The following is a 137,823-nucleotide window of genomic DNA, read 5'->3' on the forward strand; positions in this document are numbered from 1 at the left end:
CCGCCACCGGCGCTAGGATCTAGGTCGGCTTAAGGCCGCCGGAACCCGTAGCAAGCCAAATATGAACTCTGTGTACCTGATAAATCCCATACATGATTAAACATAAACATAAAAACTGAAAACAACTTTCACACCTCTTACCAAGCTTGACCTGCATGCACTATGTTTGTAAACATAGAACCCACTCTCATAGGGTCAGCATAGCACAAGTCAACCTTGGCTCAATACATTTCTCATTAAGAAACACAAAACAAGGATCATGCATAACAAGGGATTAACCATACACTAGGGCCAAGCACAACTCTATCCATTATATGACATTACGTATCTATACATTACTTTACATACTAGTCTTTTACTTTACATCATGTCCACTACTCTATTACATAGCCAAAACCTTTACCCTTGACGTCTTCCTAGACTCCCTCTGACCTGCAAAACTGGGGTTAAGGGAGAGGGATGAGCTAAACAGTCCAGTGAGCAGAAATAATGAAAACAGTTCATTAATAACATGCTTTCATGAAATCTGTCACAACACAAATATTTCACATCTCGGATTGGACATGACCTCAAAACTCCCTCTGTCAGCGCCCGGTCCCCCCAGGGAGCTCACACAGGACTTTCCTTACTTAACAGATCGTGGGCTATTGAGGTCGCCTTGGTCCATCCCCATCAATAATAAATAATGCAATACAGCATATTCGTGACTATTAATGCAATCAACCTATTGCATACTCATGGTGCATGAAACATGCTAAAAGCAATTTAATTTATTAATTTAAAACATTAAGTTTAGTTCCACTCACCTCTGGCAGACGCTGGACTGACTCTGCAACAGCTAACACTGATGGCCTCCTCGGTCCCTCAGGTCCGATCCTACACAGGTGGACTCGAATGAGGTGCCAAACACACTCTAAACAACGCATAAACAACTCTATAATATTCCCCAAAAACCCCCTTAGACATCCTAAAACAACCAAGTAAAACATGCAAAAGAAGGCTGGACAGGACACCTTCGGCGGCAGGTTCGGCGGCCGAAAGTCCCTTCCAAAGCCGAAACTTAAGCACTTTCGGCGGCACCTTCGGCTGCCGAAAGTCCTCTCCAGAGACGAAACTCATGCATGTTCGGCGGCACTTTCGATGGCCGAAATCCCCCTCCAGAGCCGAAAGTCCAAACTTTCGAAGGCAAGCTTAAGCAAGCTTAGGCAGCCGAAGCCACCTTCTGAGCATGTTCGGCGGCCGAAACTGGGTTCTCCAGTAAGGCAGAACCGTGTTCTGCTTCATGCCAAAACCCTCCAAACCTTACCCAATCATGCAAAGCTCAACTCCGCAACATACATATACTCCACTATATGCACAAAGGGGTCCAAAACTACCTTAAAACCCCAACAAACAACATAAAACAACACATAAACATGCTTTCATCAATAAATCACCAAAAACCCTACTTAACCTACACATGCATCTCTACCCATAAAACTCCATAAAACCTTCACAAATCATGAAAAGAAGTTCAGGATCTTCACTTACCTCTTGAAAACAAGAAGATGAACGATCTTAACGTGGAGATATGGAGCAACTCTCTCTCAAAGTCTCCAAACTTCAAAACTTGGGGTTTTAGCTTAAAAGCTTCAAAACAACATTAAAACTCATCAAAACTTTGCAAGATTTAGAGGAAAATGAAGATTACCCATGGGAGACATGGTCTCACCTCTGTTTGTGAAAGGGAAGCAAAGCTTATCCATTTCACCGACTGAGGGTCCTTTTATAGGTGGCTGACCGCCTCTCCTTCGGCGGCCAAAACTGCATGCAAAACCATGCAATGTTCGGCAGCCGAACTTCTCCTTCGGCGGGCGAAACCATGCAATGTTCGGCGGCCGAACTTACCCTTCGGCGGCCGAACCTGCAATTTGTCCCCTTGGTCTTTTCCTTTCAAAACCCAATTCCTTTGCATTCAAAACCATAAAACACTTAAAAACATTTTTAAAAACCTTTCTCTTACCCTTCAAAGAACCTCCGACATCCTCGGACTCCAAATTCTAACGGAGATTCCGCCGAAAAGTCAGAATTTCGATGCCGGCGTCTAGTCGGGTATTACACATGTTGAGTCATATAAGCCTGGAATGATTCTGAAATATATTCTTTAGCATTGTCGCTCCGTAAAATTTTCACAGAAACATTAAATTGAGTCTTGATTTCAGCACAAAAGGCAAAAAAATGATAAAACACTTCTAAACGATGCTTCATAAAATAAATCCAAGTCATTCTAGAGTAATCATCCACAAAAGTAATAAAATATCTGAATCCAGCCTTAGATCCAACCGGACATGGGCCCCAAACATCTGAATGAACTAATTCAAAAGCAGACTCAGCTCGTTTATTGACTATAGGACTTAAAGAGATTCGATGATGTTTTGTAAAATGACATGACTCACATTCCAGTAAAGATACCTCATGAAATTGAGGGCGTAACTTCTTCAAAACCGGTAAGGAAGGGTGTCCCAACCGACAATGTGCTTCAAACGGAGACACGACACTGGAGCAGGCAATAGGCTAAGGCACCCATACATCCAAAATGTAGAGACCCCCAGATACATGTCATTTACCAATAATCTGCTTCGTCACAAGATCTTGAATGAGACAATGATTAGGAAAAAAAGAAAACACAACAATTTAGATCTTTGGTAAGTTTACTCACATAGATTAAATTAAAGGCAAGATTAGGTAAACTTAGCACAGATGATAAGGTAATAGAAGGAGTAGATTTAACAGTCCCAGAACCCTCAATATTATAGGTTGACCCATCAACTATAATAACAGGAGAATGTGCTTTATGAGATCGAAAGCTAGTAAAAATATGATGAATACTTGTCATGTGATCTGTGGCACCAAAATCAATGACCCATTTATATGAAGAGAAAATAAGACACGTTTTACCTGTCTCAGCGGCTACTAAAGACGTTGGGATTGTAACGATCCGGAAACCGGACCGCTACCGACGCTAGAATTCAAATCGACTTAAGGTCACCAGAACCCGTAGCAAGCCTACTATACATCCTGTGTACCTGATAAAATCCCATACATGATCATATATTTTTATAAAACTTAACATTTCACGGACCAAGGCCTGACTTGTGCATGCATCAAAAACTGTAAATATAAAACCCATACTAGAGCCCTCATCAAATGCTCTAGTATGGTAAACATCACATGTCTCAAGCTTGGTTCAAACATAACTCATCATTAAAACTTTTACATAAAAATCATGTAAACCGGAATTACAAAACTATCATTAGAGTAAAGCACAATTCTAATCCATAAGATACTACATGTCCACTACTATCCTATTACATTAAACTGTACCAAAACTTTACCGACTCTCCCAAGCTATCTGCGCTCCTGCAAACCTAGGGTTAGGAGAAAGGGATAAGCTACAAGAGCCTAGTGAGCAGAACATAAAAATAGTTTAATAAATATATGCTCATATGGAATGCATCACAGTACAAACAATTCACAACAAGATGGACTTATCACCAGTAACCCTCTACATATCCAATGTGCCCGGCCCTCGACGGAGCTCCTCAGGACTTTCGCTTAAACATAACATAACATATCCATAAATGCCATGGGCATAGAATGGGCCTCGACCTGGACTTTCTCTTATCATATTGCCAGGGGCGTAGAATAGGCTTCGACCTGGACTTCTGTATCATATCATATCGTATCATATCGAGGGCTAGTGGGTCATCCAATATCCATCCACAACAATAGTAAATTATGCAATGCATCATATTCATGAATTCTAATGCAAACAACCTATTAAATAACATGACATTCGTGATGCATGAACATGCTTAAAAGTTTGATTGCTTTAAAACAATATATTAGTTTAGTTCTACTCACCTCTGGCTGACGCTTGACTAAAACTGTAGCAGCTGACTCACTGCTGGCCTTTACGGTCTCCCTGGTCCGATCCTACACAGGTGGACTCAAATGAGGGACCAAACATAACTATTACAAGACTCTAAACACTCCCCAAAAATCCCCTAAAACATAACAAAACATGCATAGGAAACGAGCAAAGGAAGGCTGGGTAGGGGACTTTCGACGGCAGGTTCGGCAGTCGAAGGTCCCCACAGATCCGAAAGTCAAACACTTTCGGCGGCAGGTTCGACGACCGAAGGTCTCCACAGATCCGAAAGTCAGACACTTTCGGGGGCATGGTCGGCAGCCGAAGCCTCAACACAGATCCGAAAGTCATGATTTTAGGGGCAGTTTAGGCGGCCAAAAGGCTGCCTCCCAGGCAGGTTCGACGGCCGAACCTTGCTTCGGCGGCTGAATCTGGGTTCTCCAGAATGGCAGAATCCGTTTCTGCCTCAAGCACTCAGCCACCAAAACTCTCCAATTTCTCACATCCAACTCCTCAAAACATGGATACACACTCATCAAGCATAAGGGGTATAAAAACTAGCCTAAACCCCAAAGAAACAATAATAAAAACTCATAAGAGCAAACATTCATAAAAAAACTCAACTCAAACCCTAAAACTTTAGATCTAAACATAACATGCATTTATAGCCTTTTACCCCTTCTTAAAACTCATTTAAAGCATAAAAAAAGCAAAGATCTAGGCTTACCTCTTGGAGATCTAGGAGTGACAGCAACCCCAATGTGGAGATGAGTCCAAACGGCCTCCGAACCAAACAGCCTCCGAAGATCTCCAAGGTTTCAAAAGTCAGATTTAATCTCAAATCTTCAAAAACGAGGGAAAACTCATGAATATTTTAAAGGAAAAACAACAAAATCAACTATGGAAGGGCAAGAACTCACCTTTGCCCGAAAATGGAGAGAGAAACTCTCTCATTTTCGGACTGGAGGCCTCTTATAGATGGCTAGCCAAATCACTTTCGGGGGCCGAAAAGAGAGCTCCCGCGACTGCACCATGTTCGGCGGCCGAACCTGGATTTTTCCCTCCAAAGCATTTTTCTTTCTTTAAAAAATTCTTTAACATAAAAACCAACAGTAAAAATCATAAAATTCATTTTGTAAAAACTTATTTTACCCTTCTAAGAGGTTCTGACATCCGAGATTCTGGATTCCAACGAGGATTCTGTCTGAAGGTTAGAATTCCAACGCCGGAGTCTAGCCGGGTATTACAGGGATAATTTTAAAAATATGGGTCTTACTGTCAAAAACCATTTCAACCAACACTCTATACTCTTTTACCTTCAAACGAATTAAAGGAAGATAACCCAACACCCAAATAACAAACGAACTACATATCTAACAAGCGGGTTCCAAGATAATTAAACGCCTCCACCCAACACCCAAACGGCAAACGAACCACAGATCTGACAAGCGGGTTGCAAAACAATTCCGGCGTCCTCTCTAGGTGGATGATGAAAGATAAATATTACTCCAGATGGGTAACACAAAAGAACAGGAGCTCTAAGTCTCCAAAAATTTTAAAATTTGACGAGAGAGAAAAAAAATTAAATCTCTACGAAAATGACTCTGATACCATGTAGAAGAATAATATTTTGTTGTATTTCATAATAGAGATTACAACTTATTTATACATGAGAGACGGTATCTAAACAGAAAAGAAAATCAAGTCTATAATTATACAATTCCTGAGATTAAGTAACTAACTCATCTATCAATATTTATTTCCTAGATTAACATATTTATTTTCTATATAATCTGTAACAGTTCGATTCAATTTTTTCGATTTTTTTTATCAAAACTGTATCAAATCAAAATAACTGAAAATTTTAAAATTAAAAATAGAACTAAACTAAAATAAATAAAAATTTAAATTAAAATTTTAAATTAATTTAATTTATCAATTGTTTTAGTTTGATCCGAATACTATTTACTCTACGTTTAATGGCAATGGCAAATAAGTAGTCTAACATTAGTCACTGATATTTTAAAAAAAGAAAATTAATTAATAAATTTTATATTTTTTTAATACTATTTACTTATATTGCTTAATTATTAAACTATAATTATAACTTAACAAATTTACTCTTTAATATATATTTATATTAAAAAGTTAATGAATAAATTATTATTTTAAAAAGAAAATTAAGAAAATTGCCTAATATAGATATTGATTTAAAATATACCCAAAGAAAAGCACAATACTTTTATATTTTATTGTTTTTCTCTATATTTATATTTTAATTATTTTTTGCACTTTGTATTTTAAAAACGTTTAATTTGCAGTGTTAAATTCATTTTAATTATTTATGCAATTTTATTATGAAAAATGAAAAAAAAATTAAAGACTGAAATTTATCAATTACTTAATATCGCTACTTATTCATATTTCAAGGAAATATGAGCTAACGCGGTGTTACTAAAGACTCTTTTTTGTTATACAAGATAAGTCGAATCGGTAGGAATACATATTTTAAATAAAAAATATTTGTAAACACTTATTTAATTTAAAATTTTATTTATTAATTTAATAAATTTTTAAAATAAATTTTTTTATTTTTAATAATAATTATAATATATTTATATATTTAATTTAATAATAAATACATTTAAATAAATATAATAGAGGTTTCAGATTCTTTCGTTTTATTCTCAATTTCCATTTTAAAAGTAAAAATACACAATATAATAAATTTAATAATTATGAAATTAAATATTTATCAAAATTTATATATAAATTAATTAAAAAATATCTATTGGATGCATGAATCAATTCAAACTCTCCACTTATCCACAAAAAGTATGTGAATAAATTCAATGTAAACGAAATTGAATATATTTTCTTTTACAGCTATTTGGCAGCCCATCATATTATGAGTAATACAAAATCAGTTCCTTTCATATCGGTGTTGAAATTTATATAATTAATTAAAATATATAATAAATGCATAAATTTATATAATATGATTTAATTTTGTAAATTTATATACCACGAGAAAAATAATATATTGATCAAATAAACATGGATTGATTTAGCAGAAGAAAAAAAAAAGGATAACGCTTCAGTATTTATATATTTTAATTATTTTCTGTGTTTTCTACATTTAGAATATTTGTCCTACAATGATTAATTCATTTTAATTGTTTATATAAATTTATAATTATTGCATAAGAATCATGAAAGTAATTAAAATGTATTAATCAGAATAATTTAATTTAATTTAAATTAATAATTATCCCACTAGTTAAAAATAAAAGCTGGTGAGTATATCTTCATAAAACTTACCAAGTATCTCATACTCGGCCCAATATTCAAACTCTCACAGCGAGATCTTTCTCTGTCTGTGTCCTTCCCTCCATTTTCCCTTGCTCTTCCTCTGCCTTGAATTTTTCTGTCCCATTTCTCGCCATAGAAACCCAAGCAAAACCCTGACCTGAATTCTCAATTCCTAATCCTTTCATCACCACCACAACCAAAATGTCTAAAAAGAAACCCGCCAATCTCTCTCAACTCCTCAAACAAGATATCCCACAAGAGAATTCCAATGCACCAGCCAACGCTCGCCAACAAATCTCCAAGGAAGACTCTGAAGAGAAGCTTCGTAACTTGAAATCCCTCAACTCGAAGCTTCTCAAAGAGACCCTTGAGCGCAGACAGCAAATTGAGTCTTTGGTGCAAGCCAAAGAGGGTTTAGAGACTGAGTTGTCCCGGAGTCGTGCAGAGAAGACAGATTTGAAAAATCTGTTGACTCGGACAAGTGATGACACACTGAGTTTGGAGATAGAGATGGGGTTGCTTTTTATTTTTGTTAAGAAAAGGATGAATGAGATGGGGATTGTTGTGGAGGGCTTGGTAAAGGAGAAGGTAGAGAAAGAGAATGTGGGTGCGTTCTTGAAGACTCAAGTGAATGGACTAATGGAAAATCTTGAAAGTGAGAAACAGAAATTGTTCTGGGCTAGTGAGGAGAGGGATTTGTTGAAGCTTGATCTGGAAAACTGGGAGAAGGAAGCAATTGGCTTGAAAGAGAAAATAATTGAAATGAAGGAGAAGGAAATAAAGACTGAGGAGGAGATTAGAATATTGAAGACACAGTATGCTCAGTCGATGAAGCAAAATAAGGAAAGAGAAGAAGAAATTGAGAAGGTTAAAAATTTAAGAGATGTAGCTGAGAAGCAATTGGCAGAGAAAGCAAAAGAGATTGAAAGTTTAAACTGGGAGGTGGAGAATATTGCAAGGAAGAAGATTGAGATTGAAATGGAGAACAGTAAGCAACGGTTTAAGATTTCTGGCATGGAGAAAGAAGTTTCTGAATTGAATGATATTATATCTAGTTTGCGCAAGGAGAAGGAGGATATTGTGAGGAAGAAGACTGAGATTGAAATGGAGAACAGCAGGCAACAGCTTAAGATTTCTGACATGGAGAAAGAAGTCTCTGAATTGAATGATATTATGTCTAGCTTGCGCAAGGAGAAGGAGGATATTGTGAGGAAGAAGACTGAGATTGAAAAGGAGAACAGCAGGCAACAGTTTAAGATTACTGAATTGCATGATGTTATGTCTAGTTTGCGCAAGGAGAAAGAGGATGTTCTAAGGAAGAAGACTGAGATTGAAATGGAGAACAGTAGGCAACAGCTTAAGATTACTGACTTGGAGAAAGATGTTTCTGAATTGAATGATATTATGTCTAGTTTGCACAAGGAGAAGGAGGATATTGTGAGGAAGAAGACTGAGATTGAAGTGGAGAACAGTGGGCAACAGCTTAAGATTGCTGACTTGGAGAAAGATGTTTCTGAATTGAATGAGATTATGTCTAGTTTGCTCAAGGAGAAGGAGGATATTGTAAGGGAGAAGACTGAGATTGAAATGGAGAACAGTAAGCAACAGCTTAAGATTGCTGACTTGGAGAAAGATGTTTCTGAATTGAATGAGATTATGTCTAGTTTGCTCAAGGAGAAGGAGGATATTGTAAGGGAGAAGACTGAGATTGAAATGGAGAACAGTAAGCAACAGTTTAGGATTGCTGACTTGGAGAAATATGTTTCTGAACTGAATGATATTATATCTAGTTTACGCAAGGAGAAGAGTGTTTTGAGTGAAAATTTCTTGGAGTTGGAAAAGAGTTGCCATGAAGCAAAAGAGAAAGCCAAGCTGATAGCAATGGAGTTTGATGCACTGATGCAAGAGAAGCAAAAGAATGACAGAACTATTGAGAGTTTGATGGAGGAAACAGATTCAAGTGACAAGCTGATAAAGACTTTGAAATTTGAGATGAAAGAAAAAGATGGATTGATTGAGAGCTTAATGAGGGATAAAGTAGAGACTGATGATGTGAATGTTGCTAAGGAGAGTGCAATTATGGAGTTGCATAATGAGCTTGCTGGATTAAGAGGTGCTGTGTCTGCATTGCAGGAATCCATCAAAAACGAAGAAGCCAAGAACAAGCAACTTGCATCTGAAGTTAGCTATTACAGAGATGCTTTTGAGCAAGTGAGACTTGAGAGAGACAATACCAAGATTAATTTGGATAAGGAGAAAAAGAAAAGCATTAACATGAGCTCTAAAGTTCTGGAAATGCAGAAGAGGATTCAAGAGAACATGGAAGAGAATGAGAAAATGAAAAATGAGAATGAAAGACTTTTCGACGAAAAGAAAGAAATGGAGTCTCAAGTTGGTTTGTTGAAGAAGGAAAAGAAACTGCTGGCAAAGAAGCAATATGAGGCACAACAAGAAATTGAAGATTTGAGGACAAAAATGGAATCAATTGGCAGTAACTCAGAAAGAGTGGTGACCATGTTGAAGAGCACAGCAGCATCAATAGGCCAATCAAATGGTGGAAAGGAAGAATTGTCCATTACTGAAAGGAAGCTTGGCAATGCAACTGAACCATATGTAACAGAGCTGGAAGTTATAAAAAAAGCATTTAAACACAAGGAGAGAGTGGTGGGGGAGATGAGGCAGCGAGTGAAATTTTTGGAGTCGTCTCTGGCAGATGCAAATAAGGAGAAGAGCTTCTGGGCTGCGGTGTCTACAGCAACCACAATATTGGCTGCAGTCTCTTTTGCTTCTGGTAGATTATATTGACCATCTTCGTTTGTTTGTCTGGGCAAGGTGCTTTTGCTATAGGATGAAGTTCATGACTAGTTATTTGGATTTGCTCAACATCGAATTAAAGTTCAATAGAGATTGCATCCTCAGATTAGGGTTTATTTTTTTTTTTTTTTCTTTTCTTATCGTTGTACTAAGATTCAAGTGTTGTATCCGATATTAGATTGCAATTCAAAAATTCGATTTGCTTTTCGAAAAATTTGGTCTATCAGTTTCTGTGTTCACTGTGAGAAAAAAATTGAAATAATTAAATGAAACCAATTTAAGTCGACGACAAAAGCCCAAAGTCCCCAGCATAAGAGTTCATTGATGGCGGACAAGGTCGTCTGCTTGACGTCGACGAAATCCCTCACCACTCTGGCCTTCGACTCTTGCCATGCAGTGCCCTCTCCCTCCCTCCATCCATATCTTCCATTCCTCGATTTGGAGATTTACCTATTCTGTCTTCTTCTTTGATTGGCTCAGCACCCTCAAATTGGCGACTGCGTGCAACTAATCAAAGCACCCTTGAGTTGTTTCCATGGCAAAAGTAGAAAGAGAGTAAAATCATCTAATTTTTTCCCTTTTTTTGGAGAATTATCTAATTATCTTTCATAAGAAAGAGAGTTGTTCAATTTAATTATCTTTCATTTTTTAAATTTAAATTAACTCAAAATTTCCAAAGAATTAACCTGTTGCATACTTTTTTTTAAAAAAATCATTAAATACATGAATTTATAAAAATTAATGATAAAAAAATAATTTTATTATAATTACATACTGTATTTTTTTATGTCAATTAAAATTTAATTTTTAAAGTTATTTTAATTATATCCACTTATTTGTGTTTTTCAAAATTAATAAAATTATTTAATAATTTACATCAATAAATTTTAAAATAAAATTGATAATAATTTAAAATTTTAGAGTAAAATTAAATAAAATTAAAAATATAAATTTTCTTAATAAATTATTTATTTTATTAATTTTTTTTAAAATTCACTCAAAATATTAATATAATTTGAAGAATATAAATTAGTATTATATTTAAAAGTTAAAAAAATAATTAAAAAATATTTTATTATTTTTAATATTTTCAAATTGAATTATATTAAATATTATTTTAAATTATTTTTTAATATTTTATAACTAATATATTTAATAAGATTATTTTATTAATGATAAATTTAAAAATAATGCTAAATAGTAAATATATTAGATAAATTTAAAAAAAATTAATTGATAATAATTTTAATCAAAATAAAATCAAGATAAATTATTATTATTATAAAATTATTGATAAAAATTAAAAATAAATAAATAAAAATAATAATTTTTAAATATATTTAATAATAAAAAAGAGTAATTTTGATAATTTTATAAGTTTTTCAATTATACAAATAAGAGTAAGGTGTATTTAGTTAGAAATTAAAATAATAGAGTTTAATTGGTAAAGGTCAAATTATAATAAAAATAAAATAAAATATTTTTTAATTTTAAATTTTATTGGTGATTAACATGATAATTTTATTATATTTTAATTAATATAAAATAGTGCAGTTGCAATAAAATAAAAAATATAGATTTTTTTATTAATTCAATTTATAAATATTATACTAATTAAATATAAATCAATTAAAATTTATTAAAAATTAAAAATAGGAGTGCTCTAAATTTTAGTAACTTTATTTGAAATTTTCACAAAATAATTGAAGCACAATCCCACCAATAGCTACGACTATTTCTTCTTCTCTTTACGATATATAACTAATTTATTTTTAGCCGTTAGATTTTATAAATTTAAATGTTTAATAAATTATTATTTATTTAAATAATTAATTTCAAATAAAACCATTATTGCATTCAAGATTTAATTTAATAATAAATGTATCTGAATAAATAAGTCTCATATCCTTTTCTCAATTTCTATTTTAAAAAAATAATGTTGCAATTTAAACATAAAATGTGTTATTAAAATTAAAATTTTAAGTTAAACCTGTTAAGAAATAAATAAAGAAAATTAATTTCTTAATAATTTAGTTAAACTTTTTATTTTTAATTTAGTCTGAAAATAAGAAGCTAAAATTTTAAATTGAAAATTAAAATCAATTTAAATAAAAAAAAGTTATAAATAGATTAAATTAAAATTTTTCTGTTTTGCGTGTGAAGCAATGAATTTACCATTTTGTTTGTGCGTGAGGTGAGGGCCATGACAGCTTTCTTGATTTATTATAACTAGTTCAATAAACTTTGAAATTTACTTTTATTTTTTATTTTTTCAATTGAAATGGATATTTTTAGGTAATGCCCTTTTTGCAATAAGAAAATTTAAAATTGTTGAGTGATACAAAACAAAACATACTAATTGCTGACATAATAAACGAAACAAAAATGGTAGAAATGATATTGAAAAACCCAATTTGCTTCTTCTTTTTCTCCATTAATATAAGGAATCCATCAAATCTAATCTGCTTGGGACTCAAAAGTCAATTAAACAAGACTTGATGTCTTTATCAAAAAAGCTTAGCTGTTCTTTGCCATTATGCATATATTCCTCTTTATCACTTTGATAGCAAATCCCAACAGCTTAAAATGATTATCTATGGCCCTCTCCCTTCAACACTTGCCAATTCCAACAACCGCCAGTAAATGGGTTTTGATTTTTAAAACCACCCGGTTCTTCTTTTGTATTTTCTGCCATTCTACCTGCAAGTTATTCATCTGGATCAGTCCTTCAAGAACCGCCAAAGAAATTGTTTAGAACAACCTTGAGGTGAAATCACTGGACTCATAAATCAAGTTACAGTCAAATTTCAAATGGAATATGCATTCTTCTTATGAACCCTTAGCATCTCAAATCACATACCATATGCTTGTGTCAAAAGATCATTTCTGAATAAGAAGCTATATGTGGACAAATCCACAAAGCTTCCAAGTTTCCAGCAGTCAAGAAACGAGAAAGCCCGTCTATTGTCCGATATATAACCGTTAAAAATGCTCACCCCAAAAAATTCAAGGCCTCAAAACAATAGGAGAGGATCATAATCTGTCTAATGCACCAACAATAGCCTCATCCACTTGTAAAATTTGTTAGAGGTGATATAATGTCAAACCGACAGAGAGAAGAAATTAGAAGAGCATTTAGTTCATCAATTCTAAAGTTTAAATGATATAATAGTTACAGTTGCCAGTCAGTCAAACTAGAACAAATGAGAGCACAAGCTAACAAAAATGACAAGGCAAAATTGAATAATGAGAAGTTAAATATAGCAAACACCTTTATACACACTAAAACCATATGTATGAAACATAAAAGACAAATTGACAAATACCATGGATTTTTTTCCCATCCATCTTCTAAAATTAGCTATATAACATCAGCAAAGCACTGACCCAATCAATCAGCCACCAAAATGCTACCCTGCACTCCTGTCGTCCTGTCCGTTATAACTGGAAGCCAGAATGGGTAACCTTAAATTTGCTGGGTCTGCTAAACTTAGTCAACGGCTTTCCGCTGCTTTCAACTATTCATTAAACTACACCACTCAAGTCTGGACAACTGGATGTATAACAGAATACATCCCACTCCAGCTAGATGCTGAACGTGCTTCTGCACCCGATAAAAGAAAGCCTAGTCATGATGAACAAAACCTTAGAGTAGCAGAACCCAACAACACATTATCAATAGAAGAGTAAGTAGTAATACTACACAATCATATAAACAGCAACCCACCCTTAAATACCCAATGCAGAATGTCAACCTTCTGTCGTGTATAGCTGCCAACCAGTAAAGTTACACGTATTAACAGTCGGAACTCACAAATTCACTTATCTCATCCATAACAGTATGAAAGTGATTGTTATTCGGCAACAAGTAGAAGCCAATTGTCGCTTGCTCAAGATATAGAAGTTTCACTACTTGGCCATCCTTCTTGAGCCCCTCAACATAAGCCAATTGCCAATCCTGAACAAGATCCAAACCGGCCACCACAACAAGACTCTTCGGGAATTTCACTCCTTTAAGGTTTTTACCTTTTGGACCAAATGGATTACACGCTGGATGATCCCTATCTGCCCCCTCAGGCAGGAAAGCTCGCCAATACCAGTCCCGGTCTCGGAGAGTGACAAAATATTTTCCATCTAGTCGCTTCTCAGATTCTGTTCTCTCTTCCCCAGCAAACATTGGGTTTAGTAGTATGTTCCCCAATATGTCAATACCTGATTCCACTGCCCTTATTGCAACATGATGTACAATGTTACCACCAGAGCTATCCCCAGCCAAATATATGTGAACTTTAGAATCTTTCTTACTCTCAAGCCACGTCCTTGAGTTAACCCAATTAAGAGCTGTCCATCCATCATCATAGGCACAAGGGTATCGATTTTCAGGTGCACGCCTATAGTTCACAGAGACTACCACTGCTTTGCAAATACCCACCAGTCGGCGGCATAACGTGTCATATATAGCACTGTTTGCAGAGGAGTGTGCAAAGCTTCCACCATGAAAGAAGATAATGACAGGGACAATCTCAGAGCTCACAGGCTTCTCAAGTTCAGCCAAATTTGGTTGTGATGGCTCCCCATCAGTAGGTCGATATATCCTGCAAAGGAGGCTAGTCCCACGGTCAATGACAGCATCAAAAGAGAAAACTCCATCAACTGGGTTTACATTTGCTGGAACTTTCCGGTCAAGGAACTCTGCCAAATGGCGATTGAAAGTGCCATCAGGGCGACGGAGAAGATTGTAAGCCAGCTTGAAATTGGATATGAGGACCCACGTATTCAGTGGAACCACCATCTATGCAAAATAGCAAGGATGAATTTTGTTAAAAAGAAAAAAAAAAAAAAGCAAGGATCAATTTTCATCTAATGAAATATAATCGCATGTACTAAATACTCAAACATCGTTAAACAAAGCTCTTAGCTTAGAGTTGCAGCAATTAAATGCATTAAATGCGCACCGAATATCACAGTTAAGAAAGAATCTTCAGAAATCAAAACATGAGCAAGTAGGTAATTCGATAAGGCAGTACCAAGTCAACAATAATACACCGAAACAGGCAATATAATCAGTCGTAGCAATCATATTCTCCAGGTCAAAATCCACAAAGGGGATCAAGATGAAACTAATTCAACCTTTAAATAACCGAATCAAAATTTCAAACAGAAAAACCAGACAACCAAAAAGAAGATTATGAACTAAACCCTATCACATGATCTGAAATCCAATCAAACAGCCATGGGAAATCAACAAAGCTTCAACCCCTTCACAAAACCAAATGCAGAAAAGCCAAAAACCCAAGTTACAGGAACAAACTAAAAAAGCGGTAAAGGGATTATTAGCATCCCACATTTCAGATGAATCCCACGACGCTGGCCCAAACAAAATACGTTCATCATCAAAATACGAAATAAAACCCATCAAGGAACCCATAGTTGACATCATTCTGAACTAAAACAAGATGATTTTCAACTTTTATGCATTTCCCCATTAAATTAAAACAGACCCATCAAAAGAATCCATATTTGATCACCAAACAAGCGATTGCATAAACAAAAATGAGGGACGAGAAAGAAAAAGGAGAGTACCTTGCTTTCATTGAGGTTAACTTCATTACTCCCAGCCATGAAACTATGCTTCTTCAAAAATCAAAAACAATATCTAAGAGCACGAAACAGATCCTTTCAGAAACCAATCCACTTGATAACCCGCTTCACATATTGAGAACTAAAACAAAACAGGTGATCTTCCTTGGACTCTTGATCGAATATTATAAAACCCAAAAACGAAATGGACAGCTATTAAAATTGCTAATCTCTCTCAAGTTTTTCGTTTTCTTTCTCTGTCCGAGATTTTTTGAACAAGAAAGATCGAGAAACGATAACAATAGATGGTAAATCTCACTGCAATACAAAGTATACAACTGCGTGAGAGGGAAACAAGTACCTGAGTTGAAATGGGCGAAGGATAAGGGAATAAGTACATTTTAGTAAACGAGTCGGTAAAATGCTAAATTACGCTTGGGATTTGATGTGAGACCAGAGAAACGACAAAATGATCGGCCTAAAGATAATTGTTGAGTGGGGCCCACCAATGTAAACTTATTTTATTATATAATCAGAAGCTCAAATCTTAACAATTTTTGTAATTTCAAAGGAAAATTACTGTTTAGTTGTTATATAAAGTTATTAATTAGTCTTTTTTATTTTAAAAAAAATTTTAAATGTTTTTCAGATATTAATTAATATATATTTTAAAATTTTAATATATTTTTAAAATTAAAAAATTATTAATGAATTTTTTATATTATTAAAATTAAAAAATAAATATTTAATAAATAATTTGATAGATTAATTAATATAAAAAAAAATTAATACAGAGGTAAAATTGAGTGTTTGGTTGAAACGAAATGCAGGGAAAAAACAAAGGAACAAGAGAAATTTTAAAGATTAACAGAGAGAGAGAAAGAGTAAGAAGAAGAAGATTCTAGTGCATGTGGCGGCACCGAAGAAGCCTTCGAGAGACTCCATCCTCAAAATTCATTTATTTTTATTTATCAGATATATATTTAGCTATTGATTATTTATATTAATTTATTAAATATAAAATTATAATTATAATTTATCAAGAAATTAAATTTTATAAAATCATAATACAATTTGAACTCTTCAATTTATAGCTTAGAATTTTTGAACATAAACAAATTTCATTGAAATATATATATATAAAAAATAAATTTAAAAATTTTTAAGAAAAGCAACTAATAAAAATTTAACCCATACCGAATCCAGATAGACATTAAGTATGCAATCCCATGACGTCATGATAAAAGCTTAGAGAAATTTTTGATGGCGGGAAAGATCACTTGCGTAAATCTTGGTCGTAAATAGCAAAGTGTCAGTAAACAGTGACGACTTAAGAATAGGTCGACAGGTGTCGTCGCACCCTTAAATTTTAATTTTTAATTGAAAATTGGTTGAATTTAAAATTTAGTGAATTTAAATTTAATAAATTAAAATTATATTTTTATTAAATTTAATTATAATTAATATAATATAATTATATTTAATTTAATTTATAATGTCAATTGACAAATTGATTTTAATGATAACTGTCTGTGGACATCACAATCAATGGGACAAGCTTTTTGGACAGTTCACAGTACTCAAGGCCAACAACTAGGAACAGTTTTAGGCTTGTTGTAGGTTAGGCTTGGCCCCTTTCCCATTCAAGTGAACAAAATATTACCTCCTCTCTTCTATTCCATTATCTCTCCATCACCAACTCTAGGGTACCCTGCCCTTATTGCAGTCCCTCTTTATAGTTTTGTCCCTAATGCATGGTCCAAAATTCGCCACCTCTTTTTTATTTTTCTCCATTTTTGGCACCTTCCCTACCCCTTATTGCTTACCTAAGCTCTCACACACCCACAAGCAAGAGGACATGGAAATGGATTATTGGTTTTTGTGGGCTGGATCTTATCTTGTGCTTTGTTTGGGCAAATTTTTTTAAAAAATACTACATAATCAGAAAATTTTATTAAATAATTTTTTAAAATTATATAAATTAAATAATAAAATATTTAATAATTAAAATTAATAAAAAAATTATTTTTTAAGATAGAGAAAATTATTTATAAAATTTTTTATATTATAAAGATTAAATAATAATTTTTATTTTTTATATATTAAAAGGCAGCATTGGCCCATTCAAATTCAATTATTATTTTTGTTTTTATCTAATAATGTTGTATCTAATAGGTTGACCAAAGTGGAGTTTTCATTATTCCGTGTACAATTTTTTCATGGTCCTTTTTATTCCACTCTCATATAATATTGCCCTTATTTTACCGTCTTGTAATGCATATAAATTGTATTTTAATTTTTAAAATTTTAATATAATTAATAGATAATTTTATATTTTTTAAATTTAAACATTTAAATTTTTATATAATTATTCTATTGAAATTGAATATCTTTTTAAGATATATAAATATTTTAAATACTTTAAATATTTTTATTTAACACTTAAATTCTTTTCAATATAGATATATAATTTTATATTATATAAAATTATATTTTGATATTTAAATTTTATTATAATTGATAAATTAATTATTATATTTTTAAAATTAAATCCTTAAATTTTTCAATATTTAATTAATCTAAAATCACATTTCATTTCTTTCATTTATTATAAGTAAGTGGATAATTAAATTTATTTTAAAATATTCTTTATAAAAAATTATAACCTACTTAAAAATTATTTGACACTATTTAAAAATAATTGAAATTATAAATATTTTTTAAAATTTTTAAAATTATAAAAATCGAACTATTTTAATGGATAAAAATCAAATGATAAAAAATATTAAAAATTAATTAAATAAAATATTATAGATAAAAGTTGATAGAAACTTAAGTGTTCATAATATTTAAATTATAATATATAAAGAGAGATTGATTATAATAAAAATTTAAATGTACGCTTTTAAAAATATGAGAATCGATTTACTAATTATACTAAAATTTAAAAATTTAAGTTTAATTTATTTATTTAAAAAGAATAATAAATATTTTTTAATATTTTTAATGGTAAAAATAAATTGAGAAATTTAATTTAAATGAAATTATTATAAAAAAATTTAAATATTTAATTTTAAAAATATAAGAATTCAGTTATATTAAAATTTAGATATTAAAAAGTATAATTTTTTTTTCTTATATTTTTTTATCAGAAAGATACTTATAAATGCAACAAATATTCAGCGATGGCTAATTTGACATTTTCTCATGGATTGCAAGTTTTGTAGACACAGAGCATTCGGCAGGACTAAAAAGCAAAAATGATAGGAAGGTGGCCACCACTTAGAGTCGATCTCTTCAAATCCATTAAATGATCTCTATTTTTTAAATATAAAAATATAAAGAAATTCTCCTAAGATTTGATGTGATACAAGCAGAAGCGGAAGCGCCAAACAGAATCCATGTGATTGGGGATATAGGACGACGCCGTTTCTCCCTTCACACTCTCACAAAGCAGAAGCGCGAAACAAAAGCACAAAATTTCCCGCCGTGCGCCTAATTCGGGTGCCACGTTAGCAATCCTTGCGAAGCCGAATACACCAATAAGATCATAGCCCATACGTCTTATATACCCCTGAATGCTCCTAGTCTCAAACATTCTCAAACGTAGAGCGTCTTCTACCAACTTCTTCTTCACATCGTTCACTGTCTGCCAAATCAAAGTAGGTTTGAGTTCGTGGTTTATTTTGGAGATTGGTGAAAAATGAGTTCTACTGGTGGATCAACCAAGGGAGGAAGAGGAAAGCCTAAGGCGTCAAAGTCTGTATCGCGGTCGCAGAAGGCTGGATTGCAGTTCCCCGTGGGGAGGATCGCCAGATTTCTCAAGGCAGGAAAGTATGCCGAGCGTGTTGGCGCTGGTGCACCAGTCTATCTATCCGCTGTCCTCGAGTACCTCGCTGCCGAGGTAGATATACTGGTGTTTGATTCAATTGTCTTTATGGTCCTTCTGAGTTTTGCTTCTTTTTTTTTGGTTAAATTAGGGTTTTCTTGGACGGTTTTTATTATTGGTTTTTCTCCAAATTTCAGGGTTTTGTTTGATGTATTAATATTTGAGTTTAATTGGTGCATGCTGGGAAAGTTAGGTCTTGTTTTTTATTATCTATTGATATTTTGCTAGGGTTGCGTACTAGATTTGTGTTTGTTTTACTTATGGGTGATTGATTTTAGGTACTGGAGCTTGCGGGGAATGCAGCAAGAGATAACAAGAAGAATCGCATTGTGCCGAGGCATATTCAACTTGCTGTAAGGAACGATGAGGAGCTGAGCAAGCTCTTAGGTTCTGTCACCATTGCCAATGGTGGTGTGTTACCTAACATTCACCAGACTCTTCTTCCTAAGAAGGTTGGCAAGGGGAAAGGTGACATAGGATCTGCTTCTCAGGAGTTCTAGGCTTTATTTACCATTAGTTTTTGCTGTTTTGTTGAGAATTCTACAGTTGTAAAATATTCCTTTTTGGATTTTTTCTACTTGGATTTCAATGATATCTTTTGAGTAAAGCAGATGTTAATATATTGTTGTCTTCGTTATGCAATTGTCTAATTGATTGACTAGATGGGGTTGGAGATGGGATATCACTTGACATATGAGATTGGAGAAAGAACAGAAGAGAATGCAACATCGTTATAGTTTTTTTTCTTCAAAATTCATTCTGTCATTATCAAATGGATCAATACAGAAGCCAAATTTTGATAAAAAAAAAAGAGTAGGGAGGCCAAATGATTTCCCGTGCCATGGCTTCTATCAGTTTCAATCTTCTTTTTTATCATGGCGGAATTGGGATCTTTTTTTCTAATGCAGCCTATCCATCACACTTGGATAGCTATGCTCGGTTGCTTTGGTCAAATGATTCTTAGTTCACCCAAATCATTCATGTCCCAGTATGACATCTGTGTACATCATACCTAACCTTGTCAACAGTAAACAATAAAATTCCCACGAAAGTATCTTTGTGTGAACGAGAGACATAGATCCGCCTGGCTGCGCGAAGCTACTGGGGCCCTTTGGCTTGTCTTGCACTTGCTAGACGGGGGAGACCTCTCTCGGAATTGGATTTCAATCGAGAGATCTCTGTCCATTCTTTTCAAAAGCGTGAAATCGGCTTCCTTCAGTTTCGCCGGATCTAGAATCCTTAGCGGGGAAACATATTATTAGACAGGGGTTGTCTGCCAACTTGTTATGTTGTAAACTTTCTGGTCAGCAAAACATTCTTTGGAAGCTTGGAAGCCACGTTCTCTCTTTTTCTAAAAAAGTGAAGGCTTGCTCGTCCGGATACATGAGGGGAAAAATAAACGGCGCCGTTTTCTTTTCATCTATTAAATTATGTCGTTGAACATTTGCGGTTGATATCCTGTTTGTGTGGTCGACGATTCTCGACCCAAAAAAAAACTGGTTAAGCATCCGAAAATCACATTTAAGTATCGTATCACTACGCGAATTCGGCCTTTTGGGTTTTCCTATTGAATGGGCACACTGAGATATTATACGGGCTTAGTTTCTCCTCCAAGAACAAGATTCTGCTCTTTTAGAATCGTTTCTTCATCTTCACCAGTGGGTATATCGAGACAGCAAACATTGGAGCAAGTGGACAAGGAGCTTGCCAAGGGAGATGAAAGAGCAGCACTCTCTCTTGTCAAGGATTTGCAGGGAAAGCCCGGTGGCCTTCGATGTTTCGGCGCTGCAAGGCAGGTGCCCCAAAGGCTTTACACATTGGATGAACTGAAGCTGAATGGAATAGAGACAGCTTCTCTGTTGTCCCCTGTGGATGCAACCCTCGGTTCCATTGAAAGAAACCTGCAACTTGCTGCTGCTCTTGGTGGGATTGCTGCTTGGAATGCTTTTGGGTTTAGCCCACAGCAGCTATTCTATTTTTCTCTGGGATTGTTGTTTTTATGGACATTCGACGCGGTAATTTTCTTATGCTTAACTAGGCCCGTCTCCAGGCTTATAAGGGATTCTTGTTACCATGGATTTTTGCTTATACTCAAATATTTGTCCTTAATCATGATTTATTGGTTAGCCAACTACGTTTTTTATAATTTTTTATAATTTTTTAAATATCTATTCATTGTTCTTCCTCTGCAAGTTTTTGGGTATTCTGAAATAACACTAATGAACTTGAGACTTCCAAGCATATTCTTCTAGTCTTCTTTTCTATATTGCTTATGGTGGACGCAAGGGATAGTAGATACCTCATCTCGATGATGTACACTGTTCTAATGTCTAATCTAATGGGTTCTCTAGGTCTCTTTTAATGGAGGAGTTGGGAGCTTGGTTCTTGATACAATTGGTCATACATTTAGTCAGAAGTACCACAATAGGGTTATTCAAGTAAGATCTGTCTCCCTCTTTTAGTATCACGTCCTATTATATATTTGATGACATTTCTGCTATTTCTTATTTCAATTGATGTAATATTTTCAACTCCAGGTCCATTTCTAAATTTCTAACACATATTCACATCATCAATTTCTCTATCAGCATTACCTATCTTTGAGAAGCATGAGCGTCTATCTCTTATTAATGGGGGCAATTTCTAGTGCTACTAAGTAATTTTTTTTCTTTTTCGTTTCGACTGCAGCATGAAGCTGGCCATTTCTTAATTGCCTATTTGGTAGGTATTCTTCCAAAGGGTTATACACTATCTAGTTTGGAAGCTTTACAGAAGGAAGGATCTCTCAATGTTCAAGCAGGGACTGCTTTTGTGGACCTGGAATTTCTTGAAGAAGTAGGTTGTTTTTCCAATCAGAATGTATTCCCTGATATTTTAGTTTTCAGCAATTCAATTCTGTGCTCTGTGCTGTTGTCATTCTAGCATTTTCCTTGAATACCTTTAGCTTTGGTGGAGTGGGAGGCACTGGTCATTTTTGCCTTGTAGTTTATTGGCAGCTCGTCACTTGATGTTGCCTAGTTTTCTTGCAGTTACTACTAATTCTGCAACAACTTTTGGTTGACCTTTCATCATAGCTAGTGGCTCAATTATGTTGCAGAAGTGAATTATGAAGTTGGTATTTTGATTATGTGGCTTTGCAAATAACTTTCATGATTGGTAGCGTGTATGCAATCATAAAAGGAATAACATAAAGAGAAACAAGAACAACAAATAGCATAAATAAGCCTCAGAGCTAGAGATAATGCAGTATAATCCATTGGCATACCACCTATTATTGCCAATTTTCAGTTCTTTAAGCAGTTGCTGTATGGATGCTCTGGAAAGCATGGCTATAAAGCAGTAACTTCACCAGCGTTTGTATAGAACTTACCATGTCGATACTTGCTGTATTCATATGCTATAATATAAATCTGAGTTAGCCAGCACAATACATCTCAAATTGATTTAAGAGAATTGAATTATACATTTGCCCTGCTGTTGTTTGCATGTCTTCCATTCTCTGACAGGTTTTTTTTTTCCTTTTCTATGACTTGCTGCTTTTGCTGTTGAGTTGCCTTTTGCCTTGTAGTTGTACATTTCAGATTGAATGCTTTTTTGGAGTATTGTCTGTTATAGTATATTAATCCTTAGTTCTGTGCCTACAGGTTAATGCAGGAAAAGTATCTGCTTTGGTATGCTATTCAACTTATTAAGCTAATATTATGCTTCTTGTCAGTAAACATGTCAAACAGAATGTTGCTGTAAAACTACGAAACCCTTGATTGATATATCAATATTTATGTTGGGACAATGCTTTGCCAGACATTGAACAAATTCTCGTGCATTGCGCTTGCTGGTGTAGCAACCGAGTACCTTCTATATGGGTATGCAGAGGGAGGACTTGCTGATATTAACAAGGTCTAGACAATTTGAGTATCTTTTGATGTATTTCATGCCAAATATGTAGGAACTGTGGGAGATGACATTTTTAAAGTTCTCTTTTGATTGCTGCATACAGTTGGACATGCTGCTCAAGAGCTTAGGCTTTACCCAGAAGAAAGCAGATTCTCAAGTCAGATGGTCTGTATTGAACACTATCTTGATTTTGCGTAGACACGAGGGAGCCAGAGCTAAACTTGCAGAAGCCATGACCATGGGAAGATCTATAGGATCTTGCATTGCCATCATAGAAGATACTGTAGATGATGCGGATATTTAACTGAACTGGGACATAGATTCTTCCTAAAATTTACATTCCTTAATAGATTTTCTTTTTTTCTCAAGAAAATGTCATACTTCCTGTATACTCTTGAAGTTTTATTTTCCCCTAAGTTGCCAATAAAAATTATATATATGTGTGAAGGACCATGCGTCCTAATTCTTTTTCTTTTTCTTTCTTTAAAAAATAATTAGGGATGCTAAACAAATAATACAACAAACCCAACATCCATGAGAATACAACTTCCCTTGAGACCAGAGGTGAAGGCAGAAATTTAGCTTAAAAATAAAATATATAAAATAAATATACATTAAAAAAAATTTTTTTTATAAAAAGTTAATAAAACATTATAATTAAATTTTTATTGATTAAATTATATTATTAATATTTATAAATATATATTTAATATAAATCACAAATTACTAATTTAGTGGTTCATCTCACCTTTTATTATAAAATTAATTTTTAATAATATTTATTATAAAAAACTTTAATTTTTTTCATTATAATTGTGGTAGGTAAATCTGTAAAAAAGAATAATATTATTAAAATAATATAATAATTTAATAAAACAAACCACTACAATATTATTTATTAATTTTTTTATGTAAAGAATTTCATTTTACAAATGTATAGAGAAATTGTCATTTTCAATTTTTAATTGTAATAAAGTTCTGTCAATTTTTAGAATGTAATATTAGTTATTAATAATATTTTAAAAAATTAATTTTTAACTCGGGTGTTTCATTTTTTTTTAATGATAAATAATTTTTTTAAACTCTCAATAAATTTTTAATTGTTCACTTAAACTCTAATATTAATGAAAAATACCATGAACTTTCCTGAATTCAAAGTCAATCCCCCTCCCAAATTTCCCAACTGCAATAGCCCATCTTCCAAATTCTCTCTCTAAAAATTTTCTCATTCTCTGATGGCAGAGCAATGGATTCTGATATGCCACGGACTGGCCACACTGCTAGTGGTGGTCTCCTTCCTCTGTGGTCAATGGCCTATCTTCCAGGGCACTCCCATCGAACGCCTCCACTACTTCCTCACCTTCGGCGCCTACGATTACTTCGTGTACGCCTTTCCTCTCTCGATTCCTCCTTCCCCTTTTTTCCTTTGTACAAATGCTCTGTAGATTGGTGAGTGATTCCTTTTCACTTCTTTTTGATGTTTTGGTGTTTTATTTGGAGTTCTTCGTCAGGCGTTTTATAGGAGCCGTGTTTGGGAGTAAGGGCACGCATTTCGTTTTCTCCATTGAGCATTTTTGCTGCGATCGCCCTAATCCTACCTTGCAGGTCTTTCCATTACAACTCTCTTTTTATTATCGAGTAAATTGGGAAGCTTTTGGATTAGATGGTTTATTGTGGTTTCCCTGTGTTCAAATGTGTTTTGTCGAGCGTTTTGTTGATTGTTGTTGCCAAATTATTTGTGGGTGTTCCGTTGTTTGGCGCTGTATTGCTGGTATTTGTAGCTGTTTCTATTAAGGGACTGGAAATGTTTGTTGCTTTGTCTATGATTTGGAATGAATTTGTGTTGCTTAATGCCATTTGTGCAAGTTCAAATTTTTTCTGAGTTCTTGTTTCATGCACAAAAAAGGAGAATTGATCAGTTAGCGAGTATGAAATTTTTTTAGCTTTACTTTCAACATTACTGTAGCTGAAAAATCTTATGCATTAGTTAATTGGATAAGAGTAAGAATTGAGAGAGATAGAGAGAGCTCAGGAAATATAGAAACAATGATAAGAAAGGAGGGAGAGGGGCGTGTGGAGTTATAATTAAATTTTCAAGCATATAAGCTATAAAACCAATATTTATGAATAGTGTTTTTTTTTTACTGTGGTTTTACCCTTAGTATGGTTGTCAAATAGATAAGTTATTTGTAATTTGCTCCCATAGTAGCTGTCACTGCCCCTTATTTTATGGCAGAGGATCCATCTTGCACTTGCACTTACACTTACGTAATTTGATTTCAGGTTATATATTTGGCAATTATTGGAGCAACTTATTACTTTATTATAAATTCATCCTTTAGCTACATTCCTGGATATTATTTAAGTGAAATTCACTGGTATGTATCAAATCATGGACATAAAAAATATGCTGCAAAAGAATTATATTTGTTGGAGTGCATTCTTAATTTGATTGAATATTCTTTTTTCTTGCAGGTACACAAGCTTTTTCGCAGTTGGTGTTGGTATTCTATTCTTTTTGTTGACCAGCTTTTCTGACCCGGGAACTGTGAAGGCTGATAATGTCTCAGAATATCTCTCTGCCTATCCATATGACAATATCATATATACAGAGAAAGAGTGTTCTACTTGTAAAATTCCCAAGTGAGTTCTTTAATCTTGTTTTAAGTAATATGTTTCATTTCATCCTTTAAGATGGAACTTTTCTGTCTTGATGCAGACCCGCTAGGTCCAAGCACTGCAGCATATGCAATCGCTGTGTTGCACGGTTTGACCATCATTGTGGATGGATGGTATGCATTCTATTTGTCTTTTTATTTTACAATTAGATAGTCTATTTTCACTGTTATGTTCTGAAACAAAAATCTTTCTTTTTTCCCTTTGAATTTTTTTTAATTGCAGAATAACTGTATAGGGGAGAGAAATACCCGATACTTCTTGGCTTTTCTGTTATGGTGAGTTCACATGATTTGTTAGCAGGCTGTATCAATATTTTCTCCTTCACAAGTTTTTTTGACATCAACTGTGATGAGTTGCATTATTTTGCATCTTGTTTCTTCATTGTTAATATGTTTAATTTAAATGCTTTGTTACCATTTACAGGCATTTTCTTCTTTGTATATATGGAACAATTGCCCTAGGTTTGGTTCTCGCAGGACGATTGAAAGAATTGAGGGTCATATATATTCTGACTGGTAAAATCAACTTGCATTTGAGAACTAGTTGGCTGTTTTTTATTTCTGAATTTTTTTTTATTTTTTATTTTTTTGCAGTTTACTATGGCATTGAAAATTCATTTCGTAGTTTAGCTCCACATGTTGTTCAGGTGGGTATAGTGATGCCTCGTCATTATCTGACTTTTTGGTTGCATTTTTTCATTTACACTTTGGATTAATTGTTACTTGGTGGTTACAGTGGCTGTTGGGCTCATATAACACTCAAATACTTCTTATGGTGTTTCTTGCCATAGTTTCTCTCTTATTGGCAGGATTTTTTGGATACCATGCCAACCTGTGTCTCAAGAACACCACAACAAACGAGGTCTGCTTTTTTCGACATAATTTGTCAAGCAGTTTTGTTTCTTTTTCCCTCATGTTTAGTTACTATATTCTCACTCCAGTAGTCCAAAAATGGAAAAGAAACTATGCTTTTAAAGAAGAAATCAAACACTAAGTTCATTTCTATTTTATCAAGATTGATGATTGAGATTTTGTTTTCAAGTTTTTTCTGCTTTTATTATGAAGAATTGAAATAATGAAGGGGATGGATTTCCTAAAGAGTTGTTTCTCCATGTGTATTCAAGAAAAATATTTGTTCTTTCCTGTTTTTCTGTATGGTTAGTTGGTCTCCTTTTTTTTTTTTTTTTTCAAATCTAGCTGCAAGAAAGTAAAAATGGAGTAACAAGTAAGGTTATTAAGTAATATATTTTATCTGTCAATTTGGCACAAACATTTTGGCTGTGCATTAGGGGATCACTTAAAACGAATATTTAGTTCTCAGGCTAAGCTGTTTCCTGTGTTTATGAGTTTACTAGTGTTTTATTTAAATTGTTTGTATCGTTTGCAAGCAATTAAATCCGTAATTCTGGACTGGTGGGTAGCCTTATGATTACCTTCATTTTAATCTATGTTTGTGGGTAGGTTCTACACCACTTATTTTTGTCATTCCATGAAACTAACATCGATTTTTTTTTCCTGAGAATTACAGACCTTCAAGTGGCAAGAGTACATAAACTGGCAAAGGAAGCTGAGCGAAGCAAGAGCTAGTGCTGCAGCACTTAAAGCAAGCATAAGTGGAATGAGCAGCGAAGAAAAACGTCCTGCAAGCAAGTGTAAATCCTTTTTCCAAAGATCTCCTCTTGAAGATGTTGAGGTGGTGGTTAAGAGAAACATGTATGATAAAGGATATTTTCACAATCTTTGTGAGATAATATTTCCGCTCTCAACAAGACCATCATTTTTGCAAAAAAAGTCCAAGTAGGGGTAAGATGGTTGGAGAGAATGTAGTCATTTTGGCAAAAAGTATTATTATATGCCTGGCTGAGTCTGAGGTAGCTGTAATCAGGAATTCATTGGTCTTCTACATGGTTTCAGCCTTTCTTCCCCTGATCATTGATAGAGTGTCCTGGAGCTGGAGCTGGAACCTCTTTTTTCATTGGCGTGGATGCTCATATAGGTAAGATAAGTGGTTAGTGCGTGTGTTGTGGTTAATTTGGTGGTTTCGTTATCATGTAAGAACAGATTTTCCAGATAGGAAGACAATATATATCATATTTTGTAATAACAACGTTTGAAGAGTACATAAAAATTTTCTTGTCATAAAAGGGATCATTGAATTTCCTTAGCGATAGGAGCAGGCTGAATCAGCTGTTGACTGTTTATGCTGGAATGTATGAAAGTGAGTGAAGATGCTAGTGAAAGGCAAAAGGGTGAGTTCAATATATGCTCGACCTTGTATGAGAATGAGCTTAGTAACTATTACATCTAGATTTGTGCAGAATTAATTAAAGGTCTTATTTACTTAGTTGAAGGAGGTTGAAATTCCTGGGAAGTGTTAAAATAAATTTTATTTGGTAGCCTTGTCTCACCAAAGAAAGTGAAGTACCAAAAGTACTAAAAAAAATTAATTTAAATTATCCAAAATTATCTAATTCGTTCCATATCAAATTACTATTATTTGAATAAAATCTGAACAGTTTAGTTTTATATATTTTAATTAATAATTTATATAAAAAATATTTTTTATTAATAATTTTCATTTATAAAATTTAATATTTTTAAAAAAATATTTAAATTTGAATTAAAAAAAAATATAAAAAATTTATAAATATTATTGAAAAATATATTTTTTATATTAAATTAATTATTTATATAAATGAGTTCGACAGTGGCCATTATATACATAAAATTGGAATTTGATCCGAATTTAAAATGGATATTATCTTTTAAATCCAAATCTCTTTCAAACTTGATTATAACTATTCAAATTCGTTATATCCAATGCACAATAACACAAAATCTTATAATATTATTTGATAATATAAATTCTTGTTGTATCTAAAAAATAGATTTTGATTAAAATTATTAGCAGAAATAATTAAATGATTTTGTTGATACGATTATGTTGATACATTCGAGTAATTAAAGGAATGCGAGGTTTTTACGAAAGTTTGCCTTAATCAAATGCAATATACTTAATGAAATGCAGGGTGTGGATAATTCGTATATATATATATATATATATATATATATATATATATAACGACCCGGAAACCGATACTCCTCTGTAACGGCCCGAATCGCTACCGGCGCTAGGATCCAGATCGGCTTAAGGCCGCCGGGACCCGTAGCAAGCCTAACATACATCCTGTCATCTGGTCAAATCTCATACATGATCAAAACTTTAACATAAAAACTGAAACATATGATGTATAGACCGAGCTTGACCTGTATGCAACATAACTGAAAACATAAGGAACCCCCTACTAGAGCCCTCAACAAAACTCTAGCTGGGTCAACATAACATATATCAAGCCGGAGTCGCATCCAAAGAACTAGAACCTAACCTGTGCATGCATCAGAACCACAAACATAAGACCTCTACTAAGGTCCTCATCAAACACTAGCGTGGTAAACAACACATGCCACCAGTTTAGTCCCAACATCTAAAACATTACATACATCATGTATTAAACAGGGACTAACCAAGTCTTAGGGCCAAGCACAGTTCTAACCCATAAACATAACTCTACTTTACTTTACATTACAAAACATTTCATTATCTTACAATTCATTATCTCAAATTACATTACATGTCCACACAACTCTAATCTATTACATAAACACAACCTTAACTCTTGAGACTTCCCGGTCTTCCTCATACCTGCAACACTGGGGTTAGAGGAGAGGGGTGAGCTAAAGAGCCCAATGAGTAGAAACAAAGAAAACAGTTCATTAATTACATACTTTCATGAAATGCGTCACAACACAAATAAATCATATCACGGATTGGACCCAACCACCAACATTCCTTCCAGTCTCAGTATGCCCGGCCCGGCCGGGTCTTACAACCTTCGTATGCCTGGCCCGGCCAGGTCTTACAACAACTGTATGTGTATGCCTGGCCTGACCAGGTCTTACAACATCTCTAGGGCTAGTGGGGTCGTCCTTGGTCCAATCTCCATCAACAGTAAATAATGCAATGCTTCATATTCGTGTAACTAGAGCAATCAACCTATTACATATAAACATGATGCATGAGCATGCTTTAGGCATTTGATTTCTTTAAAATAAAAGATTAAGTTAGTTCTACTCACCTCTTGGCAGACGCTGAACTGACTCTGCAACTGCTAACACTAATGGCCTCCTCGGTCCCTCGGGTCCGATCCTACACAGGTGGACTCGAATGAGGTGCCAACACATTCTAAACAACTCATAAACAACTCCCCAAAAACCCCCTAAAACAACCTCAAAACATGCATAGAAAACAACCATGAAAAGGCTGGACATGACACTTTCGGAGGCACCTTCGGCGGCCGAAAGTCCCTCTCCAGAGACGAAAGTCAGGCACTTTCGGCGGCCGAACCTTCCTTCGGCGGCCGAAAGTCTGCTTTCAAGCCAAAACTCAACTTTCGGGGGCAAGGTTAGGCGGCCAAACCATGCATCCTCAGGCAGGTTCGGCGGCCGAAACTTCCTTCGGCGGCCGAACCTGAGTTCTTCCAGAACTCAGCCTCTGCATACAAGCCTCCCAAACCTTCCAACCACCCCAAAACAAGCACCCAACCTTACTAAAGCATGCATTAACTATTCTACAACATGCAACCAAGCACATAGGGTCTCAAACTATCCTAAACCCCAACAACAATACATTACCTTATACATAAACACACATTTACCTAAAGGGTAACATAAACCGAAAACAACCAAAATCCTCACATACTCTCTCCCCATCATGCATACTCACTCCCACATGCATAGAGGAGCATAAACTTCCAACATATCATCACATAACATACAATGAGCATAAAGTCCACATAGACCCTAACATGCATATCTACCCATACTCAACCATCAAAACCTCTTGAAACTCACTTAAAACTTCATGAAACATAAGGGAAAGCATAGATCCACACTTACCTCTTGAAGATCGAGGGTTTGTGCGAGCTCTAACTCGGAGGTGTGGAGGATCCAAGCTCCAAAAGCCTCCAAGTTCCCAAAACTTAGATCTAAGCTTGAAAACTCTTCAAAACAACCATAAAACTCATGAAAACATGAAGGAGATGAAGAAAGACATGAAAACGGCCAAGGGAGGACAAAAACTCACCTGAGCTCGAGAATGGGGAGAAAACTCGTCCATTTCCGATCTGAGGGCTCTTTATAGGTGGCCTGGTCGAAGACATTCGGCAGCCTAACGTGCCCCCTAAACTCATGCATGTTCGACGGCCGAACTCGAGTTTCGGCGGCCGAACCTTGGCTCGTTCAAACAAAGCTTTCGGAGGCCAAAAGCGCTCCCAAAACTTACCCATGTTCGGCGGCCGAACTTCACTTTCGGCGGCCGAACTTGGCAAACGCCTCCTTGGTCTTTTCTTTTCAAAAACTCAATTCTTTTTCATTTAAAACCATGAAATCGAGTGAAAACATTTTAGAAACACATTTTACCCCTCTAGAAGCCTCTAGCATCTTCAGAATTACAGATTCCAACGGAGATTCCGCCGGAAAGTAGGGATTCCGATACCGGAATCTAGCCAGGTATTACAATATATATAGCTTTCTATAACATTTTCTCTACTATCTCCCTTCACTTATTCTATTTATACTTTATTCATACTTTTTTTTTTCTTCATTGTATTTTTCTTTTTTTCAATATATTTACATTCATAAGTGATCAAGTGGTGGTAACTCATATCACGGAAAGATACTTTGCACAGAGTTCCATTACTATTAATGGATAGTTCCGTGATTTCTTATGGGCACAGGCATAGCAGGTAATTCAGTCTTATGGTTCTTCATTATATGCATATGGTTTTTTTTTTCCTTCATTTTGTATGGACGAATCAAATTTGCTTTATAAAAAGAAGATATCAATGAACTTCTATGAAATGGTTTCACAGGATTCAGCTAGTTATCTTGATCGTGGAATATCATTAGGAATCCGCATTATCAAAAGATTTTTTAGGATTATTTCTAGTATGGAATGAGTCAATCATCTACTGATATCTTATTGAACAAAAATGGTAATATTGTTTCTCCCTAATGTCAGCTAACAGATACAAGAATAAGCAAGAATGATTTGGTAAACCAAATCTCCAACTACCTTAATTCAACCACACGACAACTCTTCAACTATCTGAACATCAACAAGTATCTTGCTACATAAATTTAGGCTTGGCAAAACTTGGCTCATAACATTAAAAAGGCTAATTACATGATTTCATCTATTTATTTTAGACAAAAATTTAGTTGGTATCTTAATCTTTTAACACTTGATTTTTATATAAATGTAATTATTTAAGAAGCATATACATAATGTTTCACAGCATAGACATATCAACTCCAACAAATCTTGGAAGAATAAGAAATACATTCATCTGGTGCAAAATTTTTATATTTGAAATCATACCCATCTCACAACATAATCTTAATTTGCAATTTTGTTTCTTTATCAAATAATAAAATATATACTTATTAATAAATGCCTCTACAATTCACTTGATTACAAGGAATGTAAGATTTGGAGCATGACAAACAAAATCTCTTGCGTTTTACAAATTGACCAAAATTTGTCAAAGACTACCAAACGCTAGACATAGATAGCAAGTATAAATTTTATGAAATTCATTTGAAGATTGAATTAAATAAAATACAAAATTTTAATTATTTTTAATTAAATAAAAACATCAAAAATGATTGATTACAGTATTACACATTATTATATACAAAAAATATGGTAAATTATTTTTAAAATATAATTATAATAAAAGGTGAAAAAAATAAAATATAATTCAAAAGCTTCAATAAATTTAATATAAACCATAAGCAAAATATATGAAAGTATTATAACCAGAGAATTAAACTTATAAATCAATTAATCACAAAATTCAAAAACCATTCTAAAATACTTCTTTTTCCATCTTAAAGATATTTAAGCTATAATTTGGGATGAAACCAAAATAATAATAATAATAATAATTCTGAATATTCATAGTCCTCTTGTGCCTGTAAATATTCCATTCATTAGTATATGTACAGTTATCAGTTCAACACTAATATATGTTTTTCTTTTGAAGCTTCTCAAATGTCGATCAGATCTTCAAATTCCATGGCGAACAAGTGGCTTGATATCTCTACACCGCACATATGATAAGAACTGACCAGGCAGCTCTTCCAAAAGGGCTTGAGCCGCAGACAGCTGCCCACCTGGTGGTCCACAGCACAATTAACATGTTAATGAGAATAATAAAATTGCTTCAAGGGATTTTTTTATTGCACATCTTTAAATTCATTTACAATAATTTGGAGGGACAGATCCCATTTGTACTTACTGTGCACTTCTCGCATTGGAACAAATTGTACTATATCTCGTGTAGCCACCCTACCCGTAGAACTCTCTAGTCTACATCCATGATCAGCATCTAGGATCTGCAAGAAATTGATATTTATTCTGAGTAACAGATTTCCAGTATGAGCCATTGTACAAAACTGCTAAGGAACCACTAAATATACAAGTGTAAGGATAAATAAAACAAGGCACACCTCCATCTGTTTAAAGTCTGCACCTCCTACTCCAACTATAAGAATTGATAGGGGAAGATCAGAAGCCTTCACCAAAGCATCTTTAGTTTCTTGAAGATCTGTGAGCACTCCATCCTAGAGACAAGGTGGCAGCTTATGTATCACTTGGATAAATTGGAAAAAAAAAAGAGAGAGAAAAATGGATGTCAAAGTCGTAGCTTAAGTACCGTTATAATTAGCAAGACAAAATATTTCTTGTCATTGTCGGAGAGAGACTGACCAGCAACTTGTGCAGCTGTGTTGATAACTTGGCCAAATAAAGTGGGTCCTGCCAGAGCAACATTGTGTAGACCAGTTGCATAAGCAGCCATGATGCCTTCAATACCCTCAACCTGTTAAACAATGGAAAACAATGAAACATTAAGAATTGGCAAGATGCTGGAATTAGTAGCAAATGTTCCCACGCATCGACACAATGAGATCGTAACCCAACAGCGGAAGAGGTGGGGTGAAAATTCCACAAAGTAACTATTAAAAAGATAAAGTAAATTTAGTCCTTACGGTTTAGTGAAACCTATACATTAATTCCTAAACTTTAAAAGTCATCTATTTAATCTTTGTAATTTTTTTTCAAAAATAGTACTTGCTGTGAGAAATATAGTTAAGTTTCTATTCATATAGGATTCCTTTATTTTGTTATTCATGTAGCTTGAATTTTGGATATATTTTTCACAGATGATCCAACTTGCAAAGTTCCGTGATGCTATCCGAAAGAATATGTTATGAGATTTGTGGTGGTAGCAGAGGGCCAAGGTAATGCAAATCAATTTGCAGGGAAAAAGAAAATAGTTGCATAGAAAGTTAGAAACCATCTACAAATAAACAATAATGAAATCAATATTAACCTTTGATCCTCTTACCTCAGAGCCACTTGGACTTCCATTCAAGTTAAAACAATGTGATATTGTACCATCAGACGTCCTTCCCCCAAAGCCCCAAGCAGGAAAACGCCGATCAGAATCATAAAATTGCATGACCTCCCCCACTTCCATTATTGCCTGCAAAATTATTTTGGCCAATTCATTTATGAATGACGTTTTCTTCTGAAAATACGTAAAAGGAAGTTCAAACCTCGAACAAAAAGGAAAAGTGCAAAAGTGGCAACTCAAATTGAACAATAATAGTTGCTTATCATTAATTGAACTATGATAAATTAATAGTGGTAGAAGATCAAGTCAGAAGCAATAAAAACCTTACCCGCTGATAAGGATTCAAACGGCCCGAAGGATCAATATAATGCAAGGAATCTGGATTTCGAGGATTTCCATTTGAAGCTGAAAATTCAAAACAGCAAAGCACATAAGCAGAGGTGGAACAACGTTAAGAAGTGGCAGTGCCATGACCACCCAAAAGTTTTCATAACTAAAACTTTACCTATAAATTTTAGAGTATTTTTTTTTTCAGAGAAATACTGCTTGCCCCCTTCAATTTTTCATATCTTTGTTTTGACCCCCTATACTTCTATATAAAATTTTCGCATTCATTACATCATTTAATTTTGATCTCTTAATATTTCACATCTTTAATTGGGCTCTTTTGTAAAGATTTCATTCATTTTCTTTTCAATATTCATCTTCGGCATCCTCAAAGATAAAATTCTAGTTCCGACACTGCAAATCAAATATCAAAAGGAAAGCCAGTAGGAACTGGGAAAAATAAGAATGAATAATGAGAAAAAGTCGAAGATTAATTACCTGTAAAGTCAACAGCCACCATAAAATTCAGCTCAAAGCCACTTGATATATAATCCAGAAAACTGTACTGCTCCTTCTCCACAAATTGATCCACAAACAGCTGACCTTTCAGAACCTAATCTTAAAACAAGGGATTAGCAAAGACAGTGGTATACACTATACTAGAAGTTGCACCAAGCAATTATTAGCACCTTCTCATGACCTCGATGAGATGGCAAGATGAAATTTGCACCACTTCTTTCTGTATGAAGCTTTTCCAGCTCAGCAACTGATTTCTGAAGCTTCCTGAAAACAAATTAAAATAAAATATATCAGCAATGGTCTAAACCATCGAAAATAATTAACTAGCAAAAGAGTACAATGACAGAAGGATTATTCAACAAGTAACTAGTAAAAATGTAAGTGAGAAAACAAAATAATTAACTAGTAAAAGGTTACCCAATAAGGACATGATTGCCATTGCTGTTAAAATCAAAACACTCAATAACCAGTGGATTATCCTGTATCAAAGTGAGATACAAAATTACTTTTTCCACCCTGAGTTACTGATACTACTAGAAATGTTACTAAATCTAGTCCAAAGTTCAACCAAATTACGCTTGCCTTGCTTCCAAATTGCTGCATGCTCAGATGTAGGGGTCTCCACTGAGGATTCAGATTATTGTTCACGACCTCACTCTTACATATTGGAATAGAGCCTCCACTCTCAACTATTCTAGAAATTCTTAAGAAAGGATCCTGTAAGAAAGATTATACACATTAAGAAACTGAGACACTAGAAAAACATCAGCTTTGAACTCTGAAAATGACAGCCTTTGAGACACATACACTTAGAGAAAATACATCTTTGTTGTCCAGGTTGGCACAACGAAATGTTAACTCAATGGCCGTTCTGGATGCAACAATTTCCTCAGCATGGATAGTAAGCATCCCTAAATTTTCCAAAACTTCATGCCCATCTTTGTTATGGAGATTCAGGGTCAATGTTTGATTCTGCTTGGTTGCTATCTGCCATGAAGAGAAAAAATTATATATACATGCATCAACATCAGTAAATGCCTGTTAGATCCCATAAATTCATAACACCAGAATATAGGTTGACCACAGGCTTTCCTTGAAAAAACATTAAAGCATGAAATAGTTCAAAAATTAGATGTCCCTCATGCCCCAGCGGAATATTAATGAACAACAAAGACAAATGTATAACAAGATCTTTACACCAAATTGTTTGTCCACTATAAATACTTTTAATAAATGTAACAAGCAATATACATAGTATTATAAGCAAACTAACCTCAGACAGAACGCAACTGGCTTCTCCCAAAAATTCTTGATCCTTCAACTTCAAAGACTACAAGGCAAAACAAAATAGAGTTTACGATGTAGAAAACTTAACCTTCGGCTAACGCATCACAATGTTTTGAAATTGAAAGAGATTGTACAAACTTTTTGTATTAATCCAAATAACCAAAGGTCATCAAAAAATTTTCATCACTTTTAAGTTCTTTGGTTGCTTTCCATTTCTTTTTAGATTTTCCTCAAGTCTCTTGTAAACCTTTTTCCATGAGCTCTGATCACTATCTGTCTTCACATCTTTTTTATTAAAAAAATGAAAATGGTTTCCATGCGTGTCATGTACCTCTAGGGAATTGATAAATGTTAGACACAAGATGTACCTTCACTGGTAAATTGTTATATTTGGTGTCAACATCATAGATGTGAAAGCTGCATAAAAGGAAAACAAAAGTTTAACAAGAAAAAGCAAATTTAAACTAATTCAAGAAAACTGGTTTTAAAGAGGATATGAGAATCTCACATTAGTGGCTGCACTATCTCAAACTGATAAGCAATTCTAATCTTTTCAATCCAAGAAGGATTTAAATTGTTTAAAATGACTTCAGTTCGACCAATTTCCTCAAGTTTTCCATCCTTTTTCTTTATGTATACAACTGCCATCGGGTCACTCTGAAATAAAAACCCATTTTAAAGCAAACCACACAAAAACAAGTGCAAGACTGAGCAAAAGTTGAACAAAAACTATTCTTTATTTTTTACATAAAAAAACTGCAAATGGAACCTTCCATCATCCCTTTTTATTTTTGCTCTAATTAATCATAAGATGACACCCAAACAAAAAAACTTTAATATTAAAGAATAACGAGGGAAATAAAAACAATAAGACAACATAACCACGTAGCAGCATACCCAAAGATTAAACCCCAACAACGGACCATATATAAAGGAATACAAGGCAACAGTTTAGAGAAATAACCTTTGACGTGATGTCACGATCAAGCAACTTGGAAGCTGATAATGCCAACTGCAATGCACATTTGGAAAATGTGAATATACAATAGTATAAAGCAAAAAGCTCGAGAAAAAGATAAGTTTATAAATGCAAATGTGAATAGCCATGTTAATCTAAGTTTATAAAGGTCTGAAACAGTAGGATAATGGGATTCTATCAAGTACTAATAATACTACAACTAACACTTTAATAAGAAACCTCAGATTGACATCAAGCAGAAGAAGAAAAGGATATCTTTGTTTCTAACTTCCAACAAAGTCCTCAGCATTACTCCATGAAAGTTGTGAAAGGTTTTCTAGACTTCAATATTTGTGCTTCACCATTACATAAAATGATAGGTAATATCAAATAAGTTGCAGCATAGATATTGTTGACTTCTGCTGACAAACCAATTCCACTCAGAATAATTTTCATGCGTTAATCAATTTAATCCAGAAATTTTATATCTAGAGAACTTCATAATTGGAAGTATAGGTTTCATCAGTTTATTTTTTCTTAAACAAATATCTTTGGGATGGGAGTCTATTAAAAAAACTACAATCTATATGATTTATTCCAGTTGACTATGTTCCAAACGTAATTATTTGCTTCCTTCATGACTTCCTTACTCATCTCAGGGCAGTGGAAAAACAGAACCACCGAAACTCATAACACTTACCCTCCTATTGGAATTATGGAAGGGAGCTTAAAAAGCAGATTTTTGAAAAAATATTGAGATATTGAAAAATACCTGTTTGAAAAAAAAATATTTTACAGTTGTGACAAATAAAATATATGAAATTTAACTCAATTAACTTTTAGTACTCTCAATCGGGACTCCCAGAACAATATCAACCCTCAATACACATGCAAGTACATGCAGGAACTAGCAAGCAATATAATTTCGGCTGTAAAGTGAAAAAAATAAAAATAAAAAAAAGGCCCATTTTCAAAACCCTAAACGCAAAATTATCATAATAAATTATAAACTCCCCTCACTAGGTGACAGACAGAAAGCACACCATGATAAATTAGAGAGGACGAATAAAACAAAATTGAAGTGATAAAGAATGATAATTACAGTACTAAGGGAATATTTTAGAGTTCTCCGAAGGAAAAATGGCGAAGCATATGTACTATTCAGATACATACACACATAACTACATGCATGGATTATGGATATGTATATATAGATGTCTGTATATAGACCTCAATTTGAGTATAAAGGGCATGGAGACCATGGGAGCGGTAGAAGAAATCGACAGCGTCATTGTGAAGAAAATTGTTGGGTGTCTCTGTGGGCCTCTGTAGGGCCCCTCCAATGGCTTGTTTCCCCCCTTTCACATCACCTGATACACATCCCCCCATATTTCTTTTTCTCTCGCTAAATTAGAATCAATTTGAAAGAGAATCCCCAAAAAAGCTCTTACAAAGTGCTGTGCTGACGTAATTTTCACGCTCTGCTGCTGTATTAGTCGACAAAAATTCAAATAAAATCCCTCCCTCTGTTTTCAATGTGTTCGCTTGCATGGACGTATATATAGACGCCTCCCAGCTTGTTTGTTTCTTGAGAAACGGATGTAGAATTTTGTAGGAAATTTTCTAGCACTGAGGGGGGATGTTTTGGGTCTTTTCTTAAATTTTGAAAAATTGTCATTGGTCGAATGGTTCTGCTATTGGTTGGTCGTCACGCTCTTATTGGCTCAATTACGACTTTTCTATGATCTTCGAGTTGCGTGTCAGTTTTAGGAGTTGAAATCCCCAAAAATGGAAAGGTTTGGATTAAAAAATACAACATTGTGGTCATGATTTTTTTTATTTTTCTTTTTGGTCGAAGTTGTCATGAAAATTAACTAATAATAATTAAATAAAACGAAATTACAGTGTAGTCTAGTCTTTAAATTTAACAAAATCTCCTACTTTTCTTTTAATAATAAATAATTTAATTTTACCTAACACGAATCTTATTCCTTAATTATAAATTTTGAATTCAAATTTACATTTTTATATGAACAAATCTGTTCAACACGAATTTGAATATATAGAATTAATAAATGTCTGACAGTGAATAGTTTATACTAAAAATTAAATAATTTTATTTTTTAATTTATTAATATAGTAATTATTTAATTAAATTTATTATAAATAAAAATTAAAAAAAATACTAAATGATTATAAATATTTTTTTTTTGTTCGTAATAGACATGTGAGTTTAAACATATCAAATCTCGATTGCGGTGAAAAAATTTTCAAATATATTTTGCTAATCCATTTAGTAAATAACAACATTAAATTTAATTTATATTAAATTGTCATAAAAATTCGAAGAATATTAACTTTTTAATCTGTAACTGTAAATTTTAATAAAAAAATATTTTATTAAATAGAATGAAATTTTATGAATTAAATTATTTTTTTTTCTAATGAAATAAAGATCAAATTATGAATTTTATCTAAATTTTACTATAAATTAGAGGGTCATTATATAAAAGTTTAACATATATTTACATTTGAAAAATACTTTTAATATTTTTTAAAAAGTTTGTTTTTAATTCATTTGATTAATAAGTTGATACTTTTTTCAAAATGAATGCGTTTAATATTTTTCTATTTTATTTAAAATAATATATATATAAGTTGATTGGTCTAAGCTAATTACGCGGCGAGAAGACTTCTACTGTTTAGAGCCGTAAGTTTTTTTCTTTCCCTGACGGTGTTCTCCTTAAAATCAAACGGTTTAAATTGAAAAAATTAAATTGAGTTAAATTAATTTAAAATTTTAATTTAATTTTTCATTTATTTTGATTTTTAATTTTAAAATTTTTTAATTATTTTAATTTAATTCTATTTTAATAAAAAATATTAAAAAATTAAATAAATTCGATTAATAATAATATTATATTATTTTAATAATATAGAAATTAAATTTTAAAATATTAAAAATAAAATATAAAAAATAAAAAATTTATTAAAATTTTAAACCCAACAAAATCAAATTGAATCGAATCGAATTGATTTGATTTAATTTGATTTTTAATAAAATTCTATTTGATTTAATTTTTATAAATACTAAAATTTCAAATTTAATTTATTCAATTTGATTCAGTTTTAAATTAAATCGATCGAATACGCACCCTTATTCTTAATTTTTTTTTAAAAAATTTATTTTATTTTTAATTTTATATTTTATTATTTTAATTTTTAAATCATAAATAATTTAATTTTAAACAGGAGAATGAGCGAAGATTATGTTTCAAATTTAAAAAAATAACTTATTCTATCATTTAAAATTAAAAAAATAATAATAATAAAATTGATAAAATATAATAATTATCTAATACAAGTAATATTTATATTCAAAAATAAAATCATGTGACAAATATTTGATTCCATAAAAAAAATATGATTTGAACCCTTCAAATTTTATCTCTTCATCAAAACTCGCGTTTTTAATTATAAAATGAAACTCTATTAAAATTTACGATTGGTGGATTCAGTTAAATAGGTTTTTATCACACTTATAATTATAAAAAATTTTCTCCATTAATAAAAAATAGTTAAATTTTTAAAAAATGGGATAACTAATAATATAAAAGTAAAAAGCAGAGAAATACAAAATTAATATATATTTTTCTAATATAACTATTATTAAATTTAAAATATTATATTTTATATATTTTTCTCTTTAATTTACTAAATTAAATATTAAAATAATTATCATAAACGCTAATTATTTTATATATATTTTTACGATGTATATATATTATAAATAATATTCATTGTTTATAAGAATCTCATCATACTTTGCTTAATATGCAGTGTTAAAGTGCACCGGACACATCCTAATATGATTTAACAATACCTCTTTTTTAAAATAAATTATTTTTTTATATAATAATGCATAATTATACTTTTAAAAATGATTTTTTTTTAAAATATGAATTATATTTTACATCTATATGACTTGATGTATTCAAACGTTATTCTTTTTAGATAAATTTGGAATCGTTATTAAAGCTAAAAATTCAGAAGAATTTAATTTAATTAATATTTTTTCTTTATGGAATTTTATGCAGCTTGGCTAAGAGTATTCCAAGTCGTTTTGCACTTGCAATGAAGTTTCTACGCACACTTAGAAGTTTGAACTTCTCGCAAGTCCTGATGCTGACTTTTAATTAGGAATTTATAGCAGATGTTGCTAGCTGTCACTTTTCCAAGTGACTTTTTAGTAGGTTTTGATTAAAATATCCATATAAAAAAAAACTAACAGGAGATTTATAACTTCGCCTATTCTTAATGAGTTATCATTATTGAATCAGTATGTGTATTTTCATATAAAGTATTTATCTTCGTTAATAAAATAATTTTTTTATTATTTTTTTATTAAAAATAAATAAAAAATAAAGATAAAATTTTTAAAATTTAATTTTACTATTAAATAAAATTTTTTATTTAATTCTTGAATATTGCTATTATTAATAAGTCAGTTAAATCTAATAAAATATTTTTTTTCTCATATTTATTAAAATTTTATTATCGTTTATTTTCATCAATAAAATAGTTCATATATTTTTTCATATATATTAAAATGGCTTTATCATTTTTTTCGTTAATGAAATAATCTCTCTTTCTTGTTTTTTTCTTTCTAAAAAAAGAAAAAAGTGATGATGAAAAAGAAGAATAAGAAGAAAAAGAATTACCTACTACTTCTAAAAAATAAAATCGAAGTAAAATCAAAGAAAAAAAGGAGAAAGAACCAATGAAGAAGAAAAAGGATGAGGAAGAGGAGGGATGTAATTTAGTCTTTTTCTATATTTTTAACGGTAGAAATAGACAAAGAATTATTTTATTAATAAAAATAAAAGATAAATACATTTTAATAAATTTCTAAAAATATATTGAAAATATAGGAACTGACTTGTTAATAATGATAATATTTAGAGACTAAATTATAAATCTCTCAAAAATAAATAAATTTACTTTAATGTTTATTTAATTTACTTTAGATATTATTTTAATTTAGATTAAATTATAAATTTTAAAATAAAAATTAAATAAAACCAGTTTTTTAAACTTTCCCCAATAAAAAAATACCCATCTATTGCATTGCATCTGCCACGGCCACTGGTTTCTTTACTAATTTATTTTTTTTCTTGCACAGATTCATCTGATTTAAAATTAAATAATAAAATATAGTTTGGCGTGTTTGAATAATTCTATTTTAAATTATTGAAGTGAGTTGTTATGAATATCAGAAGCAATGATAATGAAAAAAGAATTATTGGAATCTTTTTTCATTTCACACACAATAAATAAATATAAAAGTCATTTTCAAATTTATGTATTTATAAAGTTGAATGGATAAGAAGATGGAAGTTAGCTTCGTAGATTGGATGACGCAAGCAAACGCGCAGTCCTAGCACGTAACGGTGCTTGCGTTTTGATTTTGATTTTGATTTTAATTTCAAATTTGTTTTTTTTTTTTCTTTTAACGGTAATTCCTCCGCGTGAGAGGGTAACTATTCCCCTTTTAAATTAGGGAATCAAACCCTAAGAATCAATTTCCACATAATTTACCTTCCATTTTTAACATATTATGATAATTTTTTATTAACATATATGATTTTTTAAATTGTATAGTTAATTTTTTTTATTGTAAAAGATAAATTGCAATTTACTCTTTAAATTTTAAGACTCACTTATTGAGTCATTGTCATTTAAATAAATTATAAATTAGTCATTACAATTAGAATCACAACTAAATTTCTATTAATTCTAAAAAAAAATTAGTAAATTGATTTATTATATTATCAATTTGATACAATTAAGTCTCTAAAATTTAGTGAAATTTACAATTTATTTTAATATATTACATATTAATGCATTAATATTTTTTTTTCCAGATAAGTACCTACAATTTTATAAATTGATTTATAAATATTACACTTATTTACTATTAAATCTTTATGTTATTAAAAACTGATTCCCAAAATTTATTATTATTTATTAAAACCCCATATTTTTTGACAAATTAAAACCTAAATATTATAATTATTTACAAATAAATTCCTAAGTATTATAATTACTTAAAACTACATGGATTAATGAAATTAAATTATAATTTGTGCAATTGAAAATAGTAGAATGATAATATTATCGACAATAATTTTTTAATTTATGTTATTTAAAAATGAGATTGTATTTTTATATTAAAATATTATTTAAAATAAATGAAATTTTAGGTTGGTTTTCAGTAAATACAAAATAAATTTAAAATTTTCATTCGTAAACCACGCACCTTATCCGATTTCATAGTAAAAGAAGATTCATTATTCTATATTAAATACTCCTATCCAATATTGATTTGGATTTAGATGGGTGAACCAAGTGGTCCATACAATAAAATCTGATTTTTATTTTTTATTATTTCGGCTTGATTTGAAATCCTAAGAATCATTGACATGATGACATCCCTAAAATTAAAAAGCAAGGAGAACAGCACATGTAACAAGTTTTTCACTAAACGAAACGAGCCTAAAGTAGACTGACCGTTTCATTGTTTTAAAGGAAAAGTATAAAATCCGTCGATGCGCAAAGCTTCTTCGTAGAAAATGAAACGACAGCAATTCAATTCAAACCCCTTAGACGGATCTTCAAGTAGCTTTTGTTCTTTTAGTTTGTCTCAACTCAAGCTGATTTACCATCTTACTGAAAACGCGTGAAACCCGATGATGAGGTTTGCTCGACACGCCAAACTTCAAGACTTCGGGCTGAAGTCCACCACAGTGTTAATTTAAAAACAGACGGGCCGAAACTCTACCTAATTGCGTTCAGTTCGTGCGCAAGGGTTCACAAAACATCTGGGCTCAGCACATACTTGCCTTTAACCCAGTCCTTGGTTCTAATCCAGCCCACCTTACTTTTGAGTTGTTGGAAAAATGAGAAGCATCGTTCAATGGAGACAAGACTATTGCTGAAACACAGCCATAGCTTTTCTGAATGAAGAATGCAAAAATTACCGCGCAAAATCAAATCTAAGTTCAGCCAAATTGCATACCTTCAAAACATATTCCAGTACTCGGAGGAATTATATCCCTCGTCAAAACAAAATTCGAGCGGATATGAAATTGGCCAGTTATAGGTTAGCAGCACGTATAATCCCATTTCCACCTTTTTTTTTTTTTTTTTTTTTTTAATGGAAAAGCGATACTGCAGGCATTTCCTTCAAGCATTAGAAAACCCTGCCACTTCCCAGAAGTGATTTAATTGACTGACAATTGTTGATCATAATACAAAAGCAAGAACTAAAGAGCATAGCTCGTAGATAATGCTAGCACTGGAAAATAAATTCAGTCCATAATTGAACTTTTTGTCATATGCGTCCCCATGGGCATCAAAACAAAATGGTAGCGTACGCAGATCTACAGAACTTCAGCGATATGACATGGATGAACCAGCAAATGCATATCGAGATGAAACAGGTCGAGACAAAGTTTCTGGTTTGGCTGCTTGGTGTGCCTGGTCATAATCTGATAGTGGCTCAACAGCATACTTCAAGTACAAATTATCCATTTCATCAGTAGCTCTCCTTCGCAAGGGATCAGCATCAGCTAAGTAAGTCTCCCTCCTACCATCAACATGATAGGCACCTGACAAAGCTTCCTCCCTCCTTGGAGGCGGAAGATATGGATCTAAAGACAGAGCACCATATCGGTAAGAATAATATGGATCCTTTGAATAGGAGTCCAATGCAGGAACAGTAGAACTAGATGCTCCTGCAGGTGGCAATTCACTTCTACCACCAAGATTGTAGGTATGAAACTCTCTCTGACTCAAATTCCCAGGATCAGCAAGAAACGATTCTCTATGCAAAGGAATATTTTCATTGTTGTACAAAGCAGCTGGCTGTCTCAGTAGGTGCTCTCCTTCCAGATCCCTACTGTACGGGACTAGAGAAGCAGCAGCATTGTGTGGAGGGGACAAGTTTCTTCTCTCTCTTTGAAGACCATAAGTGCGATACTCCTTTTCACTCATGTACAAGTCACGAGGAGCTTCCTCTCGATATGTTGACACCATTTCCCTATGCTCAATATGCTGATCTCTTTCAGGATAACTCCTACCATTACCATCGACTCTGGCAAATGTTTCCCTGTCTGAATGGGGCCGCAACTCTCTTATGCCCACATAGACTTCCCTATTCTGAATAGTGGCCATTGAAGGGGAATGGACAGGTAGTGCAGCTGATGGCACTGACTGGAACACGGCAGGTCGGAAAAGTTCACTGAGCTTCCTAACCTGAAACGGAAAATTGGGGGAAAGGGGGAGGGGAATGAATACCAAGTCACAAAAAGTAAACAACCACCAAACTACCAAATTAAACCAGTAATTCTCACTTGTCGAACAGTAAGTTCTATTTTGAACTTGTTCTTTTCATCATAATTGTCCTGTATGGCCTTCTTGAAGACACTCTCAGGGATTGGAAAACAATCCTTATGGATACTGAATCGGACCTGAACCTCAAAAATATCAGTATGCAATCTTACAAAGATGTTGGAGAAAATAACAATTATTATCCAGAAAATAACAAGTATTTTAATTTTTAACCATGGTTAGGGTACTCCGTATATTATACAATATAGTATTAACGACTAATCAGTTTGGTTCAGTTTTGCTAATTTTTTTTTTTTTACTAAAATCAAATTGGACTAAAATAACTAAAATTTTAAAAAGCAAAAAATGAACTGAACTGAACCAAAAAGAATATAAAACTGAATTGAATTTCTAAATTACTTCGATTTAGTCGGTTATTTCAGTTTGAACCAAATATTGCTCGCCCTTAGAGTGAATCACTACCAAAGTCACATACCATCCACCAGATAGATTAGCACGGCATATTTAGAAATTCTTTGGTAATCAAAGTTTGATTGTTCTTTCCCAAATACCTATTGCCAAGAAAATAACAATTACTATCCAGAAAAGTTAGGCTAGGCATGATAGAACATAACCTGAATTGGAAAGGACCCACCAAAAGCCTTTGGCTCCAATCTCGTCCCACCAGCAGATGATGCTTTGTAGATTCCATACATAAGTTTGAGATCGAAATCATACAGGAAAAGCTTAAGTCCAGGTTTCACACCCAGCACAAGATCTTTTTTACTTGCTGGTACACCCATGACCCGATACCGGAAACAATCTGGTTTGGTCTTTGCATTGCACATAAAGATCAAACCACCAAGCTTCTCTGTCTTTTTTTCATCTCCTTGATTCTTTTCCTTCACATCAAGCTTTTCTTTATTCTTTGCACTCCTGGAGCTCTTATCAGCACCACCATGCTTTTCTTCACTCCTTTGGCTATGTTGCCCACTACTTGAACCAGCAATCTTTTCTCGGCTCTTTTGAGTCTCTGTCCCCCTTCCAGTGTTTTCTCCATTGGCACCATCCTGTTGTAAACTCCCTACTTCTGAGTACTGGTTCTGATCATTCATGTTTCTATTTTTGTTGCTTTCCTTGTTCTCCTGCACAACACTCTTATTCTTCCTCCTCCTGTTTCTTCGTCGATTACCTTTATTGGCCTTAAAAGAGCTGCTAGCCAAATACTTCTTTTTCACATTAGATTTTGCCTTTAGTGACTTGGGGGTTTCTTTTCTAGATGATTCTCCTTGAATTGGCATTTGTCCACGATTCTCCGCTTCCACATTGCTTTTTTCAGATGATAGTAACTTAGACGATGCTTCTGCAACATTTTCAGCATCTTTATTGCTTTTCTCTGGTTCCATACCGTTGGAAAGTTAAGACTCTCCTGCAAGCAAATATAATAAACAACTTGATTATTCACAAATTTTATTAACAATAATGCTTTTCCTCTTTCCATGATAGGTGCCACCATTATCAGAATCCTAGATATCATTCCAAATGCCCAATGATTCGTTCATTTATAATAACTGCCTTTCAAATGATTTCACACCTTTAAGTGACACTAGGAAATGATGAAGCTAAAAAATGAAGCTATCCCTCAAGGTAACTGCTAATGTTTGATCATATGATTTAACATCTGACAATCCTATATACTTCAAGTTTCATTGAACAATGAACTCCTTAAAGTTTATTGCAAGACATTATCATGGATAGGAAAAAGTGTTAGCAGTCAGCCAAACTAGACTAGATGTACTTCGCTTGCCAAAGCCTAGTCATCAGTGAGAAAATTTCTCTACCCAAACGGGGAAAAATGAAGGGAAAGAAAATAACATAGCCATGATTGAATAAAAGCACGTCATCTCACTATGGAGGAAAAAAGCCCTCATAAAAAATAAGTAAGGATGTAAAAAAAGGTGGTGTTAAGAAAGGTCTAGGGCGTCCATCCTCCATACAATTCAAGCTTTTGGGTTTTATGTGCATTTGAATTCTTGCTCGCCCAATATTGCTAAAGGTGTGCTCAGGGTCAAACCGTCAAGGTCCACAAGGCCCCAACCCTAATTTAACATTTCATCTTCCAAGAAGGAATGCATATTCCAGTTGAAACACCGAAGGAGTTTAAAAAAAAAACGTCCAAATTGTACAAACGGGCTTTTCTATTGAAAAAAACTAATTCACATAAAAATATATTTTGGTCAAAAAAATAATTCAAATAAAGAACGAATATTACGTTAATTTCCCAATATATTACAATCTCCTGGTACCCAAGAAAAGAATCAATTCTAGCAACAAATATAATAAACATATCAAGTAGCACATTAAACAACCGGAATGCAGAAGGGTGAAAATTGGAAAACAAATCTGTTCTCTTAATCTAATGTATCTATCCAAAAGCCCAAGCTCAACCTAAGCAGCACAAGCCCAGAAAAACAAAGACAACGTTCTCCAATTCGATTCGACTGTGCGAACTTATACCTAAATCAAGCATTTTAAACAAACAAACTCAAAGGCAAACCAATTAATCAATTACAAGAAAACAGAAGTTTAGGTAAAGTACCTCGATACGTTTTCCTTTTCAAAGACTTTTTTTCTCGGAAAACAACCAGAAAGAGGGGGAATCTATACGCGATAGCAGATCCAAAATCTAAACCTGCAAAAGATTTAGATTATAAAAATATTAGGAGAGAGAGGGATTAGTATGGAGAAGAAACAGGGAGACACAGAGGTTGAGATAGGGTTTGCGAAAGGGAGAAGCTGAGAGAGCAGAAGAGATGAAAATGAAAATTTAACGACACTCACAAAAAAGCAATTTCTTTTGAAAAAGAGAAATAGCGATACAAAACGATGCGCATTACGGTTGGACTCGGATCCTCGCTCCGGCCCGATAACAAAAAGGTCAAAACGTAAGGGGCATTCCGAGAATCGAACTCGGGACCTCTCGCACCCAAAGCGAGAATCATACCACTAGACCAAATGCCCAGGTGATGTTTTCTTATAAAGTTTTCAAAACAATACAAAGGAAAAAAATTAATTAAAAAGCGGGTTTTGAATTTGAGTCGGAGAGATTTTTAGGTTTGCTTGTTAGAATTTTTTTTAAGGCTTTTTTATTAATAATTAAAAAAAATAAATAATTTTTAAAATATAAATTAAAATTATTATCAAAAATAAAATAAATATGAGTTTAACTTGCGTTTACTTTATTCCTCTGCCTGCCCCTTTGAAATTTTAATAATTATGAGTTTATTTTTAATATGCTGTTATATTTAGCTTTCTTATTTAAAAAAAAAATTAAAAAGTTGAATTTCATGAATTTAAATTTAAATTTAAATTTAATAAATATATATTTTACTCCTACCAAAAATGAAGAATGCATTAATAAATATTTTAACCTTTTTAAATGTAGATATTTAATCTCTCTAAATATAAATATTGCATTCGTTTCTATCTAAAAGATCTCCCTAGTGTGAAGGCATCCGTTTCAAATTTGCTCTTGTCAGTAGCATGAAAGGAAGCACTGGTGAAGGTAAAAAAAGGAATCTATATGACCAAGGCTAGTAGAAGAGGCCATCCCCTGTTCCTCCACAGGAAGACTCTGGAAGCTTAGAATGAAAAAAAAGAAAAAGGATAAAAGTTTTTTCTCTCTATACAAAGAATATAGAGAGAGACTGTTCCTTTTTACCTCCAGACTTTATTTGATTAGAATAATTTAATTACAAAATTTTAAATTTTTAAAAATATTAGAATTTTGTTTATCTAATTAATATTTTTTAAAATTTTCTTGAAAAGTCAAAAGTATTTGTTGTTTTGATATATTAGAGTAAGTTATCAAATTATTTTCTTTTTAGTTTTAGTCTAAAAAATAAATTGAAGTGAATTTATATAATTATTAAGGTATTATTTAATTGAAATAACTTAATTAAGAAACTTCAAACTCCTAGGAAGTATTAAAATTGTATTTGTTTGATTGTCAATTGTTTTTTTGATTTTATGAGAAATCAAATGGTTTTTTTTCTTAAATTACTTCTTAAATATTTTTTCATGAAATAATCTTTTTAAACTAAATAAAACCTCAAACCAAATAAAATCTAAAGAAAACGAGACTTATCAAAAATCAAATAAAATCTAAAGAAGACGATACTTATCAAACCATAACCTTAGTACTAATACTGTTAAAATAGATTTAAATTCATAAATAGATCGAGATTACTCATATTTTTTAGAATATAAATAAGAAATTTGAGACTCATATTTTAAATAATTTTTTTTATTAGATCTATTTTGATATTGAGCCGCAAATTAAATTAGATTGGTTAGCAGACTATCCATTTAAAAATACAAATAATATTATTTTATTTATAATTTTATTTTTTATAAATAAAAATCAAAATATAAATGACAATTTTTAAATAAAATATGATATTTTTATTTTATATAATTTTCAGTAAATTTATTTTATTATTTAGATAATTTTCATATAAGTTATGACGATTTTTAAATAAAATATGATATTCTTATTTTATATAATTTTTAGTAAATTTATTTTATTATTTAGACAATTTTCATATAAGTTATGTTTAGATTTTAGAAAAAAAGTAGTGTTTTATGTGAATTTAATTTAATTTTTTTTATTTTAATTTTTTTTTTTTTAAAATAGGCTCATCCACGGACCGCCGCAGATCGAGTGGAACTTAAATATTAAAGGCTCAATTCTCAATAGATGTTTGTTGCTCGGTCCATCTTGAAATCAAACCTACGCAGATCGAGCCGAACCGCCGTCCCGTTTGGACAGCACTACTTAGCACTTTATTCTCTTAAAGCATGCCCCCTCGGCGTAAAAAGAAGGCACATCACTATTTTAAGTTTCAATAAATACTTCCACTGAAAAAAAGAAAAAGATAAAAAAGCTCTTCAAAATTTGTTAATCCATTAAAAATCAATATTGTTAACTAATAAGTTTATTGAATCAGTATCCCTAAAAACTGACCAAATTAAATTCAAAAATAAAATAAAAATAATGTTCTTAATATTTGTTTATTGATTTTGAAAGTCACATAAAGGTTGACAAATTTGTTTTTATGATAGGCATCCGTCCCAGGAAATTCAAGTATAATGTTGGGTCAATTTCTTACTAAAATGCACAAAAAAGGGGAAAAAAAAAATTCCAAATTCACATAAAAAAGATATGGCAAAATTTTTTAATATGGATAATTTTGATCCCATTTCATGCATTGCATGGCTGCGTATATCCATCTCATGCAGCTAATGCTTTGTAAAAATCCAACCAAGGCCTTTAATACAGGCAACTCCCACCAACGAGAAAATCATGTCATCAACAATAGCTTCAACTACTTAAAAATTCTGGTTAGTCCATGCAACAGAAAATTTCCCAATATAATTCATTCTTAAAGCTTTGAACATACTTCGTAGATATGGACCACTTCTCAAATCAGCTTCATTTTCATCCAGAAGAAAAATGGGTAGAAGTATGTTCCCACCCCCACCAAAAATAATAATAACAATAATATTTTAGTGCCGCACATGCTTCAAGGACTGTTCTTGATCTCATTTGTCGCAATACAATCGTCAAGCCTTTATACGTACCACAAATGAACCTGTTTACATGTTAAATTGCAGCATTGCATGTGAACTGCGATCAACTAAATGGACAACTTTGAATAGATTTAGAACCAAGGATTTTTAAAACATAAATGAAAGTGAAGCTAGCAAAATTATTGTGAAATGTAGACCAAGTATTTTGTCAATCAGAAATATCTCAGCAGATTCAATTTACTAAATATGGGAAGAAAAAAAAAATGTTTCATTAGGAAAGCACAAAGAATTCGCATGAGATACGGAAATCACTGGAACTCAACTTATCAACTAGGCCCATGGACCAGGAGACACAGAAACTCCAGATTATGCATAGTGAATGAGATATTAGCATGTGAATACTGGATTAAACACACCATTACAAAACTACAGTAGGTTAAAAGAAAAGTGGGACTTGAAAGTTGCCAAAATAAAAGGCTAATTTAATTTTATTTGACTATATCAAAATGAAAAATGCAGGATGCAAAAGGAACATATTTTAGGAGAGAGAATCCATGAAGGGGATGAGAAAAAAAAATCAAAATATAAGCTGCTAAACACAGACGGTACGGACTGATTAATTTCCCACTTGCCACACTTTTGGAATGGGAAAACTGATAAACCGTAATGAATGAACACTTACTGAGGAATTTGACCAAGCTTCTGACTACTCAAAGTTAATGGATCTAAATAGCAAGAAGGAAAGAAACTGAAAAGAAATAAACCGAAGGATAGATGATTATGTGAAACAGAGACCTTTTAGGAAAAGTTCAGCTATAAAAGGAAGAGCATATTTTGGCAAGCAAACCACCAAGAAACAAGAAAACCAAAGACCAATTTTAAACAGTACTCTCACAAATGAATCAAAGACATCTAGCCTGTTAACAAGAAACTGAACGGGCATACTGATCTCACACATAAAATGCCAAAAGATAAGAATTCCTATATGACAACATACTTTAATAGCTACAAAAAAAAATCTAATTGGATGTTCATATACACAATATTATGCAACGTGCAAGCTAGACAAAGGAAAAGCAACAGGAGTTAAAATCCAGTTACTCACATGCTGGAAGATCAGATATGTCAGCAGAAACTGCACAAGGAATTCCCAAGTTTGAAAGAGCACCCCTAATGATACCGCAAGGGAAATAGAGATGCATGCTCATTTGGGTAGCCTTGTTTTCAGCCATTGCAGAAGGATCTTGCGATAAATCTACATTATCATCAACTGACATTCGTGCAAGCCAAGGAAACTTATTATCTTGCAACACAAATGTGCCCTACAAGACAACCCATAATCCAGCTTCTCATCCAATGCAAGCACATTTTAAAGATTTATCCAGAAACCAAATCCTAAACTTACTCTATGATTTGTCTTCAAGTTGTCAATCTGCTTCTTAAAGACCTCATACCAGAAATCTTTGCATACAAACTTTATTGCCTCCAGGTGTTCACTAAACCGTGGACGCTCCTTGGTATACCTAACAAAATGAAGCTCTTTTAATCCGTCCCAGATGTTACTCCCATTGAAAAATATTAAAATCTGGGGATAATCAACTCTGCATTTGTAAGCCATTTAGCCATCATAATGCCAATACAAGCCTATTCCCTGTCTCTATTTCTTCTTTTTTTTGCATGTTCTCTCTATTAACTATTTAGATAAAATGAATGCATAAATAAATAGATATTAGAGTTCATTTAAAATCTTAATTTCTTATCCTTCCTTGCACTTTCTCAGAAACCAAACAGCTTTCTATGCTATTAACATAACAACATAATTCTGATTTGAAGATCCAATCTAAAGAGCAAAAGATACAAAATCAACAGAAAACGGCAAAATACAATTGTATATAATAAGTGCATAAAAATGAAGGAAATCAAGAAAATTCATTAAGAAAATATAGTTAATTGAAGCTGAGAGGCAGGTAGGGGTATTACCGTTCTGCGAGCTGGTGGCCGACCTGATAGCCAATAGCCTCGATCCGACGACCAGCGAGCTCAGGTTTATTGGTGTCGAAGCGATTACAGTACGATGACACCATCTCCGCGAGTAGGCTATCAATGCAACTCCCCGACACTTCTCTTTTCATCTCCATTTCTCTGTGCGAAAACTGATTTGGTTAACTTGATTCAGCTCTCACAATAATAATAATAATAATAATAATAATAAATGCATATTTTGACACGTATCAGTATATGGGTATAGTCTAACATGTAATTAATTGTGTAATTTAATATAATTTTAATTAATTTATTATTTATCTAATTTTTTTTCTTAAACTCAGAATGGAATTTAAATTGAGAATTGAAAATTGAAAATTGCAATATTAAGTCTTTCATATTTATTTAAATATACTTATTATTAAATTAAATTAGTGAATACTATTTATCTATTTATTTGTTGCATATAAAAATTTTTCTAATAATAAAAGTAGTGAAATAAAGATTGTGGCATTTTTCCTTAGGGATGAGAATAATTCAGATTAAATTGAAACAGAGAATTTATTATTTAATTTTTATGTATTATTATAATTAATAAATTAATTTTTATATTTTAAAATTTATAAAAATATTTTTACTTTTTATTTATCAATAAAATAATTTTTTTATTTTTTTCATTAAAAATAAATAATTCCTTCTTCTTTTTTAATATTTTAATTTTTTTCTCCATAATATAATTTTTAAATTTTAATTTTTATAAAAAAAAGCCAAATAAAAAGAAGAATCCAAAAAGATAATTTGATTTTTTAATATAAAAAGTAAACAAAATTAAATAAAATGATTATTTCATTAATAAAAAAATAAAAATATTTTAATATGTTTTTAAAAATATAGAAATTGATTTATTAATAATATTAATATTTAAGAATTAAATAATAAATTTTTTATTAAATTATTAATTGAATTAATTTAATTTAAAAAATCAGTTTAGCTATTTAATAATTTAGTTGGATTTAATTTTTAATTTTCAGAAATTCAGTTTATTTGGTTCACTTTGTTTGAGAAAAAATATATTAACTTGAATTAAATTAAATAATTTCTTTTTTATTATAAAATAAATTTTAATATGAAGCTTAATCAAATCAAATAGAATTCAATTTGGTTTAAATGAATTTGATTTAATTTTCTTAAAACTAAATTGAACCACACCGATTAATACTCGCCTCGTTTTTGCATATATGGAGGGTGATTAGGTAATTTTGTCCTCCTAACTCAATCCCTTTCATTTTTCCCATCGTTATTGGATTCTTGGTGGTGAGATTTTTTCTCATGGCTACTCATCTTTCCTCTTCTTCACTTTTAGAATTTTTCTATTTCGTTTTGTTTGGTTTTACATTGGTAATGGCCAAATATACAAAAAGGACATATCATAACTAGGGATGGCAATGGATTGGGTATTTTTGAGTATCCAATCCGACCGAACCCTAACAGAACGGATTTAGATAGTTATAATTGGGTTTGGGATGGGTTCATATTTTAAAAATAATACCCGTTGCGGGTTCGGATCGGATTCGAATTTTATGTACAGAATATCCACTAGCCGAATCCGTTTATATAAATAATTAATTTAATATCAATAATATTTATAAAATTTTTTATATAATTATATTTAAAAATTTAAATTTAAATATTCTTTAGAAATATTAAATTTTTTAAATGAAAATTATTAATAAAAAATATCTTTTATATAAATTATTAATTAAAATATATAAGATTAAAATATATAAAATTAAACAGGTTCGAATTTTATTCGGATAGTAATAATCAAATTTAGAACGGATTTTGATAGTTTAAATTAATTTTTAATTGAGTTTAAAATGGATTCCGATATTATTAATATAAATCGAATTCGGATAATTTAATTTTCACGGTACCCTATCCATTAACATCCCTAATCATACTAATCATACCTGCGGATGAAATTTATCGTTAGCTTTTTAAACTTGAGGAACTAATTTTTCATTTTAATACCCCAAGCGTTTAAACTTATAAATTAATTAGGCTAAATAGATTACAACATTATCTTTATTTAGTTTAAGATTTTCACCACGTAATTATTTAATATATTTTTAGTAATTTAGTAATAAATATGTTTATAAACTATAGATTAAAAAAAAAAAAAAAGAAGCACGTCTATGTTTCCATCTGAATGGCTGCAACAGCAAGCTTCGCAAATTTTCCTCCATTTGGGAAAAATTTTAAGCCAAGTTAAGATGAGAAAGAGAACAAATTGTCCACAGAAATTTGAACCAAACGAAGCGCAAGCTTAACTAATAGTGTTGTTCAGTTTACGAGATCAAACAAGGCACACAACATTTTCCATCACAAAAACAAACGGGGCAAACCAGCCAGAAGTTTAATTACGATTTTGTTCTTTGCTTGCAACGTTCGCCTAAAATTTCCAGCTAATACATTATTCAGCTGCCTTCGCCTTATCATGAATCCCTGGGGAATCATTCTATCCTTGCAAACCAATAACACCTGCATAAAGACATTGCACAAACAGAAATCTGGTTACACATATAGATGATGAAGACGAAGATGGCTCAATTTATGAGAAATTGTAATCCCATTCTTCCAATGATAATGATTTTCCAGATTCAGAACAGTGATTATCATGGTAAATGAAACTATTTAATGGCTAGGGAAGTTTAATACTTACCACATGCTACCCTGCCACCAGCATTTCCAGTGGTTTTGCTAAGTTCATGTCCCCCTGCATACAAAATTGAAATGAGTCGATGATATTTATTGCTTTAATAAATGACTAAAGAAATGTGGTGGAGAGGAAGAGGGCGGTCTAGCAAAATAGTCACTGTCATTCGGTAATCAACCTAAAATCTACTTCAGCATTCTGCTTGTCCGCCAACAATACTATAATGATAGAGAAATGTTGAATCAATCAGTGGAAAGCCAAACCACTAACGATTACCCTGCCCTAGCACAAATGATATTGAAACCAGCAAACAACTTTCAGCATTAACCAATCCAACTAAGAAGCCAAATCATGTAAATGATAAAATAAACAGCTATGCACCGCAACTAGAATTAATAAAACAGCACCAGGTAGAATGGGAAACTAGCATGACCGTCAAATTAGAGCTAGAAGAACAGGTTGTTGGTACATCAACAATAGCCAAATTTGTTAAATAGCCTCCCCATAGGATTATGCTATGCTTGTATATGTTGTCACAAAACAAACAATGACTTCTACACAATTAAAGGCCCATTTTATCCCTAAGTGAAATGGACTTGCTATAGAAATTTATGATAATTTAATCCGGGCGCTTATGTCTCTAATTTTCTCAAATTAATCTTCAAAAGTTATTGCTAACGGACAGGCTCTATATTTTCTAGAAAAAATTACTAATTTAATCCCTATGGTACGAAAAAACTTATTAGTTAGTCCCTCAATTTTGAAAAATACATTAAAATGTCCCTAACATTTTAAAAGGTCTACTACTTGGTCTCTCTGTTAATTTTGCCGTTAAATATTTTACTATTTAGTCTCTATGGTTTTGAAAAACTTATTAGTTGATCTCTCAAGTTTTAAAAAGTTTACTAATTGGTCCTTGTGTATTAGGAGCATTTTAGATTTTTTTGTAATACTTAACGGTTAAAACTAATGGAGAAACTAACTAGAAGACTTTTTAAAACGTCAAGGACTAAGCAGTAGTGAGTTTTAATACATTTTTCAAAACCGAGAGACCAACTAGTGAGTTTCTCTATACTATAGGGACTAAGCAGTAATTTTCCCTATTTTCTAATACTCAACCATGCTGATGTCTTCTACTTAAAAGTAGTAAGCGATGCCTCCTCTGATTGGCAAATAGCCTTTCTAGCCCAGAGTTGGCAATTTCAGAGAGAATTTGTAGAACATAAAATGTAACACTTAATTACCAAGATGAATGGAAACTCATGACACTTGTAACTGATAACATAAAGCAGCAATTTTATAAGCTTGAAAAGAAGGTTCCAAAGCTGAGAATTCAAAGTTTACCCTTTCCAAGATCATCAGGATCTGCGTGAACAACGACTGCCCTTCCTACAATGGAATGCGGACCAGAAAGAGGAATATCCTTGTCAACGATTGTGAAACTAGCAGTGCCTGGAGCACACAAGAAACAGAAGTGTTAATGATCCAGAATGTATCAAATGCCACTAGGAAAAAATAATAACATGAAAGAAGCCAATAAAGGAGAAGTTAAAGGGAATCAAAAGAAGAAATCCTTGTTAACAAGAGAAACATAGGTATTTTAGAATAAAGAATTATATTAATAGAAAACAACAGTACATACCATCATCACCAGCAGTGACATTTCCCAGATCACCAGCATGACGAATGTCGTCCTCAGGGGCACCATGCTCTTTGCCACCAGGGTTGAAATGTGGCCCTGCCAATAGATCATCAGAAGATTGAGTATGAAGAATTAAATTTCAGCAGATTTTTTTTTCCTTACAAGTCAAATAGTTAAGCAAGAAGCATTTAGAAAAGAAAATTTTCCAGCTAGTTCACAATACCAGTTGACATGCAACCATTTGTTGTGTCTCCAAGGGCATGAACATGGAATCCATGAAGCCCTGGCTTAAGGCCAGAAACACTTCCAGTGACGGTGGTTGGACCTGATGAAAAGTGAATTTAAGATTGTTATCCATACAGGAAATTAGCACTTCAAAATTCCAAGGCCAACTGATAGGAATGCTGAAATACCATCTCCTTCTTGGGTGAAGAAGATTGTCCCAGCAACACCCTCACTACTGTTAAGAACAGCAACGGCCTTCACCATTGTTCTATGTGATCTACAAAAGATAAAAATAAAAAAGTTGCAAATAGACAATTACCTTGATAAAAATAACTGAATAGCATGTCTAAGAGCACATCAACTGAAAAGCATACTAAGGAGGCTATGCAAAGGGAAGCAGGAAGGCACAAAAGTACATACTTGCACACACAGAAACACAGAAAGTCCCATACAACAGCTACATGCGATAATGGTGAAGTTGATCTAGAGTCTACTCATCATAACTTCAAGCAGGAAAATAGTAATTACCCCCACTCCCAAAAGAAAAAGGGAAAAAAACTGCAAGTACCAGAAAAAATGGAAACCAAAAACCAGAAAAAATGTAAGCCACAAGTGCATAAATGTCTAAGACCCTAAAGAAAATGACACAGCATGGAGGGAACTATCTAATGTGTCCCTAGAAACAACGTACAAGGTTTTGATAGCTCCGATGTAGATGAAATTGCCATAGAGAAGCATGCTACCCAACAACTTCATAGGAAGAGAAAAAAAAAAGATCGATAATTCACATCGGAATATTGATTAATAATCCAATTCCATTAGATTGGACTCTAGAATCCAGCAACAGCCTCTTACAAATTTGAAAAGCACATCAACCTAAAATCACAACACACCAGCCAAAAGAGAATCTCTCTAAAATGACAATCATCCTGTGATGATATCTTTTCAACTATTTCTTCATAATTTCTCTATTCTGTTAAATTCCACCTCAAAAGTCCCATATGCACCAGATCAAAAGAAATGTGGAGAAACTGAAGTGATCAACACATAGATTACCATGAACAAAAACTTGACGGATCTGTAAACAAACCGTACAATCCACAAGGAAACACAACAAAAACATCAAATCCAGGCACAGATTTAACACTCAAGCAAAGAAATACACCGATGAAAGAACACAAACAGACATCATAGAAATTCAACGCATAAATGACAAAAAAAATAGGCAAAGAACCAAACAATTCGACCAAAAGAAACAGTAATTACAAGAAAATAGAGCATAAAATGCTAATTAAAATCAAGGTTTACAGCAATCTAGATCAAAACAGAAGGTGAGAATCCAAGGGTTGTACCTCAGAGCACCCCTTAGTCAGAGAAAGTAGAGAGAGAGTGTGTGTGTGTGACTGTTTTGTCAAGCTAAGAGTAGCGCTGCCGCTGTCTGACAGATAATATAGAAAATTGGGACCCACAAAATAGGATTTTTTTTCTTTATATGATTAATTAATTAATTAAAGAGGAAAAATAGGAATAGGAAAGGAAAAATAAGGGAGAATCTCCAGAAAATTCTATTCGTTTAGGAATAAAGCTGCATTTTCATCTCTATTCTTTTCAAAGTTCAATTAAATTCAAATTAAAAAATTTTAATGAAATAAATTCACGAGTCTTATCTAAAATTAATTGAGTGTTATTTCTGCAGAACTTAGTTCAGTGAAGACGGGCGCCAAAATAATTTGAAAATTAATTAATGAAAAAGTATTTTATTAATTTTATTACATATTATTGATTTTTTTAAAGTCAAAAGAAAAGTACTTTCAATAATGCTTCGTTTGTTTTTTTTTTAAAAAAAATTTAGAAAAATATTTTCTAAATTTTTAGTGTTTAGACAGAAAATTAATTTTTAATATAAATTATTTTTAAAAAATAAACCGACCCTAAATCTCCAAATTAACCTGTAAATGAAAAAAATTAATAATAATAAAAAGAACTCAAATAAATATTTTGATAATGATAATATGAAATTTAAAAAAATATAGTTCACAAAGCGTTCTGTAAGCTTAATCCAAGGGTATAGTGGTTCTCCCTTTATCCTTTTCCATTATCTGTTAGTGACGTGTAACGATATTACCGTCATTGGACCACTTGTCTCTACCATTCTGATACGGTCGTACGAGAATATCAGATATTCTGCTTTATGCGTAACGGCCATTTAATTCTTCTCTGGCATGCATGCGGATGGTCCCACCAGATAGATGGGCTGGCCACCTTCCTTCTTCCGGACTGAATTGATTGGGCCGGAAAAAGCAGGGCCGACCTGATTGAGAAATCTAAACAGGGTACGGTTTTAAAACTGAGCGGGCTGGATCTGACTCACGCCAGAGACTTAAAAACTTTCAGATCATGGACTGTCATCGTGAGTCTGACCTTAGACCGAGACAGTAAAATCCAGCGGTTATCAGATAATATAAAAAAATATCATTTTGTCTTTGAATTTTATTATTATAAATATTTTTTCATAAGTTTATTAATTTTTTTAAAAAATATTTTTATTGATATGTTTAAATTCTAATCAATAATTAAATTGATAAAAATAATGTTAAGAGGTAAATGTATCGAATTAAAAGAGTTCTCATCCATTGTTTGTTTAAAATGCAAAGATTAAATATTAATTCTAGATAATATAAGGGTAAAATGGTAATTTATCTAATAAATTGAATTAATTTAAAAATATAATCTCTTTTTTACGATTTAATTTTAGTCGGTATAAAATTGATAAAATTAAATGTGAATAATAATATATTATTTTTGATAATATAAAAAAATTAAATATAATTAATATTAAAATATTTTAATTAAATTTTAAAATACTATAAATAAAAATATAAAAAATAAAAAATTTATTAAAAAACTTAATCAATCAAGTTCAATAAAATCATACTAATTGGATTTAAATCAATCTTTAACTGATTTAATCAATTTAGATTTAATTTTCATGAAATGACCAAACGTATAATTAAAATAATAATGTATTCATCCAAGGTGATTAATATAATATTTCATGGATTAATTTATTATTTTTGAACATGAAACGGCTGCTTCTTCTTCAATTCAACATAGATCGGCTGTCAACTTAGACAGCAGTTCCCACCAACTCGGTCACGTGCTTTCTATTCCAGACCTTTTATTCACCAAGAACAGTTACCGTTGTGCTTGGATGTATCAGTCAGATAACCTTGCTATCTAGCTGTTAATCCAAGTGCTTATCTCTTAATAGATAAAATTAGTATATAAATAAGAAAAAAATACTTATTTAGTTTCATAAAAAAAAATTCACAATACTTTGATTTATATATTTTTGTAAATTCAAAACATCAATTAATAAATTTTTTTATATTATAAAAATTAAAAAATAAAACACTTAATATTTAAAAATTTTATTGATTATGATTTTATTGTGAAAAACTCTAAAAATATATTTTAACGTAGTATTTTTAGTTTTTTAAAAAATAATGGTACACCAATAATTATTAAAATTTTAACTCTCACTATTTATTTTTTAATAATTGTATTTTTATAAACTGTTTGCAAGTGTTTTATATTCTTCAGTATTCACATTTAGACATTTATGAACTGAATTTGATTCTGAATGATTATAAATTTTTGTTAGACTCTAAAACCGATATTTCTATTAAATGGTTCGTCATCATTCCACGGCTCATACTTTTTTTTTTTTGAAATAGGGGTTGGGGAAATCGAACCTTAGACCTTTCAAGACTACAGGATGCACTTTCCACTAGGCTAAGCCTTGGAGTGCTCCACGGCTCATACTTTAACTAGATAATTTATTAAATATAATCATATCTCTTTACTTAAAAAAATTAATAAATAATTTATTAGTAAATTTTATAATATTACATTTAAAAAATTAATTAATGAATTTTTATATATCCAACTAAATAGTAAATTATCCTCTGAATAATGAAAGAGTGTAGGAAGCTTAACATCCAATTATCTCAATTAAAAAATATTAGTCATTCACCTTAGCCATCTCATACAATAATAAGGTTACATGTAACATCACAAAAACAAAATCATTCTCAATTTACTACGATCACCATCCTCCTGTCTATTAAGCAAATTACGACATTTCTCTTTAAATATTTTGCAAATATATATTTTTTTAAAAACAATCATAATTTTGATCATCAAAATTTGGACTCAGCAATTGATCTAGAATTGGAGTCGACATCTAGCCCTCTGCGAGACTCGTGCCATAGCTGGTGCTCAATGCCTAACCTTTTCAGCTCCAGTAGCCCCCTCTCAACTGTTATTGGAGTGAACCATCATAACCAAACAAAATCAAAGTCAAATTCAGAATCTGTTACACTTCACCTTCCAAACATTCAAATGCAAAATTCAAGCTTACCGTCAACTGCATCTATTGATGTGAAAGATCGATTGTTCTGGTTGATCCAGAATTCCAAGCGTTCTTCTGCTATGTCTGGTTCCAGTCCATGGCTTTTTGCTCTTCTCCAGAAATATGAAAGCCATGCCTATTTGAATAATTACATCTCATAATTGCTCATGAAGGGAATGGTTATATACATGGCATCATGTTTACGATGAAAATTTTTGGGAAAACGTCATCTTACTTGCTTAAACAGCACATCTTCAGTCTCCTCTTGGCTCAATTCTGAAAGCAATTTAACTTCTTATAAATCATTTATCCAACACCAAGCTAACAAAAAAATTAAACCCAACAGTAGTGGATTCTAATAAACAGAGTTCACACAAGCAAGTATAAGAACAAAATATGGGCATGGGAAGTCAGTATCCTAATTTACGAGGGTCATTGTACTAAAAGCAAAATTGGAATAATGAACTAACCAAACGCTTCAAATTGTCCTTCGGCAGGTAGCTTGACGTCGTCTTCAGCCATAGGCATCAGAAACCAAAATAACATAAAAAGTTGAGCGTTCAGTGTAAGCCACTTATCAATTATGCATTAAGAACTATTTAAAGAGACTATATCAGAAATAGAAACAAATGCTACATTGGAATGAACAAAAGTATACAAAAACACTAAAAAGATGATCAAATAATTAATCTGAGCATCTAATTGACCTAACAAGTATATACAGCTGACAATTAAGTAATACTAATTAAGAAATCATGAAGAGAGTTCAATTGATCAAATAATTAATCTGAGCATCTAATTGACCTAACAAGTATATACATCAGACAATTAAGAAATACTAATTAAGGAATCATAAAGAGAGTTCAATTCACACCCGTTTTCAGCAAATTTGGCCGTCGTTTCTGAGCCATAGCAAGTGCTACAGCATCTTCTACCTTCAAACAAAAAATAAAAAGTATGAAAAGATGTAATAAAAACTGCAAGATAAAACTTACAACCATAATACATTACACTTGTGGACATGCAAGTTATTTCCTTGAATAACTTAAAATGGTAGAAAAAGGAAATTGATGATATGAAACAACCGAGGACAAAGAAGTTAAAGTGAAAATCATAGAAATATTTCAACATGGTTTTGTATATTGCTAATCAACCAGATGCAAGGGGAGCAAACATGCCAAGGAAGGTTAAACCACACAATACTAACAAGTGCAAAAAATCTCAAAGATATCATCAGCTGAAGAAATGGTAAAAACAGTTGGAAGACTGTTAATGTTTCAAAACTGATATAGCTGAAGAAAGGACATTAAAAGGGCACAGAAGAAACCTTCAATGCAGACAGTTCCCGCAAACCTTTGTCAACTAGAAGCATGCTTTCAATGGTTCCAACTCCAGAAAGTTCATGCATGTCCCGTAAAACCTTTTCTCTTTCACTTGCATTACTATTTGCTGCTCAAATAGAGTAAAAACTGAGGCATTTCATACCCTTTTTAAACAGTAAAAGAAGAGATGCAAAAATAATATAATGAACTCAAAACACAATGTGCAAGAGGACATCTCAAGCTAATTGAATCAGAAGCAATCACGGGGGAAGGAAATGATAAAATATCCAAACAAACACTCACTTGATAAGTTCTCCTCTTTAGCTCGCTGTCCAGCAGCTAATACTACTTCAAAAGGAAGAGGTGCAAAGGATGACCAGTATTCATATTTTGCTCCAGCGAGATCTCCATGGATACCTGGAAAAAAATGTAGTAATGTGCTTGAAAAAGTGGGATATTTGTTTGTAATATGTTTCTCCACTGACACATGAGTTGGAAAAAATAGCAACCTAATGGTCTCTTATTAGTGTACTGAATTGAAATTCTGTATGGAAATTAGTAGGATATAAGAACAATGGATCTTCCCAATACACATGGATCTGAACTCCTTTGTCCAGAAGCATAAAAATAGATTACATCAGTTATTTAGACAGAAGGTCAACTGTAATTTGCAGAACTCATACAGCTAGGGAACCTTCAATAGAGCAGCAAAAAGAACCTCTTGAACCATATAATTTAATTTCTCAGATGATACCCATATGCTTATTTTTGTGCATTGTTAACCTCTACTAGAAAACACTTCAGCACCAAATGGAACAGGCCCGTATTTTTCAAAATGGAGCTAAGTGTGTTAACAAGAAGAGACATAACCAAAAAGCAATTCACATTCAGACAAATAAAGCATGAGGTAAATTTATGCTGAAAGATCGACATTTAAAAATAACTTTACCATGTAGAAAAGACAAGCTCCAATACCGTGCAAGCCAACACCTCTTTAGAACAACTTCTTCCTAAGGTGAAAACTGCAAATCATGTCATTTATGACATAAAAGAGTACCAAAAAGAAAAGGGAAGGCTAATAAAATAATGTCCTTTAAAAAACATAGGATTGAAAATAAACCATTTCCTCCTCTGTCAAAATCATTCTGTGTGTCAAAGTCCTGAGTGATTTAACTTCAGAAACAGCTTCGTTGAGCTGCACCAGAGCAGATGTTGCCTCATCCTTAGCAGTCTAAATCACAATTCAACAAATGCAAATATTGTAAATTAACAGAGGACTCCTGTCGTAACCCATAAAAAGTGATAAAAGAACTAAAAGGATAAAAAAGATATAATTTCTCCAAACCTCAGCTTCTGTCCTAAGAGCAGCAATTTCTTCAGGTTTACTACTTTGTTCTGCAACTCTCAGAGCAGCCTGGATGAAAAATTATGCTCGTATTCCATATTTCAGTATAACTATATACAACTGTAGAAAATCCCTTCCTAAGATCCCAAAAATATATGCAGGGAAACATGCATAAATTAAATACACATTAGGGATAAAGGTAAAAGTCTCCATACAACATACATGTTGCAACTTGCTACTTTTTTTTTAAATATATGCAGACACACATACATACATACAGCAAAAGATATAGGAAAACTCTTAATGATACTAACCTCCCTTTGCTGAAGAGCTGCCTCCTTTCTGAAGATTGAAACATGAAGATAAATTAGCAAATATAACTATGATGGCATAGTAAAATGCATCTACTACTAACACTTGCCTACTTAAAAGGCGAGCTTCTAATGTTACACCTTCTCCAAGAGTAGCAACCTAAAGGAAAACATGTCACCAGACAATAAATACTTTAGGGCAAGATAGTGCAAGTCCAAACGTGCAGGGCAAGTTGGCAGAATGTTCAAATATGCTCTTAAATGTCAGGGTTGGGATGTAAAGGAAAGGATGATTACAGGACCCCCTATGTCTTGTTGAATGCAACAACTTTTTGATTCAGATAGATCAGAAGTGAAAACGCAAATATATTTTTATTTATCATTGAACTTTACCACAATCTAGGATGCTAATACATAAATTGAGACAATCATTTATAATGCAGCCCACGTCACTCACAGCTATATGATGTCTAAACTCATTTTATTAGTTCCTTTTTTTCAACTTTTCAAAAAGTACCTGCTTCTCAAGCTGCCTAGCCCTTGCATCTGCCTCCTCATACCTCTCCTCTGCAAGTCGAAGCTGAATGGACACATATCATGATGGAGAACCAAAAGAAGTATATGATAACAGTATAAATATTAAAATATCCACTATAATCTTCTACCCAACTCCATAGTCATCTTACTTTGTTTAGTAAATGTGATGATTAAGCAATACCACAGACAGAAAATTTTATTATATATTATCAACTGAATATGATTATTGCAACACCTTCCACAACTGAATTCAGTGCTCCATGAGCAAACTGGATTAATTTAAACAAATAGCATACTGTTGTTAGATTGGAAAATTCATGAACTTTTGAACAATTGCAAAATTACACGAATATAGAAGAGATGAAATGTTTGCCCACCTTTTCAATTAAACTGTCATTTTCTTCCTGCAGCATGTCAACCTGCAGTAAAGTTCATAAAGTAAACATGAAATCACAAAAAGGAGATAACTCTCATAAATATTTTGTACGTAATGAAATACTAGCCAAAAAAGGAACAGAGTTGTATGTATTTGTAGAAAGAAGCCAAAGCTGATAATATCAACCCCAACAACAACCAGATATCCAAAAGTGAAAATCTATATCCAAGGACCTTTGAAGTTAGGGGTGTAAACGAACCAAACTGTTTGTGAACTATTCGAAACTCGGTTCGATAAAAACTCGATCGGGCTCGAGCTCACTTTTTAGGCTCGTTTAATAAACGAGCCGAGCTTGAACTTAGCGGTATTCGGCTCGTTTAGACTCGCGAGCTGACTCGTGAACAGGCTCCTGAACAAACTCGTTAACAGACTCGCGAACAAGCTTGTTTGCTAACACTAATCCCACATCAAAGGTTGAAGGGATATAGAGAATTGTGACTTCTCTATAAAAAGACAACTCTTCTACATTTTTTTCATTAGTTTTGGATTCGAGAGATTTCAATTAAATAAAAAAATTTAATTTAGAAGTCTCTTAATAACCTTATAATTTAAATTTGTTTATAATTTAAATAAATTTGAATTATATTGAGTTTGTTTATAATATAATCGAGCTCAAATTTGAGCCTAAATGAGCTCAAATTTGAGCTTTTTGAATAGAGTTTGAGTTGGCTCGTTAATGTGATAAATAAGTTTATTAAGAATCGAGCTCGAACCGAGCTCGAGTTTAATATTTATTTTATGAATCGAGTTCGAACTTATAAATGAAGCTCGAGTCGAGTTCGAACTTTTAAATTACATCCCTATTTGAAGCATGCATATTCTCAGTTAGCGAAGTGGTACCTCATCTTGTAAAGCAGAAGCTGAATGATGGCTGCCAGTATCTCTTAGATTTGTAGTCCCAAAATCCACTGAATACCTGCAACAGAAAGTTGAATGTCCAAATTACATTAATTGCAAGGAATTCATCTGTTAACTGCTATTCCTTCTTCTCAATTGCCCCCAGGATTGTTACATGAAAATTGATACCAGCTGCACTAAGACTAAATGTACAGTACATGGGAAAAGATGCATCATAAGACTAAAAACACCAACCACTATGCACCCGTATATGCTTATAGATAACAAATATAGGTCTTAAAACTTCAATTAATTGAACATTAAACATTCAACTCTTCATATATGGCTATTGCATATATTAACAATAATAAGAAATAAAGCCACGTGAAGATGCTCAATGCCAGCAAACATCATCTGATTCATTGTCAGTTAGATACACTCTCTTTACAGTGTAATAGGACAAGGACGGATTTACTAACAAGTAAAACAATTAAAATTTAAATTAAAACATCATTTGTCCTTTTTCGGGCTCATGAATAACAAAATTACCCCACAAAAGGAGGATAAAGAAGAAGAAAATGATATTAAGTGATTTGTGGCTTGTAGATTCTCAAGTTACCTTTTATCTCTTCGATTATCTACTGAATTCTCTGGTGAAATTACTGGAGAAACTGGCCTTAGAGATATTGGGACACTAGAGGGAATTGGAGCTGTCTTAACATTTGTACGGGCAGCTGAAGTTGAACGAGCAGACGGAGGTTGTTCGGTGGAGTTGAGGGATGATCGAGCAGACATTGATGAGCGAACAGATGAAGGCTGTTCTACAAAATTCATGGATGACCGCCCAACCATTAAAGAACGAGCGGACAAAGGCTCTTCCATGGGGCTTGTGGCATGAGATGGCGGGGATACTGAACGAAATGGAATTGGTGATGATTGTTCCACAGAGATGAAAGACGGTAATGGTCGGCTGCCTGGTGATGAATGTGCTGACAGAGACTGTTCTTGTTTGTTACGAACTAGCTGATGGAGAGAATACGGGAAATAAAACATATGGATCAATAAAGAGTACCCATAAAATTAAACCAGTCATTAAATGAACTTTTCCTCAAGTTTCATCATAATTAACCAATTTACGACAGGCAGAGACTAATTAATTTCCTGTGACCATTAAATTATAACTCATAGACCAAATACACTAACTTTCAACTCAATAAATTTTCATATCACATCATAACTTGTTTACTTAGACCAACTTTATCTACAACAGTATCTTGAAAAAACACAAATGCAGCAAAAAATACAAGCTCCGGTAGTTATAGGTTAATCACCATAGGAGAACGGGGTCTGATCGACTTTCCACCAGCGCGTCCAACAGTCACCGGACCAGTCATTAACTCATAATCATCATCCGTATCATTGTACTCGTCAACTAGTTGCGGTTGCGTTTGTAGTTGTTGTTTCTTCCTCACTACAGGACTCTGAACTTTAGGATTGGGCTGCACATTAAAATGCTGAGTATATATCAGAACATATGGATTGGTAAATCGTAATACACAAATTTCACGTCAATATCGAAGTATCTATAAATTTAATGCCAAGTTCAAGAAATTATTTGGACGATCACAATAGAATCAAAGAACATTAAAATCCAGGACAAAAGAAGAACCACGTTACCTTAGGAGACTGTGGGCGCGGCATTCTTCTTCCACCAGCAAGGCCAATGGTGCCAATGCTAGTGGGAGTATTTTTATAATCAACGGAAAGATCTTCTTCTTCACTGTCCTCATCATCCGCTGGTTGATGTGACATCACCTGTGCAAGCCTCTGTGCCGCAGCTTTTGTCTGTGCTTTCCTCACGCCAGGTGCGCCAGCTGATCCCGTCCGGACATGGCGAGGATGTATTGGGGACGCCAACGGCGATGACGAAGCAAGCGGTGATTCTGCACTGCTCCTCTGCCATGAATGCATTGAACTCACCCTATGATGATCCATACCTAAAAGCAAAAATATATGTGTACATATCAGATTACATTGAACTACAGAATTCAAAATTTAAATTAGAAGAAGAAGAATTGATTAACCTGGTATTGATCAGAGAAAAAGCTGACTTGATTGATTAAATCGAACAAGAAAACCACAAATTGGTGCATAAACTGGCCATAGCTGAAGAAGGAAAGTAAATTAAGGAATGATCATTGACTTCTTTCGTAGAAAATTCGCATTAATACAAGATAATATCAATTGAAAACAGCCAATTAGAATCAGTCAATTCTAAAATTCAAGTCAAGCAATGCACAAAATCAAATTAAATTTAATGATTCTTTTGGAAACAAATGAGATGTTCTTCTTTTCTTCCTGCAAATTTCTGGGCTTGGATGAAAATGAAATGGATCAATTTTAGCAGTGGAACGATGTGATCCGATTGTCAAGGCAAAAAGGAGGGAAGGAACGAACCAGAACTTGGAGGCTTTAACGGTCAGTTTTGGAAAAGAACTTCTTCACTAATACCTGACACTGCATTCCCTTTTAATTACAGATTTGCCCCCCGCAAAAATGCTTTCCAATCCTCATTGTCAGCATTTGCCTTTTAGATATCGCTGATAGAATTAATTAAAAAATATTTTTAAATATATTAATTATATAATACTAAAATATTTAATTTAATATAAAATACGTAACTCGTATTTTTTTCAACTGCATTCAAAATAATAATTTTTGTGGTGAAGTATTTTTATGAATATAGTTGTGAATCTATTTTAGTCATAATTTTTCTTTCTTTTTTATATTAATTATTGAGAAAAATAATTATTATTTTATTTATTATATTGATTTTATACCGAAAATATTCTTATATGTTTTTAATATTTTTGAGATAAAACTTATGAAATAATTATTCTTAATTATTGATATAAAAAAATAAAGCAACAATAGTGCGGACTGCAATAAAAGCTCAGTGTTGTTATGCTAATAAAAATGGTTCGACGGTATTTTAACCAATAGATCCACAAACATAAATTAGGAATTAATCTCTATTATCTTGACTATCTTGACTTGATTTTGATTTTTTTAATTTTTTTTTTAATCAAGAAAGACTTTATTTATCTTGTAGAATAATAATCTAAGAGACAATCAGAAATTTTAATCCAAATCTTGAATCTATCATGATGAATAGACTCTCTAGCTAATAAATGGACGGCTCTATTTTCTAAACGGCGTACCCAACGAACATGAATGTTACCATGAAACCGCATAGCATCCTTGTAATCAGAAACAACTAATCCAAATTCCGAAAAGTCATCCAGAGAAGAGCGAATAGTCAAGACTAAGGATTGGTTATCCGTAAAAATATAACCGGTCTGAAGAAAACAATCTCTAGCATAAGATAAATATTGACGCAAGACCAAAATTTTAACAATAACAGGTTGCCCACCCCCCTCGTAGAAACCCGAAATTGCAATGGAAAAGAAGCATTCTAAGTCCTCAAATACTGCTGCAAAACCGAACAAATCAGCACTAGCAAATACTGCACAATCAATGAATGCAATCCAATCAATTTCAAGAGTGGTAGCCTCAACCAAAGAGAGCACACGAGGAACAGATGGGTGGGATAACGTCCTTGGCCGAGCCACAAGTGAAGCCACATAATCAGTAAAATAGGAACTAGCAGCATGATGAACCTCACTAGGTGACAAAACTTTATTGACCCACAATCTTTCATTCCTGGCATGCCATAACTTCCATGCATGTATAGCCATACGTGCATCAACAGCAGTAGAAAAACCAGCAAGTCTCCATAACTCAACAGCCATTGGACAATGCAAAGAAACATGTGAAATAGATTCATTATGATCACAAAAAAGACATGCAGTAGGTACATATATCCCACGCCTCAAAAGAATATTCCGAGTAGGAAGCACTCCACGATAAGCACGCCAAAGAAAATCACGAACTTTGGGAGGAACATCAAAAGACCAAAGACGGTTCCACCCATCATTATAACCTAGTACATCAGTCCTATCCGACAATTCTAAGGCACAAAAATAGACAGATTTAACTAATTTTTTTTAAAATATTAAATTAAATTTTCTCCAAGTCATATTGAAGAGCCAAATCTTCTTCGCCCTTCAAATAAATTCTTTTACAATAAATCATATGAAAAGAAAAAAACAAAAATCATAATGTTTATTATTTTTATTTTTTAAAAACAAAATTTGAAGTTAAAAGTTTTTTTTTTTTTTTTAACATTTTTTAAAATATTAGCTCGCATTATTCCCGTTCATTTAAGGATCAAATGCTCCTATATGCAATACAAACTATTTTATTAACTTGTAGCAAGGTCTGCATTGTCATGACCCAATGTCTTTTCTCCATCTTCGACAACAAGGCCTGCAGCAGTTATGTAGGCCCTTGTTTTCAATGTATTTCTTGGTAAGAATTTTTTTTTTACTCATAAAATTTTCATTTTCTTTCTGTAAGAATTCATTTGGGCGAAATGAATCGTGGTTATTTCGTGCCACATGAAGGAAGAATGTTTTCTTTTTTTTTTTGCTTTTCCCTTAATTAACCCGATTATAGAGCTTCTTTTGTATTGATGCCCAAGGGTTTGTGTTTCTGATTGCTTTTATTCTCAGGGGCTTCAGCAATCAGCAATCAGCAATGGTGAGTAAGGCGTATGTCAAATAAAAATAAGTTCTGAGCAACACTAGCATGAAAGGCTTCGTCTGTATAAAGACTACACCATCATAATTTCACAAACGAGCAATTTAAGGACTTTATAATTGAGCAATTTACCAGTTATTCTAGGTGAAACCAACTGAAACATAGTTCACAACAAGATTGCCTACAACTCCTAAAGCAGGCTAAAATAAAGGCACGTAAATAGATTTCTAATTGTGATAAGCATTTTCTTCTAAGCATCCTTCTTCTCAACAAGGATCTCAATAAGATCAGCAGCATCCTGAACTGTTGTTATGCTCTGGGCACTCTCCTCTTCCACGTTAATACCAAATTCCTCTTCAAGTCCCATCACAATCTCAACCTGCAAAGGTGCCTCATTCCTACTAGTTAGTAACAACTAAACATACCAGTGGACAATAACATAAGCTAAAAACTGCTGACCAAACACAAACATGATAAAGCTTTAGCTTAGGTTCTTCCAAGTGAAATTTCATTTAACAGAAAGACAAATCATGGAAACTACATATAAGAATGCATGAGAGGCCATCCCCAATTCATAACTATCTACTTTAGGTCATCAGTCACTTCCTGCCTTCTTCTATTCCATGATTTCCAATAAATGTGTATGCATAAAGACCAGGAAATATTTAACCAATGAGAATGGAACAAAAGAAATTACTGATCTGTGATTTGTTTCCGCTGACATTTTGAGAAATTCATGGGAAACAAATCAAACAATAATTACATATACAAGACCGAACCATAGTTATAAATGATGCATCAATCAAGCATAACCACTCAACTAAGTTATAGATCATCAAATATATAGAAAAGCAAAATCATCTAGGTAAAATCGAAATTAGTGTACAGAGACTTCAATAGTAAATGCCGCATACCGTGTCAAGAGAATCTGCTCCTAGGGCTGCAAATTTTGACTCGCCAGTAACAGCAGTTTCAGGTGATAATGCCAGCTGTTTCTTCACTATTTCACATACCTTTTCTAAAGTTTGAGGCTTAGCCTGCTCAATATCATTTAGTACATAAATCATTTTCTCATTGAAGACAACAAATTTAACTAGCACATTGCAAAACATTGTATATTGAACCTTATAACTACCCATATAAAATGGCCCATTGCTTTTTGAGAAGCATTTGCCTGACATATCCTTAATATACTTCAATGAAATTGCATCCACCTACAATGTTTCTTTCTGGCAACCACATGCATTACATCATAATTTATTGCATCATGCAAGCAAATAAAAACAAGGGCTAATGCATGTTTTAATCAGGCATCTGTAATGAGAAAGTCATCGCCTCTCTAATTTACCTGAAGCCATACACACTGGAGAAGGGGAACAATCAAGGCAAAAGTGAAGTCTGTATGTCCTTCATTTCTAGGTTTTCAACATTACATAGTCTGATCTTCCTTTTTCTTTTTTTTGGCAAGAACATAAAATCCTATCAATTCCTCAAAACCACAGCAAGAGAGCAAGCCTACTCAAAAATCTAAAATGAGTAATTGAAAGAAGAAACATACAGCACAAGAAACACGCAGGCGAGCTGGAACTGGCTGCACTCTAAAGAACAGGAAACTTCTCTGGTTTGGAAGTGAAAATGACTTCAGACTAGAGATTCTGGTTGCAGTCTGTTTAACATATTCAAACACAAGAACTTCAGTAAGATACCAATGGCAATAACACAAAGAAGAACAAAACGATAAACTCTATCCAATCCCAATCAAACAACCCCTCCCCCCACCCAAGCCCCACCAAGAAAAAGGAAATAAAAGCATTTCTAATGTATTTCTGCCAATACGAAGATCATGGCATGCATACAACTAGATTACTATCAGCTGAAGGCATCTAAGTCTCATGCAAAGAAAAATTGATGAGGAATTGCCCCTTTCCTAGATCCAATCGATCTCCAGCAGAGCTTCAATTGATGGTTACCATGTACAAATCACAATAATAAGCGCAGAACAAAAACTAGAAATAAACAAAGAAAATGGAGCTCGAATAGAAGCATTAACAGATCTATCGCAGAATCACACGCAAACAAGATAAAAGAAGTTATAAATTCAGAGAAGCAATGAAGATCAGAAATGCAAATTACAACGCCAGGACAAGCCCGCATGGAGAGTGAAGAACCAGCGGCAGCTGCCATGGGAGGAAAGATGAGGCAGAGCGTAGAGAAAGAGAGTGCGTTTTTGCTGAAAAGAGACGGCAAAAACGAGGTAAGTGAAATGCAGGGGATGTTGCAGTGTTTATAGTTGGCCTGTTTGTGACTTTGGTAAGGGCTTTTTGTTTTTTTTTTTTTTTTCAATGAACTAAAAAGGGAAATAAATTAAAAATTGAAGGTATCTTAATGAAAAATTTTATTAGTTATTTTTTTAATTTTAAAAATCATTAATCAGTCTTTTAATTTTAAAATATATATTAAAATATTATAAAATTTTAATAAATTTATTAATTATTTATTATGTTAAATTATTAAATATTTTATTATTTAATTTATATATTATAAAAAAATTATTTTTTAATTTTTTAATTTTACAGAAACATATATTGATTAATCTCTTTATATTAAAAATATTTTAAATTTTTTCATAAATTTTATTGTCTATAATTAATTAAGAGACTAATTAGCGTATTTTTTAAATTTTAATAAATTTTTTAAAATTAAAGATTAAATTAATAAATTTTGTTTAATTTTTTAAATTTAAATAAACGAAATAAATATTATAATTATTTAAATAAAAATTTTGAACAAATATTATTATTATTATTATTATTATTATTATTATTATTATTATTATTATTATTATTATTATTATTATATGTGAAATGGAATATAAATTAAAATCAAATTATATAAAATAATTAAATCAAACTAAAGGGATAAAGTAGAGTATTTTTTAGAAAATTAAATTAGTGACGTTAAATTGTTAAAGATAAAAGTGTTTCAGGTACACATAATTTGTAATTTTTTTAGCCTAATTTTTTGGTGGATTCGAATAATTATGAATTAAAATATAATAAATTTTATATAATTTTTTTAATAAAATTTATTTTTTTTACCTTTAAATCCATAATAAATTAGATTCAGTGAAGTATTTTTTTCGAGTAAGTAATAATTATTTATAATAAGAATTGTCCTTTGACCATCTGGTGATATGATTAATGCAACGTGTGCAAATATGTCTAGATCAGATTTACATACATTTATAATATATATAAAATTTTATATTAACTCTATTATTATTTTATGTTATAAATTTATACAAATCAGTAATGGACAAGTTTTTTTTCTAAAGTATTGGTGGTTGATGGAAAATTACAAGGAAGTTTTGGACAGGATCCAAGTGAAAACTCAAATAGTTATGTGTCTATGGGCTAAGAACCTTAGATTAATTAAGCTCATTAAGCCTTGTATGGGTTAGGAGCCCAAATTCAAACCGAGCTCATGATAGTTTCATGTTTAGTGGTTGATTTGCATCAAATTTGAATCTAAACTACCTTTATATATCATAATAAATAATTATCTATTAATTTTAATTATTAAAATTAATTAGTAATTAAAATTAATTTACTAATTAATGATATACTAATTATAAAATACAATGAAAAATTATTTATGTCTCAACTGTAAATTTATTAATATGATAAAAATACAACAGACGAATATAAATTAAAAGATGATGATCTCAGATCTAGAAAAGAAAAAATTTGGCCTTACAAGGAGTCTCTGTCTTAAAAATAAAACTTATTTTGTGAGGAGGGTGTCTTCCTTTTTTATCCCGCCTTTCCCTTGGCGTGTCACGACCTTTCTGTCACAGGACCACACTTGCCGTTATATGAGTCCGTACGTACGGATATTGCGGCGATCCTCCCTGTGTCAGGCAGCCATTTAATTCCCTTCGGTGCGTGAGTGGACAGGGTTGCGAAGTGACCAGACCTATTGTCCTTTCTTCTCATGACAGGGTTGGAGAGAAGTAGACTGATCTAGGTGGAGATCCGGTCTCAGAGCCCACTAGGCTGGACCGGTCTGATTGGGGGGTCTGGATGGACCCTAGTCTTAAGGCTGAGCGGACTGGTCCTGATTCATTCAAAAGATCGGAGGGCTTCCAAGTGATAGGCTGTCGTTATGGGGCTGGCCCCAGACCGAGATGGAGAAATCCAGCGATCATCAAAAAATATCAAAATACTCTAAAATTTTTAAATATTAGCACTCGAAAAAATTTAATTTTTTACTATGTTAAAATTAGAATCTTAATTAAGCTATTTATAAGAAAAAAAAAATTGTAAATGAAATGTGCATATCAACATTATGTCAAAATTTGTTATTCGATCCCCAAAACCATACTTTCAGAAATTACAGAGGTTATGGCTTTTCAATTGAAGACATCAAATTCATTGCTAGTCAAATTGGATTCCACGTATTTGATGTTCATATTAATTTATATTTTTTTTAATATCTTATTAATTATTAATTATTTTTCATAAATGGGGAATGTTTTCCCGTTTAAGAAATATTTATTTATTAATTTAACAATTCATATGTATGCTTTTTAAAAATATTATAAAATTAATGATTATAATTAAAATTTTTATTTTTTTTCTTGATGTTTTAAATTTATTATAATTATAATTAATTTTTAAAATAATTTTAATAAATTTTAAATTGATAATATTATTTATTTACTTTTTATTTCTGCCACTTAGATGGAGCCAATTTATTAAAAAAAAATCACATTTACCGAAGTTTAGTCTAATCCCGTGGTAGTGTCGGCGGTGGCGATGGCTTTCAAATAGCGAGTTTTATTAATTAGGCGACCCATGTGTACACAAACAGTTGGAACTCAACTACCTACCGTATGAAAGCCTCAAATCATCTCCGCAATTAATTCTTCACTGTCAAGTAGGTTTCTAAATCCGGTTACTTCACATATTGTACTTTTGGCAAATTGCAACCTGCAATTTTCGGCATGGAATTGCCTTGCACGTTTGCTCATCTATCACTCTAAAGTTTGCCTAACCGCCACCTGCAGTGGCGGTGCTAGTGGTGGTCCAAGAATATGAGTGGCAGAGACACAGTAGCAGGAGGTGAAGAGGAAGAAGCTTCAAAAGAAGGTTTGTTAGATGAAGTGGTGGTTGCTACGGTAGTTTGAGGCTTTTTAATTAATTTTTCATCTTTTTTAAATATTATATCTATTATTACTGTGATTAAATTATTTTATATATTAAAAACTATTATTCAATTTGATATTATAGTTCAATTATTCATATTCATTATTATTTTTGATGTAAAATTTTTAAAATGTATTTCTTATAAAAATTTTAAATACCTTTCATTTAAAATTAAATTTTAAAGTAAATTAATTTTAAAGAAAAGGAAAGAAAAAGCTTGGTTTTGCATGTTGAGAGGGCTGGCCCAGTTCTTTATTTCTTGACGTCAACTAATGAATTGGTTTTGTTTCTTTTTCACGCTATTAATTTCAAATAGTTATATATCATTTTTCCGCTTTAACACCCACATTTGGACTTTATTAACCGACCTTATTTATTTATTTGTTTATTTTCTTTAAAAAAATTAAAAAAAAGAAAATTAAAGATCATCTTACTGAAAGAAAGCGACAAACATTTGGCTTACAGGTAAATTTGGTTTACATTTTGGTTTAATTTAAATCAGTAATGAATTTAATTTTTATTGATTTATTAAATTAATAATAAATTTTATAATTTATTATTAAATTATGTTGTTAATTTATTACTAATTAATAATGAATTACTAAATCTACTATTATTTTATGAGCATTCACAGGTTCATCAAACTACAATTGAACATTCTAATTTAATTTTTAAATTCAAATTCTTTATTTTCTTTATCTATCAAAGTTGACTTATATTATAGAATAAAATTTAAACTCTCCATTTAAAATAGAAAATTTTATAAAATTTTAATTTCATTGAATTTATTTATTATAAAACTTTTATTTAAAATAAAGGAATTCAAAAATTTCATATCAAGATGAAAATATAAATGAATTTATAAGAATTTATTTGAATATTTTTTTAAAATGCCAATGACGAGTAAATATAATAAATTTGAAGTGTAATGAATAGTGTGACCTAAAGTTTTTTTTAAAGAGAAATAATTTTTAAAAATAAGTCAAATAAAATTTTCAAGTAATTATATTAATAAAATATTTTAAATTAATTAGTATTAATAAATCAATTAAAATTGAATTATTGAAAAATAAACGGTAGAAATTGTGAATATTAAAGTTTGATAGTTGGTATGGTCGACAGAGACTAGGCAATCACACCTTTCATGCGCGCAAGTACTTCATTTCATCCAAAAAAAAAAAAAAAAGAAGATGTCAATGGTGGCATGATATGAGATTTTGTGGATTTGATAAGAAACAAAAACATTTTACTAATTTTGTAAATTTGAAGATAAGAGAAAATTAGAGTAAAATTAAAGTTTTGCATTATACTATCTGATACGGCTGAAAATAGAGCTGTATTGTAATTGGTTCAACTGCAAGAAACGTAATATGAAATAGTTAATACCTGCGTCAACCACTTCAATACTCAAATCAGCAAGCTAAAGAAAAATGCGAGAGTATTGTAATATTTAAAATTCAATAGTAGTTATTTAAAAATTGGGGACAAAGCAATACTCAAATCAGTAAGGTAAAGAGAAAGACGAGAGTGTTGTAATATTTAAAATTCAATAGTAATTATTTAAAAATTGTGTATCTTTATCCCCGTGATTGTTACTTTTTATACTGTAAAACGATGAAGTTAATTATAGTATTTCCTGATAATCTGGCAATGATGTGATCGGTTATTTGATAAGAAATTTTTTTTAACTAATCGGTCGGTGACCCCGCGATTACGGTCGTGATGGGGATATGCTGACTTGCCTGTTAACGATAACTTTATGCTAAAACTCGACTTTTTCAGAGTAGGGCGAGTATTGATAAAAAATCGAGTGTAACGGTGTCCAAGTCTTTTTTTTCCTTGATGGAATTTGGGTTTCAAACTTTGCGATAAACCTATGCCCTTGTTGCATTTTTGAAAGTCGTCTGTCTCAAAATTTCTTTGCCGAAAAACTATTGTGGGCCTCCATCGAACGTCGTAAGCAAAAGTTAAACCATTTTTTTCATCACTAGAGTCCAATCCAAATCTTCCATAAAATTCAAAACTAATTGTTTTACATCATTCTCTTTCACTTGTAAAGAACTCGACCTCGAGTTGTCATTAGCAGGGTAAAACTAAAATGGATCCGCCATGTTAAATATTTTGAAAATTTTCATATAATCTAGGAGGTCAATAACATCAGCATTATCATTAATCTTCTGAATAATTCGAAATGGACCAATTTTCTTTGGGTCAAGCTTTTTTTGTCCTCCACTACGTTTCTTGTGTAAATACACCATAACTTGATCACAGACATTAAAGGACTTGAAACGCCTATGTATAATCAGCTGCAATTTTATACTTGTTATTGACTTCTGTCAGGCATTGTTGTACCTGTTTGAAAACATCCACATGCTGATTTGCCAAGTTGTTTATTGTAATACTGTTATGAAAATCTGTAGGAAGGAAAATAAGATCAACTATATCCGCTGAAATTTTTCTGTACACAACTGCAAATGGTGACATATTTATAGAGTTATGGACAAAACTGTTGTAAGAAAATTTTACTTGGGCAAGATCAAGATCCCAAACAGTTTTCTTATCACTGCAGATGCAATGCAGAAAATTGCCAAAAGTGTGGTTTACCACTTTAGTTTGGCCATCAATTTGAGAATAAGCGACATTGCTGTATTGAAGTTAAGTCCTAAAACGCTTCCATAAAGTCACCCAAAATTGAGTCTGCTAATGGGTTTTTGATGATTTTGCTGATATATGGGCGAAGGTCTACGCTCATGAGCTTGCTGATGGATTTTTTATACATGATCGATTTCTTTTTAAGGAGAATGGGTTATGCATTTCTCTCATCTCTTCCACAATATTCTGATGATTGCCAGAATTACTATCCACTGTGATTACTTTTATATTACTAATTTTTTTGGATCAGAATTTATGTAATTAAAATTCCAATTAGACTGAGGTCGAGGCTGCAAGTCAACACATTCTTCCGCTCTATTCACCGTCTCAATGGCTTTTGCCAAAGTGAAAGAATTTCGTGATTTAGTCCCCTCTGATAATGAGCAATCTGTTAAGTTTCGCTCTCATAGTTATCACACCTCGCTTGCAACCTCAAAAACTTCTCTATATATTCATCCACTTTTCGACTCCCTTGAATACAGTTATAATACTGGTTATACAAAATTTGGGCATGATCACTAGGCAAAAACTGCAGTTCAATTAGCTATTTCATCAACAACCAGTCTTGTATAGGTTCGAGTCTCCTGTGATAGCTTTCGTTTTGAACAGAATGCCACCATGTTGCTGCACCACCCTTTAATTTGTAAGCCATAATCGGAACTTTTCGATTCTCTTCCATATTCATAACTTCAAAAAATCGATCAACCTCCGCTAACCAATCATGAACAGATTCTACATCCAACTAACCAGAAAAATTTTGAAGGTCTACCTTTATTTTGTAATTTTCATGATAATCCTCTCGACCTCTGTAATAATTATGTTCTCCATCATGTTGGTTGAGACGTCTCTCGTAATCCTGTTGAGAATTTGCGATCACATGATATAGAATTGGCTGTGGCGGGTTAGTTGTTACCCATTGTAGAGTTAATTGTCCGATCATCTCCTTCAATTCTGCTAAGGATGCCTCAATTATAGCGACTTGTGTCTCTTGATTTTCGACCATAGATGAATTTCACTATGATACCAACTGAAACAAGACGATTATACTCCATCAGAAATTTTAATTAATATTGTTTAATTATGACGAAATTTAGAAATACTAAAAACTAAAATTTCTTATAGAATTCTCTAAAATTCAAGTGTCACAAGAATGAATGTCAATTGTCAGTGTATTATTCTCATATTGTCGTAAATTTAGAAAATGAAATGGTGATTTTTGTACATATATATTAAGATATATCTTTTTAATTAAAATTAAAAATTATAAAAATAAAGTAATAAATTTTCTAAATATTTAAAAATTAAAAAATATTTATCTAGTCTCGTCCCATTATGAATTAAGATATTTTTAAAGTATAAATTAATAAATCTTTATAAAAAATTGAGATTTACGTTAATGTATTTTATAAATTTTTAAAAATTTTAAGTTAAACTAATTAATGATAATAGTATATTATTTTAAATAATATAGAGTGGATTATAATTAAAATTAAAATATTTTAATTAAATTTTAAAATATTAAAAGTAAAATGTAAAAATTAAAAAATTTATTAAAAATTTAATTAATTAAATTAAATTAAATCGATTGAATAAGATGAGTTAATTTTTAATATTTGACTTTTATGTTTAGACGTATTTTAAATTTTTAAAGTTAAATAATTATATTTTATAAAATCTATAGGTTAAATAATTATATTTATAAAATTTAAGCATTAAAAATCAACCATAAAAAAGATTAAGCGGTAATTAATTTAGTTAATTATGTATTTTGTATTTTATGAAAGGTTATTAAACGAGTGAATGCGTTATACCCAGTAACGCAGTCGCAGGACACATGCGACACGAGGCGCCCACAACCGGAGGACGAGAGTATGACCTTTTTTCCATCAAAAGGAATCGCCAGATTGGGTAACGGCCGGTACAACCGCTATCTGAGCTTCAAACTTCAGACTCGCCAACCTCCCACTGCTCACACAAAAAGGCAAAAGCTCTCTCTCTCTCTCTCTCTCCTTTCAAACCAAAACGTGGCTTTCACTTCCCTTCTCCGAATCTCTGCAGCAAATTCTAGTCTGGCGTTTCGGCTCACCAAACAATATCACTCTCTCTCTAATTTATGGGCTTGTTTAGACCTCATGCGTTGAATACTTCGATTCCAATCACAACCGAAACGATAACGAAACATCACTTATAAAGACCGCCTCATTCACGCACTCAATACTCCTTCCTTACGCTTCACCTTCTTCTATTTTTTTTCTCTCTCTCGTTTCTGGACGATTCGCCAATAGCGACGCGTAGATCCTAAACGTTGTCGTTTTGCTGGTGCTTTTCCTCCTTTATTTTTTTAATTTTTTTTAAAAGAAAAAACGAGTAGGTTTGCATTTGAGTCAGTGCTGACTCTGTTTGAACTAGACCGGGGGGAGAGAGTGAGAGACGACACGGGATGTCGTCGTATCGTTGTTTTCTACTGCTTTGGTTGTTTTCTTTTTGAAATTCTCGACGATCTGAACTGAAATTTTTTGCTTACACCTTGTTGTGATCAAATTATACTAGTAGTTGGAGACTTAGCAAGGTGCTGTTTCTTTGACTGATTTTGACTTTCGTGTTTGGCTTTAGATTGTTTATGGTTGAAAAATTACATTTCCTGTTCGTAGTTCTTTTAGCAGTTCCTGTTGCTAAGCTGAAGTGATTCATTCATTCTATTCATTTTCAAGCGCCGCGAATCTTTTGCCTATTTGTAGCGCTTGTGATTTTTCCTGGTCCGATCTGAGATTTTCCTTTTCCTTTTCCTTTTCTAAAGGAGTCAATGTTGAATTTCAATTGATCGCATTCCTTTTCTTATTTAATTATTTTTAAAAAAATTTTGAATCGAGTGTTATAAAGGATGGGTGTTATCTTTCCGGTTCATATAATTTGTAATTAGAACTGGGTTGATCATCAAGCAGCTTTTTAGCTTAGTATCTCGAGTCGGAGCGGAATGAATTAAGTGAGAGTGATCATACGCTGGTTATGACTAGCTCATATGATATTCATCCAAACTTCGATCAAGTTCAAATGATTTGGGAAGTTTATTTTAGAAAACAAAAATTATATTTGCTTGTTTGCGGCCATGCGCATGCGTGTGGATATGACTACGGTGTAAGGCACCTTTTGGGATGGGAGCTCGACATGTGGGTCTTATTTATATCTTTTTTGATTATATGCAGAGAAATCTAGCTTTGGATGCTGAGAAGATTGGTTTTCAATTCTGTTAAAAAGAGGAACCATGAGTACGCAACTTTTAGAAATCCAGCCCAGGGAACTACAATTTATATGTATGGCCCCATATTAATGATTTTTTTATTATTGATTTTTGATGTCTTTATTTACTCGTATCTGTAATTATGATTGCTGCTAAAGGATAATTATTGCTTTGCTTGATCGGTGAGAATTGGGCAGGGAAAAGAGAGTAAGCAGATTTATGAAATTTGATATTTTTAACTTTTCTTGTTGTGTTTGCATTTTGGAAAACAAAAAGCCAAGAAAAAAAGGTGGGTTGGCCTTAGGATACAAATCTCAGTTCTTCTAACTTTTGAAAGTTTGAACGCACAAAGGTTACTTTCTTTTATTTTTACAGCGCTGAAGACTATGAAAAGTATGTTTCTTTTTCCCCTAATGTTTTTTCTAGATTAATCTTAGAGACAATCTGGGAATAATTTAAGTTACCGTGGGTATATAAATGAAATAGTTGTTCTTTTTTTTTAATATATAAATGAGTTCAAAAGTTATGATGTATATGTCTTTTTTTCCCTCTGTAGTTGAATTAAAGAAGCAGAGCTCATGTGCAGTAAGGCTTACCAATATCACCCATCACAATGTTGCTTTCAAGGTCTGTAATTTCAATTTTTGGACCTAGAAATTTTGATATGTGTAATTGTTGATACAGATAAATGATTAAAATGAGAAATTGGCAGGTTAAGACCACTTCCCCTAAGAAATATTGTGTGCGACCAAATGTTGGTATTATCTTGCCAAAATCAACTTGTGAATTTACTGGTAAGCATTTTGCATCTCCATCCAAGTAATCGTGACTGGTTGTGGTCATCCATTTTGCATACACATTTGCGTGCACCTGATTCTATATAACCATTGCATATTCAATGTTGTGTATTTTGAAGTTTGGAGCTCCAAGTGTTGTTTACTTGCAATTGTTTTCAGGAGTTGGTGGTTATTATCTTGGAATGTGATTGCATGCTTTGCTGTTAGAATTTTCTATTGTTTATCTTTGTTTTATTGCAGTTACTTTCCAGAATCCACAAAAAGACTCTGGGTTCATTCTGGTAAATCATATCTTGAGCAGACACTGTTGAGACAGCCTCTCAAGCGTGGACTAGATTTTTATCATATGTAATTTAACTTAGAAAATATAGGGTTAAGGGCATTGATTTATGTTACTTGAATTACCAGAAGATGCTCTTTTTTTCTTCTTTTAAAATCTTTTTCTCCTTGTACCCCATTTTGCAGTTCATTTACAATTTACCCCATTCGGTGCTGCAGTTTTAACTGCATGTTATTTCCCTCTGTTACTGTATTGTTGTTCTGAGCTTCTTGGGCTTGATATTTATGTAGTTACAATGCAAGCTCCAAAGGCAAGTATTGCTGAAAAGGCGTGCAAAGACAAGTTTTTAATCCAAAGCACAGTTGTCGCAACAGGAACAACTGAGAAGGACATAACACCTAATATGGTAATCATTTATGGTTTTACTTTTGAATTTGACCTTCTATTTTGACTCTATTTATTATCATTACCCTTTTCTCTCTTCCCTTTTTTGTTTGGCAGTTCAACAAAGATGATGGCAAGTATATTGAAGAGATCAAGCTGAAAGTGGCCCTCATCAGTCCACCTGAGTCTCCAGTATTATCACCAATTAATGGGATGCTCAAGCAGGAACCTCTTCTTGGAGCTTCAGTGCTGAGAGATCCAGTATTCAGTAAAGTTGAGAATACCACTCCACCACACATGGTTAGAGATTTCTTCTAGCTTGACAATGCTGGAATTACCAAACTAGCATGAATAGGAATTTTTAATGCATGATTTCAACTTTTTTTGTTGCAACAGTATCCTTCCAATTTTGTCCAAGTTGCTTCAAAATACTCTGTATTTGCTATTCTTTCATTTGTTTCAGGTTGCCGAGAAGGTAGAATCCCAAATGTTTTATAGTCAGGAGTTCAAAAAAGAAAAGGATGTGGAGTTGAAGCCAAATAAAGATATTGCTGATCAGGAGTCAAACACAGCAAATGATGCAGAACTGATGCCAAGTAACAATGTGGTTAATGTTGAGGAGGTAAATCTGGCAAATGATGAAGGGTTGAAGCCAGAAAATGATGCCATCAATGATAATCTGGCAAAGGATGAACAGTTGTCTAAACCAAAGAGTGCAGAATTTATAACATTAGCATCTGTGGAGGAGGTGAAGTTTGTCAATGACATTGAGGAGATGAAGTTAAAACTGAATGTACTTGAATCAAAGCTTAATGAGGTTAGCCTTTCTCTACTCTCTCTCCCTCCCCCCCCTCCTCCCCCCCAAAAATGTGTCTATGCCATGTGTACCTTAACTGAGATAATAAACTTATCTCATCTATTTAAATTGTAATTTTCTTTCTATTTGATAACTACATCTTTCAGATTTTGATGTTTACGTTTCTGAGCTTTGTGAGATTTGACTTGCTTACATGGTAAAATAAATTATTTAATTTGAAAAAGTCTCTTTTGGCATGTTGTCTTAGCTAATGTAGAACAGATATAGTTAATGGGGAACTGGGGGTGAGAAACAAATTAAGGGTAGAGAAGCGAATTCATGAATCTTATCAATTATCAATAATATCATAAACTCTCTTTAAAACAATAAATTACCTAGTCCTATTAATACTAAGATTTGGAATCCTTAAATAAGAAATCCCTAATCAAATACTAATTAGGATCCCATATCAACATAAAATTTAGTATAACAAGATACTAAACCTTTGTAGAACTTTATAAATATTTCTAAATAATAGAATAATTTATAAACGATAGGAAATTTTCTTAATTCTATATTGAATATAATTCTTAAATTAAGGCTCCATTTGTTTTATAGAAAATATTTTTTGCATTTTCTGACATTTTTAGGTACTTAAAATAATTGGTTAACATAAAATATTTTCCTAATAAAAAAAAAAAATTAAGTCATTTTTAAAGAAAATAACTTCCTCGAAAATGACTTCCTCTTGTTAAAAGATGAAGTCATTTCTTCAACTTTGAGAATATTATTGACGCTATTATGTATAAATTTATTAATATCCTTTATTTTTTAAATTATAATCAAATAGTGGAAAATAAGTTATTTTCTTGTAAACTATTTTCGTGGAAAATATTTTCCATTCCATGTACAAATTATTTTGCGCAAACAAATGGAGCCTAAGTTTTCTTCCAATACTACATTGTTCTCCTCTAGTATTGCAGAAGAATCCAACTACATTTGAAAATTTTTCAATTTGGTAGGAACATAGAATTTGAGAGATACGCAATTTCTGTTGGCTTATTCTTAGATCGATTTTCTTCGAATTCCATTGAAGTCAACATGGCTTGATCTTCTTTCTACCCTAGGATAGATTCCTCAAGATTGTAGTGCTTGTTCTCGTCAGCTTCAGGTTTTTTTCTCTAGACTAGGTTCTGCCAGAGTTTCCAACCCAATCTTATGATCTTGGATGTCAACATGCATAGGCTCAACTATCAAAGATTTAGATTCAAGTTCAGGCATATATTTGATTTTCAACTTCAACTTCTTCTATTTGCTTCATTGACTTGTTGTTCTTCATTTTCATCTTCAAGTTGTTCTCATAGAAACTCTTGATAACTCATCAAATCTCGGTTTCAGTTGAAGACTCACTAACCACTCAATCCTTACAGTCTTAAAAAGTGTTTTTACTGAAAACAAACATCAAAATTCAACAAAGGAGGGTGTTACGTATCATAAGGGAGGGAAGAAGAGTAATAAGTGAGAATTGGAGGGAAATAACAGAGCGGTTAGTTGTTGTAACAGAATCAGGAAGTTGTTGGGAAGTTGTTACTGTGAGTAGTATAAGAGAGGAAAGAAGTCGGTAAACGGTATACAAGAATGACCAATAAAACCTCTCTTACTCTCTCATCTCTACTTTCTCCCTTCTCCCCTTTCTCTATTTCTCGCCTCATCCCTTTCTAATTTCTCTTCTCATCCCTCTATTCTGTTCTGTCGTATAGCCATTGTGACTGAGGGGTCCTGTCAACACTTTGCTGATAGGATCTTGAGTTCTGATCAACTTTGATGGCTCTTGTTGTGAGGAAGAGAGTTGCTGATTAATCAGCGGTGTTGGTGTGGTGTTATGAGGAAGGGAGGTGGTGGGTATTTGTTAAATTCTCACTTTGGGTTGGAATAGACGTAATGTGCTTTTTATAAAGCCCTTGCGACTCTTGTTCTCTTGAGCTAGCTTTTGCTTTGTTTGGGGCTGGGGTGGGGGGTGGAGTTAGGTTTCACTCATTTTCTGAGATGGTATTAGAGCCTCATCCAATATTGAGCCTTTCATAAGCATTTCATGTTTTAGGTGTTTTATCCTAAATGTAAAGGGGTTTGTTAGATTCTCACATTGGTTTGCGATAGGATAATATTCCCCTTATAAAGCCTTGGGTGATCCTTCTCCCTTGTTTTAGCTTTTAGAGGGCAAGTAGTATTGGATGAGAGTAAACTTAGATTTATCTATTTTGTGAAGCCTTATGTTGGATCAAGAAAAACCTAAGCCCCATTAATACACAGATTTGGAATTCTAGAACAAGAAAAACCTAATCAAATACTATTTAGGAATCTCAAATCAACTTAAATTCCTAAATAACAAAATATTAAACCTATTGAGCTCTTTAAAAGCTCCTAAACAATAGGATTCAAAACTAAATAATTCTGAATAAATAATTTCTAGTTTGATTTTCTTCTAGTATTGCATCAACATGTTTAAATGATACAAGCATGGTGCATATGTTTATTGTGCATTTGTGGATGCAAATAGGTCATTTCCAACAAAATAAAGTATTTTTTTTGTGGGTTCCGGATGCAGGCTGCATCTACTATTTCAAAATTGTCAGAGGAGAGGAGATTAAGCATTCAGGATAGAAAAATTTTGCAGGACGAACTAGTAAGTCCTCTTGCAAGAAAGAAGTTTGAATTAGTTGGTTCCAACATGTTAACATTGGAGCTTTTCTTTGGCAGGCCATGTTGAGGAACAGGACCAGCACAAGAAGAGCACAAGTGGGATTTCCTCTTCTTTTTGTTGTTATGGTTGCTCTGATCAGTATTTTGCTTGGATACCTTTCACACCCATGAATATGAAGCCATTAGAGAGTATATCAAAGTTTGTTAGTCCTTAGAACTCAAAACTGACTAATTGAATTCTCCAAGGAATAGGGATGGACCGTATGTATACATGATACTATGAATGAACATATTGAATGTAGAGTGTCTGATTCTGGCAAAAAGATGAGAAATATTATCTGTAGTAGTAGATAAGTGGGTAGCTGTAATAAAATATTTTATTTGTTCAATGACCAATACCTCACTGTTGTTCGATACATTACTCCTGTATTGAAATCTTCCCTAATAAAAAGTTGAGTTGAGAATGAACTGTGTCCTTTTTTTTTAATGTATGACGAGGCATTAGCTTGAGCAGGTGAATTTATCTGAATTTTTATAATTGAAGGTGGTCTATCAATTTAATGGAATTTCATTTATCATAGACATCATGCTGCAGAAAATATTTTTATTTTCTGTAAATGTTTTCTAACAAAACCAATTTATTTTATATTATTTAATTTTATTTTAAAATTAAAATATATTAACAAATTTGTACATAAAAATCATTTTCTTATTTTTCTGTTAATTAACTTTTCTGACGGAAGGCAGTTTTGAGAATTGAGTTCCACTGTAACAGTCATAACAATGATCTAATCCTATCAAATTTAATTGAAATTATAAATGAACTCCAAAAACTTTTAAGCTAAAAGTATTTGGGCTAAAATGTCTCCATTTCTCCATCTTAACCTTTCTTTGCCATTGTTGCATTATTAAGAGATCATTTACTTGATAGCCATCAAAAAATTATTAGATACAAAGATTTTTTTTTATATGTAATTTTTAATAATAAAATTATATCAAACAAGCAATATGGTGCGTCCCCACCTCTTCCTTTTCTATTGGATGGCCCCAACATCTTTCGGACCACATGAGAGCATATCATGCTCACAATATCATACAAGCACGAAAATCCTTGTAGACCCAATTTATATGGATTCAAGGGACAAATAGTTATGATTTCTTTTTAAAAGTGAGGTTCAGAATTGAATCTATACAAAAATTGCATGAACATAAAAATTCAGAACGATGCTGAACCCACAAAATGGTATCACATCTAATTTAATTTCTTGTGAGCTCTTTAGGAACAATAACTTTTTAGTGATAAAAAACAGAGATTTAATAATATTTCTAGATAACAAATGCACAAACATGCACTTAGATGTTGATAAGTATAGAGATTCGAGGTGCTTTGGATATACAACACGTAAAGAGTATTATGGGAGGAGAATTGAATCAAGGTCGAGGTTAGTCAAAGTGGATTGATCGAGGTGGTCGGAGTAAAGGCTCTAGTGGTTTTGTAATAACTAAGGATGATCAATTCTTTTGAAAATTCTAGATTGACAGGGTTATTTTTTATTCTCGATGACGAGGAGAAATAGAAAACACGATCCTCGTACTATTATTATATCCTTTTTGTCTTCTTGTCTCGCAGCCGCCACCTTTTACAAGTTGGCCATACTTTTAGCAATATACGTGTTATCCCATATGGGGTAATCATAGCAAACAATCAGCTATTTATTGTTTTGTGTGGCTAAGCCGGCATGACAAAGGCATAGTAGATTTTTCTTGGGGATTTTGAAGAAATAATCAAGCAAAGCTCCTATCGGGTTTATGGTCTCCGGTTCGGATCGGCTCTTGACACGGTAGTTCTAGGTTACCCCAATGCGACTACTTAACCTTGTAAAACCAGGTGGCAGCATATAATTTAATGGTGGGTATGTAATACATTCCCCTGATAAATAAGTAACATATTAATCAAAATTATAGACCTCAAATTTAAATAACATCCTATTGATTAGGTTAATACACTCAAATGCAATAGCGATTCTATAATAAATGTGTTCCAAGTTTCCTTGCCTTAACTCATATGCAGCTACTTGTATTAGTAGATAATGCAGCATTGGACTCAATACCATGTTTCGATGTGCACTCCTACCACGTAGATATAAGATAAATGAATAAATAAATAAATAAATAAAATTAACTATTACACAACAGAATCGGTTAAGTCAACCGTCATGTCTTACAGGAAAAGGAAATTACAAACATCAAATAGAATTATACAGGGGAGATACTCGATAATAATTCTACTGTATAATACATGGCAAAACTATATTGCTAGAACCTTCACAAAATTTCAGCAGAAGTTTCAAGGATTTCATCCTTGATAGTCTTCAAAAAGAGATTAACTTTACATACTGTTACATCTTTGCATTTCCCTTTTCATTGCCATTGATTGTGGGTACTTCGCTCCGTTGGTGATCCAGGAACGAAGGGAACAAAACCCCTTCCACCGAATACAGGACGCATAAATGCATCATCAAACTTACGCCAGTAGTGATGAACGGTATGAGTTGGGGTAGTCAGAAGTGCCCTTATGCTGCTCGGACGGGGAATCTCACTGCTTCCAAGATCGTCTAATGAGTCCTGATTGTCTCCAAGAAGTGGTAGGGTAAATGATTTTGGAGTATTTGCATCTGATGATGCTGCTGAGCTTATATGTTGTTTTGGATGTGGCAGCAAAAACCTTATAAGGGGTTTAGTCATCAAACCAAATACCTGAGCAGGAGAAAAAAGATTAAATGAACATCAACTGGCAAGCAACTGCATGTCTGCTGCCAAACAGTGTAATATTATCTTGGTTTAAAAAGGACATCAACGAAAAGGGCAGTCAACAACGTGGCAGCCAATTGGAAATTTACGATAATTAAACACCCAAGAAGACCATAATTCATAAAACTAAAAGCTGGAATGCATATACACAACCTAGGAAGAGATATCTTACCATTGTACTGAAAAGAACAACTGTTATGGTGCTGGTGATCATTATTGCATTCCCCCGTAAATGGGTATGGCCCAAGCTTGTAAACTGCATTTATGTAACATGAGATTATGAAATGATATAACTCATTTATCACGATAAACAAGGATAGAAAGACAACTTCTTTCCTGGATAACCTCTATTTCACATGTGAATGAATAAAAAGCCCAACTTAATGAGCAGCCTATAATCTACCTTATTATATGCAAGAGCCATTGACACTGCACCCCTCATCAGACCAGCCCACCAGATAACAACCTGAAGAGAATTAATGTTAATGAGCTTCAATGGATCAATGAGTTCAGAACAAAAGTTAAAACATATATACACATATAAGATTCTAGGGAAAAAAGAAAGCTAACACGATTAAAGAAAAATAATCATATACCTGCTGCTTGAAGCCAATCTTCTCAGTAGGTGATTTCTTTGATAAGTTGGACAAAAAGGACAAGGGGAAAACAAAAGCTGCCCTTCCAACCATGAGAAGAGCTAGTAAAATTGAACTAACTGCAACTGATGTTCCAGGACTGCAACAAGTCAAATCAAACATCATGCACAAAATTCATTAGATGGTGTTCCAACAGAGTATTACATTATCCACTGTGAATTTCTGGTAAAGTATAATCCCAAATGGACTTCTCAAAATAATAACATACCTATCACTGACAAATCTCCATTTCTCGATGTCCAATGCATCCATACCAACATAAAGGAAGATAAAAATCTCAGCAACAAACGACATGGTTGCAAATGCATGCCTGTAAGGTTTGGATAAGAAAAAGAACAGTTCCTGATTAGGAAAAACATAATGAATAATTGCCAACTGCACAAGACATATTTTCATATAAGACATACTTGGTAGTGACTCTAGAACTCTCGGTCACATTGTGCCATGTGTAATGTGACATCACAATCCCACAGAAAAATACAGTAAGAATACCACTCAAATAGAACAGCTGCATGACAAATTGAAGTTACAAGATCAAAAGTTACATAACCATCAAACAGAAATAAATCATTTTTCAGAAAGGGTCTTTTTGAAAGACATGTCTTACTTCAGCCAGCATATATGAAAGGTATGCCATGAGCATCATAAGAGCAAACTCACGATCCGTTGAGTGCCTGAATCATATTAAACACTGAGTTACTGTGTCTATATCTACATGGAAAGTAGGGATTAACAGTATCTACTCAAAATAAAATCACTGACTATTCAAGCAAAATGAGATATATATACACACACACACACACACACAGGACTTCACAAATAAATACACCTTTCAAATTTGAGGATTCATCTGGCTTTTAAAAATAAATTTGACTATAGCACAAAAAAGCCAGAATACAAATATCGAAAATGTAAAGCACTTCATACCTGCCAAAGTATAGCTTTTTGATAATGTAAGCACTAAGTAAACCAGTCTGCAAGAAAAAATAATCACATGCATTACTTGCCTTACATGCTTGCATAAACCAATGTGTAATCGAGGATGTGGCAATGTGCATATGCATATGAGGGAGAGAGAGAGAGACTTACTATAACTCCCAGCATGGTGCTTGTGATAAACAAATATAAAAAGCTGCAAATAAACTGCCATGCAATTCTGGGGTTGATATTAGTCAGGTCAAAGCTCTGGAGTGCATTGAAAAGTACCACTGATGTGGCATCATTTACAACACCCTCCCCAAATACTAGACTATAGAGTAAAGGTGTCTCATCCTGATTAAGAACCTGCATCAGCATATGGAATAGATTTAATGCATTGTATCTCATTTGTTCCCAGTTCAAAACATTACTATTAATTTACACTGTATGTATCTCATTTGTTCCAAGTTCAAAACAAATTTATACCATACCTGCAATGTGCAAACAGAATCTGTTGCAGCAAAAATGGCACCAATTGCTGAAAATAGTATCATAACAAAATAAGCTTCCAGAAAAACCAAAATTTGTTAAAATAAAAAAGGACAAAGACAATGAAACTGGGGAAGCATAAATTGAATACCTAGGTAATCCCCTATATCCAGGGGACCGATATCTATCTTCTCAAAGGCTTTTATAGCACCTGCCAGAACAGTTGTAATGATCAGTAATACATATTTCTCTTGCCACCATAAAGCCAAGTCAAGCACATTGATTATTGATGTCAACAAAGACTGAACATCAACAAATTTACTTCCAAGGAATTCTATTTATTCTGTTTTCCTTCATAGGAAAACATAACGCATTGTAAGCAAGAAAGTGACCAAATGTCTGATTTTTGTTGAGATCCTAAGCCAAATACTCCAAGCCACAAATTTAACAAACAAGCCAAACATATATAGAATGACAGCTGAAATGATTAAACCTTTTCACTTCTTATGCTCAAAAGAACTTATGCAATTCAAAGCTTGCTGAATACCATGTTTAGTACAATACTTCTGCAGTTTGATTTCAATTTGATAAACGGCAAGGAAGATTCAAATATTGCAAAGGAATGATTGAGGATAAGATAGCACTTGAAGATAGAAAAAAGGAATGACAAAGAAAAAATGGTTTGGCACAGCAGGAAAACAACAGAGAGAAGCAGCTCCGTCTCTTATGCAGGCCCATTTCGCAGTGAATGGTACAATTTGACAAACTTGGAGAAGTCGAGTTCATGTTGATGTTTAAACATGTCCGTTCGATGAAAATACAGAAGCATAGCACATGTGAAGTTCTCAATTACCTATAGATATGATAGAACAAGATATAAGTGTGCCAATTGCACCGAATAGCATGATAGTGATGAAGTTACGAAAGAACTGCTTCTTTTTCACCTGAAACCTGGCACAGGAAACAGGGTTCAAAAATCAATGATTTAATCAGACTTTAAGAAGTAGGGCATTAAAAATTTAAATAAATCACTAATGTCACCCTTGTACCACAATGAAGTAAAGGGCAAAATGTCAATGCTGGACAAAAGACCAGTGAAACATTGCTCATTATAACGAAAATATTATATGAAAATCACATCTGACAGATTGGAGAATGGTCAAGGATGAGAATTAGATTTCAAGCTATGCAAAGTGCGAGAAATAAGTAGTGTCAACGAGGACTAAAAAGAACAAGAAACATACCCAGCGTTAAATATAATAGGTGGTAGGAGATATATAAAGAAAAGATCCTCGCTGAAGACTAAAAGATGCGAGCTTCTTCCGCCACTAACAAGCAGAATAACAACCCCAGTGCATAAGCCCTGCCAACAATCCATACAACATCAAACATTTCAATATGATGTGCAAGTCACATTATAAATCAGGGAAACAAATACACATACAGGCATAGGTGAAGTCAAATTTACCAACGAGATTTTATTCATTATTAAAATCTCCAAGCAATCAAAAAGCTTTAAAAATGGGAATAAAAAGGAAAAGAGATCTGAAAGAGAGAATCTCACAATCAAAAGGGCTGTAATGGATTCGTTCATCCATCGATTCTCCTCTAGAAGATGACCAATCACAATACAAGCGCAAAGAAGCGCCACAAATAAGTTCATAGAAACAACGGAGGCATGATCAGATGTGTTTAGCTTTTGCATTTTTGACAGAACCGAGACTATATGGGTATCCATTGTATCCGCCTCTTCTCCTTAAATGAAGTTTTTTAAGTCACCAAATATTGATAATTAGGGTGTAATGAGAAATGCGAAAGCTTAGATTTCCATCCAAAACCCAGAATCAAATCTGCTTAGGTCTATGAACTGTCCAAAACCTGTGGGATCTCTGCATTAGCACAAACCAACACGAAAATCAACTTCCAACGAACAGATAAATCATCAATCCTTAAACTAATTCGATAAAAAAATGTTTATTTTTTTCCAATTTTGGATGTCCCACATAAAAGAACAATAATGCACATAAGCTAGCTGGAAATCCATAAACAGCAACTGCCTTTAGGAAGCTTATTCTGTTTTGCTCAATTTCTGATCAACCGAAAGTAAACAATTACCTTCACATTTCCAGGCGCACCAAACAAGCAATGCAAGAAAAGAAAAGTGAAAAAATGAATTAAAATCAAAATATAATCCAAAGCTCAATCCGGAGCTCGATTTGCGCAAAGACAATACAGAGATTTCTAACACAGAGAGCAGAGAAACAAATCTCTGCTTCAAGTTTCTCTTGGACGCGAAAAGATCTCTAGAGCTCCGGCGACAAGATAAGAGAAATGAAATAGACAGATTTTGGAAGAGAAATTTGAAACGATTTTGAATAAGAGAGAGAGTTCTGGAAAGAAAAAGAAAATGAGAAGACGGGAGAGAAAAAGGAGCGAGCGAGAGCCGTGTTGTACGGGTTAACAGATATGCATGATGGAGGAGAGACAAATGAGAAGTTAACGGCAATTCAGGTTAGTCTGATCGCGACCGTTCATTGATTGCGTGGTGTCGTCGGAGGAGAGTATTTAAACTGTTTTAGTGTGAGATTGGATGCGTCATAATATTTTTCCTGATGGAGGAAAATGTGATAACCAATGATAAAGGAGAGATTATTAACTGTAAGTGGTGCACATATTTACGAAAATCATTTTATCTTAAATAATTTATTTATTTTTAGAATTCAGAAAAGTAGAGGAATTTTTTTAATAATATAAAATAAACCGGTTGTTAGATGGTGATTGGATGATAAATTATAAAATGCTTAAAAACCTTCAAAAATTAAAATACATCATAATTTAATATTTTTTATTTTAAAAAAAAGAAAAAAAAAAAAAGAAAGAAAGAAACTTTTGCAAGTTCATGGAATTCCCCTGAACGAAAAATACTTTTAGAAGTGAGATATAAAGGATTCTCACGGATCCACCACTAAAGTAAAAATAGACAATGGATTCTTTTTGGAATAAATTATTTATATAAAAAATTTATTTTTATTTAATTTAATTTAATTTTTGTCCATTATGCACAGTTTTTAGTTTTAAAATAAGTTTTTTAAATAGAAAAATTAATTCGTATGTTAAATACAAAAATTCATAAATTGAAAATTAATTAAATTTTTATAACTTTCTTATTTGTAATCTTGTAATTTGATTTCAACTCGTGATAATATTTAAAAATCAGCCAACTCATCACAGATTTAGGATCACAGGTTTAGGTATCTAATCTCACAATCAAAATCTTCACTACTTAGGGAGAAAGAAAAAAATATGGCAACTTTCTGTGGCGTCCATGTCATTCCACGTTGTAATCTTACTTCTAAACCTCATATATTTAGGTATAAATTTTTAAAAAATTTATTAATTTATCATTATTTCATAATTATTCAATTAAAATATTTTAAATTTTATAAAATTTTATTATTTAATTATTTTATTAAAAAAATAATTAATCACATAAAATATTTATATTGGTTAATCATTAGTAATTTTTTAAAAAAATTCATGAATTAGATAGAAATTGTCCAACATTGTGAATTTAATATTTTTTAAAATTATTTATTTAATGAAAGTACTGACGAAACAAATAAAATATGTGGGACCCATTGGAAGACGTGGGTGGATGAAACGCGGCAGTTGTGAGAGTTATCTGTTAAGCAGTACCATGTTAAGAGAGAGATGTGATAGAAGAGGTTGGCTATGAATCATGATAACTGATAAGTAGTAATGAATCACTGGAGAATCTTTAATTTTTGATATTTTCTGACTAATAACGCCAATGCCAATGCCTGCATGCCTTCTGTTTTTTTGTTTCTTAGCTTCCACTTGGACTTTCTCTCAAACAATTATTAAATTTGGCTCCACATTATTCTCATATCACAATATTGTTTGATAAATTAAAAATCTTTAAAGACTGCTTTTTAAAAATTCAAAGGAAAATATCTGATATTTATCTTATTTTATATTTTAATTTTAAAAAATAAATTTTAAATAAATTAACCATCATTTATATTTAAATATAATTTTAATTAAATTTAAAAAATTAAAATATAAAAATTTAGATATAATATCAAATGTGATATATTATTATTATTATTATTATTATTAAATATAAACTATATAAAAATAATATTAATTCATATTTAAGTATAATTAATTAATATATTTAATTTTAAAAATAATAGTCATTTAACTATTAAATATACAACTCATAATTTCAATCTTAAAAAAAAAATTTTACAATAATAACTCAAAAAATTTATAATAAATGTATTATTTTTAATTATTTTAGATATATTCTTATTTTTTTTTGAATCAAAAATATATTCTTATTTGAATTAAATAAAATATTTACTATAAAGTATGTATATTTATTATTATTGAAAATATAAATGGTATATTTAATAATTAAAATTATTTATTTTTAATTTTAATTTTAAAAATTAATCAAAGTTATATTCTAAATATAAATATTAAATCAGTTTATTTAAAATTTAAATATTTATATTAAAATAAAAAAATATGCAAACATTATATTTTTTCCACTAATCCGCATTTTAAAAATATAAAATTATTAAAATTCAATTTTTTAATTAGTTTTTTTTTTATAAAAAAAATATTTAATTGTTATAGCATGTTGTCTGCACCTACTTTGTGGCAACCACGAATGTTTCTCGAAAATTTAATTCAGATTTGATATCTACGTTTTCGTTTATTTGCCATAAAATAATTTATATTTAAAAGGTATTTTATCATAAAAATTACTATAAAATATTTTATTTCTCATTATTTAATTTTAATATAAAAATAAAATATATTAATAAATTTAAATATAAAAAATTTAATAAAACTTTTAAGATAAAGAAAATAATATGAAAATCAAACTTTGAAGAGTGACGGTAAAATGGATATAATTTTTTTTTTAAATAGAATTAAAAATTAAGGATAAAATACAAACTTTATACGAAAATGAGACTTTTTTTAATTTATAATTTATATATTATATAATAATTATATAAATCTAAAACATAAATAGTTAATTTAATAATTATTAGTTTTAGCCTTATATCAAATCAAGTTCATAATAATAATAATATCAACATTGGAATTTTCTGACGTTGGATAGCATATATTTAATGGAATGGATATTTTTAAAAATTAAATTATTTAAATTTAAATTTAATTTATATTAATATTTTATAAATTTATTTTAAATTTAATTAAAAACTAATTTAAATTATCTGAAACTTCTCTCAAATTAAATTATTATTATCGAAATAGTATTTAAATCGATTTAGTTTTATATATTTTAATTAATAATTTATATAAAAAATATTTAATTTTTAAATAAAAATATATTTTTTTAAAATAGTAAATAAAAATATATAAAAAATTAAATATATTATTATAAAATATATTTTTTATATTAAATTAATTATTTATATAAACAGATTCGAATAATAAATATCTATAAATAAAATTTGAATTCGAATCTATTGTAACAAATATTACTTTTCAAATCTGAATCAATTTCAAATCTTATTATAATTAATTAAATTTATTTTATTAGAATTTATTTAGATAGAATATTTAAAAATATTGAATATGTTGCCATCCCTAAATACACCTAGTAAATCTGAGTTGAATGATAAACCGGATCAAAATCGAATTAGCTAATTGATTTTAATTCTTCAATTAAATTGAAATCGTAAATTAGAGATCTGATTATAGTTCTTTTCCGATTAGATTAGAAATCAAAAAATTCAAACTAACGTTGCAATTCAATTTGGATTCGATTTTAAAATTTTAAAATAAATCAATTTATAAATCATTTTAATTACTACATATGTAAGGTAATTATTAAATAATTAAATTTAAAGTTTATTTGTCTGTATAAAATAATATTTTTATTTAAATATAATATTTTATTTTTTATATTATATATAATATTATTTTATTTTTTATACTTTATTTATTTTTTAATTTTAAATATTTCTACATTAAAACTGAATTGATTATTTAAAAAAATTTTAGAAGCACACAAAGAAGTGGATAAAAATGAAATAAATAAATTGAAGTGGGGAATCCAAAACATGTGTCCATGTGAATAACGTTCTGCCATTTTTTGTCTGTTGTAGTTGTTTGCGGAATAATATGAATACATCCTAGTCCCTATGACAGCCGGTGTGCGCGTGTCGGTCTTGAGTTGAAATTCCTTTAAAAACATGCTTTATAGACTGATTTTTTTAAAATTTTACATTAATTATGGATAAATATATGAATTTATATATAAAAAAATATTTTATGAGTTTTTTTTTTTTATTTTCAAGATTTTTAACAACATGACAAACTCTCACGTCAAGTCATTTGTAATTATTTTTTTATATATAATTAGATTGACCAAATTTCAAACTTAAGACTTCTCATAATCCTGAAGATATATATCAATGAGTTAAAAACTTATAGGTTAGAAGTCGTTTTCTTTAACGAATGCTTACTTTGTTTCTACTTAATAACTTGCATTTCTTTCTAATTTTCATCTCTTTCCATTTTCATGACATGAGATCTTTATTTATTTCGTTTTTACTTTAGAACTATGTGCTTGTGTAGTTGCCAAGGAGACTATGAGATTCTTAATGCTTTCAAATTTTCAAGTAAACGTTATTAGATAGTAAAATTTAACAATGATATCAATAAGGAAATGAGCTGTTAAGCTTTCCTTTTTGCCACCATTGCTCACGAAGGCTTGGTGTGGTAGCTTTGCCTAAAGGTGAACACATGATTCTTTAGCAGTGGAATAAAAGTTACGCAAAATTACATATATATGTTGATCTTGCTAATGCAATCACAATTCACAACGATATGCAAATAAAATTCGGCAAACATGCTGATCAGAACCGAGGAGGTCCCGGAGGAGGAGGCCCGGGTGGGCCACCTGGACCACCAAACAATGGTCCGCAACAGCTCTCTAGGATGCAGCAGCAGCACAAGAAATAAAAACTGCCAAGGAAAAAAAAAATCAGAAAGCAGACACGATCAGCAAATGAAACATTATCACAGGAAAACATAGCTGTTTGATTCTTTTAACAATAACCATGCTTAATTATTGGAGTATAAAATGGAAGAAAGTCAGAAAAGCAGCTAACCAAGAAGATACAATCCTGCATATGCCATTACAGAGAAAATCACAGCAGCCACAGAACCCTGGTCCTCCGGGTGGCGGTCCCCAACCTGGCGGCATCTCCCTCTTTCTAATTACTTTTCACTAGAAAAACTATGAATGTAGAGAGCCAAGAATGCATATGATAAAGGAGTAGCGAGGAAAGAAGGAAACAGAAAGCTTAATGATAAAGGATTCTTGAAAGGATGAAAACCGTGGACTAGCAAGTAGAAAAACCTAACAAGTTTGTTGGGGTTTAGAATAAGCATGCATGATACTCTATCCACTCTTCTCTCAAACCTAACATTCAACTCAAAACCCAACGAGAACCATCATCCTTGGTCCCTGGCATGGGGGCACAGTATTGATTGGTGTGGGCATTGGAAATCAACGTTAGCTGAATTGTACGTGGCAAAATTAAAAGATGATAACGAGGCCTCGTTTGTTTTTGGATTTGTATAGAGGAATCTAGGTCCTGCCCACATACTGCAAGGTTGTAAAAAGCGTTATCCGTGGATTTGCTTGGTTTTTGACTTTTGAAATATGGGGATTGTACACTGTAATAGACTTAATTTCTGGGAGATTACTAACGACTGAACTTTCCTTCCGCCAGCAGGAACTTTCCTTCCAGAATAGTTTAAAATCTGTTATATTTACGTCTGTTGTTATAATATAAAAGAATAATGTAATTATATTGTCACTGTAAGCTGTGAAAATTATAATTTTTTAAATATAAAATAAATTATTTATTAAAATATATTATTATATGTAATAAAAAATTAAATTTCCTTTATAATAATTTTAAAAAACTGTGGTAAAACAATATAGCAATAACCGCTATTAAAATGTTGTTCTCTTAACCCAAAATGTTGTAGTGGTTTGAAGGAAAGAATAAAAATCATATCCCAAATCACCATTCACTAGGTTTTATTTTCCGGGCCAATTAATCTTACCATCCGCTCTCCTTATTTATACCCACCATTCAAAGTCAAAGCTAGTATATTGTTAAAGAAATATTTATTTTTTAAGGTTAGGATATTTTCGAGCGTATTAAATTAAAAAAAAAAATAAAAAATACCATATAATTTTACCAAATTTCCATTAACTTATTTCAGGACATATAGTTTAATTTTGTGTTAGCTTAAATTTATCATTTCCAAATAATAATAATTTCTAGACTTAAAACTATTATAAAATTTATATTATAAAATATTATTATGATATAAAATTAAACCATAAATTTTGAAATAAATTTTATATTTAAAATAAAAAATTAATAAAATTATAAAATATTTTTTTTGTATTTTTTCCTTAAATCTTTTTAAAGAAAAACGTTAAAACCTATATATCCATGTTAATTTGATGGATTGAAGGTAGATAATTCAAGCAAAACACTATCAATACATTCTAACTCTAACCCTCTATTTAGATTCCAAAAATTTCAATTTAATTATTTTTTTTTTTTGGATATTTGCCGCTGAATAGGACTAATGCCTGATAGGAGGAGGCTTATAGATGGCTGAATTATATATATAAATATATAACTGAAATACAAACAATCAAATTTTATAAAAAAATTCATTTGTAGTTGAACTCAAAAAATAAATAATAGTGCGCTCGATCAAGAGATTTATTTAAATTACTGAATTGATTAGAGATATTGATGATTTTTTATATTTTAGGGGCCAATCATCTAAACACTCGTATGTCAACGTATGAAATTAGAGATTTTGAATATCTAAACTAAAACATGCCACTCTCCTTAAGGTGAAAAAACATATATAAGTCAATTGAAGCACATATAGATTATACTAAACCAAACCTGAGAAAGAAAGGAGGTATCCGCATAAGGAGCATTGCCTCTCCCCTTCAAAAACAAGCAGAACCCAAAGGTTAAACTCTATCATTAAAGCCCTTTGTACCCTGCATGCAAAAAACCAACACACCAAAATGATGGAGAAAAACAACTAAAACAAGCAACTTTAAGAGTACCTTCAACTTTTCTTTGAAACTATTTAAGCATACCATTCTAGTTATATTGTAAGGTGAATTATAATTTATCCCCACATTTTTTTCACTTTACTCTTTTAATTCTATTTCATCCGATTTATTTTTTTAACTTTTAAATAAAAAATATTGATACGTGATATATATATATATTTCCACATCAAGAATTAAAATATATTTTTAAACGGGTGATATGCACTCTTATTTATATTATAGGAATTAAGTTATTGAGAATTTGAAAAATTGAAGTAACAAATAGAATGAAGATTAAATCATGAGGATAATGATGTTTTTGAAAAGTTAAGGGGCAAAGCCTATATTAAAACATGGTGCTGGGCATTTGGATGTTGTAATTTCTTATGTTTGCTTGTTACTTTTTAAGGACACGTTTGATCTGTATCAGATTCTATGTTTTTATTCTCTCTTAAAAAAAAAAAAAGAGAAGAAATCTGTCTTGAGACTTTTTGGATCGTTTGCACACTTCCTTTTCCTCTTTTGGGCGAAAACCAAAAAATTCCGACCTGCCGGATTCGAACCAGCGACCTAAGGATCACAGCTACCACTACAGTCCTCCGCTCTACCAACTGAGCTAAGGTCGGTTTGATAGCTAATACCCAATTCGGTTTTAATTCTAATCTAGAAATTGGATGGGAGGATGATAAGAGCCGTTGATGATTAATCACAGAGATAGGATTAGGAATGTAATTAAAACTTAATGGCATTTCTTGCTGCTTACATGCCCCTGGCTTCTAAAGTCATTCGTGACCAGAATTTCTCTTGTAATTCAATTGTTTAATGTCTATTTGTATTTCACTTTTTGTCAGCATAATTTTCAACTAAATACAATCTTTCGATAGAAAAAAACAAAAAAGGCAATATACCATAGAATGTTAGATATCCTACAAACTTCTATTGCACTGGGAAGTGAGGAATCATTTTTAACATCCCTGCAACAACAACTAAAATATTAAAAGTGAATATAATTAATGGGGCTTAACACATGCTTAGAAGTGTTCTGAACCGAGAAGTCTCAAGTTTGAACAGGAAAAACTAAAAAGAAGGGAATGGGTCTCCTGAAAAAATTATTGATTTCTTTCCACTCATTTAGACAGTTCTTACTTTTCACACAAGAAGCTTTAAGAAAAATTTTTTTTTTTCAAAATATACACATTAATGAAATTTTCTCATCATCTCAATTTTCTATCATGAAAATGGGAAACAAAAAGTATAGAAAATTTGATTTCAACCCAAGTAAAATTTCAACCAAAACAATTATATATCTTCCATGTGTGAAGAAGCCAACCACTTGCATTAAGTAGCAGCGTGGCTTCTGCTGTATAGGCAATCCCCTGTTTCACAAATCTGATTTCCCGATATGTATGTATGTCCTCAAAGTTCAGGCTATGCTTTTCTTTTCCTTAAACCGAATTTCGCCAGTTTTGTCTTTTTGGTTCCCCGTTGATGTTTTTGATGATTCTCGCGCATTACCTACGCCATTCTTCTTTCGCCTTAGAGCACCAAGCCCAGCTGGATCAACCAGTGGACCTGACCAAGTTTGCACTGCGTCTTTTGAATAGGTGAATGTAGAGCTATAAGGTATGTCAGCAGGGACAAATGCAGGATCAATATGCTGAGATGATCCTAAAGGATAGCCGAGGGCCCCATCCTGGTGAGGTGGGGGAAACTTTTCACTTTTGCTCTTTGCATTTGCATGGGTAATCAGCCGTCTTCTCTGTTTTACAAACATAACAACATTGTAAACAATCAAAAAAACGTAAGCAAAATTGGAATTGAGTCACCAAACCAATGAAATCTCTCATAGTTGACACGTAAATTACAACAATGCAGATCCACAACTACTACACATTAACTGAACAAAGGAAACAAATGCCGTCTCAGCATATATAATGAAATAGCAAATACATAACTTGAGCTCATTGTAGGGAAAACATTAACCTTCTCTTCCAGAACAAACAGAAATTAGAATTCCTAACTGTCACCAGTCAAAGGATTTTCTTGTCAAATTTAGAGGCAAAATGAAGAGGCCAAGGGTGCACATAAAATTTTACCACTAGTATCTAGTTGATGCTAACTTTATATATTTGGTTATTTCTTGCTTAAGAAACTAAAATCACAGGAAATGATCACAAAATTTTAAGGAGACGACCCACATATAGAGAGGGCTATAAGCTGGTTTCTGGGTCTGAACTGGCAGTTCCAGTCCGTGGAGGGGATAGCCCTGAATCAGACTGCAGGGGTTAGTTCGAATGGACTAATGGTTCCAGTTTGGGGGGGGGGGGGGGGGGACAGAATCAGCCGTTCCCATGACAATTCTGATCCACATTAAGGCCGTGAACTATTGACCAGTTCCAGTACTGGATTTGATCAGGCTGGTTCCAGGCCCAACCCAGAACAAGGTCATGTATTACTCATGCAAAATCAAAACAATAGTCAACAGACATACATCAATATTATATTGAAGTTCTGCATTGGCTTCTGGAGCAGGCATAGCCCTAGCAACCAGTTCACGTGTCCGAGCTTTCTTCGTGTTATCACCTTGTGGTTTAGCAGCAGCTCTTAATCTACATATGAATAAAATTTAAATTAACTACAGTAATTAACAAGAGATATGGATATGCTATGTATATGTCATGCATCTAAAGGAAGGTGAATTGCAGATCATTTCTATAGAAAAGTTTACAATATAAAGTGAATCACATTTTAATCAGAAAAAAGAACATAAATGATGGTGAATATGCTACTACGATTACAATCATGCCAAATCCTGTCCTAGAGAATGTCTATGAATGTTCCAGAATAGTATGATGTCTAAGCTCAGAACACTCTAAAGAAATACTTTCCCTTTTTGCTTGGATAATAAAAAGTACACTACATTTATCATTCTATTAATACTTGGCGAATAACATAACTTCTGTTAACAGATGTCAGTCATAAGTAGGTGTGCAGCCCTATTTCAACTCATGCACACAACACATATGGAGGTTTTACTGAAATGTTGCACAAGAAAAGAAAATAAATCAAGTGAAGGTCTAAAGAGGCACCTTCGAGCTTCATCATCTCGCCGTTTAGCATCCATCTCCTTGCTTGGGGGGTACTTTGGGAGACTAGAAGGTTCACAGGCATAAGGCTCTGTTGTGAAGAACTGCATAGTACAAGGTCAAAAGAAAAATAATAGAGGTTGATACTTGGCTCCAAATATTTTAAGAGTGCAATTTCTTTCTTTCTCTTTTATTGTTATTTTTTTTTTGGCTTGTAGCCTTTTATGAGTTTGTGTGGTTCTCCATAAATGAAAGTTGTTCTGAGAATTCAATATGTAGTTAGAAGACCACTTCAAAATTGAATTAGATTCAGTGACAAAAAGACATGTCAGATTTCATCAGAACTAAGGAGCAATACAAACACCCATCACCCCTCACCGGCCCCTCACAGAAGACTTTTAGGATGATAAGACTTGACAGAAGAAAAGAACACTGGCAACATTACAGAGCACTAAACCAGTTGGAAGAAAAGAGCCCTAAAGAAATTGAAAAGAGAAACTTACTTCACTTCTAAGGGCAGCTGTGGCTGTCTGACGTTCAGCTGGATCAATTGCAAGAAGGGTTTCTATGAGAGGAAATGATGATGGTGGAAAATCTTTAAAGGTTTCTCTTACACATCTTTTGTAAGGTTCTCGGGGTCTAAATAAAGTCGCATTAGGCAATTTTGATTTCTTCCAATAATCATCTGAAGGTGAACCACATAGCTTGTATATCTTATGCAGTTGTTCTACCTAACTCATTGACAAAATAATTGCCATTAGAATTGAGAATACCATATGCATGCAAGTTATCTGTCAATACAAAAGTTATAAGGATGAAGTTCAACAAAAATGTGTGTGCACATGCATATATGTATATCTCAGACAACTTGCAGAGGTTAGTTCCCTCATGGACTTTATACTCCATCATTACAGCATTGCTAACAGAAGTTTTCTGATTGTAAAAAAAAAGGTCTATCGGAATTCTGTACCTAACCAATTCCCAACAATTTTTTTGCCCAGCCAGAAATCAAGGGTTTTGTGAAATTCATCAAGTAATCTAAAGCTTTTTGCAACACCCTATTTCTGGCCCTTTGGCCAATATCATTGTATAAATATATTTGACCTTCAAATTATAGGAATTAAATTGACTACGGAAGATATAAGCACATGCTATACAAAAGGCTAATGAAATTGAATTACAGAAATCCATGCGCTCTTGCAAATTAGAATTTACCTCAGTACGACCTGGCATTATGGGCTTCCCGGCTAATAACTCAGCTAGTATACAACCTGCACTCCAGAGATCGACTCCCACACCATAATCAGTAGCCCCAAGCAGAAGCTCAAGAGGTCTGTACCACAGTGTAACGACCCTACTAGTCATTGGGTGCTTGTGATTGGGATCAAAGAAAGATGCCAATCCAAAATCAGCAATTCGTAGAACCCCTTCATTGTCAATAAGAAGATTTGATCCTTTGATGTCACGATGAAGCACACCACGGTTGTGGCAGTGCTCAAGTCCAGACAATAGTTGACGCATGTAACATTTAACCTGAAATGTGGACTCATGGTAAGATAATACATATATGAAAACTACTTCCGTTATGACACTAAGGAAGCATAGGCATCCACTTGAATATTAAATTTCGAAACTGATATGGACTAACCTGTGGCTCTGAGAACTTTACTCCTGGGCTAGCAGCAAGTCCAGCTAGATCATGCTCCATGTACTCAAATACCAGGTACAAACTACATGACATCCTGGATGTAACTAAACCCTCCAACTTTACAACATTCAGATGATCCAATCTCCGCAAAATGAGGATCTCTCTAGCCATGAACTTCACACTTTCAGGTTCCAAATTATCAAATCGAACCTTCTTTAGGGCAACAATTTTACCCGTTAATAGATCTCTAGCTTTGTACACATTGCTATACGTTCCAGATCCAATCTGCCAGTATGGATGAAAGACACAATAGTGAATAAGAATGCTAATTCCAGAAACAACAATAAATTTGAGAAGGAGTTGTCTCAACAATAGGAATAATTAAATTAGCTAGATGCTTTTGATCATCACATTTTCCTTTCATTTGAAGTAGACTCCAAAATCATTATGACTTGGATTTCAAAAATGGAGAGTTACATCATTCATGACAGGTTCCAGTTAGAGTACACTATACTAACCACAGATTCAATATTAGTTTCAGAACCACCAAATCAACATCAAGAAAAATAAAATTGCACTCGATCTAAATGTGAAACTCACCTTATCTATCTTCTCAAATGTGTCTGCCCGCCGCGGAATCCATCCATTGAGTGCCTCCCCACATACTGCTGATAGCCATGGTGGCCATCCAGCTGCAACCTGCTCACCCCGCAAATGCTTGGGTGGATTACTCAACCTAGGGTTTGGCCTAGACCTTCTCTCCCCCCTAGATTTTTTATCCCCCTCCAATTTCTCCTCCTTATGAGTCTCCTCATTTTGAATCTCAACAACACTACTATTGTCGGTCTTTGTCACAGAAATATCATCTAATTTTCTTCTGGATTCAACACTCAGGTTATTGACCCCTTTAGACTCTGAAACTATGCCAGAGGCTACTTCTTTACCAAGAATACACCCCATTTCTCAAATCTAAGCCTCATTTCTCAACATGGTCTATGTGGGTATATTCACAATCCGGATATACTCACTGCAAATCAAGAAATTAATCGCCAAGCACAAAACAAACCCCCCAAAACAAACAAGTTTATGCGCAACATTATTTCAGTCTGATCTAAAGCACGCAATTCACTATTAGAACAATCTCAAATGATCAAATTGGCATCCTTACATAAGAAAGCATCAAAACCTTGTTTTCCAGATTCAGACCTGTCAAGAATCATAAGAAATAAAAAATCAGAAAAGTCAAAATGATAAAAAAAAAAGAACAATAATTATAATAATAACAAAGTTACAGCTCAACTAATCATCACTGACGCCTGTAAGTAATGAATAAGAGCAAATCATAAACCCAAAGGTTTAAGATTTAGAGGCTTTTAAGATTCATTAACTATAAGCAAAAGATTTTCTTAGAAAAAAATGATCTGGCAAGAGAAAGAGTAACAAGATCAAAGAAAGGTTGCGAGAAGAGAATTGAAGTGAAAATAAGAAAATAAAGAGTGATGTTGAGAGAGACAGGGAGATGGAAAGAGAGAGAAGTAAGGGTTTGTACTTATGTTCTCTTGAATTGGAAGTATTAGTTTTTGGAGCTTGGCTTGCTTTTCTCGTTTCGTTGGTTCTTTCCTTATACGCGAGAGCTAGAAAGAGAGAGAGAGAGAGAGAGAGAGAGAGAGCGAGAATTAAGGAGACAGTAGTAGATCAATACGCCTTTGGCTGTTTCTTCCGAGTCAAACCCCCAAGCTGCCTTGTCTCCTCTCCCCCTCTCTCTCTCTCTCTCATCATGCATTTTCATTCCTTCTTCGGAAAATTATAAGAACAAATTTATTAATTAATTTTTAAAAATATATTTAAAAAATAATTTATTTGTCTCATAAATTTTTAAAATTCAATAGTTTAATATTCATATTTTGAATTTTATTATTTTAAAAATATATTATTTTCAAATATAAATACAAATATTTTTAAGTTGACCGATAAAAAATACATTGTTGATTTAAAAAAAAAGATATATATGTGTTATTTTAATATAATTTACTGATGAAAACATAATTTATTTTTTCAAAACTATTATTTAACTTGATAATTGAAAGATGATCTTGGCTAAATATTGTTTTATTTTTTAAATATTTTATTCTCATTTTCAATTTCAGTATTCTAATTCTAAATATCATAATTATTTTAAAAACATTAAAAAAATAATGTCAAATATTAAAAATCAGTTAAGATTTGTGATAATATGCAATTTTTAATTATTATTTTAAAATATCAATTAATAATTAACAGATTCTATCTATTCATAACATACAGAGCTTAACCAAATTCAATAAATTTAATCACTCAATTATATATACCTAAAGATTATTCTTTTTAAGGCCCATACTCTGTCTTATAACAGAAATCACTAATCAATTATGAGGACAGCTTGCCTCTCTCTCAGGAAGTACATTCTTACACACCTCCATAGGCAATCGGAAAATACAATGGAAATAAAGCTAACAAACAAAAAATGATTAAAAAAATTTTATACAGCAAAGTATGGAGTTGCTGCGTAATTTCTTCTGCAAAAATCGCTGGATAGCCTGTAACAGTGGAACCTCTACTTTCCTTGGTCATTTTTTCTCTTCTTTTTCTCTTTTCTCTTGATTGGCATGTCAGGTTCTTCATCTTGTTCAGCATGCTTTCGCTTCTTTTTCTTTTTTTCTCCTGCATCAACATTTTCACTCTCATTTTGCACATCGTTGCTTTCAGTTTCAGCTTGATGCTTCTTTTTCTTCTTTTCTTTCTTTGCTTTTCCTTCACCTTCCTGCTCAGCAGTGCTAGTTCCATCATTTTGCACAGCTGTTTCCCCTTCATCTGCTTTTTTCTTTTTCTTCTTCTCTTTCTTTTGCTCACCAGTAACAGGAGCTTCTTCTGCCACTCCTCCAGTATGAGATGGTTCTGTCTCACTCTTCCTCTTCTTTGGGACGATTTCTTCCCCATTCCCAGAAGTGGAGTCTGGTGTTCGCCCAAGAAGAGCATCCGCAGAAGGATTATAAGCCTGCAACAGAGGAAAAGGGAAGTTGATAATTAGCTGAAAAGAAAAAATAGATGTAAGAGAAAACTAGAAACTATACATCAGACCGAAGATGGACCTTGGCAGGAGTGATCAATCCTCCAGCTCCCTTCTTTCTATCCTTGTCATAGGCTTCTATTTTAGGTTTGCCTTTAGCAGATCCAGCAGAACGAGTCAATTCTCGCCCTTCAAGATTCCTTAACCGTGCTTCAAGCTAAAAATACTCACATCTAAGTTGTTATTCCACTGAAATGAATAAATAATGCAAGCTTTTCTTAGGCAAAAAAATTTTCAAGTACCTTGGCACGGTTTTCCAGTCCAAGAGAGTTATCTTGGCCATCTCCAAGAGCATCATATCGAATTGCCAGTGCTGCTTTTGCAGCTAACGATCTGGAAATTTTCCCCTTCAACTTGGGAGCTGCCTGACCAACCAAGGATGCATGGAAAATTAACCCGTATTTGGGAGTTGAATGCTTTGTCTTTAAAGCTCTGAAAAGAGCCTTTTCTGCCCCAAGAATTTGAACTGTACTCCCAGGCTGCTTTGCGAGATTCAATAAGCTACCCCCATGAGCAATGAGACGAGCTCCAACAAGTTCCCCAACAAGGGCAGTCAAATTTGGTGCAATGGTGTTCATCCTGCTTTTTAAATAATCATACAGCTGAGTTCTATATTCAGCTAGAGATAAAACCTGATCACAGAGTTCTCTAATATTCATCAAATCGACTTCACTGACTTCAGTTCCCATGGATATTAAAGATGCATCCTTCAGCTCTGTCTCAACTTCTTCTGGTAGTATCTGTGATATTTAAGAGAAAGAAAAATTCGGAAACATTTTTTATGAGCATGATTTAAATCCTCTTAATGTGAAACTGATGTCTGTGCATATTGTTAATAACAACTCTGAAAGACAACAGTTAGGCAAAATACTGTTCAGGTGGAATCCTGGGCAGCACATGGCATAAGCCTACAGATAATATAACCTCCAAAAAGGAGGACTGTGCTTATAGGCAGTATCCATGATTTCATAAGACCATAAGCCATGCATGCAGACAAAAACCATGTGATTAAAATAAAGAAAGATTAGAACATCACCTCAGAGAAATCAAACTTTGCAGCATTGTCACGACTGCCCATCAGTTTCACCACTTTGGCATATAGGATGTTGTCTTGTACAATCTTAGCAAGTTCAGGAAAATGCCAACCATACCATTCTCTAACTCTCATTGCATATGTGTTAAGCTCCTTATCAAGATCATCAAGCAAACCAATAGCTTGAATGACCATTGTATCAACCTAAAAAAAGGAAAAAAAAAAATAGCAAGAGCTAAGATGACACAACAGCCCAAAGAAAGCCGCACATTGTTTGTGAGACTTGGTGATGTAAGACTACTAAATATCTTATCCAGCGAAAATTTGTTAGGCTAATTGAATTAAGAATCTTTGTCAGAAAAATCAATCTTTTTCCCTTGCGATAAAACACCCCTTGAGAAAAAATAGCTGAACCCATGTGAGGTCAGAACAAGATTGGATCTTTAGGTTTATCAATGGATATATAAAAACCCGACTTCAAGCAAATCACCAAGGACTTCCCAAGTGACAAACAAGTAATTGTAATTGATACATTCAACAGCCAACACCAGAGAATGAAATACAATTAAGACCATCAAAGCACTACCATGTGCTCTCAACAGAAAAAGGCACAGAGAGGAAGCTTCAACTATAAAATTACTAAGGATAAGCTTTATTATGAATACCTTATCGGGACTGAACTTCAGTTTGTACCTAGACAGACTATGAGATAAACCCAAGCTCATTGGTGCCAAATCTTGAGTGCCTAGACCGGCTATGAGTTCAGTCAACTGACTCCTAACACCCCTCATCAATTCCATGACAGCGCTGCTGTGAACACATTCTATTTTCTGCAAGACAATAAAGGCTCCAACTAAGACAAGCTCAAAGCCAGTTATAATTGAATATGTCTGCCGTAAAAACTACTAGAGAAATAAACATACCAGTTTTTCCTTGATAGCATTTCCAAGCTTTGAGTCAGCCACAGCTAAAGTTTCACCCTCACAGTGAGCCTGCAAAAACTTGCGGAGACCTTTGCTAGCTGTGCCTTCAATTATCTTTGTTGCAGCTTCTAGAGCCTCTGATGTATTCTCAAACTTGGAAAAAGCTTTCAACTTGACAACCTGATGTTTACACAAAGGTAAAAAAAAAAAAGTAAAATTTTGGAACTAATATGACATTATAACAGAAAAAGTAAATTCGACTATCCTAGAGAGATGATTCCATCACATATTTCAGACAATTGTCAATGACAACCAAAACAGTAAATTCGTCACGGCCTATGACTGCACAGGATGTATGCAAATTAAGTTGTCAACCAAAAAACTACACACTGGTTCATCATTCAAATCTTCAGTGCCATGCGTGTGCACGCGAGCACACACAACCACACATGGAGAAGGCGAACCTTTCTTGCTGAGTCTGCAGTGGAGAACTCTTTCCATACGTCCTGCAACAACAACACAAATGGAGTACTTAATGTAAATTAGAACTTGAATTATCTAGTATTCAGAATTTGATAATCGAGAGAACATAATGGAGCATTTACAGGTGGGCATTTAAGAAACAGAAAAAAAAATGAACATTCCAAAAGCAAAAGTAACAGAAAATATGAACCCGTATTAGTTTCTTCTGCTTTCCGGAAACCCAAACGGTGTAAAATAAAAGGTTCAGCAAAGATTACCTGAACTTTAGCTAGCTTCCCTTCATCCAAAACTTTGAAGAGGGCAAAGCCCGCTGGCGTCTCAAACAACACAAGCATACCTCAGCGGCTCAAAACTGACCTGCAATATCAAAGTTTCCCAATTTTAACAACCATGCATGGTTTAGACCAAAACCATCTCGCATTCCGCCATTAACAAGCTCCCACAGAAAAACTCTTTTATCAGCTATTCTTGTGAGACCACTGAAGCAGAGATCACGCATGAAAGATAACAAATGATAAAGATATACAAATTCATGCCTTTTCTCCTAAGGTTAGTGGAAAGCAGTCACGCGATTGCTCACCCTTTCACGCTGCGCGAGTGACACAGAGAGAAGGAACGAGAATTAGGAGGAGATCTCCTAGGTTTTTTTTTTTTTTTTTTTTTTTTCCCTCACTCCTAGGGTTTAAGAAAGGGACTTCAGAGTTCAAAGTCCCGGTGCGCTTCAAAGGGAAAACTGTGATACTCGCCGTTTTAATTGATTTAGCACTTGCTGTTACATAGCGGACACCTGTCTCCAATGGGGATATCTTAGGGATTACAGTTATGAAAGTGGACATTTTTGGTATTAGGATTTTAGCCTTTGGCTTCTAAGTCGTAAGAAAGAACGGCGTGTGAGCTTTCTACTATAGGATTGGCTACACGTTAGATTTTGGTAACTAGGGTTTTGGGGGGTTTTTCTGCATCTTGGGGATGCTGTGATGTGGGGACAACTCAGGAGGATTAAGTAGTTCCACGCCTACATTATTCGAATTAAGTAAGCGAACACTCAAATTAAAATGTCGAGCTCCAAACTGGCTGCCAAGGTATCTTCAGGTACTGTATCCTTCTTCTCTCTGATAGGTGGTACTCCCTTTTGTCCAGGCGTCGGCAATTTCCTTGCTGGTGGAGCCGAACAGACTGGTACAACTGATCTTATTCTAACTGCTAGTGCCATGAAATGTGGACGCACTCCTCCAAGGTCCATTCCTTCAGGCTGGGTTCTGGCTGAACACAGAGTAACTCCGTTGTCATCTATATCTATATATTTATATTTGTTACTGATGGATTCTAAAATAAGTTAAAATAAGTTAGCAAGAGATTGGGGAGTGATATATTTAAGTTTATGTAATTATTTTTAAATTTATATATGTCTGATTAATGGTAAATATAATATGTTTTGTTTTTATTTTAAAATTATATTTTATATTTAATAATATTATTAATTAATATGTTTATAATAAATAAAATTTATTATTTTTATTATTATAATTTATATATAATTTTTTAATTTTTTATTATTATCGATAATATATGATTTTTTAATTTATTATTATTATTAATATGTGATTTTTAAATTTTTTTATAATTTTTTAATATAATATATGAATTACAATCAAATAAAAATTTTAACATATATATTTTATTTTTAATTTTAGTAATAAATAAAGTATAAAAAAAATTATAACTAACATAATTAATTGATACTAAATGTGTTTCTCTTTTATATATAATAATAAATATATAAAAAATTGTTAAGTGTACAATTAATTTTATATAATTATGTCATATGAAATAAATTTATAACTTTTTATATATTTATAATTTTTATTTATATAAAATTATAATTAATATATATATTAAATACAATTTATTATTTTTATCATTACTATTAATATATAATTTTGTTATTTTTTAATTTTTGATATAATAAGTACAATTTATTATATTAATTATTATTACCCTTTTAATTTCCTACTATCTTTTAATATAATATATTATTGATATTGTAATAAAAGTTTTATTATATTTTATTATTAAAAAATTATTCTATTTTTTATTTTAATAATAAATATAATATTCAAAATATATTTATAAAAATTAAGTAATTACTGTATAAAAAAATGTTTAAATAATAAAAATAAATCACTTTAAAGAAAAAAAAATATATATAAATATAAATTCATAACAAAATATTATGTAAAATTTTTTTATAATTTAATTAACAAAATATTATGTAAAATTTTTTTACTATTTTACAATAGTATTAATTTAATAATTTTTTAAAATCATATCTAATATAATTTAATTAATAAATATTATATATTTTTATTTCTCTAATATAAATAATTATATAAAATAAATATATATAATCGATTAAAATTATTATAAAAATATTAATTATAATAAAGCATAAAGAATTAAAGAATTAATAGAATTAATTGCAAAATTAAAATTTTATTCAATTTAAATAACTTATAAAAATTAAATAGATATAAATAATTAAAATATAATAAAAAGTAAAAGAGTAGTTGTAATACTCTAAATCAACCCTTACAAATTTTAAAGAATTAAGTTATTAAATCTGAATTACATTAATGATTATAATGATTTTAATTTCTTTCACTTTTTATACAAAAATGTAACATTTGTATGGCCATTCAATATAAAAATCACGAGCAAAATTTTTTTCTAATTCTTATCGGTCAACTCGATCATAGAAATCAACTCCATTCTCTTAAATAAATAGAAATTGAATGAAAATTATTTAAATATTAGGATTCTACTCCTCCACTGCTGTCAAAGTTATTCACCACTATTGAAACTTAATAGAATTTATTTTTCTAAAAATATAATTATTTAAATAAATTCTGTTATTAAATATTAATAATATATGATAATAAGTAATAAAATTTTTAATTTTTTTAATATAATCAGATTTATTGATTCATGAATTTGTACTTATTAATATTTAAAATTTTTAAATTTTTTATTAAATCATTCATATTAGTTGAATTTCTAATTTTTTCTATAATTATTTTTTATTTTATAATAATATATTACATATAACATATTTTCAATACTAGTTGAAACTGAACAAACAGGTCCCACATGTACGGTGCTGCAGATGAAGGTCTAGGCTCCATAGTTTTTATTGTTACAGGAGGTGCTACAGATGGATGTGATCTATAATTTGTCGAACTTGGTCTTCGAGGATATTGTGAAGTAGAATGGGAGGAGTTGAAACCATGGGGGGGTTTTGCACTCTGAAGCCTCTATGTGTGTATCCTGTATCCACGTTCACGTTGGAAGCCAGATGAAATCGCTCAGTTTGGCTCTCTACTAGTTGAACATTTTCAACTTTGCTTCCTAGTGCACCATTTTTATGTTTGTCATCCTCAATATTTGGTTCCTTAAATCACGCATCAGTCTTCAAGTTGCTTAGAACATGGGGATCTGGAACCAGTGATGGAGAGCACTTGGATAATTCTTCTGCCTTCTCCTCATGTATCTCCTGAATGGTAACTGTGGACTTTCCCCTGATTGGATCAGAGCCACATTATCTGAGTAGGACAATAATGGTCCTGAGGTGGCAATTGTAACTCTTGGCCCTACAGGTCTGACGCTCTTCCACATGAACAAATAGGCGAGAGTCAGGGGGCAGTATGGACTGAACACATGGAAGAATTTGAGAACCAGGAAGAGGTGCCGGTAGAACTCGAAGCATCAATAGACGGTTTTGCAACTGCAGCAGTTGTTCTTGTTGCCACATCTGGTATATGGCCATTTCAGGGGAACCAAAGCTCCCGGTAAACCTCCTGCAGTATACAAAATAAACTTTGTAAGCCAGGATATACCCAGTTTTGGCACTGGATAGGATATAAACCTGGTGTGGAGGGGTCAAGTCTTTGTTTACAGGGACATTTATCCTGTCTCCACTGGAAATCGCTTTGCTTCAAGTTCTTCAATTCTGATGGTTGCATAGAGCAAGAAAACGAGCAATTACAACTTGCTCTTGCTTTCCACTGCCTTTTTTGTTCTCCACAGAAGAAGATGAACTGGAATACGAACCATGTTCAACCACTAGAAAACATATGTTATAATATTCAGATAACTTCATCGCTCAAAGGCCCATTTGATATCAACATCCAACCTTGAAGAGAAAAACTAGTTTCTAATTTTGACCATTTTTATGCAATGTTTGGCAGAAAAAGAACTTGATGGGGAAGAAAATACATCAATATTTCCAAGAAGCTATCTTTGTAATGACCCAAAAAATAGCCCAATCAAAAGTCTGCATGCTAGAAATATTGCTAAACATCTACTTTATGACATCTCTCCTCACAATCCCACCCACCCAATAAATGGGCCATACTTGTTGCTGCACAATGCTACAGGTTGCTTCCCCACTTTCTGCCAACTGTAACTGTCATATTGCTAATTTGCAGCTCCGGAGAAAAGCATTGGAAGTATAGCCTTGGCTCGAGTAGTTATCTATATCAGCTGTAAGGAAAACAGATCTTCACTGAGCTGGGTGACTTTAATGATGTGTTAATCAGTGTAAGACAGACGAAGCAGTATTGACCTCACTTGAACCACATTAGAGAGTTCTGAACATAAATTAAGACAAAAGGATGAGATCCATACATCTTTTTACAGCAAACCAGGTGGCCATTGCTGCATTCTTCTGCACTTGTTTCTTGGTCCTTGCTAGCTCCCCAGTAAAGTTCATTCCTGCAAGTTCAACTGTGCATGAGAAAATATGAACATGGTCAGGTCCTGAACGAACAGTGGTATACACTGGAAGCTTTAAGCCGGCTCTGTGAGCAGTCTCTTGAAGCAAATTCTTGTAGACTCCTGTTTCATCCTGAGCAGAAGATCAGCACTAAAAAAATTATTATACTGAATGGAACTTTCTGATGCATAATGTAAACTGAAGTGAAATTATTAAAAAGAAAAAAAATCAGAGAATGGTGTATCGTGAAAGTGCAAATATTAAGTGTGGTATTGAGTCAAATGCAACAAAACAGACCAAAAAAAGAATCAATATTTTGTCTTGCATTTTATTATTTATTTAATTTTTCTTGCTGTTGCACTGAACTTAAAATTTTGGAATGTTATAATATATTGAACAGAGAAAGTAGTTGCCTCAAAACCCAACTTTTTTTGCAATGTTGACAAACCTTTTCATGATTGAATGCAGCATCTAATTTACTATCATATATTTGTGGAATTTGCAAAATTTAGAATATTTCACAAAGATAATTGCAACCCACATAGAACTACAGAAGTATCCAAGAAAAATTCTAATATTTGAACTATTAAAAAGAACCACCTTTTCTAAAATTGAAATTAAAAAATGGATACATTTTGACCAAATGCTCACCAGAACTTTAGCACCTAATGCTCTGGAAGGGCCTCTGCTGGCAAGTGTGGTAAGTGCTTCCTCAGCAGCTGAATGCTCTGCCTGCCTCAGAGTAGAGCAAAATGCAGGGTTTCAAAAGTCTCTCCATTGAAATTGACCGTAGCTCTGAAGGGGCATGATCCGGTCCTTCCCTTGTACATGAATAAGACAGCAAATTGAAGCAACTTCCTTGAGCCAACTCTTGCAGTTGGTTCTTATACATGCCTATAAGTATCAAATTCAACAAAAGGTAAGCAAACAAAAAACAACTGAAAACTCGCTCATTAACTTAATTCTAACCCAAAAAGAGCGAAACTAAACGAAACCCAGGTAGAACATCAAAAACCCACCTAAATTAAACCATTTAAAAGACCCAATACACAACGATTTACATATAAATGCAGAACTATGCAGTATGCTGTATGCAAGTCTATTGCATCCTCTCAAGTCACAGTGAAACAAAAGAAAACCCAAAAAAGAACATGAAGTTCGAATCAATCCTGCAACAAACCAATGCGAAATGGTCTCATTGAAAACCCCATAAGAAAATGACCCTCAACTATGCTGTTTCTAAGGCCTTTCGCTAGATTTTCTGGAGAAAGAGGAGGAAAAGTAGTGGGAAAGCGAGATAAGAATGCTGCGAGAACTAGATTTCAAATTTATAAGCCATTTTATAGAGAGATTAGTGAAAGACAATCATACAATCGCCAAAATTTACGACGAGAGAATCAGGTGTTTACTGCAAGTTTAATAAAATTTCTGCAGCTGTACGAGATAGTAGTAACTTTTGAGAAAATGTCGTTTTAAGTTTCAGATCCTGCAAATATTAAAATATTTTATATTATTATTATATATAATAATATAAAATTATTTTATAAAACAATATTTTTTTTATAAATTTATTCTCTTTATTAAGAGGAGTAAAATATTCTTTTATATTTAAATTTAAAATTATTAATCGATGAAAAATATATCATAATATTTTATTTTATTTTATTTTTGTGATTTAAAATAATATAAGAAAAAATTATAAATTAAATATATAATATATTATTATAAAAAAATAATTGTAAAGAAGAATAAAAAATTTAATTAATATGTATGATTTTCGATTTTAAAATTAAAAATTTAAAAATTTAAAATATTAATAAATACAAAATCATATATTAACAAATTTAATTGTATTAAAAAAATTAATATTTATTATCATATATTATTAATATTTAATAATAAATTATATTTAAAAATTATATTTTTAAGAAAATAAAATTTATTAAAATTTAATAGTAGTGAATAAGGGTGATATGATAGTGCATTGAATAAAAGAATTTAATAATTTGATTGTTCAAAGTTTGTAACATTTAGATTATAATATTATAAATACTATTTTATTTTTTATTATACTATAATTATTTATGTTTATTGATTTTTTATAAATTATTTAAATTGAATAAAATTTTATTATGATAATATTTTATAAATTAGTTTTATTAATTCTTTAATTTTTTTATATTTTATCACCATTAATATTTTTTATATACATTTATTCTATATAATCATTCATATATTACATAATAAAAATATATAACATTTATTAATTAGATTATATTAAATATAATTTCAAAAAATTACCAAATTAATAAACTAAGCTATTGTGAGGTAGTAAAATTTTTTTATATAATATTTTATTATGAATTTATATATATATATATATATATTTATTATGATATATTTTTATTATCTAAACATCTTTTTATATAATATTTATTTAATTTTTATAAATATATATTTAAGATTATATTTATTATTAAAATAAAAAATATAATAACTTTTTAATAATAAAATTTTTATTACAATATCAATAATATATTATAATATATTATTAAAAAGCAGTAGGAAATCAAAAGATTAATAACAATTAATATAATAAATTATACTTAAATAGAAAATCAAAAAATCCATCAATATAATAAATTGTATTTATTATATCAAAAAGTAAAAAAATAAAGTCATACATTAATAATATTACTATAAAAATAATAAATTGCATTTAATATATATATATATATTAATTATTATTTTATGTAAAAAAATTAAAAATATATAAAAAATTATAAATTTATGTGATATGACATAATTATATAGTGCTAATTGTATATTTAACAATCTCCCATATATTTATTATTATCCACATAAGAGATGTAATATATGTAGTATTAATTAATTAATAATATTAATTATAATTTTTTTAGTTTATTTATTAGTAAAAATAAAAATAAAATATATATTAAAAAATTTATTTTATTGTAATTAATATATTATATTAAAAAGTTATAGAAAATTTAAAAATTATAAATTAATAGTAATGATAAAAAAATTAAAAATTATATATAAATATACTAATAAAGATTATAAATTTTATTTATTATAAATATATTAATTATTAATAATATTATTAAATATGAAAATATAATTTAAAATAAAAATAAAAGTAAATTATGCTGCTTGGCATAACTATATAAAATTAAATATGTCAACCCTCTCCATATATATATTTTTTATAATAATTATTTAATATTATATTTATTATTAAAATAAAAAATATAATAAAATTTTTATTATTATATTAATAATATATTATATTAAAAAGTAGTAGTAAATTAAAAGATTATTAACAATCAATATAATAAATTACATTTATTTTGATCAGAAATAAAAAAGTCATATATTAATAATATCATAAAAATAATAAATTGTAGTTAACTATATTAATTATTACTTTATATAAAAATAAAATTAAAAATATATAACAAATTATAAATTTATGTCATTTAGTAATCTCTCACATATTTATTTATTATTCATATAAAAAATAAAAGCATCAATTAATTGATAATATTGGTTATAATTTTTTTCAGTTTATTTTATTATTAAAAGTAAAAATTAAATATATACGATAAAAACAATTTTTATGTTATTGTATTTAATATATTATATTAAAAAAATTATTAAAAATTAAAAGGTCACATACTAATAATAATTATAAAAAATTAAAAAGTTATCTATAAAATGCAACCATAAAAATAATAAATTACATTTATTATAAACATATTAATTAGTAATATTATTAAATATAAAAATATATCACTTGACATAAATATAAAATTTAAGGGACATAATTAATTATATGAATTGTAGACCAATTTTGCAAGCAAAGTGACCATACACCAAACATATCTTTTAGATCCAATGTATAATATATAAATAATCTATAAAAGTAATAATATATATCATAGAAATTGACAATTTTAGTTTAAGCTTGAATTTTTGTGCCTAACCACCTACCTTGGTTGTTCATGTACAACGTTTAATTTCTGAGATTTCAAAGTTAAATCCTACTATATTTCGTGGGTTTTAAATACTAAAAAAGTATGGTAAAAAAAGAGTTTTATCAATATCCCATTAGATTTTTTTTTTTTTTTTTTTTTAATTGGGTTGGTCCTAAAAATGAGTGCTTTATCAATGCACTTTTACGTGGCAAATCAAAGTTGAGGTATTGTACTATTATGCATCCCAAGTTTTGGACTTTTTGTGTAATTTACCCATTATGAATTATACACCCTTCTTTCCCTCCATTTTGATTTTGACAACTAGAACACAGCACATGAACATAATTTAAGCTGAAAAACTGGGAAGCTTCTGCATATGTGATGGATCAGCAGACAAACCGGTGAAAATAGGTGCCTTCGGAGAAAGCAATGTTAAAGTATTTTAGGTTGAAATATGGAAAATTAAGCATAAGAGTAGCATACATGGGTACTAGAGAAAGATGCATAAATGGGTACTAGAGAAAAGCAATCAGAGAGAGAACTGTTAAGTCCGAAGTCTCCATTAACTTAATGAAATTGCTTACAAGGAAGCTTATCTAAGCAGCAACATCAGAAAGCTTATTGATAGGTTGGATGCCAAGTATTTCTACTAAAGAGTAGCATACAGCAGAAAAGGAATAATTCTGAAAATCATGCGAGGTTCTCTGTAGATATTGATTTCACACTGCTGTCCCACGATACTTCCTTGCAGCCTCCCTACTATCAATGGTGGTTGAATAATTATCATCTGCTGTGTAAGGCCTTGATGCAAAATTGAACTTCCCATATCTCCTTGCAGCTTCCCTGCTGTCAATGGTTTCAGTGAAGCCCGGATCATTATAGCTGGAGTGAGGAGCAGTATAGACAGAAGGCTTAACGGCTTCTTTCAGAATCCCAATGGCTGCATTGATATCACTTGTGGGCTTGGAGAGGCTGGATTCAGGCGGCGGCGACGACCATGTTGCTCGACTTGGCCTGAGCCACCCACCGTGGGTGATCATGGGAGGCTCTGGTGTAGCTCCCTTTCTGTCAAAAGTTTCTGGGTAGGCTGGTTCTGTATACCTGAAACGAGGATCTGTAGTGGGAGAAGGTTTTGTACCCCATGTTGAATGGTTAGGCCTAGACCATCCGCCCCCGGTCATGGAGGCTGGTTCCACTGGCATTGGGCTGTCACTTCGGTATGCATTGCCATTGGACTTCTGCCAATTTGCTGCATTCACAGGGCCAAACCTTGGCCTGCTGCCCTCAGTTTGCAGTTTGGTGATGAAATCATTGACCTTTGGTGGGCGATCGTGAACTGGACTTGAAGATCTGTTCCATGTTTCTTCAACAACACCACAGCCATCCAATGGACTGCAGAAGTTATGCTTGTGCTCTGAAGCAAAAGGTGAAATAACATGTTCTTGAACAATTGTTTCAGTCTTTGTAACAAAGAAATCTGAGTTCTGAGCTGGACCAAAGGACACAATTGGCCTTTTCCTTCCTTCGGCATCAATGATGACTGGCCGGCAGACATGATCGGAAGCATAGCTTGTTTTGCTCCAATCATCAGCTCGTGGTGAATTATAGACAGAAGAGCTTCTGTACGGATAAGTATACCCAGCCATCACTTGGCCTTCCTCCTCTAAAGCACTCTACTTCTCTAGCACTTCGTTTCTAGCTTATGATATATTTTAACACTTGTTCATATATATATATATATATGAAAATTCTTCCTCCTACCATCAGATGTAGTGATGGAAGATTCAATTCCATTGTGCGTAATCGGATCATATGCTGCTTTTTTGCTCTGCACTTTGAGATTCTCTTTAAGTTCTATGAAGAATCATATTCTCCATGTTGATGGGTTAACTCAAATTCAACGCTTCCCTTGAGTTGGCAAACTCATTTTGGTAGCTTAAGTGTGCAGATTGCAGAATATATGGTGGTCACCATTGGGCATAAAGGAGCAGAAGAAAGAAAGGGAAAGAGAATCAACTTTAGCCTACTTTCTATTGAGCAGGGCAAGAATCAGAAAAAAAGAGTGTTTCAATGATGCAGGGACTCATTAAGTTTAGGTGCAACTCTTCTAAGTGATAATGTAGAAAAATCTGCACCAAAACTGAACCAAAGATGCCAAAACAGCACTAAGACAAACCAGCAAACTCACTCTAAAGCTCATTGAAATTGGCCCTGAAGATCTCTGACCTGGAAATGGAGGGGTTCTCTGAATTAGTATTATTCTTACAATCTAAGAAGACAGTTTCTATCATGTCTGGCACTAGGTGTTGAAAATGTTACCTCAGATTTTTCAAACAACTAAGAAGTGGCCTACTCCTCATACAACTAAGGCTCCATTCACTAATAGCTCTAAAGCTAGTATTTAGCGTTTTGATTATATCTAGAATGATTGGATGATGTTTTATGAAACTATTACTCTCTCCGACATCCAGTTAAAAGCTACTAAAACAACTAGTATTACCGAATAAAGCTCGAATCTTATAGTCTTTTCACCTCTACCGCTAAATTAAAGTTTTCAGAATCATGTTCTGCTTGTTACAAAATGACCTCCATTACTTGCAAGAACAATGAACTCCCCCAGCTCTATTCTCCACTCAACAGAAAAATCATTCTTTTTTCTCCAAGTTGGCAGAAATTCTAAGTGAATTGTCTACAGAAAAATAGGAGAATCACTTTAAATCGCTTTGAAAAATGTAGTGATATCCTCCTTCGTGCCAGGCAACATCAATTATGTAAAACAAAAAGATGAAGAAAACAAAAAACAAAGGGCATCTTCAGGGCTATGCAGTATCTCTTTCTCAAGGGAATGTTACGTGTGATGTGATTGTGAAGCATAACAAGGAAAGAGATGTTTTTTTTGTTTCAGGAAGCATTCTCCGCATGGAAGCTTACATTGAGAAGCTATCAATTAATTATTCTGCACAAGCTGTGGGAGAATGTCTTATGTACCAACTACCCAGTGTCTCCCTTATAATGCATATAAATAGAAGTTTGAACCTTGTTTCTCTTTACGGCTATACCCATTTCTCCATTCTTGAAACCAACCTAAAACACAAAAGAAAACAGTATTTAGGTTAGAAGATTTCTTGCTAGCCTTTTGACAGGCTAATTGAATTCACCTAGGAAAACGAGAATAGAAACAAGCTGAATCTTTTAGTTGCTTACAGTGACACATGTCAAGGAGTGCTTCAGACAATCAATAGAAACAGGTTCAAGACTATTCTTCTGTAAATCACAAGCATGAGCTATTATGTTTCCCATTTCTATATGAGCCGTTCTAGGTTACCCTTTTTCTTTTTATGCCTGCACTAGATGCTTGTGATTCATCAAGGAAAAGCCAAGTTTACTTGAAACTCTCAAGCATTCTGTAGTCTTCTTAAATACATGGCTGATTCCAGAAGCAAATACAATTAGTTGAAATTGGAATGAAAGAATTGGTTGCTCCTTATCGAGACAAGGGTTGAGCAAAATTCCTTTCTCATTTTTCTGCACTATCAAAGTCACAGTAAGGCTACAAATGAGACCGGGTAAGGCAACAAAGCTTTCATTACACGAAGTTTTTGGTATTTGCTTTCAGCATTTATATTCAGGGAGGGTCAAAGTATACGCTTAACAAGTTAAAAAGAATAAAAAAAATGGAAAATCCAATCTTTGTACCACAGTTACTAAGTCCAATCTTCTCAGTAACGACGCTTTAAAACATACCATCGGCTACAACTAGATGGAGCTGGAGATGATAGTATTTGTTGCCGCTGTTAAATGCCGTGATTTATCGTTGAAATTGCCGCAGACGAGCGTTGTCCAAGACTGGAACACACAATGCCAAGTTGTTTGGGGCCATAACAATCATTCATGCTACTTCTAAAACCTTCGCAGCAAACTCGCAACAAACAATAGGACTGCATACTAAATTGCTCAGCCCTGCCGGCCTACTAAATAACCCAAATAGACAACCACATGTGTTCACGTACAAATTGAATTCCAATAAATAATAATAATAATAAATTATTTCCATGAAAAATTAACTATGGTGCTTTCAAACATCCATTTGGCTGAGCAGCCTATAATCTCTTTAAACAGTTTCATCGAATAAAAAAAAAAGTTTACATGGGAGCAGCACGGGCCCAAAAAAAAATGTAGGCAAATAAATATAATTAGCAGATCAAAATGATGGAAATTGTATTATTTCCACTAGAAGGAAAAATAACATATTAAAATAAATAAAAGAAAATTTAAGTAACAGTTTCTATGGCTATGTTTTTGTACCAACAATACAAATCTACAAAGCTTTCGACATCATAACTCTAGTCTGGCACCGCTAAGCAAGCTCCTTAACTATCAACAGGAACAAACCCTTCTATTGCCACATGCAGACTTCCCCTATGACTTTGCTATGTCCAAAAATTGCTTGCATGATGGCTACACTAAGTTCAAAAATTTATATACCATCTGTCCAACAAAGGAAAACGCTAACCAAGATCTTCTCAGCTACTTTGGAGAATCCCCAGAAATCAATTGGTTTTCCAAATTTAAGAGGGTCATTATGTGAGATCGATCATGCTGAGCCCCCCTGGAACAACCATTGTATTCTCCATATTTTACACATGCACAAGACTTTCATCATCAAGAGCCAACAACCACTTTGTGACCTAACAGTCAGAAAATTGAGCAACCATTTGTTCTGCAAACAGCCAAATAAGCACAACTTAGCATGTTCAACGTTAAGGAATATGATACTTGTCTAGAGAAATGGGGAAATCAAAATAATTTCGACTACTGCTTGAAAAAATGAGGAGAAGCTTTCACTAATAAAACAGAATGCACAAAATATATTTGAACTGATGGAGAAAAGAGATGAATGAAGATTCATAGGGTTCAGTGAGTAATATCATGAAAAGGTAACGTCAAGTTAGTTCTCACCTCCTCCTAAAAGCTGTATGGAGTCACCTTCCCTGAACCACTCTGTAGTTAAGGACCAGATCTTCAGGTTTCTTCCATATGTAAGCTCTTACTGTGGCCAAGCTCATGTCTGGGGACAGGACCTAGAAAATGTAGAATAATTAGGCAGGAGGACTAGGCATCTCTACTTCTCTAGGAATAGCCTTGGTTTTGGGGTTCAACTTACATGAGTTGACTAAGACAACTGAAGTACAAGTATGGCAAAAAAATGGAAAATGAAATGGGGAAAAAAAATATCAGTCTTTCATCTGCCAGAGTGGCACACTTGAGAAAGTGAAAAACAAAAAATAATCAAGAGAATCCATTTGAGAGAAGAAAGTATGCTAGACAGTTCTGAAGTGTTAACATACTTGACCATACTACATATAAACTTGGGGGGTTATTATATTGTTTCTGTTGCACAGGAGAAAGTCTTTGCAATTGTTGACCTTGCTTTCATTTGACATTATTAATTGCTGAAAACCTTGTTAAGGCCACTGTAAGTTGCCTGGGTTGAAATCCAACTCAATTTGTCATACAAGTACACTGTTTCTCCTAGACTATCTGCATGTGTTTTGCAAATCTACACCGTTATTGTATAATTTGATGGCTAATTATTCTTGCACACTGAAGGGCTCCTTGTATCTATAACACTTTTCGAGAGCATCCCAAATAGAAAAACAAATATCCAATTACCTGATTGTTGCACAAAATCTCTATGGAAGGCCTCAGCTTTTGCCAAGGCTTCAGTCCGGGTCGATAGGATCCATCTCCAACAGTGGAATGCTGTAACTGTCCTCCACCAAGTCCAGGAGCAAAAGTTACATCAGGATTATCCAGCGGTTTATCAAGGACCATCTTTTCTATGACATAATTGACAACCTACATAAACATATCAGTGGACCATGGTGGGTCATAGTGTATTCTTCTATCAATCATGCAAAAGGACAATCACACAGCACAAATGACTTTCAAAAGTGTGGCCAAAGCATAAGGTGCACAAGATCACGGTCACATAATTTGTACTAGTCAACTGAAATATGATACCATTAGAGTTTACTATTTGAGTTCCAAATAATATGTTCCAGAAATAAATGTGCTATGTTTGCAATTCATTTCACGTCCTTCTCTATATTCATGAATTCTCCTTATGATGAGTTCTAAACTTCTTATATCTAACAAGATCATTGGACAACGTTGCTTACTGTCATTAGTTTGTTCTTTGTTGCCTCTTGCCTTTTGCATTACACCATCCTTGAGAACATTCCATTCTTTTGAAGAAATGACAGAAAGAATGAAAAGAAAAGAAGAAAAGAAAAGGAGGGAAAAAAACAGAAGAAGCAAGGGGTGGAGCAAGAAGTATATTTAAAGCTCTCTAGAATATAGAAAGAAGTTATTTTTTCAAAGAAAGTTGACACATATCTAATGCATTCACATGGATATAACCACATGCAACTACACAATTTACCTCCTTGGTTTCTAGTCGGCAGTATAACTTCAGATCATAAAACATTTGAAGATGCAAACATTAGGGAGGGGGATGCAAACAGTAGGCATGTACGAGCTCCATCAAGTTATTAACTGAGGAAATACTTTACATACAATTAGTTGCATGAATGCAAGCCATACATGCATCATAAACATCTACATTTGAAACATCATAGTCCACACTGACCGGCATTGTCTAAGCTTGTATTTTTCCTAAGGTCCTTATAAGGAGGACATTACCCCCATCTCAAAACGACGTGGGATTCAACAAGCTCTATTGAGCTCTATGGACCACAAAAGTCCCTGTTTAACTAATTTGATAGTAGATCATTTTTACCACTTCCATCTACATTGCTTTTGGTCTATCTCCACTGCTAATGTCCTATTTCTCGAACCCGCTCATTTCCACATGCACATATTATTTTGAGAGAAAAAATTTATACCTCAGATAAATGCATCTTATGAGATAGATTTATTAGGAGATTAATGATTAACAATTTATGATCTTCATCAATGTCACTGAAAATGCCATATTAAAAATTTGGGTAGAAAATCTCATAGGCCAAATTGTATTCATAAGTCCCATAAAATATATGTGAAGAACACATAAATTGTAACTGATCTCTTTATAATCAAATGCTTCTGGCAAACATTCACAATATATTCTTTCCTCGAGTTACCAAATTAAACTTACTTTATGTATTCTCAGTATGCGGGGTGCACTTAGCTTGCCTTGTGTGAGGATCTGGACCGCTGAACCTTCACAAGGATGCAGATAAAAGCTGCACCTGGAGAAATTCAATTATTTAAAGTATAAGCACAAGAACATGTGCATTGTTCAATGCAAATGCAAGTCCAAACATAGAAAGTTCAAAGTAAAGCCGGATAAGTTCAAAGAATAAGAATCATAATGGCCTTTAATAGATTGATAATTTCACATGAGCATGCTTCTTTAAGTCTGTCTCACAAGTCAATAGTAATTCAGTGAAACACACACATATATGAGACGAGTACAACAAAGTCAAGAGGGTACTTGGTATTTTCTCTTGGAGGGAGGCGATTATTCAATACACAATCTAAACACCACCAAGGGAAGTCCTTTTCATCCTCAGTTCCATCTAAATCAGTAACCTTCTTTCTCCATGGGCCTCCTTGAGAGCCTTCAGTGATAATTGAAGGAGGGGAATTTATTGAAAATTCGAACGGAGGATAAACCATGGAGTCATTTTCCGCTCCACCATCTACCTCAATTCTGGAACGAGCAAGGCTTCTGGGAGTAATATCTTTTCCAGATAAAACATCCCCATTAGCTGAAGATTGGGATCCATGTCTTTGCCTTCTTTTAGCCAACCAATGAGCCAATAGACCTTTAAGGGTTTCACGAGCTAGATTAACCTGCAGATCATGGGTCAAAGCAGTACTTGAATCAGTTAATAATATACTAATACACTTAACGGTAAGCAATCTGGTTTCATAATTAAGTACAACACTTAGAAGCTCAATTACCAAAGTAGAAGGTCCTTTTCCATATAGTACAGGCACTAACTTGAGATTTAGTTAATAATCTACCTTATCATCTTCAGGTTTTCCAGCTATGTTAAGGTCTGCAGAATACATCTCTGCAGAAAAGCACTGGGGTGTGTCCAAATGAATGGAGAGGCTCCCAAGCCTTGTATCCACAGTAAACCACCCAGGGATGCTTACCTAGATCAGCAAGAGCATCAAATTAAAATTCACAAAAGCTCCCATATGAAAAGCAGTGTGGGAAAAAAAATCATCATGCGTACCATTTCAAACAATTGCTCCTTTTTCTCTTCAAATGACACCTGTCAAAAAGATAGAATTAGAAGTACGAATTATTCTGCAATACACCAACCTTGAAAGCTGCCACATAAAAGTGTACGCTTCACATCATGAATGAACCACATCGTCAGGGGTACACCAGTAAAAAATAGAATCATATATTCACATAAAAAAGCACAAAAGGAAAGATATGCAACCTTTCCATAGTCCTCAACTACAACACCCCTTGTGATCTCCCATAGCTTCACAGAACCAGTAGTATCCTACAAGCAGGTGTAATTATAAGTTTCCTAGAACTCTGGTTGCACATAATACATTGATGTTAAAACATGCTTACCTTTGTCAGAACGTGCCTTCTATTATTTAAAATTTCATGCTGCACTATTGCTGAAGTTCCAGGAATGCTTAAGGTTGGTTCTTTGTAGACAGGAACCTACAAAAGTCAAATTATTTACCAAATAAGGAAGAAAGTTTGTCCACCATTAGAGAGAGAGAGAGAGAATCTATTTAAAAATCTTTCAGATACTCCAAATCAAAGCATCATCAACAGAAATGAGAAGTGACAAAAAGTTGGCACATGAATATGCAGATATCATGAAATGATGTATTAACGTAATTGATAGAGGCATTCTTGCCACCACATGCCTTGGTGGAAGTGAGAAAAGACATTTTGATAAAATATACAGCATCAAACATCAAGAAACATAAAGAATTATCCAAAGATTTACTTGCCCCAAAAATTAATAATTTATGAAGGATACAATAAGAATTACTTACTGGGGTGGATCCTTCTAAAGAAACCCTTGCCCTCGAAAATGATAGGTTTCCAGCTAAAAATGAACCACCTCTTTGAAAGACCTTTTGAGGATTGCGTCCTTCAGCAGGCCATCTATGAACCGAAGAATCTGTTGTTGCAACCCATATGCTATCATCATGAAGTGCCAACTGCAAAATAGGATGTTCCTTCGTGCAAAGCAAAAGACTCTCTCTTGTTGCCAAGTCTGTCAAGTACAACTGAAGGTATAAACAGAATTGGGCATCAAAATTTTTGAGCAACAAAGCAAAATAGTAAAAGAAAATACAAGAAAAAAGTAGAAAGATTTAAATGGCCCAATTTGCAAGAAAAAAGTACTTACAGAAAGATCCCTCCCACCACTATAAACATGTCCAAATGTTGGGGTGCTGGCAAGCGCCCAGACAGAATCTGTATGCACAGCATATGAATGCACACAACGCTGCTGACCAAGGTCCCATAGTCTATAAGGAAATTCATAAATAATTAAAAGCAAGTTCTTATAAATTTTAATGGCCAAAGTGGGGCACATATAATAACATCCAGGGAAAATGGATGGGAGGGAGAGGTCCTAAAACATCTACCTGATCATAGAATCAGAGGATCCAGATAAGCAAAACCTGCAACAATGAAATTTCAAAATTCAGTTGCTAACTTAAATAGAACTACAAAGAACATAATAAGCCATGCAATTAAGTTAGCAGTTACTAACTTAAATAGAACTACAAAGAACATAATAAGCCATGCAGTTAAGTTAGCTAACTGATAAGCAATTGGTTAAGAAAAGATCCAGCTGCAACCTCACAAGAATAATTTGAATATAATTTCAGTTGAGAGCATTCCTAATAGCAGGCAGAAGGAAAAGAAAAGGATGTATGCACAAACTATATTCTGAGTAGCATCTTCCTTCCTATTGTCGCCAGGTTTGCCTGTTTGAGATGAGGACTTCATTTTATGAAATGCTAAGACTTTGTTCTACTTGGGTGTCAAGGTCTCTGTACATTGTGTTGACCAGGGACCATCATTAGTTGGAATAATTGGTTATTGTTTCATGAAAAATTCTTCACTAGGTTAGGGCTTTCTGTTTGACGAGATCAGACAGATGTTTAGCAACAAAGGAAGCTAATTTGTTGGTCGTCTGCTTTTCTTTCTTTCCTTGTCCAATAGATTCCCTCCCTTTCTCATTTTCTTTCTACAATTTCATTAACCAGATCCACCTTGTCCCTACTTTTGCCTGCTTCCTCACATCCCTTCTGCCCTTGTCTTCTAATTGTTACAAGTAGTGAAAGTTTGAAATTTTGGTCCAGTTGGCTTGTGCAGATCCTTTAAGCCAACTAATTAACTAAAGCAGGAAACCAATATCAAACTTCACCTTATAATTCAGCTAAAAGAAATATATTTTTCATTTTTTGGTGGTCAGTATCAAATAGAGCATCCAACCTTGGAATCTAAAGAATTTTCTGCATTTAGGTTTCATTCAACCACATCACTTTGACAACTGCAAGCTTAAGAAAACAAAAACAACACATGTTTTTGAATGTTCTACTGTTGTTATTAATTCTATATTAATTTGTTTACCAATAAGCATCATCTCTATAAAAATAGATAAATAAACCTTGTTCTCCATTATCCAGAAAATGAGCAACCAGAAACACTAGATTGCATTACATTCACCAAAAATCCATCCACCATATAACTCATATCTCATGCGTATTGGCTTTATCTTGCTTCAGCGACAATGACAGTGAAGCCCACTCCATTCCTTGCCCTTCCTTCACCAGCGACCCACCCCTCACCGGCTCACCAACAACATTTCCATTATATTTACAAGTACATTGGTTAAACACACATTCTTTTACATGTCAAGTACAGGTCTTATTGACACTTAAAGTGCTTCTCATACAGTTTATAGGCTTTTTCACAATGATAAAAGTGTTGTTGTAAATTGTGTTATTGATATCATAGTGAGTTGTCTACTATCTAGATGGAAAAGCTTCTCAATCAGCCGAACCAACACTACCCCCAACCCCAGATTTCAATTCGATTACACTGCCTTAGCATACAGAAGAACCTCACTACGCCACCACCCCCAAAAATTTGTTTAACCATATAAAAAAAGCCCAAAGAACTAAAATAAAAATGATGCAGACCCATTCAACAAACCTGCCAGTAGAATCCAAAAGCAAAGCCCTAATATTATCAGTGTGCCCTCTTAGCTTCATAGTCTTTGAACCGGTTCTTGAATCCCAAACACGCACAACCTATACGAGTAGGACATTATATAAATTGCTCTTACTCATAATAAGCCAGAATCCTTTTAACCATTATGATCAAAACCACAAAATCTGTCCAAGAGAATCTCCATAAATGATTTATTATAGTCCCAAGACAAAACACATTAATCACTGTACTATCAGAATATACCTTCTCAGTTCCTCCAGAGACAAGAATAGTTCCGCTATCATTCATTGCCAATGCATAAACTGACTCCTTATGGCCTTTGGCAGCAATGGGGACATACCCATGAGACTGAGTTGTATGAGCAGATATGTTGTTGCTTGAGCTAATGGTGCGTAAACTTGTCATTGGCAATTGATTGCCAGAACCATTGACACCATTTGAACAATCCTCTTCCATTGTGTCATTTGACTTTGAGACTGGAGCAAGTGCAGCTTCAAGATCCCATATGAAAACCTCCCCACCAAGGCCACCAGAGGCAACAATATTGCTCTAAAATGCATGACACTAGAAGAGGATCAGAAAAATGACTTTTGACAATATATAGGATCACACTAATCATGCCTACCCACATGATTCTACAAATTAAGCATGAAACTTAGATGGCAGGATGCACTGGACAGAACCTTTCATTCATGCAATTAATAAAATACATAAGAATATCACAAGAAAATTACATTTTTTTCTGCTGCAGCAAGACAAGTAACATAGTCAGAGTGTTGTCGGAGAGTCCTGGTACAAACTCCATCAGACAAGCAATTCCAGGTCTGATAAATCACAACAGAAGATAAAAAAAACCACACCAAACAACAAAGGAACAACCATAACTAACAGGTAAAGCCACCAAAAATATGAAAGTTGATGGACCTTGAGAGTGGTGTCTGAAGAGCAAGAGACAAGTGTACTACCACCAACAAGGACAGCATCATTTACCTACATAACAAAAATTATCCATTATATTGTATCCCAAGCACTAATATATATGTAAATTATGCATGTAACAAAAAGAATACAATTCAATACTAATCTTCCAAAAAGATAAGGAGCTTTACAGTATCATATTAGATATTTGTCTCAATAAAAAGAGAAGGCTTTCACATGAAACTCTTTTTCTCTATTTCGTTTTTTGGGGACAGCGAGGGGAGGGGGTTAGATTGGGGTGTGGAAGTGGGATGTTCATTTGATAGTAAACCACAATATTCATATTAATTGCAAAACATCAACACCTATTGCTCCCTTCAAAGTCCTACACATTAGTGAGAAACAAAAAAGAGCTGAACAGACATCAACAGCAATGATTAACCAGCAACAGACCCTCGTTAGTTGTCAAATATAATAATGAAAAAAGATGCCACAAGGGAAATGAAGGTACCCAATCAACATGTGATTCAAATGTAGCAGAGTGTGAGGCAGAATCCTCAGTCAATGCCCATCTCTTCAGTGTGCCATCACGACTCCCAGTGAAGAGGTGATCACTCCCATCAGATACAGGTGACTTTAACACAGCCAAGCAATTTATGCCAGCACAATGCTGCTAAGAAACAACCAAAAACATTCAATGTTAGGAATATCACACCACTGATGGTCAAAAAATGCTACTCAATCTTAAACAAATAAAAAAATAAAGAAGCACAATGTTAAAGAGATGAGGCTGCATAATTACACTCAAGTAACATTGGTCGCAAAATAATAGATGGAGCTCATCCTTTGCATGTTGTAATAATTATTGACTTAGACTCCCTCAAACTTCCAACACAAGCAGCCGAAACTTAAAAAGTTTTCTACCGAACCCAAAACATACTTCACAGTTTACCATCTAACTATAGCTTAAAGTGACTCAATAAAGCCAAGCAAATGCAATGCACTCTAGTTGTTTATTTCTGACCCGTAAAATCATATATAAGTCAGGAAATTGACAACATTGCCTCCTGATGTGGAGTGGCTTAGCACATTCCCTTGTAGAAGGGAGATCATAGGCTCCAGCTCTGAATTGACTCCAAACGATAGAGCAAGCAAAGATGAGGGGACCTATATTACTATTATTAACTATTCACAACAAATATACCATAATCAATTTAAATATTCCACATGTACAAGCTTCTTCATCTAAATTGCTGAAAGGCATGTATACTTCATAAACATACAAGTGAAGTAATATACAGAGAATAGATTATATCATATGGTTTAGCAGTATTACCATATCATAACTAGCAAGAGAAGCATTGAACTACAAAAATAAAATTTTTACATAAGAAGTTCACAAACTGAAGAGGGTACAAAGTTCACAAACTGAAGAGAGTACAAAAACATGAACACTACATATCTCAATCACGCAACTTAAGTACTTCTGTACCACATCAAATAGAAAAATGCTGACTAACCAAATAACTACAAGGCTAGTTCACCTTAGTATCATCAGCATCACCCAGCTCACTTGCATATCTCAATCATGCAACTTAAGTACTTCTGTACCACATCAAATAGAAAAATGCTGACTACCAAATAACTACAAGGCTAGTTCACCTTTGTATCATCAGCATCACTCAGCACATAAGTAAGCCTCTTCTCTTTCCGTGCACGAACAGAATTGGAATTGTTCCCTGCACTACCCACACGGTGCATTGCAATAATCCCTAATATAATATAAAAAAGCAATCAGTTAATAGTAAAACTGGAGTTACAGCCAGTTAGAATCCAATGGCATAAAAGTTGTTAATAATATGCACCAACTAAAACCATTTATATACTACTTTCCCAATAAGTGATCAACAATTCACAGCTTCCAATTAGAGGAACTGAGGAACCCAACCAGTACTTCTACATTTCTTAACAAAATGCAACAGAATCAAACCAAAGGATTATAAGTGCTAAACTGAGCTATATTTTCTTTTGCTATCACAACTTGATTTTGTAACAAGCGATCAAGTCCAAAAACTGGCCCGCATGACAAAAATTCAAAATTGTAAAGAGCAGATAAAAAGAAAATAACTAACCATCATCACCAACACTGCAAGTTACCCCACTTCATCTATGCATACACGTTCACGACTTCCAAACACTAAATATCAACTCTAAACATATAATTAATGGCATAACCAACACACCAGATTACTGGCCTCGCCAAAGGAGAAAAAAAACGGGGTTATGTTATAATAAAAGTAACGACCCATTAATGACTACTTCAGATGCGAAAATAAAAAAGTAATGATCAGTTATTAGAGAATTCTGCACAACGTAGCAAAATCCTTCATAATCTCCAACTGGTCTCTATTGATTAAAATTGTCTTATCCAATGAACAATTCGTTGAGAAACAAATTAGAGGTGAAAAATTAAGATTGATAACGATAAAATCGGGGAAACGAAAAGCGATCCAAACCCTAAAAATAACTTAAGTAAAAAAAAAAAAAATCAACTGATTGCACAAACTCAGTCAAAAGAAAGAAGGGAGGAAATGCAAATATATATATATAGGAGATCGATTGAAGCTTAAATGATCGCATAGAGAAAAAAGAATAGAAATGAATAAGGGGGAGAATTGTGCAGCAACTTACAGGGAAGTGATGGAATTGGAAGGAGAGAGTGAGGAATCTGAGAGTGTTTGACTGAAGAGATTGAGAGTTGAAAAAACCCTAGAGATTGTGATTGTATATTTGCTTCGTTCTGTTTGATTATTCTTACAGTTTCACATAGCAGAGAGAAGAGAGGAAATGAAGAGGACGAGTGGGAGAAGAACTCAAGAAAGGAGAGATTTGGGAACAAAAATCATACACAGACCCTCTCTCTCTCTAAAACTGAACCGGAAAGTGAAGGTCAAAGCCCAAAGCTAAGCCTAAACTGTGAACTCCGCATCTGTCATATTTTTTCAACCAGCGACGACGTCGTGCATGTAAATGCCTAAAAAATTATAATAAAAAATGCCATCTAATTTTGTATATAAACACATTATTATTTAATATTGATTTTTTTATCAAATTAATTATTGTATTTTTTTTATTTTTATCATTATAAAAATCAGCTTGTATAAGGCAGATTCATATTTATATCATTTTGTACTGTAATGCAAACGTATTTTCTTGTTTGGGTGCAATTATGCTAACTTGTAAAAATTAATATAAGAAATTCAATTTTTATTTATAACTAAATCTCAAATCGGAACGGGTCAGAATCGCACGACCTTAATTTTATTGATATGAGTTGAACTTATCTATATTTATTGAACAAACTCATAATTTAATCATATATATCATATATTATATATTATATTACCAAAATGAGATAAAGATTTTCTAATAAAATCAGTAAGGAATTATCAATACAACCTTGCGATTCTTCACCCCCTATCTAATTCTAAGCTATTCTATAAAGCATGTAAATTAACAAGAAAATCAGAGAAATGTTGCATTCAAAGATGTTTTCTCATTTATTATACAGGTTTTAGCTGATTACATGAGTAAGTCTAGGGACAAAAAGAAGAAAGTACTATATTGTTTGGTGAAGGGAGAGCAGGCTCTATCATTGTGTATAAGCCACTTTGAACTTTAGCTAAACCAATCCTCCTCCGGAAAGTCAAATCCTGGATTAGACATTGATCTTGATGAAAAATGAGAGAATAGGTTGAATCCATGATGTCAATTAGCTCACTAAGATCATATTGAACTTGAATTCAGGCATATAGAGTACATCAACGAGAACAAAAGAAAGTGAGAGATGCACAATATCCGCAATACAAGTGGTAATTTGGCTACAATCTGAAAGTTTGACAAAACAGATTTAATTTTCTTATACTTGGTGAAGGATGACCGTTGATAACAAATATGGTCTGTGGCTCATGTGTCAAGAATCCATAATCTATCACTAGATGAGCAATTCATAGCAAAATGATTACCTTGATCTGGATGAGATTCAGAGAGAGAAGTAGCCTGCACAGGACCAATGCTAACTTGGTTTGCAGTTTGCATATCTTTGTTAGATTGCTGAAGTAATATCATCAATTCTTGGTATTGTTCAAAGGTGAGAGCATTAGTTGTAGAATCTTTCATAGGTGTTTCATTCTCAGTAGGCATGGCATTAAAGTCATTGCAATATTGTTGACATTGCTGTTTCTAAATTTGAATCCAGTGGGAAAGCCATGCTTTCTGCAGCATGTGTCTTCGGTGTGTCTTGGCTTTTCACAGTAAGTACAAAACTTGTTTTTGTTGTTGTTTTGGCCTCCAGCACCAAATCTTCTATCATCAAGATTTCTGCCATAGGTGGATCTTTAATATCTAACTGGATTAATTTTGCTTACAAAAATTTTAGATTCATAAATTATTCC

At 32.5% G+C, this 137,823-nt stretch overlaps 17 protein-coding genes, 1 long non-coding RNA gene, 2 other non-coding genes and 1 pseudogene across 40 annotated transcripts; 5 read left to right on the top strand and 16 right to left on the bottom strand.

Moving 5' to 3' along the window:
* Positions 1–7,423: 7,423 nt before the first annotated feature.
* LOC110620137 (flagellar attachment zone protein 1) lies at positions 7,424–10,027 on the top strand. Its single transcript, XM_043959409.1, has 2 exons — positions 7,424–8,037; positions 8,104–10,027. Exons 1-2 carry the CDS (start codon positions 7,424–7,426, stop codon positions 10,025–10,027), a joined length of 2,538 nt encoding a protein of 845 aa, XP_043815344.1.
* Positions 10,028–13,275: 3,248 nt separating this feature from the next.
* Positions 13,276–15,979, bottom strand: LOC110620052 (gibberellin receptor GID1C). Of its 3 annotated transcripts, none has more exons than XR_002488740.2 (3): positions 15,620–15,949; positions 13,764–14,828; positions 13,276–13,640 (listed from the first exon to the last, which is right to left on the bottom strand). XR_002488740.2 is itself a non-coding variant. In XM_021763620.2 (2 exons), exons 1-2 carry the CDS (start codon positions 15,656–15,658, stop codon positions 13,833–13,835), a joined length of 1,035 nt encoding a protein of 344 aa, XP_021619312.1. In that variant the 5' UTR covers positions 15,659–15,979; the 3' UTR covers positions 13,276–13,832. The 3 variants fall into 3 exon arrangements, 1 of the variants encoding a protein (XP_021619312.1); XR_002488739.2 differs by having other exon boundaries at positions 13,276–13,661; XM_021763620.2 differs by having other exon boundaries at positions 13,276–14,828; positions 15,620–15,979.
* Positions 15,980–19,193: 3,214 nt separating this feature from the next.
* Positions 19,194–20,142, top strand: LOC110620054 (histone H2AX). Its single transcript, XM_021763624.1, has 2 exons — positions 19,194–19,520; positions 19,784–20,142. Exons 1-2 carry the CDS (start codon positions 19,320–19,322, stop codon positions 20,003–20,005), a joined length of 423 nt encoding a protein of 140 aa, XP_021619316.1. The 5' UTR covers positions 19,194–19,319; the 3' UTR covers positions 20,006–20,142.
* A 151-nt stretch (positions 20,143–20,293) lies between these two features.
* LOC110620053 lies at positions 20,294–23,871 on the top strand. Of its 3 annotated transcripts, none has more exons than XM_021763621.2 (6): positions 20,294–21,520; positions 21,857–21,943; positions 22,194–22,364; positions 23,150–23,176; positions 23,307–23,402; positions 23,503–23,871. In XM_021763621.2, the coding sequence occupies exons 1-6, from the start codon at positions 21,077–21,079 to the stop codon at positions 23,701–23,703; spliced, it is 1,026 nt and encodes a 341-aa protein (XP_021619313.1). In that variant the 5' UTR covers positions 20,294–21,076; the 3' UTR covers positions 23,704–23,871. The 3 variants fall into 3 exon arrangements, with proteins under 3 accessions (XP_021619313.1, XP_021619314.1, XP_043814868.1); XM_021763622.2 differs by having other exon boundaries at positions 22,194–22,340; XM_043958933.1 differs by lacking the exon at positions 21,857–21,943.
* Positions 23,872–24,531: 660 nt separating this feature from the next.
* On the top strand, positions 24,532–28,222 carry LOC110620149 (probable protein S-acyltransferase 17). 2 transcript variants are annotated; one of them, XM_021763753.2, is made up of 11 exons: positions 24,533–24,783; positions 24,911–25,004; positions 25,683–25,777; positions 25,875–26,042; positions 26,119–26,191; positions 26,301–26,353; positions 26,502–26,593; positions 26,672–26,724; positions 26,814–26,939; positions 27,606–27,880; positions 27,992–28,222. In XM_021763753.2, the coding sequence occupies exons 1-10, from the start codon at positions 24,635–24,637 to the stop codon at positions 27,876–27,878; spliced, it is 1,176 nt and encodes a 391-aa protein (XP_021619445.1). In that variant the 5' UTR covers positions 24,533–24,634; the 3' UTR covers positions 27,879–27,880; positions 27,992–28,222. The 2 variants fall into 2 exon arrangements, with proteins under 2 accessions (XP_043814702.1, XP_021619445.1); XM_043958767.1 differs by having other exon boundaries at positions 24,532–24,783; positions 24,900–25,004; positions 27,606–28,222.
* A 4,958-nt stretch (positions 28,223–33,180) lies between these two features.
* LOC110620741 (protein BONZAI 3) lies at positions 33,181–39,277 on the bottom strand. 2 transcript variants are annotated; one of them, XM_043959147.1, is made up of 16 exons: positions 38,879–39,277; positions 37,655–37,702; positions 37,199–37,347; positions 37,059–37,107; positions 36,677–36,733; positions 36,211–36,390; positions 35,986–36,120; positions 35,821–35,882; positions 35,574–35,667; positions 35,383–35,497; positions 34,886–34,962; positions 34,549–34,731; positions 33,856–34,020; positions 33,650–33,763; positions 33,439–33,535; positions 33,181–33,313 (listed from the first exon to the last, which is right to left on the bottom strand). In XM_043959147.1, the coding sequence occupies exons 1-16, from the start codon at positions 39,035–39,037 to the stop codon at positions 33,207–33,209; spliced, it is 1,791 nt and encodes a 596-aa protein (XP_043815082.1). In that variant the 5' UTR covers positions 39,038–39,277; the 3' UTR covers positions 33,181–33,206. The 2 variants fall into 2 exon arrangements, with proteins under 2 accessions (XP_043815082.1, XP_021620273.1); XM_021764581.2 differs by having other exon boundaries at positions 34,549–34,686; positions 38,879–39,274.
* Positions 39,278–44,864: 5,587 nt separating this feature from the next.
* LOC110620740 lies at positions 44,865–48,884 on the bottom strand. Its single transcript, XM_021764580.2, has 4 exons — positions 48,639–48,884; positions 46,675–47,468; positions 46,063–46,179; positions 44,865–45,964 (listed from the first exon to the last, which is right to left on the bottom strand). Exons 2-4 carry the CDS (start codon positions 47,443–47,445, stop codon positions 45,101–45,103), a joined length of 1,752 nt encoding a protein of 583 aa, XP_021620272.1. The 5' UTR covers positions 47,446–47,468; positions 48,639–48,884; the 3' UTR covers positions 44,865–45,100.
* Positions 48,885–48,988: 104 nt separating this feature from the next.
* TRNAP-UGG lies at positions 48,989–49,060 on the bottom strand. The gene has a single exon. It is a non-coding gene; the product is annotated as a tRNA-Pro (tRNA).
* A 2,168-nt stretch (positions 49,061–51,228) lies between these two features.
* On the bottom strand, positions 51,229–53,799 carry LOC110620599 (trafficking protein particle complex subunit 6b). Its single transcript, XM_021764400.2, has 4 exons — positions 53,612–53,799; positions 53,037–53,154; positions 52,737–52,953; positions 51,229–51,693 (listed from the first exon to the last, which is right to left on the bottom strand). The coding sequence occupies exons 1-4, from the start codon at positions 53,767–53,769 to the stop codon at positions 51,665–51,667; spliced, it is 522 nt and encodes a 173-aa protein (XP_021620092.1). The 5' UTR covers positions 53,770–53,799; the 3' UTR covers positions 51,229–51,664.
* A 2,042-nt stretch (positions 53,800–55,841) lies between these two features.
* On the bottom strand, positions 55,842–59,689 carry LOC110621687 (superoxide dismutase [Cu-Zn]). The gene is made up of 7 exons (XM_021765966.2): positions 59,550–59,689; positions 58,386–58,474; positions 58,196–58,297; positions 57,973–58,068; positions 57,675–57,782; positions 56,337–56,390; positions 55,842–56,155 (listed from the first exon to the last, which is right to left on the bottom strand). Exons 2-7 carry the CDS (start codon positions 58,459–58,461, stop codon positions 56,133–56,135), a joined length of 459 nt encoding a protein of 152 aa, XP_021621658.1. The 5' UTR covers positions 58,462–58,474; positions 59,550–59,689; the 3' UTR covers positions 55,842–56,132.
* Positions 59,690–62,193: 2,504 nt separating this feature from the next.
* On the bottom strand, positions 62,194–69,870 carry LOC110620449 (coiled-coil domain-containing protein SCD2). Of its 2 annotated transcripts, XM_021764189.2 has the most exons (19): positions 69,484–69,869; positions 69,077–69,396; positions 68,731–68,898; positions 68,019–68,422; positions 67,403–67,478; positions 66,504–66,545; positions 66,107–66,169; positions 65,700–65,749; positions 65,593–65,620; positions 65,279–65,347; positions 65,054–65,164; positions 64,883–64,943; positions 64,237–64,350; positions 63,939–64,060; positions 63,486–63,546; positions 63,082–63,123; positions 62,847–62,887; positions 62,621–62,747; positions 62,195–62,518 (listed from the first exon to the last, which is right to left on the bottom strand). In XM_021764189.2, the coding sequence occupies exons 2-19, from the start codon at positions 69,392–69,394 to the stop codon at positions 62,400–62,402; spliced, it is 2,016 nt and encodes a 671-aa protein (XP_021619881.1). In that variant the 5' UTR covers positions 69,395–69,396; positions 69,484–69,869; the 3' UTR covers positions 62,195–62,399. The 2 variants fall into 2 exon arrangements, with proteins under 2 accessions (XP_043814770.1, XP_021619881.1); XM_043958835.1 differs by lacking the exon at positions 63,082–63,123 and having other exon boundaries at positions 62,194–62,518; positions 69,484–69,870.
* Positions 69,871–70,500: 630 nt separating this feature from the next.
* Positions 70,501–72,224, bottom strand: LOC110621576. The gene is made up of 2 exons (XM_021765846.1): positions 72,194–72,224; positions 70,501–71,429 (listed from the first exon to the last, which is right to left on the bottom strand). The coding sequence occupies exons 1-2, from the start codon at positions 72,222–72,224 to the stop codon at positions 70,501–70,503; spliced, it is 960 nt and encodes a 319-aa protein (XP_021621538.1).
* LOC110620102 (acyl carrier protein 1, chloroplastic) lies at positions 72,106–74,351 on the bottom strand. Its single transcript, XM_021763684.2, has 4 exons — positions 74,195–74,351; positions 73,620–73,727; positions 72,976–73,098; positions 72,106–72,440 (listed from the first exon to the last, which is right to left on the bottom strand). The coding sequence occupies exons 1-4, from the start codon at positions 74,243–74,245 to the stop codon at positions 72,312–72,314; spliced, it is 411 nt and encodes a 136-aa protein (XP_021619376.1). The 5' UTR covers positions 74,246–74,351; the 3' UTR covers positions 72,106–72,311.
* A 7,390-nt stretch (positions 74,352–81,741) lies between these two features.
* LOC110621062 (vesicle-associated protein 1-2) lies at positions 81,742–88,583 on the top strand. Of its 4 annotated transcripts, none has more exons than XM_021765102.1 (9): positions 81,742–81,901; positions 83,124–83,231; positions 83,715–83,785; positions 83,871–83,952; positions 84,526–84,641; positions 84,737–84,919; positions 85,083–85,436; positions 88,021–88,098; positions 88,173–88,583. In XM_021765102.1, the coding sequence occupies exons 2-9, from the start codon at positions 83,183–83,185 to the stop codon at positions 88,284–88,286; spliced, it is 1,047 nt and encodes a 348-aa protein (XP_021620794.1). In that variant the 5' UTR covers positions 81,742–81,901; positions 83,124–83,182; the 3' UTR covers positions 88,287–88,583. The 4 variants fall into 4 exon arrangements, with proteins under 4 accessions (XP_021620794.1, XP_021620793.1, XP_021620792.1 ...); XM_021765101.2 differs by lacking the exon at positions 81,742–81,901 and adding an exon at positions 81,937–82,239; XM_021765100.2 differs by lacking the exon at positions 81,742–81,901 and adding an exon at positions 82,257–82,489.
* Positions 88,584–90,276: 1,693 nt separating this feature from the next.
* LOC110621072 (sodium/hydrogen exchanger 2) lies at positions 90,277–95,465 on the bottom strand. Of its 2 annotated transcripts, none has more exons than XM_021765123.2 (15): positions 95,105–95,465; positions 94,554–94,878; positions 94,234–94,352; positions 93,843–93,940; positions 93,141–93,200; positions 92,992–93,038; positions 92,625–92,866; positions 92,510–92,587; positions 92,190–92,256; positions 91,990–92,090; positions 91,791–91,892; positions 91,523–91,661; positions 91,330–91,392; positions 91,099–91,182; positions 90,277–90,872 (listed from the first exon to the last, which is right to left on the bottom strand). In XM_021765123.2, the coding sequence occupies exons 2-15, from the start codon at positions 94,725–94,727 to the stop codon at positions 90,537–90,539; spliced, it is 1,710 nt and encodes a 569-aa protein (XP_021620815.1). In that variant the 5' UTR covers positions 94,728–94,878; positions 95,105–95,465; the 3' UTR covers positions 90,277–90,536. The 2 variants fall into 2 exon arrangements, with proteins under 2 accessions (XP_021620815.1, XP_021620816.1); XM_021765124.2 differs by having other exon boundaries at positions 92,510–92,556; positions 92,672–92,866; positions 95,105–95,462.
* A 4,183-nt stretch (positions 95,466–99,648) lies between these two features.
* LOC110621136 lies at positions 99,649–100,784 on the bottom strand. The gene is made up of 2 exons (XR_002488924.2): positions 100,168–100,784; positions 99,649–100,021 (listed from the first exon to the last, which is right to left on the bottom strand). It is a non-coding gene; the product is annotated as an uncharacterized LOC110621136 (long non-coding RNA).
* Positions 100,785–102,703: 1,919 nt separating this feature from the next.
* On the bottom strand, positions 102,704–102,787 carry TRNAY-GUA. The gene is given in 2 exon segments: positions 102,704–102,739; positions 102,751–102,787. It is a non-coding gene; the product is annotated as a tRNA-Tyr (tRNA).
* A 573-nt stretch (positions 102,788–103,360) lies between these two features.
* On the bottom strand, positions 103,361–108,649 carry LOC110621137 (probable serine/threonine-protein kinase At1g54610). Of its 2 annotated transcripts, XM_043958698.1 has the most exons (8): positions 108,445–108,644; positions 107,496–108,101; positions 106,896–107,180; positions 106,463–106,780; positions 105,751–105,978; positions 105,251–105,351; positions 104,653–104,770; positions 103,361–103,920 (listed from the first exon to the last, which is right to left on the bottom strand). In XM_043958698.1, the coding sequence occupies exons 2-8, from the start codon at positions 107,853–107,855 to the stop codon at positions 103,585–103,587; spliced, it is 1,746 nt and encodes a 581-aa protein (XP_043814633.1). In that variant the 5' UTR covers positions 107,856–108,101; positions 108,445–108,644; the 3' UTR covers positions 103,361–103,584. The 2 variants fall into 2 exon arrangements, with proteins under 2 accessions (XP_043814633.1, XP_021620928.1); XM_021765236.2 differs by lacking the exon at positions 105,751–105,978 and having other exon boundaries at positions 108,445–108,649.
* Positions 108,650–109,274: 625 nt separating this feature from the next.
* On the bottom strand, positions 109,275–113,160 carry LOC110621138 (probable nucleolar protein 5-2). Of its 6 annotated transcripts, none has more exons than XM_021765237.2 (9): positions 113,021–113,160; positions 112,698–112,976; positions 112,422–112,463; positions 111,958–112,137; positions 111,700–111,864; positions 111,038–111,238; positions 110,244–110,741; positions 110,024–110,158; positions 109,275–109,929 (listed from the first exon to the last, which is right to left on the bottom strand). In XM_021765237.2, exons 2-9 carry the CDS (start codon positions 112,773–112,775, stop codon positions 109,489–109,491), a joined length of 1,740 nt encoding a protein of 579 aa, XP_021620929.1. In that variant the 5' UTR covers positions 112,776–112,976; positions 113,021–113,160; the 3' UTR covers positions 109,275–109,488. The 6 variants fall into 6 exon arrangements, with proteins under 6 accessions (XP_021620929.1, XP_021620931.1, XP_021620930.1 ...); XM_021765239.2 differs by having other exon boundaries at positions 112,698–112,797; positions 113,021–113,146; XM_021765238.2 differs by having other exon boundaries at positions 112,698–112,797; positions 112,977–113,109.
* Positions 113,161–113,485: 325 nt separating this feature from the next.
* LOC110621139 lies at positions 113,486–118,644 on the bottom strand (annotated as a pseudogene).
* A 6,725-nt stretch (positions 118,645–125,369) lies between these two features.
* LOC110620017 (WD repeat-containing protein 48) lies at positions 125,370–136,345 on the bottom strand. 4 transcript variants are annotated; one of them, XM_043958850.1, is made up of 20 exons: positions 136,061–136,344; positions 135,502–135,619; positions 135,032–135,141; positions 133,881–134,039; positions 133,376–133,441; positions 133,186–133,275; positions 132,695–133,000; positions 132,434–132,531; positions 130,855–130,890; positions 130,614–130,734; positions 130,255–130,491; positions 129,815–129,910; positions 129,675–129,740; positions 129,462–129,500; positions 129,244–129,378; positions 128,708–129,069; positions 128,369–128,462; positions 126,883–127,068; positions 126,169–126,290; positions 125,370–125,929 (listed from the first exon to the last, which is right to left on the bottom strand). In XM_043958850.1, the coding sequence occupies exons 3-19, from the start codon at positions 135,128–135,130 to the stop codon at positions 126,192–126,194; spliced, it is 2,289 nt and encodes a 762-aa protein (XP_043814785.1). In that variant the 5' UTR covers positions 135,131–135,141; positions 135,502–135,619; positions 136,061–136,344; the 3' UTR covers positions 125,370–125,929; positions 126,169–126,191. The 4 variants fall into 4 exon arrangements, with proteins under 4 accessions (XP_043814785.1, XP_021619259.1, XP_021619258.1 ...); XM_021763567.2 differs by lacking the exon at positions 135,502–135,619 and having other exon boundaries at positions 126,883–126,978; positions 136,061–136,345; XM_021763566.2 differs by lacking the exon at positions 135,502–135,619 and having other exon boundaries at positions 126,172–126,290; positions 136,061–136,343.
* Between the last annotated feature and the right edge of the window lie 1,478 nt (positions 136,346–137,823).

This window comes from Manihot esculenta, chromosome 8 (assembly GCF_001659605.2).
Source record: "Manihot esculenta cultivar AM560-2 chromosome 8, M.esculenta_v8, whole genome shotgun sequence".
Lineage (NCBI taxonomy): Eukaryota > Viridiplantae > Streptophyta > Magnoliopsida > Malpighiales > Euphorbiaceae > Manihot > Manihot esculenta.

What these genes read in the sequence shown, in the direction of transcription:
- LOC110621062 (XM_021765102.1), top strand. Translation starts at nt 83,183, where the DNA reads ATGAGTACGCAACTTTTAGAAATCCAGCCCAGGGAACTACAATTTATA. An exon ending in AGGACATAACACCTAATATG is followed by an intron (nt 84,642 to 84,736) that starts GTAATCATTTAT and finishes TTTGTTTGGCAG; the next exon opens with TTCAACAAAGATGATGGCAA. An exon ending in TTGAATCAAAGCTTAATGAG is followed by an intron (nt 85,437 to 88,020) that starts GTTAGCCTTTCT and finishes TTCCGGATGCAG; the next exon opens with GCTGCATCTACTATTTCAAA.
- LOC110621687 (XM_021765966.2), bottom strand. Translation starts at nt 58,461, where the DNA reads ATGGTGAAGGCCGTTGCTGTTCTTAACAGTAGTGAGGGTGTTGCTGGG. An exon ending in AAATGGTTGCATGTCAACTG is followed by an intron (nt 58,069 to 58,195) that starts GTATTGTGAACT and finishes ATCTATTGGCAG; the next exon opens with GGCCACATTTCAACCCTGGT. An exon ending in TCCTGATGATCTTGGAAAGG is followed by an intron (nt 56,391 to 57,674) that starts GTAAACTTTGAA and finishes TTTTGTATGCAG; the next exon opens with GGGGACATGAACTTAGCAAA.
- LOC110621137 (XM_043958698.1), bottom strand. Translation starts at nt 107,855, where the DNA reads ATGGGGTGTATTCTTGGTAAAGAAGTAGCCTCTGGCATAGTTTCAGAG. An exon ending in CATTTGAGAAGATAGATAAG is followed by an intron (nt 107,181 to 107,495) that starts GTGAGTTTCACA and finishes CCATACTGGCAG; the next exon opens with ATTGGATCTGGAACGTATAG. An exon ending in CAGCTGCCCTTAGAAGTGAA is followed by an intron (nt 105,352 to 105,750) that starts GTAAGTTTCTCT and finishes TGTACTATGCAG; the next exon opens with TTCTTCACAACAGAGCCTTA.
- LOC110620054 (XM_021763624.1), top strand. Translation starts at nt 19,320, where the DNA reads ATGAGTTCTACTGGTGGATCAACCAAGGGAGGAAGAGGAAAGCCTAAG. An exon ending in TCGAGTACCTCGCTGCCGAG is followed by an intron (nt 19,521 to 19,783) that starts GTAGATATACTG and finishes GATTGATTTTAG; the next exon opens with GTACTGGAGCTTGCGGGGAA.
- LOC110621072 (XM_021765123.2), bottom strand. Translation starts at nt 94,727, where the DNA reads ATGGATACCCATATAGTCTCGGTTCTGTCAAAAATGCAAAAGCTAAAC. An exon ending in TTTCATATATGCTGGCTGAA is followed by an intron (nt 92,091 to 92,189) that starts GTAAGACATGTC and finishes TTTGTCATGCAG; the next exon opens with CTGTTCTATTTGAGTGGTAT. An exon ending in AGATTGGCTTCAAGCAGCAG is followed by an intron (nt 91,393 to 91,522) that starts GTATATGATTAT and finishes AATTCTCTTCAG; the next exon opens with GTTGTTATCTGGTGGGCTGG.
- LOC110620599 (XM_021764400.2), bottom strand. Translation starts at nt 53,769, where the DNA reads ATGGAGATGAAAAGAGAAGTGTCGGGGAGTTGCATTGATAGCCTACTC. An exon ending in GGCCACCAGCTCGCAGAACG is followed by an intron (nt 53,155 to 53,611) that starts GTAATACCCCTA and finishes TCATTTTGTTAG; the next exon opens with GTATACCAAGGAGCGTCCAC. An exon ending in CATATCTGATCTTCCAGCAT is followed by an intron (nt 51,694 to 52,736) that starts GTGAGTAACTGG and finishes ACATGTAAACAG; the next exon opens with GTTCATTTGTGGTACGTATA.
- LOC110621576 (XM_021765846.1), bottom strand. Translation starts at nt 72,224, where the DNA reads ATGTTTCAGTTGGTTTCACCTAGAATAACTG. An exon ending in GGTTTCACCTAGAATAACTG is followed by an intron (nt 71,430 to 72,193) that starts GTAAATTGCTCA and finishes TTTGTGCCTTAG; the next exon opens with AATTGTCGGATAGGACTGAT.
- LOC110620449 (XM_021764189.2), bottom strand. Translation starts at nt 69,394, where the DNA reads ATGGATCATCATAGGGTGAGTTCAATGCATTCATGGCAGAGGAGCAGT. An exon ending in CGCGCCCACAGTCTCCTAAG is followed by an intron (nt 68,899 to 69,076) that starts GTAACGTGGTTC and finishes TTTAATGTGCAG; the next exon opens with CCCAATCCTAAAGTTCAGAG. An exon ending in CTTCTGCTTTACAAGATGAG is followed by an intron (nt 66,546 to 67,402) that starts GTACCACTTCGC and finishes ACTTTACTGCAG; the next exon opens with GTTGACATGCTGCAGGAAGA.
- LOC110620017 (XM_043958850.1), bottom strand. Translation starts at nt 135,130, where the DNA reads ATGCACCGTGTGGGTAGTGCAGGGAACAATTCCAATTCTGTTCGTGCA. An exon ending in GTGATGCTGATGATACAAAG is followed by an intron (nt 134,040 to 135,031) that starts GTGAACTAGCCT and finishes GTTTCTTAGCAG; the next exon opens with CATTGTGCTGGCATAAATTG. An exon ending in TCTCTGGAGGAACTGAGAAG is followed by an intron (nt 132,532 to 132,694) that starts GTATATTCTGAT and finishes CTACTCGTATAG; the next exon opens with GTTGTGCGTGTTTGGGATTC.
- LOC110620052 (XM_021763620.2), bottom strand. Translation starts at nt 15,658, where the DNA reads ATGGCTGGGAGTAATGAAGTTAACCTCAATGAAAGCAAG. An exon ending in TTAACCTCAATGAAAGCAAG is followed by an intron (nt 14,829 to 15,619) that starts GTACTCTCCTTT and finishes TATTTTGCATAG; the next exon opens with ATGGTGGTTCCACTGAATAC.
- LOC110620102 (XM_021763684.2), bottom strand. Translation starts at nt 74,245, where the DNA reads ATGGCAGCTGCCGCTGGTTCTTCACTCTCCATGCGGGCTTGTCCTGGC. An exon ending in TGCGGGCTTGTCCTGGCGTT is followed by an intron (nt 73,728 to 74,194) that starts GTAATTTGCATT and finishes TATGTTAAACAG; the next exon opens with ACTGCAACCAGAATCTCTAG. An exon ending in GCCTGCGTGTTTCTTGTGCT is followed by an intron (nt 73,099 to 73,619) that starts GTATGTTTCTTC and finishes GATATTGAGCAG; the next exon opens with GCTAAGCCTCAAACTTTAGA.
- LOC110620740 (XM_021764580.2), bottom strand. Translation starts at nt 47,445, where the DNA reads ATGGAACCAGAGAAAAGCAATAAAGATGCTGAAAATGTTGCAGAAGCA. An exon ending in GTGGGTCCTTTCCAATTCAG is followed by an intron (nt 46,180 to 46,674) that starts GTTATGTTCTAT and finishes TTTGAGGTTCAG; the next exon opens with GTCCGATTCAGTATCCATAA. An exon ending in TAGAACTTACTGTTCGACAA is followed by an intron (nt 45,965 to 46,062) that starts GTGAGAATTACT and finishes TTTCCGTTTCAG; the next exon opens with GTTAGGAAGCTCAGTGAACT.
- LOC110621138 (XM_021765237.2), bottom strand. Translation starts at nt 112,775, where the DNA reads ATGCTTGTGTTGTTTGAGACGCCAGCGGGCTTTGCCCTCTTCAAAGTT. An exon ending in ATGCTATCAAGGAAAAACTG is followed by an intron (nt 111,865 to 111,957) that starts GTATGTTTATTT and finishes ATTGTCTTGCAG; the next exon opens with AAAATAGAATGTGTTCACAG. An exon ending in TGAAGTTCAGTCCCGATAAG is followed by an intron (nt 111,239 to 111,699) that starts GTATTCATAATA and finishes TCCTTTTTTTAG; the next exon opens with GTTGATACAATGGTCATTCA.
- LOC110620741 (XM_043959147.1), bottom strand. Translation starts at nt 39,037, where the DNA reads ATGGGGGGATGTGTATCAGGTGATGTGAAAGGGGGGAAACAAGCCATT. An exon ending in TGCAGCAATTTGGAAGCAAG is followed by an intron (nt 35,883 to 35,985) that starts GCAAGCGTAATT and finishes ACTTTGATACAG; the next exon opens with GATAATCCACTGGTTATTGA. An exon ending in TTGTCTTGCTAATTATAACG is followed by an intron (nt 33,764 to 33,855) that starts GTACTTAAGCTA and finishes CCTTGTCTCTAG; the next exon opens with GATGGAGTGCTCACAGATCT.
- LOC110620149 (XM_043958767.1), top strand. Translation starts at nt 24,646, where the DNA reads ATGGATTCTGATATGCCACGGACTGGCCACACTGCTAGTGGTGGTCTC. An exon ending in TCTACTTGTAAAATTCCCAA is followed by an intron (nt 26,043 to 26,118) that starts GTGAGTTCTTTA and finishes GTCTTGATGCAG; the next exon opens with ACCCGCTAGGTCCAAGCACT. An exon ending in TAGCTCCACATGTTGTTCAG is followed by an intron (nt 26,725 to 26,813) that starts GTGGGTATAGTG and finishes TGGTGGTTACAG; the next exon opens with TGGCTGTTGGGCTCATATAA.
- LOC110620137 (XM_043959409.1), top strand. Translation starts at nt 7,424, where the DNA reads ATGTCTAAAAAGAAACCCGCCAATCTCTCTCAACTCCTCAAACAAGAT. An exon ending in ATTAGAATATTGAAGACACA is followed by an intron (nt 8,038 to 8,103) that starts GTATGCTCAGTC and finishes TAAAAATTTAAG; the next exon opens with AGATGTAGCTGAGAAGCAAT.
- LOC110620053 (XM_021763621.2), top strand. Translation starts at nt 21,077, where the DNA reads ATGGGCACACTGAGATATTATACGGGCTTAGTTTCTCCTCCAAGAACA. An exon ending in GTTGTTTTTCCAATCAGAAT is followed by an intron (nt 22,365 to 23,149) that starts GTATTCCCTGAT and finishes CTGTGCCTACAG; the next exon opens with GTTAATGCAGGAAAAGTATC. An exon ending in CAGGAAAAGTATCTGCTTTG is followed by an intron (nt 23,177 to 23,306) that starts GTATGCTATTCA and finishes ATGCTTTGCCAG; the next exon opens with ACATTGAACAAATTCTCGTG.